The sequence below is a fragment of the Aulostomus chinensis genome, chromosome 1 (genome assembly GCF_037954235.1).
Source record: "Aulostomus chinensis isolate RoL2024-O1b breed Wild chromosome 1, RoL_Achi_v1.0, whole genome shotgun sequence".
Lineage (NCBI taxonomy): Eukaryota > Metazoa > Chordata > Actinopteri > Syngnathiformes > Aulostomidae > Aulostomus > Aulostomus chinensis.
Window position 1 is genome coordinate 7,923,267 of NC_141320.1, and position 142,965 is coordinate 8,066,231.

At 44.6% G+C, this 142,965-nt stretch overlaps 4 protein-coding genes and 3 non-coding genes across 9 annotated transcripts; 2 read left to right on the forward strand and 5 right to left on the reverse strand.

The window, feature by feature from the left end:
- The first annotated feature begins 17,188 nt into the window (after positions 1 to 17,188).
- Positions 17,189 to 17,379, forward strand: LOC147270219 (U2 spliceosomal RNA). Its single transcript, XR_015116428.1, has one exon. It is a non-coding gene; the product is annotated as a U2 spliceosomal RNA (small nuclear RNA).
- A 542-nt stretch (positions 17,380 to 17,921) lies between these two features.
- On the forward strand, positions 17,922 to 18,085 carry LOC147270220 (U1 spliceosomal RNA). The gene has a single exon (XR_015116999.1). It is a non-coding gene; the product is annotated as a U1 spliceosomal RNA (small nuclear RNA).
- Positions 18,086 to 36,072: 17,987 nt separating this feature from the next.
- Positions 36,073 to 36,154, reverse strand: trnal-uaa (transfer RNA leucine (anticodon UAA)). Its single transcript has one exon. It is a non-coding gene; the product is annotated as a tRNA-Leu (tRNA).
- A 23,527-nt stretch (positions 36,155 to 59,681) lies between these two features.
- Positions 59,682 to 60,969, reverse strand: LOC147270222 (uncharacterized). Its single transcript, XM_086205098.1, has 5 exons — positions 60,719 to 60,969; positions 60,506 to 60,609; positions 60,148 to 60,420; positions 59,935 to 60,028; positions 59,682 to 59,821 (listed from the first exon to the last, which is right to left on the reverse strand). Exons 1-5 carry the CDS (start codon positions 60,819 to 60,821, stop codon positions 59,682 to 59,684), a joined length of 714 nt encoding a protein of 237 aa, XP_086061224.1. The 5' UTR covers positions 60,822 to 60,969.
- Positions 60,970 to 65,127: 4,158 nt separating this feature from the next.
- LOC147270223 (uncharacterized) lies at positions 65,128 to 115,645 on the reverse strand. Of its 3 annotated transcripts, XM_086207235.1 has the most exons (11): positions 77,303 to 77,401; positions 76,093 to 76,564; positions 75,873 to 75,976; positions 75,513 to 75,785; positions 75,300 to 75,393; positions 75,128 to 75,195; positions 74,800 to 75,015; positions 74,556 to 74,690; positions 74,403 to 74,471; positions 74,226 to 74,291; positions 65,128 to 74,114 (listed from the first exon to the last, which is right to left on the reverse strand). In XM_086207235.1, exons 2-11 carry the CDS (start codon positions 76,193 to 76,195, stop codon positions 66,132 to 66,134), a joined length of 9,111 nt encoding a protein of 3,036 aa, XP_086063361.1. In that variant the 5' UTR covers positions 76,196 to 76,564; positions 77,303 to 77,401; the 3' UTR covers positions 65,128 to 66,131. The 3 variants fall into 3 exon arrangements, with proteins under 3 accessions (XP_086063361.1, XP_086064028.1, XP_086064797.1); XM_086207902.1 differs by lacking the exons at positions 75,873 to 75,976; positions 76,093 to 76,564; positions 77,303 to 77,401 and adding exons at positions 114,983 to 115,086; positions 115,194 to 115,645; XM_086208671.1 differs by lacking the exons at positions 75,128 to 75,195; positions 75,300 to 75,393; positions 75,513 to 75,785; ... (1 more) ...; positions 76,093 to 76,564; positions 77,303 to 77,401 and having other exon boundaries at positions 74,795 to 74,812.
- LOC147270224 (uncharacterized) lies at positions 103,888 to 114,302 on the reverse strand. The gene is made up of 6 exons (XM_086209845.1): positions 114,240 to 114,302; positions 113,912 to 114,127; positions 113,668 to 113,802; positions 113,515 to 113,583; positions 113,338 to 113,403; positions 103,888 to 113,226 (listed from the first exon to the last, which is right to left on the reverse strand). Exons 1-6 carry the CDS (start codon positions 114,288 to 114,290, stop codon positions 104,929 to 104,931), a joined length of 8,835 nt encoding a protein of 2,944 aa, XP_086065971.1. The 5' UTR covers positions 114,291 to 114,302; the 3' UTR covers positions 103,888 to 104,928.
- Positions 115,646 to 121,276: 5,631 nt separating the features above from the next.
- Positions 121,277 to 130,946, reverse strand: LOC147270225 (uncharacterized). Its single transcript, XM_086210773.1, has 6 exons — positions 130,884 to 130,946; positions 130,557 to 130,772; positions 130,318 to 130,452; positions 130,164 to 130,232; positions 129,989 to 130,054; positions 121,277 to 129,877 (listed from the first exon to the last, which is right to left on the reverse strand). The coding sequence occupies exons 1-6, from the start codon at positions 130,932 to 130,934 to the stop codon at positions 121,889 to 121,891; spliced, it is 8,526 nt and encodes a 2,841-aa protein (XP_086066899.1). The 5' UTR covers positions 130,935 to 130,946; the 3' UTR covers positions 121,277 to 121,888.
- Between the last annotated feature and the right edge of the window lie 12,019 nt (positions 130,947 to 142,965).

Genomic DNA, 142,965 nt, shown 5'->3' on the forward strand with positions numbered 1-142,965 from the left:
TGATAGTTGCTAATAAACTCAAAGTGATGCTGACAGTAATGTAGTAAGAGTTGCTACGAACCTTAAAATAATGCAACAGTAATGTAGTAAGAGTTGCTACGAACCTCAAAATATTGTGACAGTGATGTCGTAAGAATTGCTAATGAACTCAATTTAATGCTACAGTGATGTAGTGAGAATTGCTCTACAACTCAAAATGATGCTAAAAGTAATGTAGTTATAGTTGCAAATAGACTCAAAGTGATGCTGACAGTAATGTAGTAAGAGTTGCTACGAACCTCAAAATATTGCGACAGTGATGTCGGAAGAATTGCTAATGATCTCAAAATGATGCGACAGTGATGTCGTAAGAATTGCTAATGAACTCAAAATGATGCTAACAGTAATGGAGTGAAACTTTCGAATAACCTCAAAGTGATGCTGACAGTCATGTAGTAAGAGTTGCTAAGAACCTCAAAATAATGCGACAGTAATGTAGTAAACGTTGCTACGAACCTCAAAATATTGCGACAGTGATTTCGGAAGAATTGCTAATGAACTCAAGATGATTCAAACAGCAATGTAGTGGTAGTTGCTAATCATGTCAGTGAGGCTTACAGTAATGTAGTAAGTGTTTCGAATAACCTCAAAGTGATGCTGACAGTCATGTAGGAAGAGTTGCTACGAATCTCAAAATAATGCGACAGTGATGTCAGAAGAATTGCTAATGATCTCAAAATGATGCGACAGTGATGTCGTAAGAATTGCTCATGAACTCAAAATGATGCTAACAGTAATGGAGTGAACGTTTCAAATAACCTCAAAGTGATGCTGAAAGTCTTGTACTAAGAGTTGCTACGAACCTCAAAATAATGCGACAGTGATGTCGGAAGAATTGCTAAAGATCTCAAAATGATGCGACAGTGAGTTCAGAAGAATTGGTAATGATCTCAAAATGATGCTAACAGTAATGGAGTGAACGTTTCGAATAACCTCAAAGTCATGCTGACAGTCATGTACTAAGAGTTGCTACGAACCTCAAAATAATGTGAGAGTAATGTAGTTAAAGTTGCTACGAACCTAAAAATAAATACGACAGTGATGTCGGAAGAATTGCTAATGAACTCAAGATGATGTTAACAGTCATGAAGTGATAGTTGCTAAGAAACTCAGTGATGCTTACAGAAATGTAGTAAGAGTTTCGAAAAACCTCAAAGTGATGCTGACAGTCATTTAGTAAGAGTTGCTAATGAACTCAATTCAATGCTACAGTGATGTCGTGAGAATTGCTCATGAACTCAAAATGATGCTAACAGTAATGTAGTGATAGTTGCTAATAAACTCAAAGTGATGCTTCCAGTAATGTAGTAAGAGTTGCTACGAACCTTAAAATAATGCAACAATAATGTAGTAAGAGTTGCTACGAACCTCAAAATAATGTGACAGTGATGTCAGAAGAATTGCTAATGATCTCAAAATGATGCGACAGTGATGTAGTAAGAATTGCAAATGAACTCAAAATGATGCTAACAGTAATGGAGTGAAACTTTCAAATAACCTCAAAGTGATGCTTACAGTCATGTAGTAAGTGTTGCTACGAACCTCAAAATAATGCGACAGTAATGTAGTAAAAGTTGCTACGAACCTCAAAATAATGCGACAGTGATGTTGGAAACATTGCCAATGATCTCAAAATGATGCGACAGTGATGGAGTAAAAATTGCTAATATACTCAAAATGATGCTAACAGTAATGTAGTGATAGTTGCTATAAACTCAGTGATTCTTTCAGTAATGAAGTGAAAGTTTCGAACAACCTCAAAGTGATGCTGACAGTCATGTAGTAAGAGTTGCTACGAACCTCCAAAAAATGCGACAGTGATGTCAGAAGAATTGCTCATTATCTCAAAATGATGTGACAGTGATGGAGTCAGAATTGCTAATGAACTCAAAATGATGCTAACAGTAATGTAGTGATAGTTGCTAAATAAATCAGTGATGCTTTCAGTAATGAAGTGAAAGTTTCGAATAACCTCAAAGTGATGCTGACAGTCGTGTAGTAAGAGTTGCTTCGAACATCAAAATAATGCGACAGTGATGTCGGAAGAATTGCTAATGAACTCAAAATGATGCTAACAGTCATGAAGTGAAAGTTGCTAAGAAACTCAGTGATGCTTACAGTAATGTAGTAAGAGTTTCGAAAAACCTCAAAGTGATGCTGACAGTCATTTAGTAAGAGTTGCTAATGAACTCAATTCAATGCTACAGTGATGTCGTGAGAATTGCTCATCAACTCAAAATGATGCTGACAGTAATGTAGTAAGAGTTGCTACGAACCTTAAAATAATGCAACAATAATGTAGTAAGAGTTGCTACGAACCTCAAAATAATGTGACAGTGATGTCAGAAGAATTGCTAATGATCTCAAAATGATGCTAACAGTAATGGAGTGAAACTTTCAAATAACCTCAAAGTGATGCTTACAGTCATGTAGTAAGTGTTGCTACGAACCTCAAAATAATGCGACAGTAATGTAGTAAAAGTTGCTACGAACCTTAAAATAATGCAACAATAATGTAGTAAGAGTTGCTACGAACCTCAAAATAATGTGACAGTGATGTCAGAAGAATTGCTAATGATCTCAAAATGATGCTAACAGTAATGGAGTGAAACTTTCAAATAACCTCAAAGTGATGCTTACAGTCATGTAGTAAGTGTTGCTACGAACCTCAAAATAATGCGACAGTAATGTAGTAAAAGTTGCTACGAACCTCAAAATATTGCGACAGTGATGTCGGAAGAATTGCTAATGAACTCAAAATGATGCTAACAGTAATGTAGTGATAGTTGCTAATCAACTCAGTGATGCTAATAGTAATGTAGTAAGTGTTTCGAATAACCTCAAATTGATGCTGACAGTCATGTACTAAGAGTTGCTACGAACCTCAAAATAATGTGACAGTGATGTCAGAAGAATTGCTAATGATCTCAAAATGTTGCGACAGTGATGTAGTAAGAATTGCTAATGAACTCAAAATGATGCGAACAGTAATGCAGTGAAACTTTCAAATAATCTCAAAGTGATGCTGACAGTCTTGTACTAAGAGTTGCTACGAACCTCAAAATAATGCGACAGTGATGTCGGAAGAATTGCTAAAGATCTCAAAATGATGCGACAGTGAGTTCAGAAGAATTGGTAATGATCTCAAAATGATGCTAACAGTAATGGAGTGAACGTTTCGAAAAACCTCAAAGTCATGCTGACAGTCATGTACTAAGAGTTGCTACGAATCTCAAATTAATGCGACAGTCATGTAGTAAAAGTTGCTACGAACCTCAAAATATTGCGACAGTGATGTCGGAAGAATTGCTATTGAACTCAAGATGATGCTAACAGTAATGGAGTGAAACTTTCGAATAACCTCAAAGTGATGCTGACAGTCATGTAGTAAGTGTTGCTACGAACCTCAAAATAATGCGACAGTAATGTAGTAAAAGTTGCTACGAACCTAAAAATATATTGCGACAGTGATGTCGGAAGAATTGCTAATGAACTCAAGATGATGCTAACAGTAATGTAGTAAGAGTTTCGAACAACCTCAAAGTGATGCTGACAGTCATTTAGTAAGAGTTGCTAATGAACTCAATTTACTGCTACAGTGATGTCGTGAGAATTGCTCAACAACTCAAAATGATGCTAACAGTAATGTAGTGATAGTTGCGAATAAACTCAAAGTGATGCTGACAGTAATGTAGTAAGAGTTGCAACGAACCTTAAAATAATGCAACAGTAATGTAGTAAGAGTTGCCACGAACCTCAAAATAATGCGACAGTAATGTAGTAAAAGTTGCTACGAACCTCAAAATATTGCGACAGTGATGTCGGAAGAATTGCTAATGAACTCAAGATGATGCTCACAGTCATGTAGTGATAGTTGCTAAGACACTCAGTGATGCTTACAGTAATGTAGTAAGAGTTTCGAACAACCTCAAAGTGATGCTGACATTCATTTAGTAAGAGTTGCTAAAGAACTCAATTCAATGCTACAGTGATGTCGTGAGAATTGCTCATAAACTCAAAATGATGCTAACAGTAATGTAGTGATAGTTGCTAATAAACTCAAAGTGATGCTGACAGTAATGTAGTAAGAGTTGCTACGAACCTCAAAATAATGTGACAGTGATGTCAGAAGAATTGCTAATGATCTCAAAATGATGCAACAGTGATGTAGTAAGAATTGCTAATGAACTCAAAATGATGCTAACAGTAATGGAGTGAAACTTTCGAATAACCTCAAAGTGATGCTGACAGTCATGTAGTAAGAGTTGCTACGAACCTCAAAATATTGCGACAGTGATGTCGGAAGAATTGCTAATGAACTCAAGATGATTCTAACAGTAATGTAGTGATAGTTGCTAATCAAGTCAGTGAGGCTTACAGTAATGTAGTAAGTGTTTCGAATAACCTCAAAGTGATGCTGATAGTCATGTAGTAAGAGTTGCTAATGAACTCAATTCAATGCTACAGTGATGTCGTGAGAATTGCTCAACAACTCAAAATGATGCTAACAGTAATGTAGTGATAGTTGCTAATAAACTCAAAGTAATGCTGACAGTAATGTAGTTAGAGTTGCTACGAACCTCAAAATAATGTGACAGTGATGTCAGAAGAATTGCTAATGATCTCAAAATAATGCGACAGTGATGTAGTAAGAATTGCTAATGAACTCAAGATGATGCTTACAGTAATGGAGTGAACGTTTCGAATAACCTCAAAGTGATGCTGACAGTCATGTAGTAAGAGTTGCTACGAACCTCAAAACAATGCGACAGTAATGGAGTAAAAGTTGCTACGAACCTCAAAATATTGCGACAGTGATGTCGGAAGAATTGCGAATGAACTCAAAATGATGCTAACAGTAATGTAGTGATAGTTGCAAATAAATTCAAAATGTACTGACAGTCATGTAGGAAGAGTTGCTACGAACCTTAAAATAATGTAGTAAGAGTTACTACGAACTTCAAAATGATGTGACAGTGATGTAGTAAGAATTGCTTATGATCTGAAATGATGGGACAGTGATGAAGTAAGAATTGCTAATGAACTCGAAATGATGCTAACAGTAATGTAGTGAAAGTTTCGAATAACCTAAAGTTATGCTGACAGTCATGTGGTTTGAGTTGCGAGTAACCTAAAAATGATGCTGACAGTGATGTCGGAAGAATTGCTAATGATCTCAAAATGATGCTACAGTGATGTCGTAAGAATTGCTAATGACCTCAAAATGATGTTGATGGTAATCTAGTAAGAGCTGCTAATAACCTAAAAATGAGTCTGACAAGAATGTAGTAAGTCTGCTAAAAACCTCAAAATAATGCTACAATGATGTATGAAGAATTGTTAATTAAATCAAAAATGATGCTGACAGTGATGTCTGAAGAATCGGTAATGATCTCAACATGATGAGACAGTGATGTAGTAAGAATTGCTAATGAACTCAAAATGATGCGACAGTGATTGAGTAAGAATTGCTAATGAACTCAAAATGATGCTAACAGTAATGTAGTGAAAGTTTCGAAAAACCACAAGTGATGCTGACAGTCATTTAGTTAGAGTTGCTACGAACCTCAAAATAATGCGAAAGTGATGTCGGAAGAATTGCTAATGATCTCAAAATGATGCGACAGTGATGTAGTGAGAATTGCTAATGATCCAAAAAAAATGTGACAGTGATGTCGTAAGAATTGCTAATGATCTCAAAATGATGCAACAATGATGTCGTAAGAATTGCTAATGAACTCAAAATGATGGTAACAGTAATGTAGTGAAAGTTGCCAATAAACTCAAAGTGATGCTGACAGTCATGTAGGAAGAGTTGCTAAGAACCTTCAAATAATGCAACAGTAATGTAGTAAGAGTTACTACGAACTTCAAAATTATGTGACAGTGATGTAGTAAGAATTGCTTACGATCTGAAATGATGGGACAGTGATGTAATAAGAATTGCTAATGAACTCGAAATGATGCTAACAGTAATGTAGTGAAAGTTGCGAGTAACCTAAAAATGATGTTGACAGTAATGTAGAAAGAGCTGCTGAAAACCTCAAAATAATGCAACAGTGATGTTGGAAGAATTCCTAATGATCTCAAAATGATGCGACAGTGATGGAGTAAGAGTTGCTAATAAACTCAAAATGATGCTAACAGTAATGTCGTGAAAGTTTCGAATAACCTCAAAGTGATGCTGACAGTCATGTAGGAAGAGTTGAAACTAGAACAACAAACTTTCCTCTGATGGTTGGACAGGTTGGTTTGGTCCGTCCTCTCACTCATCATTAAAAGCCCTTATTACTCATCCTTCATCCAATCTGACACTCACGTCTGCAGTGGGGAATCCCCAGCAACCCGCGGCCCACATGGAGCAGTCTCGGCCAATCACGTGGGGCCTGCAGCGGCACCGACCACCAAATGACTCGCAGGTGTCACTCTCAGCTCCAACCTCATGGCAGGCACAAGGCAGGGCGCCGTTGTTGAAGAGAGCCCAAGAGACTCAGCTGAGCTGAGACAGAATGGAGACCAAGGACAGGAGGGACGACAGAGAAAAAGGAAACGTTAGCGAGACATTTTAGGAAAATTAGTTTAGTGGGGAAACGGTTCTTAGCCAAACTTGCTAAATGGAAGGACAACAAAAAACAAAGATCTTCAAAAGAAAATTAGCACAAAATGAAACCCTGCAAGAGAAAGTAAATCAAGAACTAAATATTCTTGAGGCTCAGGTCTTTAGTTCCAATGCTTGTAAATGACATCTGAATGCATTCACAACCCAAATCTGAGCAGACAGAAGCGTCCCAGTCAGGCCCAGTTCAGTTCCTCTGGAACATTCAGGGATACAGAACATGGACCAACTCAGGCTGAGAGACACCAACTTGACATGAAAGCTGTTGAGGCCACAGTTGCTGATGAAGTGGTCAGATTTCTCCAGTGGTTCTTGGTTCAGGGAGCTGGAGCTGGAGCTGCTCTCAGGCACCACCAGGACGTAATCCCGGAGAGACAGAAGGAAGAAGTCCAGGCCTGACAGAGGAGAAGGAGGCACAGAGTAGAAACAGCAGATACGTGTCGGGAAAGGGAGAGGGTATCAGTCCAGCAGAGGAGCAGGAAACCTACCACCACAGGGCTCTGCCTGCAGGAACCTGCAGGTGAGGAGGACCTGGTGGTCCGGCACATCCAGAATGATCTGGTTTTCAGACACCGGCACGTTTCGGCAGCCGTCAGCGTGGGGACAGAAGGAGGCGTTGGCGTGGCCTGAAAGACACAAACAACCACCTCCATTTGAATGTTTCTCAAACAGCCGGATCAGGAAAGCTAAGATGAATCAAAGATCCTCCACCCTGCCAGATCCGACCCTGGTAATGTAGACCTGCACAGGGTGGGTGGGGTGGAGCGGCTGGTGGTGGTGGAGGATGAAGACGTATCTGCCCAAAGCCTGGACACGGTGGAGTCCACCGCAGCGTTCTGAGTAGAAGGATGAGAGCGATGTTCAATGGTACATGTTTTCTTTCCTGAACCGCCGATGTTTCCAATCACGAATCTCAGTCATGAGATTTGAACATCATGGAGGAGTTCAAAAGTGTCAAACTGGGCCGGTCTCCATTTTATGAGTCCAGAGACCGAGGATAAAACTACAAGTCCCTGGTTCAGATTTGACTCGTCTGAATCCAAACACAGCAGCGTTCTTCCACCAGGCCAGAGGAGTTGATCATGATAACAAGATATCTTCATGCTACTACAACACACAAACTCATCACCAGAAAAGACTTCATGGTGGAACAACAAATCTCCTCCCAATGGGAAAAACATTGGGAGGAGAAACAAGAGCGCTGAGGGGACACAGGAGGAGCTACAGGGGGAGGGAAGGTGGATCAGAACCGTTCTAACAAGAGCGCTGAGGGGACACAGGAGGAGCTACAGGGGGAGGGAAGGTGGATCAGAACCTTTCTAACAAGAGCGCTGAGGGGACACAGGTGGAGCTACAGGGGGAGGGAAGGTGGATCAGAACCCTTCTAACAAGAGCGCTGTCCCACTAATGTTCCTCACCAGAATCCACCTGTCAGGGGGGAACCGTCCATGGGTGCTGATGCAGCGGACTGAAGGTTCAACGTAGTCCATGCTGAACTGGTCTTTAGGCACCAGGTGGACTTTGTGCTAAAAACAGCAGAAAAAAAAGACAAAAAGGGGAGAATTTTAACAAAAGTATGCAAATGAGCTGAAGATCAAAATACAAAAAGTAAATCAAGGTTGTTTTTTTTCAAATGATTGCCAGCTATTTAGCTCAGAGAAGGACAAATGTCAATCAAGATGTCAGAATGGAACGATCCCACTGGCTTCTGGTCAAGGGAACCATGGAGATGCTAACTTCCTGTTGGACTATCAGGGTGTCTCATCCATGACATGCTAACTTCCTGTTGGACGATAAGTGTGTCTCATCCCTGACATGCTAACTTCCTGTTGGACTATCAGGGTGTCTCATCCCTGACATGCTAACTTCCTGTTGGACTATCAGGGTGTCTCATCCCTGACATGCTAACTTCCTGTTGAACGATCAGGGTGTCTCATCCCTGACATGCTAACTTCCTGTTGGACGATAAGCGTGTCTCATCCCTGACATGCTAACTTCCTGTTGGACGATAAGCGTGTCTCATCCCTGACATGCTAACTACCTGTTGAACTATGAGGGTGTCTCATCCCTGACATGCTAACTTCCTTTTGGACTATCAGGGTGTCTCATCCCTGACATGCTAACTTCCTGTTGGACGATAAGCGTGTCTCATCCCCGACATGCTAACTTCCTGTTGGACGATAAGCGTGTCTCATCCCTGACATGCTAACTTCCTTTTGGACTATCAGGGTGTCTCATCCCTGACATGCTAACTTCCTGTTGGACTATAAAGCCTGATTTATGCTTCTGTGTTGAGTAGTATTCATACCTCCGCCGTAGCCTGAAACGCGCCTAAAAAAATCCTGCTTACGCATCGCGTCGACGCGTGGTGACGTCAACGTCGAGGACTGTGATGGGTCCGCTCAGAACGTTATTTCCGGTTCAGTCGCAGCACAACACCGCCATTTTCAAAGTTTCTGTGGTAAAAGCTCCAAGAAAAAATGGACCAAGCTGAAGAAGAAGAGGAGGTGCTCAAGTACGACCACCTCTACAACGCCTCTTCGCGGCACTACAAAGACTGACAAATGGCCAACAATTGTTGTCTGTGACCGGAAGAAAACCGAGGAATCCGACAAGAGCCCCGTAAACAATACAAAGACATAGCCACACCCCCTAGCGGCTTGGCGGTGTATTGCAGAGCAACGCGTTCCCTCGACGCAGAATAAACCAGGCTTTCCAGTCGCACCTGTTTTACGCCCCCGTGCCAGATAAGGACCCCCATCGGGCTGTGCCACTCTGGGGGGAGCGGTCTCACAGTCAGTCAGCGGAACCATGCGGATCCGGGCCGGAGCTGTGGGAAGGAGCGCCAATTCTATCGGGTTGTTGTTTTCTGGACTGCAGCAGAACAGGAGCAGCCGGGACTGGAATGTAGAAGTAGGTTATCTTGAAGTTGACTAAGTTATGGTGAACGATATTGTGGTTCAACACTTTAATGAGCTTTAAGGCAAACATATTTCATGAGGAAACAACGCCGGAATTGGACGGATTTCAGCGGCACACAACAACGTATCCGATACACCTCATTGGAAACCTGGTGGTCTAAGACTAAGAAACACCAGTCACCATGAAGAAAGGAACTTTTAGCTGAGTACTCATGTTCTTTTCTGCAGGTTGAATGTGGCATTTGTTGGACAGAAGCGTCTCATCTCAACAAAAGCACCTCTTCAGTGCTGAGGCATGATGGGGCCAGGCATGAGAATGAAGTCCCAGATCCACCAGGATGAACTCAGGTATACAGCCACTCTCCAACTGACTCACAGTTGCTTCATTGATCATTAATTCCTATTCATTTCTTCTCTCCTTCATCTTTAACCATCCAGCTTCCAGGAAGCAGATGCTGGATGAGGCTCTGCTGAATTTCATCCTGAAGGACTGCCAGCCCCTCAGCACTGTTGAGAGGGAAGGGTTCAGGGAGCTGGTTCAGGTCCTTGAGCCTCATATGTTTGCCAACCAGAAAGGTTTGTGTGGAAATGATCTAAAGCAGTAGCTGATATCTCCAGTTTATTTCATCTCTAATTTCAATGTATTGATTTACTCTGGGTGTCATTTTCAGACCATCAAACAAACGGTGGCCAAAAAGTACCAGGAGGAACGGGAAGGAGTGAAAAAGGAAGTCCAGCTGCCATGTGGACATCTGTGGACATGGAGGCTCCCTTGGCTCTGACCTGTCACTGCATTAGTGAGAATGAATGTGTTGGGAGTGCAAGACTTTCCACAAAGTCACCCTGCTGACAGTTTGGCCCCAGTCCAAAGAGGCATGATGGAGGACTGGGCCATCACCAACAAAGTCAAGTGTCTTGTGAGCGACGCAGCACCAAACATGACAGCATCCACTAGACAGCTCCAAATTCACCACTCAGTCTGCACTGCACATCGTCTGAATCTAGGAGTCAGAAAATCCTGTGATCAGATCCCCACTTCCATCATCAGACACAAAGCCAGGAACACTGTCACATCCTTCAGATCAGCACTACAGCCAAGGAGAAGCTGGCTCAGGTGCAGCAACAGATGGGAGGGCCAACCCTGAAACTCATCAGTGAGGTGCCAACACGCTGGAACAGCACACACAGCTGTCAGGGCTGCATGATGAGAGGGAACCAGTGTGGGAACCTCTGGCCTCTCTAAGACAGATTTGACTCCACTGACAGCTGAGGAGTTCACCACCATAGGAGAAGCACTTCTAGTAAACAGAGGTCATTCTAGTGGCCTGGTCCCTCTGTGGTTGAGCTATAATTTTTGGAAATATGGTCATTATTCAATGGTGACATCTCTCTGCTGAATAATGTAGAACTGAACGGATCCACTGGACCTTCTTTTTACAAACAGCAGCATGCAGCAGCTGTCCTGAGTGGAAAACTGCACATTTCTGTTGGTGAGAGTTAATCAAGTGATGGACTTTGTCTCTCAACAGAAGCTGTGTGGAAAAACCCTGCAGCTACGAGCGCTTCAGATTCTGAGAGTGATTCTTACGCCATTGGCTGGTTTAACCTGGCGTCTGACCGTGGAGGTGGCCGAGAGGAGCGTGACATGGCTGCACAGGTAAATCAACTAAAGCAGAGTTAGTCTTTGGCAGCAGGCCAGGCCGACAAATGCTAATGTCTCTGACTGACTGACTGATGAAGTTGGACCATTGGTCAGCCACAATGATGCATGACCACAAATAGTGGCCTGGGTCTTTATGAAGCTCACATCACTGTAGCATCATTTTGAGGTTATTAGCAACTCTCATGACATCACTTTAGAATCATTTTGAGGATCGTAGCAACTCTCACTACATCACTGTAGCATCATTTTGAGGATAGTCGCAACTCTCAGGACATCACTGTCAGCATCATTTTGAGGTTCGTAGCAAATCTCACCACATCACTGTAGCATTATTTCTTAGGTAAGTAGCAACTCTCACCACATCACTGTAGCATCATTTCTTAGGTTTGTAGCAACTCTCATTACATCACTCTAGCATCATTTGGACATTTGTAGCAACTCTCATTACATCACTGTCGCATCATTTTGAGATTCGTAGCAACTCTTACCACATCACTGTAGCATCATTTTGAGGATCTTAGCAACTCTCACCACATCACTGTAGCATCATTTCTTCGGAAAGTAGCAACTCTCATGACATCACTTTAGCGTGATTTTGAAATTACTATCAACTCTCACCACATCACTGTCAGCTTCATTTTGAGATTAGTATCAACTCTCACTACATCACTGCCACCTCATTTTAAGGATCGTAGCAACTCTCAATACATCACTGTCGCATCATTTTGAGGATAGTCGCAACTCTCGCGACATTACTGTAGCATCATTTTGAGATTCGTAGCAACTCTCATTACATCACTGTAGCATCATTTTGAGGATCGTAGCAACTCTCACCACATCACTGTAGCATCATTTCTTAGGTTAGTAGCAACTCTCATTACATCACTGTAGCATCATTTCTTAGGTAAATAGCAACCCTCATTATATCACTTTAGCATAATTTTGCGGTTGGTAGCAACTCTCAGTACATCACTGTCGCATAATTTTGAGGATAGTATCAACTCTCATTACATCACTGTAGCATCATTTTGAGGTTCTCAGCAACCCTCATTACATCACTGTAGCATCATTTTGAGCTTTGTAGCAGCTCTCACCACATCACTGTAGCATCATTTCTTAGGTAAATAGCAAACCTCATTATATCACTGTAGCATCATTTTGCGGTTCGTAGCAACTCTCACTACATCACTGTAGCATCATTTCTTAGGGAAGTAGCAACTCTCATTAAACTGCTTTAGCATTATTTTGAAATTACTATCAACTCTCACCACATCACTGTAGCATCACTTCTTTGGTTTGTAGCAACTCTCATTACATCATTTTAGCATCATTTCTTAGCTTAGAAGCAACTCTCACTACATCACTGTCGTATCATTTTTAGGTTACGAGCAACTCTCACTCCATCACTGTCAGCATCATTTTGAAATGAGTAGCAACTCCCACTACATTAATGTAGCATCATTTCTTAGGTGAGTAGCAACTCTCATTACATGACTTGATAATCATTTCTTATGTGAGAAGAAACTCTTATTACATGACTGTAGCATAATTTTTAGATGAGTAGCAACTCTCACTACATCACTGTAGCTTTATTTTCAGTTCAGCAGAAACTCTCACTTCATCACTGTAGCATCATTTTGACGTTGTAAGCAACTCTCATTACATCACTGTCAGCATCATTTTGAGCATCCTAGCAACTCTCACTATATCACTGTCGCATCATTTCTTAGGTTAGTTGCAACTCTCATTACATCACTGTCAGCATCATTTTGACATTAGTAGCAACTCTCACTACATCACTGTAGCATAATTTCTGAGGTTAGTAGCATCTCTCATTGCATCACTTGATTATCATTTCTTATTTGAGAAGAAACTCTTATTACATGACTGTAGCATAATTTTTAGATGAGTAGCAACTCTCACTACATTAGTGTAGCATCATTTTGAGGTTTTTCGCAACTCTCACCACATCACTGTAGCGTCATTTTGAGATTTTAAGCAACTCTCACTACATCACTGTTGAATCATTTTGAGATTTTAAGAAACTCTCACCACATCACTGTTGAATCATTTTGAGATTTTAAGCAACTCTCACTACGTCACTGTAGCATCATTTTGAGGATAGTAGCAATTCTCACTACATCACTGTAGCATCATTTTGAGGTTTTAAGCAACTCTCACTACATCACTGGAGCATCATTTCTTAGATTAGTAGCAACTCTCACTACATCACTGGAGCATCATTTTGAGGTTTTTAGCAACTCTTCCTACATCACTGTAGCATCATTTTGAGGTTTTAAGCAACTCTCACTACATTACTGTAGCATCATTTTGAGGTTTTTAGCAACTCTCACCACATCACTGAAGCATCATTTTGAGATTTTTAGCAACTCTTACTACATCACTGTAGCATGATTTTGAGCTTCGTAGCAACTGTCACTACATCACTGTAGCATCATTTTGAGGTTTTAAGCAACTCTCACTACATCACTGTAGCATCATTTCTTAGGTTTGTAGCAATTCTTTTTACATCACTGTCAGCATCATTTCTTAGATTAGTAGCAACTCTCACTACATTACTGTAGCATCATATTGAAGTTCGTAGTGTCACGTCCCCACGGTCACGGGCATGGGGGCGTTGCATTATTTTTGACTTCCTTCCCTTCTCAGGTTGGAGCTTTATGGGGCGGAGCTGCTGACTAATTGGGAGCACATGGGCCCGGCGTCTCCCAGCTATAAAGCAGGCGGCCAACCTGGCCGGCTGTCTCTCGCTCACTCCTCCTGGCCCACGTCGGAGCGATGGTTGTGTTTCTTGAGTTATGTCTTGTTTAGTTCTCTGCATCCATCACACCGCACACATACACCCCCTGTACACTCATGCACACACTCGCACTCACCACTGACACTACTGATAACCACACTCCACTGTACGTGATGGTTTGCCTTGTGTTGATTTTGCGTTACTAATAATAAATTATTAGTTGTGTGTCACGTTTAGTCTGCGTCTCCCTCCTTCGATGTCACGATTTCTGAGCCGGGTCGTGACAGAAGCAACTCTCACCACATCACTGTCGCATTATTTTGAGATTTTAAGCAACTCTCACTACATCACTGTAGCATCATTTGGAGGATAGTTGCAACTCTCACTACATGACTGTAGCATCATTTTAAGGTTTTAAGCATCTCTCACTACATCACTGGAGCATCATTTTGAGGTTCATTGAAACTCTCACTACATCACTGTAGCATCATTTGGAGGATAGTAGCAACTCTCACTACATGACTGTCAGCATCATTTTGAGGTTCGTAGCAACTCTCACTACATCACTGTCAGCATCATTTTAAGGTTTTAAGCAACTCTCACTACATCACTGGAGCATCATTTTGAGGTTCATCGAGACTCTCACTACATCACTGTACCATCATTTTGAGGATAGTAGCAACTCTCACCACATCACTTTCGCATCATTTATTAGGTTAGAAGCAACTCTCATGACATCACTTTCGCATCTTTTTGAAATTAGTAGATGCTCTCATTACATCACTGTCAGCATCATTTTGAGTTCATTATTATCATTGAGGTTATTCGAATCTTTCACTGCATTACTGTTAGCATTATTTTGATTTCATTAGCAATTCTTACGACATCTCTGTCGCATTATTTTGAGGTTATTAGCAACTCTTCCTCCATCCCTGTAGCATTGTTTTTGAGGTCGTTAGCAACTCTTCCTACATCACTGGAGCATTTTTTGAGGTTATTAGCAAATCTTACGACATCACTCTCAGCATCATTTTGAGATCATTAGTAACTTTAATTACATCACTGTAGCATCATTTTGAGGTTCGTAGCAAATATTACTACAAGACTGTCAGCATCACTTTGAGGTTATTCGAAACTTTCACTACATTACTGTCAGCATCACTTTGAGTTTGTTAGCAACTATCACTACATTACTGTTAGCATCATTTTAAGTTTAGAAGCAATCCTTAGAACATCACTGTAGCATCATTTTGAGTTCATTAGGAATTCTTACGACATTATTGGAATCATCATATTGAGGTTTTTCGCAACTCTCACAACATTACCATCAGCATCATTCTTTAATTCATTAACAATTCTTCCTACATCACTGAAGCATCATTTTGAGTTTATTAGCAATCTTTACGACCTCACTGTGGCATCATTTTGAGGTTCGTAGCAACTATTACTACAATAATGTCAGTATTATTTTGAGTTTATTAGCAATTCTTACGACATCACTTTCGCATTATTTTGAGTTTTTTAGCAACTCTTACTAGATTACCGTCAGCATCATTTTGAGTTCATTTGAAATTCTTAGAACATCACTGTCGCATTATTTTGAGGTTCGTAGCAACTCTTCCTACATCACTGTAGCATCATTTTGAGGATAGTAGCAACTCTCACTTCATGACCGTCAGCATCATTTTGAGTTCATTTGCAATTCTTCTGACATCACTGTCACATCATTTTGAGTTCATTAGCAATTCTTACGACATCACTGTCGCATCATTTTGAGTTCATTAGCAATTCTTACGACATCACTGTCGCATTATTTTGAGGTTCATAGCAACTCTTACTACATGACTGTCAGCATCACTTTGAGGTTATTCGAAACTTTCACTACATTACTGTTAGTATCATCTTGAGTTCATGAGCAATTCTGACGACATCACTTTCAGCATCATTTTGAGGTTATTACCAATTCTTCTGACATCACTGTCGCATTATTTTGAGGTTGTTAGCAACTCTTACTACATTACTGTTGCATTTTTTAAGCAACTCTTTCTAACTGACTGTCAGCATCACTTTGAGGTTGTTCGAAACACTTACTACATTACTTTAAGCATCACTTTTAGTTTATAAGCAACTATCACTACATTAATGTTAGCATCATTTTTTATTTCATTAACTATTCTTCCTACATTACTGTCTCATTATTTTGAGGTTAGTAGCAACTCTTACTACATGACTGTCAGCATCATTTTGAGTTTATTAGCAATTCTTCCGACATCACTGTCGCATTATTTTGAGATTATTAGCAATTCTTCCGACATCATTGTCGCATTATTTTGAAGTTCATAGAAACTCTTACTACATGACTGTCAGCATTAATTTGAGGTTATTCGAAACTTTCACAACATTACTTTTAGCATCATTTTGAGTTCATTAGCAATTCTAATGCGGTTCGAGGCCACGCTGGTTCCCCGAGCGAGAAGGTGAGCCTTGAAAACGGCATCGGCCGAGCTTCCCGGGCTTTGGATACCCTGGTGAATTCCCCAAATGTGGGAATCTCAACTGCATAATTTCTGACAGTGGGGGACTGCGTCCGCGCTCTCCCCTGTGATCGTGTGAAAAAACGAAAGAAAGAAAGAAAGGCCGACGACGGCGGCGGCAACAACAACGGTGACCGCCTGTCCCGGCCAGTTGGCGGTCTCCTCTTTTGCTGGCATGCCTGAGGAGACCGTGGAGGACGTAGCCTCGATGAGCTCCCAGTATCTCTCACACCTTCCAGCCCTAAATGAAGAGGGCAGGGTTTCTGCCACATTTAGTTGAGGGTCATGGTATCTGACAAGCCCTGGGCTCAGGACAATACATCCACGGCTCATCTTCGCAGTAAGTGGAATGATACCAGAGAATTCATGCGTGGGAGGAGATCAACTTGGAAAACCCCGACTCCAGGATGAGTCGCTGGCTTGTGGCTTTGAACACCGCTTTGTTTTACTTTGAGTCGCCCCACTAGCATAGCAGGGTGAAAGCACCGATTGCCTTTGCTTTGGATAGCAGTGGGGACAACCAGTGTGCCAGATGTAGTTTTTATGGCACTGCATTTTGTGTCGCCACCCAAAATGTTGCAGTTCCTGCCCACAGCCGCGGCCGGGATTGGCTGTACCGGGGGTGCTGGCTCTCACGTCGGGTGGCTGACAGGCATCGCTTCTCGGCCTTTTGGCTAAGATCAAGTGTAGTATCTGTTCTTATCAGTTTAATATCTGGCACGTTCCCTATCCGGGAACCATATATTAAATTGCTTTTTGGAACAGGGAGATGGAACTGGAGCTTGCTCCGTCCTTTCCGCGCATCAACCTGGTATTGCAGTGTTTCCATGAGTGGTGCAATGCCCAGCATTTCTTGTCAGAAATAAAACAAGTCTCCGCCAGGCACTCGCTCACCTGCTCCACCCAAAGCCGGACCAGGGTTCTCCTCCTGCACTGCAGCTTTTCCTCAGCCTGCGGCCGCAATGGCCTTCCAGGAGCAGTGCGGGCCCCTCCCCTTTTGTCAGGAGCAAATCCCGTGCTCTTCAGGCCAACTCTCGAGTGCTGCACATGAGGCCGGGGCTGGATTTCTGCCCGCGCTGCCGCTGGGCGTCAAGTTGTGGCTCCGTTTGCACTCCAGATAAGGATGGAGGTCCGCTGACGGCACTGCTCTCGGAGCCTTTCCCAAAAGGCTTTGGAATGCACTCTGAAAGACCTGAACCTTCAATGTGCCTGAGCTTCCCGGGCTTGGGATATCCGACATCCGGCATCGTTGTGAGAAACAAAGGGGGCTGCGCACGCGGCAGATTGGCACAAGGTAGGAAAGATCAGGCGCTGTGTCGGCCTCCCTGCCTGTCAGTCAGAAGGCTGTGTCCCTGGAGCTCATGTCTGTTCCTAAGCTCAGCGAGTCATACTTACCTGGCAGGGGAGATACCATGATCAGCAATGTGGTTCTCCCCGGGTGAGGCTCAGCCATTTCACTGGGGCTGTGCTGACCCTGGTGAATTCCCCAAATGTGGGAATCTCAACTGCATAATTTCTGACAGTGGGGGACTGCGTCCGTGCTTTCCCCTGTGATCGTGTGAAAAAACGAAAGAAAGAAAGAAAGAAAGGCCGACGACGGCGGCGGCAACAACAACGGTGACCGCCTGTCCCGGCCAGTTGGCGGTCTCCTCTTGTGCTGGCATGCCTGAGGAGACCGTGGAGGACGTAGCCTCGATGAGCTCCCAGTATCTCTCACACCTTCCAGCCCTAAATGAAGAGGGCAGGGTTTCTGCCACATTTAGTTGAGGGTCATGGTATCTGACAAGCCCTGGGCTCAGGACAATACATCCACGGCTCGTCTTCGCAGTAAGTGGAAGGATACCAGAGAATTCATGCGTGGGAGGAGATCAACTTGGAAAACCCCGACTCTCAATTCTGACGACATCACTGTTGCATCGTTTTGAGATCATTAGCAATTCTTCTTACATCACTGTCGCATTATTTTTAGTTTCATAGCAACTCTTACTACATTACTGTGTCATTATTTTAAGGTTTTTAGCAACTCTTCATAAATTACTGTCAGCATCACTTTGAGTTTATTAGCAACTATCACTACATTACTGTCAGCATCATTCTTGAATTCATTAACAATTCTTCCGGCATCACTGTAGCATCAATTTGAGATCATTAGCAATTCTTACTACATCACTGTCACATCATGTTGATATCATTAGCAATTCTTACGACATCACCGTAGCATTATTTTGAGGTTAGTAGCAACTCTTACTACATGACTGTCAGCTTCACTTTGAGGTTGTTCGAAACACTTACTACGTTATTGTAAGCATCACTGAGTTTATTAGCAACTATCACTACATGACTGTCAGCATCATTTTGAGTTCATTAACAATTCTTCCGACATCACTGTAGCATTATTTTGAGGTTATTAGCAACTCTTACTACATTACTCTCAGCATCATTTTTAGGTTACTCGCAACTCTAACCAGGTGACCGTCAGCATCACTTTGAGGTTATTCGAAACTTTCACTACATCACTGTCGCATCATTTTGAGATCATTAGCAATTCTTCTGACATCACTGTCGCATTATTTTGAGGTTCGTAGCAACTCTTACTACATGACTGTCAGCATCACTTTGAGGTTATTCGAAACTTTCACTACATTACAGTTAGCATCATTTTGAGTTCCTTAGCAGTTCTTCCGACATCACTGTTGCATTATTTTGAGGTTCCGAGCAACTTTTACTACATGAATGTCAGCATCACTTTGAGGTAGTTCGAAACACTTACGACATTACTGTAAGCATCACTGAGTTTATTAGCAACTATCGCTACATTACTGTTGGCATTATTTTGAGTTCATTAGCAATTCTTACTACATGACCGTCACATCATTTTGATATCATTAGCAATTCTTACAACATCACTGTAGCATCATTTTGAGATCATTAGCAGCTCTTACTAGATTTCCGTCAGCATCATTTTGAGTTTATTAGCAATTCTTCCGACATCGCTGTCGCATTATTTTGAGTTTTGTAGCAACTCTTACTATATGACTGTCAGCATCACTTTGAGGCCATTCGAAACTTTCATTCCATTACAGTTAGCATAATTTTGAGTTCATTAGCAATTCTTGCTACATCACTGTCGCATCATTTTGAGGTTCGTAGCAACTCTGACTACATGACTGTCAGCATCACTTTGAGGTAGTTCGAAACACTTACTACATTACTGTTAGCATCATTTTGAGTTTATCAGCAATTCTTATGACATCAGTGTAGCATCATTTTAACGTTAGTTTCAACTCTTCCTACATTACCGTCAGCATCATTTTTAGTTTTTTAGCATCTCTTACTACATCACTGTAGCATCATTTTGAGTTCATTAGCAACTCTTCCGACATCACTGTCGCATTATTTTGAGTTTAGTAGCAACTCTTACTACATGACTGTCAGCATCATTTTGAGGGAGTTCGAAACACTTACGACATTACTGTAAGCATCACTGAGTTTATTAGCAACTATCGCTACATTACTGTTGGCATTATTTTGAGTTCATTTGCAATTCTTACTACATGACCGTCACATCATTTTGATATCATTAGCAATTCTTACAACATCACTGTAGCATCATTTTGAGATCATTAGCAGCTCTTACTAGATTTCCGTCAGCATCATTTTGAGTTTATTAGCAATTCTTCCGACATCGCTGTCGCATTATTTTGAGTTTTGTAGCAACTCTTACTATATGACTGTCAGCATCACTTTGAGGCCATTCGAAACTTTCATTCCATTACAGTTAGCATCATTTTGAGATCATTAGCAATTCTTCCAACATCACTGTCGCATTATTTTGAGGTTCGTAGCAACTCTGACTACATGACTGTCAGCATCACTTTGAGGTAGTTCGAAACACTTACTACATTACTGTTAGCATCATTTTGAGTTTATCAGCAATTCTCATGACATCAGTGTAGCATCATTTTAACGTTAGTTTCAACTCTTCCTACATTACCGTCAGCATCATTTTTAGTTTTTTAGCATCTCTTACTACATCACTGTAGCATCATTTTGAGTTCATTAGCAACTCTTCCGACATCACTGTCGCATTATTTTGAGTTTAGTAGCAACTCTTACTACATGACTGTCAGCATCACTTTGAGGGAGTTCGAAACACTTACGACATTACTGTAAGCATCACTGAGTTTATTAGCAACTATCGCTACATTACTGTTGGCATTATTTTGAGTTCATTAGCAATTCTTACTACATGACCGTCATATCATTTTGATATCATTAGCAATTCTTACAACATCACTGTAGCATCATTTTGAGATCATTAGCAGCTCTTACTAGATTTCCGTCAGCATCATTTTGAGTTTATTAGCAATTCTTCCGACATCGCTGTCGCATTATTTTGAGTTTTGTAGCAACTCTTACTATATGACTGTCAGCATCACTTTGAGGCCATTCGAAACTTTCATTCCATTACAGTTAGCATCATTTTGAGTTCATTAGCAATTCTTGCTACATCACTGTCGCATCATTTTGAGACCATTAGCAATTCTTCCAACAACACTGTCGCATTATTTTGAGGTTCGTAGCAACTCTGACTACATGACTGTCAGCATCACTTTGAGGTAGTTCGAAACACTTACTACATTACTGTTAGCATCATTTTGAGTTTATTAGCAATTCTTATGACATCAGTGTAGCATCATTTTAACGTTAGTTTCAACTCTTCCTACATTACCGTCAGCATCATTTTTAGTTTTTTAGCATCTCTTACTACATCACTGTAGCATCATTTTGAGTTCATTAGCAACTCTTCCGACATCACTGTCGCATTATTTTGAGTTTAGTAGCAACTCTAACTACATGACTGTCAGCATCATTTTGAGGGATTTTGAAACTCTTACTACATTATTGTAAGTATCACTGAGTTTATTAGCAACTATCACTACGTTACTGTTAGCATCATTTTGAGTTCATTAGAAATTCTTTTGAAATCACTGTCGCATTATTTTGAGGTTATTAGCAACTCTTAATACATTACTGTCCGCATCATTTTTAGGTTACTCGAAACTCTAACCACATGACTGTCAGCATCACTTTGAGGTTATTCGAAACTTTCACTCCATTACTGTTAGCATCATTTTGAATTTATTAGCAGCTCTTACTAGTTTACCGTCGCATCATTTTGAGATCATGAGCAATTCTTCCGACATGACAGTCGCATTATTTTGTGGTTTTTAGCAACTCTTACTACATGACTGTAAGCATCACTGAGTTTATTAGCAACTATCACTACATTACTGTTTGCATCGTTTTGAGTTTAGTAGCAATTCTTCTGAAATCACTGTCGCATTACTTTGAGGTTCGAAGCAACTCTTACTACATTACTGTCAGCATCACTTAGTTTATTAGCAACTATCACTACAATACTGTTAGCATCATTTTGAGTTCATTAGCAATGTGGGGCTTTGATTGGGAATTGTAAGAAAAATCACTGAATGAACAACACAAACATAGACTGTCTGAAATTCCACACCTGCACCCGACTCAGAATGAAAAACCAGTGTGGACTCAATTGTATCCACTGTCAATCCTGATTCTGGAGAAATTTCTTTGTGTGTTTTGATGGACGCGAGCCAAGCAGAAATTTCCCACAATGCAATAGGGCGGTGTTTGGTCAGTGTTGAGCAGGCGTCAGTCTGACAATGATGTCGTATTATTGTGTCATCACTTGACCAGACCCAAAAGTAGGCTCAGGTATCAGTTTCTTCTCAATGCTAATGTCTGCTAGCTTAGTCTGCTACTTTGATGGCTCTGCCTGCTCAAAGGTCCAGACCCCTGGATGTGGTGGTTCCTACCTGAACGTAGATTCTGTCAGCTCATGTTGTTAAATCAACTCACCAGGAACACCAGTAGATTTCAATGGACTGACAATGAGTCTCATTGAATGGGTGCCTCGTCCAATGAGAAACAATCAGTCTCAGGTTGAAGCTCATCAATGAGGTCTTGTGGATCAGTGGCTTGCATGAATGAATGAGTTGGAAGACTTCTTGGAAATTAAAGAGGATTTAATACAATTAAGAAAACCCTTAAGACAGAGTGATAATTCCAGCAGAGTAATTAAGGCCCATATTAAGTAGCAGGTATGAATTAGCCTGGATTTATCTGAGCTTCAAGTAGACGGCTAAGAGGCAGGTGGAAAGGTGTGTAGGATGAACGATGGTGACCTCCAACCAAATGAAGAGGACTGAGTGGAGGCTGACCAGCTCTACGGAGTCAGGCGGAGTTTGGCAGCGAGACAGGAGTCCAGGCCTGAATCGGTGAAAACCAACGTAACCGGCTTACGTTCTCAGCTGGATTCTCCCATCGATGTACGACGCCTCTCCAACGAACTGGTGGGAGGACGGCCTCCAAAGCCTCCACCTCGTCGACCGTGGCTCCCGCTGAGATTCGCTCGATGAAGAAGGGAAGCGCGTTGATTGGCTACCCTCTGGTCTCAGGCTGCTGGCTGCCTGGACTAAGCTGCTCTTCTCCGACACAAAGGTGGCTTCTCTCTCTTCAAGGCTCACAGGAGGTCAAGAGTGTAGCGACCGTGAGCCGAGATCGATGATGAATTACAAAAATAGAAAATCAAAAAATAAATTAGAGGAATAGAAAAGAAAAGGGGGGGGGGGCGGACCAGCTGCTCTAGGAGCTCACACACAAAGGGCAGAAACAAGAAGCACTGAAGAGAGCGCCAGCAGTGGATGGTGCCACCACTGTTACAGTAAACTGGTCCGCCTCAGAGCAGTGACCTTTGACCTGTGAGGGGTTGTTGGCCAATCAGCACACTTTGCTGTCTTCAGTCCTTCTCAGATATCAACAAATGAAGCTGGTTGAACAGACAGCAATCATCATCACTCAGAGACATCACCTGGAGAGGAAGACTGCTCCGAGTTCTGACAATGACAGTGAAGAGGCAAGGAGAGCTGGACAACCACAGACAGTGAAACATTCGGAACATCATGTTGATACACGTGTGTGTGTGTGTGTGTGTGTGTGTGTGTGTGTGTGTGTGTGTGTGTGTGTGTGTGTGTGTATGTGTGTGTGTCAGAATCGGAATCAGAATCTTTTATTTTCGTTGTATGGGGGGGGGGTACAGTGACAATAGTTAGAGCGCTCTTCCAGAGCCACCGTGCACCACAGAATGCAGATACAAAGAAAAGATAAAAGCAAGATAAAAGACACTGTTAGAACAGAAAGATCCATCAACCCACCAACCAGAGGTGTGTCTGGTACAGATGTGGAATTATTGGCTCACACAATGTTGAGGACACTGGAAGAAGACAAACAAAAAAGGCTGGTGTGATCCAGACCTTCATCAAAAATGGTCCTGGAGAACTGTTAAATGTGTCAGGACTTCTGTCCATTGTCTTCTGCTTATCATGTTCAGGGTCATGAGGGGGTGGAGCCTATCCCAGCAGCTTTTGGGCGACAGGCCGTGTTCACCCTGGACAGGTCACCAGTCCATCACAGGGCCAACACATCCACAGACAAACATTCCAAGCCAGACTCAGGAGGATCTCTCCACCCTACAGACTGTAAAGGAACCATCAAAGATGGCAGTTGGAGTTCTGTGGATCTGTGCTGGATTCCTCGTCCTCACGGACCAGAAGTCTGTCTGAAATACTGCACTGATTGATGATCTTTTCATGAATCTGGAAAAGCTTCTAAAATGAAAGGAAAACAATCCTATCTTCTTCATGCCTCAAGCCAAATCAAACCAAGAGTTCTTTTATCATATTTTTTTAACCGGACGTCTGCTTTGACTGGTTGGTTGTTGAAAGAGAGCAGGACAGGACAGACAGCAGAAGACAAATATAGAGAAGGAAAGACAAAAGACAGAGAGAAAGGAGGGAGAGAATGACAAAAAGATGGGAACAAGATGAGGGTGAAAGACAAGCAGAGAGAAAGACAGAGGGACAGGGGGATGGAAGACCGACACACAACCAACAACAGCAGCAGCAATAATAGGAAACTAGCTGCCAATGATAACGTCTCCTGGTCGCTGAAGCAATCAACTTCATAATAGGAGGATTGAAGAGCCAGGAAATAAAATATTAGCACAATACTGATGTGAATGTTTGTGCAATACTGAGAACACTGATATGTAGACGACTAGTAGGGGCGGCACGGTGGTGCAAGAAGACAAACAAAAAAGGCTGGTGTGATCCAGACCTTCATCAAAAATGGTCCTGGAGAACTGTTCAATGTGTCAGGACTTCAGAAGCTCCAATCCTCTCTAAGGTCCAGTGAGAGTGGAAGAGATTATAAATGAGAGAAGCAGGGCCCTCACTCAGAACTGAACCAGCTCAGTTGGGAGAGCCTTAGACTGAAGATCTAAAGGTCCCTGGTCCGATCCCAGGTTTCAGCAGAGGAGCAGCATTGACTTTACTTTCCAGTGGAGGAACTGCAGACATGAAGGAAACTAACATCTTGTCCTGTGCATTCTTGTGACATTCAGGACATTTTTGGAGCCTCTTGTTGGATTTTGCCACAGAGAATCAGAGCCAATCAAAAGCCTGGTGGACTTTAACATGGAGGACTGAACAAGTCAAGAAAGCATCAGTTTGACCTTCACAGGTGTTTCTGTTCCTGTCTCAATGCTGTAGAAAGAGCCTGAGGAGCTCAGACGGTAGAGCATCAGACTTTTAATCTGAGGGTCCAGGGTTCAAGTCCCTGTTCAGGTGCTGTGGAGGTTCCAGTGTTTGACAACATGGTACTGGATGAAGTTTAGTGTTGAACAAACTGTCATCATCAAAAGTAGAAGTGTTCTTGTCTTGACACTGTGAGACTGTTGCTAGAAAAGTGACCACTAATAATTTCATGTGGCATGCAATTAACAAAAGACCTACATTGATGGTCGAGGGGGGTGGAGCCTATCCCAGCATCTACAGGCCAGAGGCAGGGTTCACCCTGGACAGGTCACCAGTCCATCACAGGGCCAACATACAGAGACGAACAACCATTCACACTCACATTCATACCTACGGTCAATTTAGAGTGTCCAATCAGCCTCGTCCCCAATTACATGTCTTTGGACAGTGGGAGGAAGCTGGAGTACCTGGAGAGAACCCACACATTCATGAGGAGAACATACAGGCTCTACAGAGAAAGATTCCCCACCCGAGCCTGGACTCAAACCCAGAACCTTCTTGCTGTGAGGCCACAGTGCTCACCACTGCACCATCATGCTGCCATGCTCTCTTCTACTTTCCTCAATTGTGTTTCTTTCATGTCCTCCTGAGATCAAAGACAGAATTCTAGCTACTGTCAAAGCCCTGATGACATCATCAGGAATTCTGACTTTGATCTGGAGACTCTTGCTTTAATCTGAATTTGATCTGACTAATGTTTAAGTTTAGGTTGCATGATACCGTCCACCTCATTTCTCCTGATGGACTGGTGACCTGTCCAGGGTGAACCCTGCCTCTTGAACAACGTCACCTGGGATCGCCCCCCCCCCCCATGACCCTTAAAGGATAAGAACAGAAAGTGGATGGAGGGATGGACTCAACACTGAAATCAGCTGATCTGATCCACATTCTAATGTTTCCTGTCCCTCTTTAGGAGTCAGTGAGAATAGTAGTGTATATAATAATGTATATCCAACCTTGTAGTATCTTTCCAAAGCTTTTAGTATTTCTTCTTGTTTCTACTTGTAGTTTTAGTGTCTGGATCTTTTCTTTTGATGTCCTGCTGTCTGCTCTTTGCTTTTGACAACCCAGTCTCATGTCAAAACGTGAAAAGGCTCCGTTTGTCCACAGGTCAAAACCTATCAGTTCTACGATAAAGGCCAAAAAATTGTGAAATGTGTAGGTTTTTTCCCCCTCTTCTTTTCTATTGGAGCGCTGGTAGGTCATGTGACTCTCTCATGCGGGCCTCTCAAAACAAAAACATGGCAGCCGCTCCTGTCATTTTCGGAGGAAAGTGCCTTCTTCCAAGATAGTTTTGATTTAATAAAGCATTCTGATGACATTTCTAGAGAGAAATATGCATTTTGTTTTCATAATCTTCGCTCAGTTCTTGTGTTTAATCTTTGGTTTGTTCGTTATTACGGTGAATCTTTCACCTCTCAGAAGAGAGTCGTTACAGTGTCACGTTTCTACTGTTGCTATGTTGGTTGCTAAGGACGCCATTACGGACGAGCGTCATTTCAAGATAGGTTTGATTTTTAAAAAGCATTTTAAGGACATTTCTGGCGAGAAATATAAATTTTATTTCCATAATATTCGCTGTTCAATAAAAAATAATATGAAATGGATTTTAGTGCCCCAGGAATTACAAACATCCGCTTCTGGGGAAGTCGCCCCCGTTCTTCTGTGAGAAAATCCGGTAGTTGTCGCTCACTCCGAGGAAAAAAAAACAAATATTTTTAATACTTCATCTTTTGATTAATAAGACAATCTACAAATTCATTTAATTTCTGGATGTTTATTCTACCTACGAAGTCCATTTGTCACCATTATAGATCGACCAATCAGCATTAAGAATATAAACAATGACTCAAACTAATGGCGGTCTGCTGACGTCACATCCGTCACAGAGGCTCACTCCTGCACTCAGAGGTGGCCTTTTAGTTCCATCACTTCACGCTGTATTTACAGATTTATGATTGAGGGGAACAAACCACTCTGATGTCTGGGTTCATCAAGGATATCATTAAAGAAATCCTAACTATCTGACCAGTTAAATTGATCCTAACTGTTCTTCAGATATTGTGCTGGTAATGTCATGTAGTTTCTTTTCCAATGTAACTTTGTCGTTCTGATGTGTGTATTTTTACTGCTCCAACAAAGCTGTTCCTCTTCTGGGGAAATCAATCATTCAGGCAATCAATAACTGAGTGTCTCTGATGCTGTACTGTAGTATTGCAGTACAACAACACTCTGATCCTTCCTTTTCAAATGTTTTTATTGTGTTTCTCTCATCAGGTGTTCAAAATGATGACAATAAAAATCAATAATTGATATTCAGCTTTGTTTCAACAATAATAACTGATCAGAAATGAGGCCTGATGGCTGCAATAGCAGCTTTGTGCTGTTCAGTGACTCCTGCTATAAAAAGGAGTCAAGGCGGTCTTAAAGATGTGAAAATGTTCCAGAGATCCTTCTTCATGTTGGTCCTGAACAAGATTGGTGACAGGCCTTTTTTCAAAGGAGCTCCAAAAGGCTCACTTAACCCTTTGAGGCCTGGCTGAGACACGAGGCCTGTTGACCTTTGACCCTGTTGCTCTTTTGCTCTCATTGGCCTCTCCAGTGGATACAGACCTGAAACTTTATGAAATCCTAATCTGGTGGAATAATTCTAGAACCCCCTCCCAAACAGGAAGTGGCTTCAGGAAGGAGGTGGGGCTTCAAAGTTTTAAATATTGGTTTCTGGCAGAGGTGTGAACTCCTCCCAGAAAGCTCATCTCATTTGGAGCAACTTTGACCAGTTATGATGCTTCATTTAAAGACTTTACTGGACTTTGCCACACCCTTTATGGACAGCAGAAAGGACTTAGGGGGGTCAAACCAGCACAGATGTGATCCTTATGGAGGACAGAACAACACACTAAAATTTCAACTTCCTAGGTTCAAAGAGAAAAAACTATCCCCTTGTGAAACTGGGCAAAATCAGGGTCTGGGACTTCTGCACTCCGAGAGCCTTTTGGAGCAGAATTGAGGATCAAATCTGGGTTCTGGTGTTTGTACTTGGGCTACATCCACCAAACTTTACACACTTAGTGTGATGCCCCAGAGTAGCATGTGCTGGGAATTTCAGCCATCTAGGTGCTAAGGGGCCCAAGCACGGTCCCGGGGCATCCACTAACCCTAAGGGGCTCCTCAAAGTCTGGCCCCTCTTCCCTGGTTTCATTTGAGCTGAAGCCACCAAAAGTCACACCAATGGTGGATGTCAGTGAGAGGACTGATTCTGACATTTTCAGCCATCCAGAAGTTACAGAGCTGAAACACAAGACCCCAAAGCCCCTTCCATGTTTGTTGCCAGAGATATCGTAGTCATGACAGTGCACCTCCTTTATGAAGAAAAACAAAACAACTACTGCTTTGGGGCTTGTGTTCAGGGTTATTATATTATATTATTATATTATATTATGTGTGTAAAGTTTGGTGGATGTAGCCGGATGGGCCGGTGTGAGCAGGCATTTCAAAATATATATTTCTGGTAAAAACGCAGAAACAGCGGTTAGTTTGTTTTTGTGTTCAAATGAGAAACAGACCCATCCAGTTGTAGTGCCACCACTCAGCGGCCGCCTTGCAGTCAGAAGCCATGAAGAATGTTGCCCAGTAAGAGGAAGGAGAAAGGAGGAGCCGAAAAAGAGAGACTCCCGAGAAGAAAAGCAGCCGAATTTCCAAAACTCGACGCGTTCTTCCAGGGCTGGACTGGGAAGAAGAGACGTCAGGTGTTGGAACGTGTAGTGGAAGAAGAAGGTCTCTGAGTAGTGAAAGAGTATCACTCTTTTAACATGGTTACTGTCTTCCATGTAGAATACTGCACTTTATTTTAATTTTTGAAACTTCAAAATGTGCGCATACATCCTCTGGTATGGCGTGTGCTTACACATATCGTGTAAATAACCATGGAGGGCTGCCAGGGATGAAAAATGCCAGGGCCATTTTTTGGTCCCAGTCCAGCCCTGCTTCTTAACCTGCTCACGGTGTCCTGTCAGCTGTCTTCCCTCAAGGAGGAGGCCAGTCTTGCTCTGGAGCAGTTTCAAAAATAGGCCTCAGCACACTGCCTATGTGCCATGCCTCTCTCATGCTCCTCTACTCTTTGGTGCACATGCCTCCAGTCTGTCAGGCCTCTAATGAAGACACTTGGATCACTGGGCTTGCTAAAAGCAGGGCAAACAAAACAAAACAAACGTTGACCACAATAAGTCAGCCATTTCCACGTCGTGCCGTCCGTTCTAACGAAGAGCCTCTGGACGACAGGGTTTATGGAATCTTGTTGAGGATGAAACTTTAAAAAATCAGTCCTCTGTGTGGAAGAAGGGCGACTAAAATAGTCTCCAACTGTCTGATCTGACTCCTCCACTTCCATTGCAACAGCATGGCTTGACTAAGAGAAAGAGAGAGAGCTGAGAGATTTCATTGGACGAGCCCAATGTCCTTCAAGAAAATCAACCAATGGGCCGCGTTTCGCGTCTCCGATACCGTTACGGTCGATTAAAAACTATACACTTTTGAAAAAAAATTATGACAGTTATGGGCCGGCCCAAAGATGTGCATTGGCCAGATGGCCAGTCCAGCCCTGGGTTCACCCTTGATGGGTCACCAGTCCATCCCAGGACCAACACACACAGACAGACAACCATTCACACTCACAGTCGTTTAGAGTGTCCAGGTAACCACTACCCTCTTGATGTCTTTGGACTGTGGGAGGAAGCTGGAGTACCAGAGAGAACCCACACAGAGACATGGAGAACCTGCAGGAGGGGTGGAGGTCGATGAGTCCTGGAGACGTTCAATAATGTCCACAACTTTGGCACCAGGAAGACAGCAGGTGATGGCACCTGGGAGTTCAACAGACCTGATGATTGAACCACCAACCACAAGGATTTCAGCCTCCATTGTAAACAGAGAGTTTAGATGAGAGAGAACCTGCTGTCAGCCTCACCAGTCAGGGCAGTGGCAGAGGCAGCAGAGTTGAATGAAGCAGGACCACCTGGCAGGTCTCAGCTGGAGGTGATGACATCACTGGCCTCAGTCCTCACCAGTGCTCTGCCTAGCAACAGGGACGATGGGGAGAAACCAGTAGAAGCGCTCTGAGAGTTGGAGACAGCAGGAGAGAGACCACGACAGTGTCACCCATGGGAAACTGTTGGATCCACTCAGGACCGGCTGGACAGACACAGATCAAAGACAGAATTGATGATGATGTCATCAGGAGGCTTTGGTAGTGTTTTTATTTGTACCTAGAATTCTGTCTTTGATCTCAGGAGGACATGAAAGAAACCCAATTGAGGAAAGTAGAGGAGAACATTCAGCTTCATTAGAAACACTTGAACTGTTGAACAGTAGAATTTGTTTGAAACAGTTTACAACACTGAGTGACAGGATTGAAGAGGGAAGAGTTTTGTATTTTCAGTTTAATTCTAACTTAAAACTGGGCATGAACATTTTTAGTCGTTCATATTCTAACATACAGAGGAAGTCATGACATTCCCTTTTTTTAACCTGTCCTGTTCAGGAAATGGAAATGGAAATTTAGCTGCTATGTTGAATCAGAAAAACCTTTTGAAGTCTACTTTTGCTTCAGTCAGAAAGTGGACTGTTGTTAACTCTCACAATGGTTGGTGATTGTGGAGGAAGACAAAATCCTTATGAACCTCTTTTTAACAGACACACATTTCTAAAAACACAGGTTCATTTTATTTTGTTCTTTTAGCAGAGGATGGTTTCGATCCATCGACCTCTGGGCCCAGCACGCTTCCTCTGCTCCACTCTGCTCTACCACTGATGGTGCCAGGAGGCCTAAAAACACAAAACACCAATTCAATCCAGGACCTTGGAGCCTAAACTGAAACTCCATCACACGGTGGCTCTGCTGGGGCTCCCACAGGTGAGTGAGGCTGAGCTCCAGTCTGCTCTGAGGAGGCAGCAGACATCTGCACCACTCAGAGGTTTGGTTGGTGTCTTTGACAAAATCCCAACAAACTAAAATCCTGTTGAAGCAGGAAGTTCTAGTTGAACTCTCATCCACGTCACATGACCAAGAAAACCTCCTCTTTCATTCAGACCAGAACAGACAAACATAGAAACATTGTTTCAGCTTCTGATCAAACAATAACATGTTCTTGTTTGTTTGCCATGTTCTATTAATCAGACTGATGATCTCTGGATGTTCTAGGAGGTGTGTCTGTTTCTGATGAAGCCTGTTTGTTCTGGGGGGGTTAAGATGGTGGGGCTGTTTCAGTTCTAGTGCTGAAGGCTTTCACCATGACAGTCAGACTCTCCTCTGTCCTTCATGGTCCCTCAAATGTGCAGTGTGGACCTCACACACTGAATTTAGCCTGAAAACTCTTCATGAAAAGCAGGTGCCTCAGAGTCTCTGTGGCGCAATCGGTCAGCGCGCTCGGCTGTTAACCGAGAGGCTGGTGGTTGGAGCCCCCCAGGGACGATGAACAGGCTCTACTGGTGCTTAGGAGTCACATTACACACCTGTGACAGATCTCTTGATGAGACGCTTCAGTGTTAAATTTAGTCGTCGTGTGTCATGCAGTGTTGAGGAGGCCTGCTGGCTGTGGGTAAAGTGGGGGCTCAGAGTTTGTGGAGTCGGCTCTGGAGTGAGGGGGTCACTGTTTGGTTCTCAGATGCTCCAGCTCAGGTTAGCGAGGTGGTGGAGAAACCAGTGAGAGCTCTGCCAGCTGGAGCCTCTTGGGTCCCGGGAGGCTTCACTCCTGGAGGTGGAAATGATGAGGAGTTTTAAAATCTGCTCCTCTTTCACGCTGACTTGTTTTCTTGGGTTCCCTCTTTCATTCATGTGTGATTTTAGTCTCAGCTCTCTAAACCTGAACGGAGCCAGAACCCATTTTAAAAGAGCTGCTCTTTTAAACTCCTGGAGATCAAGAGGATCCTGCCATGTTTGTCCAGGAGACCCACAGCACAACAGTCAGTGAATGGGGATGCAGGCAGGCTTTTAATGGGGGTCATTTGAAGTCCCAAGTCCAGTTGGAGCAGAGGGTGGAGTTTGATTCTCCAGGAGTTTTTGTTGTTGTTTTTTTCACCAGTTTCTTTTGGTTTGGAGGAAATCATTCCAGGTGTTTGAAAGAAGGTGAGAGCAACTTTGGAAAATGTTCAACTGGTGTTTTTAAATGTCTTTGCACCAACAAATGGTGGACAGGACAGCTTTTGAGACATTTTAATGCCACCGTTCAACAGTGAATCTGCTGGTTTCCTGTTTTTAGGAGCTGATGGGAGCTGCACAGAGAAGCTCTTTGAGACAGGAAGCATTCAGAGCTCCACCCTGCTTCTTCCAGCAGGATCCACAGATCCACCAACACACCAGCTGTTTGATGTGTGGAGGCTTTTGACCAGGATTCCTAGACAGCACAGCTGGACTCACTCAGCAGCTAACTTGTTAGCACCGACTAGACAGGAGCGCTTCTATGGTTTTACTCAGTGGTTCAATATTTTTAAGAGATGTCCCATTCAGCCTGTGGGTTTGAGTGATCACTCTTCAGTCTCCTGTTCTGTTTTATTAAAATATTCATTTAAAAGCTCCTGAGAGAGAGAGGGGGGGGGGGGAGAGATAGAGGGAGGGGGGGAGACAGAGAGAGAGAGAGGGAGAGGGGGGGTAGACGGAGAGAGGGGGGAGACAGAGAGAGAGGGAGAGAGGGGGGGAGACAGGGAGAGAGGGCGGGAGGGAGGGAGAGAGAGGGGGGAGGGAGAGAGAGGATCTAACTGATCTCAAACTTGACTTCAAAATTCTCAGATTATAATCATTTGTACTCCTTGATAGATTCATCACTACAGTGTCATAGAGGGTCCATTACTATTGCAGTATATTAAAGAATATAAGAACGAGGTTACCATTCATGTAAATATAATATTTCATGTATTGCAGTATATTTTCAAAGATATAACACTTTAATTTTTTTAATAAGAGACTTTAATGTGAGACTTTAATGTCTGTCTTTGATCTCTAACTCTGACTCTGATGTCATTGGTGGTGACTGAACTCTACCCCCTGACAGACTGGGAAGGCTCCTATTGGTGATGTCATCATAAATACATGAAGGTCTTTTTTCAATGGTATAACATTAAAGCTCATCTTAGTAAAACAATCAAGTTACCTGAACTAAATTCTTGAAAAAAAGACTGTCACTGACTTAAATAAATCAAATCTACTTCAAAGTTCCTTCTGTTGTCATAAGTCAGCCATTTTAAGTGTACTTGTAGTTCCAGAACATTCCAAGAGGAGATGATATGAATCATTTTGTTAGATGAACTCAGTTCCTCTGCTTTGATGTTGGTGGACCGAGGGGAGTTTGCCTGAACCTGCTTGGACCTGCTGGCTCCTGCTCAGTCCCTCACTCAGCCTCACTCAGCCTCAGCAGCACCGCTCCACTGAGGCCTGATTCAGGTTCCTAGCAACCAAATAGGAGGAGAGCTGAACCTTCTTGCTGGGAGGCCACAGTGCTGACCACTGCACCATTGTGTCCCCTGAAAATGCCACCACCTTGTTGGGATTTTCTGTAAAAGCAAGCACACATGAACACAGCAGCTTCTTCACTGGTGGCGCAATGGATAACGCGTCTGACTACGGATCAGAAGATTCTAGGTTCAACTCCTGGCCAGCTCGCTTTGAACTTTATACTGAGAAGATGAAGTGAGAACCACTGATCAAAGTCACTGAAGTCCTCCCAGGTTTCCTCCTTGTCTGCTGGAAACATGAACACATGAATGATCCTGCTACCTCTCATGTTAAGCTGCACTTGACAGTGACAGCAGGAGAACAAAAATCCCAGTGTGTCATCAACATTTCCTGTCAAATCAATGACAGAAGCTGTTGAATTTCAAAATGAGAAAAAATGAACACCAGAGCACTGGAGAGGAGTGTAGCGGTTCTTGTACTTCACTTGCGTTGTGTATTTAAGGACGAGGTAGTCTGTTTCACCGTTGGCACACTCGCCGTTTATTTCTCGTCTGGCATGGAGATTTAACACACAGTCAGTCCAGTTCGCCCGTTCACACACACACATACACGGCCCGGAGGCAGCGAGGTCCGACTGTTCATACAATCCACAAATGAACATAAAATAACAATGCGTACCTGGCATGGAGATTTAACACACAGTCAGTCCAGTTCGGCCGTTCACACACACACATACACGGCTGCAGGAAGTAAAATGAAAAAAAGTGCAGGTTAGCTAACACGTGTAACTCTAGCCATTTGTAAACAAAAATAAAAGAAAAACACAGTCAGCTTTTTATAAAAAAAAAAGGACAGGCTCGACTGTACGGGAGCTTTATGATTCAAAATATAACTTAAACCACTCCTTCATATTAAAATAAAGTAATTAATATAAAACAAAGACAGAGCTCATAAGTCATACACCTACCCCGGAGGCAGCGAGGTCCGACTGTTGCTACCCCCCGGGGTGCACGACCCTAAACCACAGGGGGTGCTGCCTTTAATTGCAGTAGGAAACCCCAGTTCCCGTGTTTTGTGAATGTGTTTTAAATGGCAAGTGGGATCACAACTCTTAACTTTGTTACAGGAGCACAACACTTGTTGCTTCCTTGTCATTCTCATGTCTGTCTGTCCATCTGGAGCTGGGGGGAGGAGCTTCACATGTTTTTCTTTTTTAAAAAAGGGAATGACATGACTTCCTCTGTATGTTAGAATATGAACCACTAAAAATGTTCATCTCCAGTTTAAAGTTACAAATTAATTTTAAAGTAGAAAACCTTCCCTCTTCAATCCTGTCACTCAGTGTTGTAAACTGTTTCTAACAAATTCTACTGTTCAACAGTTCAAGTGTTTCTAATGAAGCTGAATGTTCTCCTCTTCTTTCCTCAGTTGTGTTTCTTTCATGTCCTCCTGAGATCAAAGACAGAATTCTAGCTACTGTCAAAGCCCTGATGACATCATCAGGAATTCTGACCTGTCCAGGGTGAACCCTGCCTCTTGTCCAATGTCACCTGCGATCGCCCCCCCCCCCCCCCATGACCCTTAAAGGATAAGAACAGAAAGTGGATGGAGGGATGGACTCAACACTGAAATCAGCTGATCTGATCCACATTCTAATGTTTCCTGTCCCTCTTTAGGAGTCAATGAGAATAGTAGTGTATATAATAATGTATATCCAACCTTGTAGTATCTTTCCAAAGCTTTTAGTATTTCTTCTTGTTTCTACTTGTAGTTTTAGTGTCTGGATCTTTTCTTTTGATGTCCTGCTGTCTGCTCTTTGCTTTTGGAGCTTCCTTCAACAACTACCAGGCCTCCTGGGTACTGTAGGAAACATGGTCAAGTTCTTCTGACTTCTCCAGGAACGTCCTGCTCACATTGGTCTGTCTTCATTTTGACTCCTCCCACTGCCACAATGACCAGCCTTTATACTCTTGGTGACTGGGGCCCTGGTTGCTGCACTGCTCAACACCAGCCTGTGGTTGTGAGCAGGGCAGAACAGAACTGACAGTATCTCCCATGCAGGACCTGGGTCAGCGCCTGGTGCCAGCTGGGGCACTGCTTTAACCTGGACCCCTAGAAGATCTTCTCCAGGAACTGGCCTTTTTCAATCGAAACAGCGTGAAACTTCAAGTAAAGAATTAAAATTATTTAATTCACAATGAAGCCTCTGTCAAAAAACAAAGGAACAACTAACTACCTCACCATGATCACCAGGAGGTAACCTGGCAGTCAGAGCAGCAATGCTCAGGTCTGTGGACTCAGAGGAGGGTTCTTCTTTTGGTCACAGGTTTGAAGACCTCAGTGGAAGAGAGAGGAGAGGCTGTGAGAGACCTGCCACACCTCTCCAGTGACCTGGGACATGATGGCAGTGGTGGGATTTGAACCCACGCCTCCTCAGAGACTGGAGCTTAAATCCAGCGCCTTAGACCGCTCGGCCACACTACCTCACTGAGCTGTTCTGTGAGTTGGTCTGCTAAAGGCGTGTTGAAGAGGAAGTAACAATGATATCAAACTGATTCTGAAGGGGGACCCCTTCCCTCCACGGTCACAGGAAGTGACGACAGCGCTGCTAGAAGCAGGAAAGAAATGGTAAAAGGACTCAGTTTGTACAGAGCCTTTCTACCTCAGCAGCACTCAAGGAGCTGAACAATGTCCTCTCATTCACACACTCACACACTGATGCTGAAGGCTGCCATGCAAGGAGCCAATCTACTCATCAGAAGTATTTAGGGGTTCAGTCTCTTACTCAAGGACACTTTGACATGGTCACTGGAGAAAGTGAGGATCAAACCAGCCACCCTTTGGTTGCCAGACGGCCACGCTACTCCTGAGTCATGTGACCTGGATAAGATGGTGAACTACAGCTGATCGCCATGCTAGCAAACCCCCTTTTGTTTGGTTTGGTTGTTGTTTAGTGACTGTGGATGAATACACAGGAGAAGTTGAGCATAAATTTGTGTTCCCTGTTCACTTGAATATCTGCAGGAGTGTGAGGTGGAAATAATAGTTGGAGGAGAATGAGAGTTCAGTCTCAGCGCTATGACCTGTGCTGACACTAAAACATGTCAGATGGATAACATGTCTGATGGTCGCTGTTTGGGTTTTTGGAAAACAAGGAGGCTGTGGGTTCAAGCTGGATTCTCAGAGACGATTTCCCCAACCTCTACATTGGCATCTACACTGTCATCCAGTCATGTGACAGAAGTCATCCAGTCACGTGACTGAAGTCATCCAGTCATGTCAGTGATGTCACTTGGCAGGACTCTCATTGCCGTCTCATTCCAGAAAAGAATCCAGACTCCACCTGTGGCTCCATGATAACTGAGGGACCTCTGGTTGGAGGCTGGACGATGATGTTTGGACTGGAAGGAAAACTCCTTGTCCAAATTCCATTGTGTTCAAGTTTAAAGTCCCACAATCAGAAGTAGCTGAATCTGACAGGTGGAGGTTTGGAACTACAAGATGGTGATGTTTCCTTGACTTGATGCTCTGACTGTCAGGGTGGATGTCAGCTTCTTCTGCTGCTGCATCTGAGTGGCTAGGATTGGAGGTTTTACCCTCCAAGGTTGTTTGGTTCCAGGGGAAATTTTAGAATTCCAGTCCCCAACCTGGGCTGTTCTGAAACTCTTCTCCTGAATCACTCCTGAGCTGCAGCAAGAACAAATACCAGTGCCAACCAGATCAACTTCATGGCTGCTAACAGCCTCAGACACTTGATTTCCATCAATCTGGAGCCAAGAAGGCCCTCACCTGTGGTTCTCCTCCAGGAGGGTCCAGGTTCTGCCATTGGGGCTCCTGGTGCCACTGCCAGAGAGCCTCAGCTGCACACTGCAACATTTCAACAGGAGATTGTCATTCCTTCAAATGTCCTGACATCTTATTCCAATGGTTCTGTTCCATATTTATATTTTAAAATGAATCACACAATGAAAGCTGCCTCAGCTGGTTTAAGAGAGAGAACAAGCTAAGAGATCTGAAACCAGTAAAATATGCTTTTCTGTGTGCAAACTAGTGAGGGGCATGGAAGGATATTTTACCACCAATACAGAACCCAGACTTTAGTCATGTGATGAGATGGTGACTCTGATTATGAAGTTAATGGACAAAATGTGAATTGAAAGAAAATACATTTCTTCAGTAGACTTTGATCCAACATTGAAGTTAGAGTTTGGTGGCTGCTCCATGTTGGAGGAAACCAGGCGATGTTGGGACGTCACAGGGAAGCTCCTTTGCCTCCTCTGCTGCCAGTTCAACCACTCACTCCCATCAGTGGAGAGCAGCTTCAACTGGGTTTGGAATGTACCATTGTGGATGCATAGGAATGTGGAGAAAATGTCCTTTGTCAGAAGTGGGATTTGAACTCACGCCTCCAGGAGAGACTGCGACCTGAACGCAGCACCTTAGACCGCTCGGCCATCCTGACAGACACTGACAGTTGCAGACTTCAATATCAAATGAATTCATTCACTGACAAAGTAGAATTTTTTTCCACAGGAGCTACTGGCTCCTTAGTTGTTACATTTATTGTTAACATTAAACACACAGTCTGAGTTCATGGCAGTAAGAAATGAACCAGAACATTTGAACCACGTAACATCTCTTGATCAGTTTGTTACATGGGACACATTCCAGACAGGAAGGTCCTTCTGAGACTTGAACTCTGATCACTGGATCCAGAGTCCAGAGGGCTCACCCTTCCACCATGGAACCAAACACAAGGAGGACATTCCTCTAAATACCACTTGACATCACCTGCAATCAACCTGTTGATATTTGGAGGTTCATCTTGCTCTTGTTCCAGACTACATTGGCAAAAGGATCATGAACCACAAGGAAATCATGGAACTCCAGATTTATTCAGGACTTTCTAACTCCATCGTATGACCTGGGAGCAAAGACTGGCCAGGCCTTCCTTAATTTATCAGTTAATTACTGCTTCAACAAACATGCCACTTAATTAAGTTACCAGAATTTCTCTCATTGAAAAACCCACCAGCCTGATTTCTTGACATGACATGAAAAATTCTCCAAGAACCCACAGTTGGGTGGAAAGATACCAGGTTAACCAGGAGGAGTCCTGTTCCTGAACCATGGATGGAACAAAGTCCACTGGAAAACTCAGCAGTTCCTGAGTGCCAGATCCATCCGGGAGCTTGGGTCTCCCCTTGACTGTGGTGATCCATGAGATCAAGGAGGACAGAGGAAAGAAGGATCCTGTTGGAGATCTCCTCCCTTCTTCCTCCACTTCACTACTACTTGGATGTCAGGAATATGAGGTACTTTACTCAAATGAGGTATTAGGAGTTTCCTGTTTGACAAGAAGGAAGTCAGAGGTTCATACCTCACTTGTTGGTGGTGCCCTCAACCTGCTGAGAGCATCACTTAGTTCTCTACAGAGAAACATGGCAGCTCTGCTGAAGGCTGCAGGAAACCTGCTGGAACTGAGACTTGGACTCAGGTCACTGGATTCAAAGTCCAGGGTGCCAACAGGTCCACCAGGGCATCTGTGCTTTACTTACCATGTAAAAAGGACCACAGTGGTCGTCTGGTTTTAATTTAACAAACAAATACGGTTGAAAACTTTGAGAGAGACACAGGGCTCTTATTTGAAGGGCCATGGGATGGGAAATATCCCAGACCTCTGAGATCAGAGCGCTCACTTTGATCTCAGGGTCCTGACTTTGGGGGTTCTTCCTTTGGTCTTCAAATACTTGTGGTTTTTATTGGCAGAACTTTCAACTTGCATGCAAAAAGAGAATCACAGTCAATGTAAACCCAGCAGACAGTGTTTATTTCTAATAAATCAGACAATCGCACAAATGAGAATGAAAGGAAAAACAATGAAAGGTTTTAAAATCCTTCTCCACTCTAAAGCTTTTTAAAGTTCACTTGAAGGTTCAAAGGTGGAGGTGAGGAGGTCACCCTGATCCTCCCTGTCGTCACTGCCAGGATTCTTTCTTCTGGTGCTGTGGTTCTTCTGATGAAGGGGGCGTGATGTTTGCTGTCTCAGGCTCCACCAAATGTCCTCTTTAGGACGCCACAATGTGGCCTCTTCACTGCTCCATCTTCCCTGCATCGGAGACACCAGGGTTCCTCCTGGTGCCGACCCCATCGTCCTTCTACCCAATGGTGCGGCCATGGATCCTCAGAAGAGGCTGGGATCCTTCTTCTCATCAGAGCCACAGTTTTTCCTGGAGGGAACAACAGGAGCTTTGTTGTAATGTTTTGCTCTGTGTTTCCTGCTCAGAGCGTCAGGATCTGTGACGCCATCTTGTGGTAGGGGGTCATCATCTTGTTGTGTGGTAGTGGATTCATTGATCTGCTGTTTCAACACATTCAAGTTCATTATCCTACAAGTCAAAGTACATTTGGTGTGGAGTTTTAGTTTCTGGCCTCAATCATAACGTGTGCCTTTCTTCTTCATGAACATTTCTCAGCTTTGTAAGTTTATTCTAGTTTTTCTTCCTCACTTTTCTATTCCATTGTTGAAGATTCTACTGCAGGTTGGAGTTCCCTGTTGACTGAAGCAGAAACAGGAACAACAAGCTGGAGGCTGTCAGAGCTCCAAGTTGGGGGCTGATATTAAAGTAGGAGATGAACACATCCAGGTTAGCATCCCTCTCAGAAGCTGCTACTTTAGCTCTTCAGAGTACAGCAGCCTAGCATAGCTTCATCTGGCCAGTTAGTGGCCCACTTTGATGTCTGGGATATCAGGTTCAAGGTTCTTCACAGCTCTGAATGAAGGCTTTCTAAAGTGTTAACCAGTACTCCAGTTGTAAAAAACAATCAGGGGGGATGGTAGATTTTGATGTTTAGGAACAGATCATTTGTGCTGATGACAGCGCATCAGGTGAGAGACCAACAGTGTACCCTTACTCCTCTAAAACAACAAGCATGCTATGGATATTACCTGTCTGCTACTCCTGTCATTGATCTTGACCAAGCCCCCAGGCTGACACTGCTACCACTGCTCCTACATAGTGAGAGTCAAATGCAGAGGACATTTTCCCACCGGGTGCAAGGGCAACTTCATACTCATGCTACCTATAAATCTGGGAATTCATCTATATTTTGAAACAAAACATTCTCAAGTCAAGTCCATTTTAATTAAAGTGCAAGAGCAAAAGAATGAAACAAATGTACCGTGGCAGGATAGCGCTACACTCCCCACCATGAGGGGCAGTGTGGAAGACGATAGTGAGTGGTCACCTAGAAATAGACCTGGTCCGACCCTTCTCCGTCCTTTCCACTTCCTCTCCCTCCTTTACGGAGCCGACAGCCGTGCGTGGTGGCGTCTCGCTGGTCAGCAGATCGGTTACAAACAAAGGTACCACAAAAACCTCAAAATAATGCTACAGTGCTGTCGGAAGAATTGCTAATGAACTCAAAATGATGCTAACAGTAATGGAGGAAGAGTTGCTAATAACCTCAAAATAATGCTACAATGATGTTGTAAAAATTACAAATGATCTCAAAATGATGCTACAGTGATGTCGTAAGAATTGCTAATGAACTCAAAATGATGCGAAAAGAAATGTAGTGAAAGTTTCTAATAACCTCAAAGTGATGCTGACAGTCATGTAGTAAGAGTTGCTACAAACCACAAAATAACGCTACAGTGATGTCGGAAGAATTGCTAATGAACTCAAAATGATGCTAACAGTAATGTAGTGATAGTTGCTATAAACTCAGTGATGCTTTCAGTAATGAAGTGAAAGTTTCGAATAACCTCAAAGTGATGCTGACAGTCATGTACTAAGAGTTGCTACTAACCTCATAACAATGCAACAGTAATGTAGTAAGAGTTGCTACGAACCTCCAAATAATGCGAAAGTGATGTCGGAAGAATTGCTAATGATCTCAAAATGATGCGACAGTGATGTCGTAAGAATTGCTAATGAACTCAAAATGATGCTAACAGTAATGTAGTGATAGTTGCTAATGATCTCAAAGTGATGCTGACAGTAATGTAGGAAGAGTTGCTACTTACCACAAAATAATACTACAGTGATGTCGGAAGAATTGCGAATGAACTCAAAATGATGCGAACAGTAATGTAGTGAAAGTTTCGAATAACCTCAAAGTGATGCTGACAGTCATGTAGTAAGAGTTGCTACGAACCTCAAAATAATGCGACAGTGATGTTGGAAGCATTGCTAATGATCTAAAAATGATGCGACAGTGATGGAGTAAGAATTGCTAATGAACTCAAAATGATGCTAACAGTAATGGAGTGAAAGTTTCCAATAACCTCAAAGTGATGCTGACAGTAATGTAGTAAGAGTTTCGAACAACCTCAAAGTGATGCTGACAGTCATGTAGCAAGAGTTGCTACGAACCTCAATTTAATGCTCCAGTGATGTCGTAAGAATTGCTAATAAACTCAAAATGATGCTAGCAGTACTGTCGTGATAGTTGCTAATAAACTCAAAGTGATGCTGACAGTCATGTAGTAAAAGTTGCTACAAACATTTAAATAATGCAACAGTAATGTAGTAAGAGTTGCTCCGAACGTCAAAATAATGCGACAGTGATGTCAGAAGAATTGCTAATGATCTCAAAATGATGCGACAGTGATGTCGGAAGAATTGCTAATGAACTGAAAATGATGCTTACAGCAATGTAGTGATAGTTGCTCATAAACTCAGTGATGCTTACAGTAATGTAGTAAGAGTTTCGAACAACCTCAAAGTGATGCTGACAGTCATGTAGTAAGAGTTGCTACGAACCTCAAAATAATGCGACAGTGATGTCAGAAGAATTTCTAAAGATCTCAAAATGATGCATAAGTGATGGAGTATGACTTGCTAATGAACTCAAAAGGGTGCTAACAGTAATGGAGTGAAAGTTTCGAATAACCTCAAAATGATGCTGACAGTCATGTAGTAAGAGTTGCTACAAACATTTAAATAATGCAACAGTAATGTAGTAAGAGTTGCTCCGAACGTCAAAATAATGCGACAGTGATGTCAGAAGAATTGCTAATGATCTCAAAATGATGCGACAGTGATGTCGGAAGAATTGCTAATGATCTCAAAATTATGCGACAGTGATGTAGTCAGAATTGCGAATGAACTCAAAATGATGCTAACAGCAATGGAGTTAAACTTTCGAATAACCTCAAAGTGATGCTGACAGTCATGCAGTAAGTGTTGCTACAAACCTCAAAATAATGCGACAGTAATGTAGTAAAAGTTGCTACGAACCTCAAAATAGTGCGACAGTGATGTCGGAAGAATTGCTAATGAACTCAAAATGATGCTAACAGTAATGTAGTGATAGTTGCTAAGAAACTCAGTGATGCTTACAGTAATGTAGTACGAGTTTCGAACAACCTCAAAGTGATGCTTACAGTCATGTAGTAAGAGTTGCTACGAACCTCAAAATAATGCGACAGTGATGTCAGAAGAATTGCTAAAGATCTCAAAATGATGCGACAGTGATTTAATTAGAATTGCTAATGAACTCAAAATGATGCTAAAAGTAATGGAGTGAACGTTTCGAATAACCTCAAAGTGATGCTGACAGTCATTTAGTAAGAGTTGCTTATGAACTCAATTTAATGCTACAGTGATGTCGTGAGAATTGCTCATACACTCAAAATGATGCTAACAGTAATGTAGTGATCGTTGCTAAAAACTCAAAGTGATGCTGACAGTAATGTAGTAAGAGTTGCTACGAACCTTAAAATAATGCAACAATAATGTAGAAAGAGTTGCTACGAACCTCAAAATATTGCGACAGTGATGTCGGAAGAATTGCTAATGATCTCAAAATGATGCGACAGTGATGTAGTAAGAATTGCTAATGAACTCAAAATGATGCTAACAGTAATGGAGTGAAACTTTCGAATAACCTCATAGTGATGCTGACAGTCATGTCGTAAGTGTTGCTACGGACCTCAAAATAATGCGACAGTAATGTCGTAAAAGTTGCTACGAACCTCAAAATATTGCGACAGTGATGTCGGAAGAATTTCTAAGGAACTCAAAATGATGCTCACAGTAATGTAGTGATGGTTGCTAATCAAGTCAGTGATGCTGACAGTAATGTAGTAAGTGTTTCGAACAACCTCAAAGTGATGCTGACAGTCATGTAGTAAGACTTGCTACGAACCTCAAAATAATGCGACAGTGCTGGAAGAAGAATTGCCAAAGATCTCAAAATGATGCCACAGTGATTTAGTAAGAATTGCGAATAAATTCAAAATGATGCTAACAGTAATGGAGTGAACGTTTCCAATAACCTCAAAGTGATGCTGACAGTCATGGACGAAGAGTTGGTACGAACCTCAAAATAATGCGACAGTCATGTTGTAAAAGTTGCTACGAACCTCAAAATATTGAGACAGTGATGCTGGAAGAAATGCTAATGAACTTAAAATGATGCTAACAGTAACGTTGTGATAGTTGCTAATGAACTCAAAGTGATGCTGACAGTAATGTAGTAAGAGTTGCTACTAACCTCAAAATGATGCTAACAGTAATGTAGTGATAGTTGCTAATGAACTCAAAGTGATGCTGACAGTAATGTAGTAAGTGTTTCGAACAACCTCAAAGTGATTCTGACAGTCATGCAGTAAGAGTTTCTACGAACTTCAAAATAGTGCTACAGTGATGTCAGAAGAATTGGTAATGATCTCAAACTGATGGGACAGTGATGTCGTAAGAATTGCGAATGAACTCAAAATGATGCTCACAGTAATGTAGTGATAGTTGCTAATAAACTCAGTCATGCTTCCAGTAATGTAGAAAGAGTTTCGAAGAACCTCAAAGTGATGCTGACGGTCATTTAGTAAGAGTTGCTAATGATCTCAATTTAATGCTACAGTGATGTCGTGAGAATTGCTCATGAACTCAAAATGATGCCAACAGTAATGTAGTGATAGTTGCTAATAAATTCAAAGTGATGCTGAAAGTAATGTAGTAAGAGTTGCTACAAACCTTCAAATAATGCAACAATAATGCAGTACGAGATGCTACGAACCTCAAAATATTGCGACAGTGATGTCGGAAGAATTGCTAATGATCTCAAAATGATGCGACAGTGATGTAGTAAGAATTGCTAATGAACTCAAAATGATGCTAACAGTCATGGAGTGAAACTTTCGAATAACCTCAAAGTGATGCTGACAGTCATGCAGTAAGTGTTGCTACGAACCTCAAAATAATGCAACAATAATGTAGTAAGAGTTGCTACGAACCTCAAAATATTGCGACAGTGATGTCGGAAGAATTGCTAATGAACTCAAAATGATGCTAACAGTAATGTAGTGATAGTTGCTAATCAACTCAGTGATGCTTGCAGTAATGTAGTAAGTGTTTCGAACAACCTCAAAGTGATGCTGACAGTCATTTAGTCAGAGTTGCTAATGAACTCAATTTAATGCTACAGTGATGTCGTGAAAATTGCTCATGAACTCAAAATGATGCGAACAGTAATGTAGTGATAGTTGCTAATAAACTCAAAGTGATGCTGACAGTCATGTAGTAAGAGTTGCTACGAACCTCAAAATATTGCGACAGTGATGTCGGAAGAATTGCTAATGATCTCAAAATGATGCGACAGTGATTTAGTAAGAATTGCTAATGAACTCAAAATGATGCTAACAGTAATGGAGTTAAACTTTCGAATAAGCTCAAAGTGATGCTGACAGTCATGTAGTAAGTGTTGCTACAAACCTCAAAATAATGCGACAGTAATGTAGTTAAAGTTGCTACGAACCTCAAAATATTGCGACAGTGATGTCGTAAGAATTGCTAATGAACTCAAGATGATGTTAACAGTAATGTAGTGATAGTTCCTAAGAAACTCAGTGTTGCTTACAGTAATGTAGTAAGAGTTTCGAACAACCTCAAAGTGATGCTGACAGTCATGTACTAAGAGTTGCTACGAACCTCAAAATAATGCGACAGTGATGTCAGAAGAATTGCTAAAGATCTCAAAATGATGCGACAGTGATTTAGTAAGAATTGCTAATGAACTCAAAATGATTCTAACAGTAATGGAGTGAACGTTTCGAATAACCTCAAAGTGATGCTGACAGTCATGTACTAAGAGTTGCTACGAACCTCAAAATAATGCGACAGTGATGTCGGAAGAATTGCTAATGATCTCAAAATGATGCGACAGTGATGTAGTAAGAATTGCTAATGAACTCAAAAAGATGCTAACAGCAATGGATTTAAACTTTCGAATAAGCTCAAAGTGATGCTGACAGTCATGTAGTAAGAGTTTCGAACAACCTCAAAGTGATGCTGACAGTCATGTAGTAAGAGTTGCTACGAACCTCAATATAATGCGACAGTGATGTCGTGAGAATTGCTCATAAACTCAAAATGATGCTAACAGTAATGTAGTGATAGTTGCTAATAAACTCACAGTGATGCTGACAGTAATTTAGTAAGAGATGCTACGAACCTTAAAATAATGCAACATTAATGTAGAAAGAGTTACGTAGTGATAGTTGCTAATAAACTCAAAGTGATGCTGACAGTAATGTAGTAAGAGTTGCTACGAACCTCAAAATAATGCAACAATAATGTAGAAAGAGTTATGTAGTGATAGTTGCTAATAAACTCACAGTGATGCTGACAGTAATTTAGTAAGAGTTGCTACGAACCTCAAAATAATGCGACAGTAATGTAGTAAAAGTTGCTACGAACCTCAAAATATTGCGACAGTGATGTCGGAAGAATTGGTAATGATCTCAAAATGATGCTAACAGTAATGGAGTGAACGTTTCGAATAACCTAAAAGTGATGCTGTCAGTCATGTAGTAAAAGTTGCTTCTAACCTCAATATGATGCTAACAGTAATGTAGTGATAGTTGCATATCAACTCAGTGATGCTGACAGTGATGTAGTAAGTGTTGCTCCGAACCTCAAAATATTGCGACAGTGATGTCGGAAGAATTGCTAATGAACTCAAAATGATGCTAACACTAATGAAGTGATAGTTGCTAATTAAAGCTGCAAGCAGCGTTGTTAGGGCCTGAGCCCCCGCCTAACCGCGGCCGGATCGCCGGCCCGAATCCAACGGTGTAATCGGCAAATCCCTAGGCCTTGTAGTTTAGGAGATACGAGCCTCAGTGCGCTGCACAGTGTGAGAGCAGAGCTGAGAGCCGGCCCTTTAAGAGCCCCTCCCTTCTCTGCTCGCTCTCTGCCATCTCTGTCAGAGCTGAGAGCAGAGCTGAGAGCAGAGCTGCCAGCTGGCCCTTTAAGAACCCCTCCCCCGCTGCACTGTGTCTGATCTGTGCTGGAGTGGAGAGAGTGGAGGATTAAGAGAAATGTAGTGTGTAAAAGGTGAATAAGTCGGCATACGTTGGTCAAAAGTCACACAAAATACCATATTTTTGTAGGGATTTTTGTCAGGAATACAGTGGTGTGTTTTTAAAAGCTGTGGAATGTATGGTGTAGATGTGAGAAGCATTTGTTTGAGAGTATGTACCCTGAGAGGACACGCTCTCCCCATAGACTTCCATTGTAAGGCGAAAAGTGTCTCCCCCAATTTGACGGCTCATAAAATCCAAACCGAGCGCGTAGTATATTAGCCTTTAAAGATTTTTGAAGAGCACAGTTGGGAGAGTAATGTGTGAAAGTTTGGAAGCCCTGGCATTTACGGTTTAGGAGGAGATAGATTTTGTTCGGGGAGCAAAATTGTCCAAAATTAGACATTCGTGTCCAAATTGTGGACATCCTGTTACAGTTAGGTCAGGGGTGTGAGTGTATGATTTATCCGTCTTGATGAGACGAGTTCAATGGTGTTTGTCCCATGTCTGTAGGACATGGGACAAACACTTATAAAACAAACACAAATACTTATAGTAATGTAGTAAGTGTTTCGAACAACCTAAAAGTGATGCTGTCAGTCATGTAGTAAGAGTTGCTTCTAACCTCAAAATGATGCTAACAGTAATGTAGTGATAGTTGCTAATTAAAGCTGCAAGCAGCGTTGTTAGGGCCTGAGCCCCCGCCTAACCGCGGCCGGATCGCCGGCCCCAATCCAACGGTGTAATCGGCAAATCCCTAGGCCTTGTAGTTTAGGAGATACGAGCCTCAGTTCGCTGCACAGTGCGAGTGCAGAGCTGAGAGCCGGCCCTTTAAGAGCCCCTCCCTTCTCTGCTCGCTCTCTGCCATCTGTGTCAGAGCTGAGAGCAGAACTGAGAGCAGAGCTGCCAGCTGGCCCTTTAAGAACCCCTCCCCCGCTGCACTGTGTCTGATCTGTGCTGGAGTGGAGAGAGTGGAGGATTAAGAGAAATGTAGTGTGTAAAAGCTGAATAACTCGGCATACGTTGGTCAAAAGTCACACAAAATACCATATTTTTGTAGGGATTTTTGTCAGGAATACAGTGGTGTGTTTTTAAAAGCTGTGCGATGTATGGTATAGGCGTGAGAAGCATTTGTTCGAGAGTATGTACCCTGAGAGGACACGCTCTCCCCATAGACTTCCATTGTAAGGTGAAATGTGTCTCCACCACTTTGACAGCTTATAAAATCCAAACCGAGCGCGTAGTATATTAGCCTTTAAAGATTTTTGAAGAGCACAGTTGGGAGAGTAATGTGTGAAAGTTTGGAAGCCCTGGCATTTACGGTTTAGGAGGAGATAGATTTTGTTCGGGGCGCAAAATTGTCCAAAATTAGACATTCGTGTCCAAATTGTGGACATCCTGTTACAGTTAGGTCAGGGGTGTGAGTGTATGATTTATCCGTCTTGATGAGACGAGTTCAGTGGTGTTTGTCCCATGTCTGTAGGACATTCCTACAGTCTGTGGCGTGGTTTTTTGTGTATGTAGGTGGCGCTATTGAGTAGAGCGCCTCTTTTTTTTTTAATTATCGAATTTTTCGCCGCACCCGATGTGCTTACCAAATTTGGTGAGTTTTCATGCATGTTTAGGGGGTCAAATTCACTTTTGAAGTGGCGAGTGTGACTTCGAAACATAATAGGGTCTTCGCCAGGGACTGGCTCAGGCCCTAATTAAAGCTGCAAGCAGCGTTGTTAGGGCCTGAGCCCCCGCCTAACCGCGGCCGGATCGCCGGCCCCAATCCAACGGTGTAATCGGCAAATCCCTAGGCCTTGTAGTTTAGGAGATACGAGCCTCAGTGCGCTGCACAGCGTGAGTGCAGAGCTGAGAGCCGGCCATTTTAGAGCCCCTCCCTTCTCTGTTCGCTCTCTGCCATCTGTGTCAGAGTGGAGAGCAGAGGAGGATTTGGCAGTTTAACTGACAAACACAGTCATAACTCAGCATATGTGGGTCAAAAGTGGAATGTAAAGACATCAGTGCATAGAGGTTTTTGTCAGGAATTCAATGGTGTGTTTTTTTAAAGTGTGGGTCTTTTAATTTAGAAGCTAGAAGTGTTTGAGAATATGTACCATGAGAGTAGAGATGCTCCCCTTTTGGTTTCCATGACAACAGTAAACAAATCTCTACCATCTGTATTAGATTGAAGGGCAGAGGAGGATTCTGCCAGTTTTACTGTTAAAAACAGTCATTAACTCTCCATATGTTGGCCAATAGTAAAATGTAAGACCATCTTTTCCAGTTGTGACTCCAAGTGCTGAGCTGACAGCATTGATCCGTCTGCCTGTCATCTTCTGTCCTACCTTTGTCTAAGTTTGATGTGCTTCTCCTAGTGAAGGTGTTGAATGACATCATCAATCCCAGGGTGATGGAGAAGTGCTCCTCCATCCATGTTGGTATCAAAGTGGTGAGAGTTGAAGTTGAGGAGGTAGAAGCTCCAGTTGGACCCAAAGTGTGACTGCAGATGTGACAGCTTCATATTGACCCTTGTGTTCATCATTGTCTGTGCTACCTGTTGGCTGTCACTTTACTGTGGTTCTTCCAGTTAAGTTGCTGAATATCATCAAGCATGAATGTGGCAAAATACAGCATTGAAAACAGGACATTTGACTGTGGATTAGAAAGTTCAACATTCATTGTCCATGTACACTGTTATTGTGACAATAAAAGACAGACATCAGCTGTGGTGAACATGTGAATTTATTAACTGATCAATTTGAACAAAAGGTCAATTAGAAACAGTCACTGTATGTATTACAAAGTGTAAATTATAAATCTGAAGTCAAATAAAAATGCATTTAGAACATACAGTGAACATAATGAAAGTAATTTAGAACTTAAATGAAATTTCTCCCCGTTGGGGTTCAATGAACAAACTATTTACAAGTTTAGTGAAAGAAACCCAACATTCCCACATGAGCAAGCACTTGGCGACGGTGGTGAGGAAAAACTCCCTTTTACAGGAAGAAACCTCAGGCAGAACCAGGCTCAAAGTGGGCGGCCACCTGCCTGGACCGGTTGGGGTTGAGAGGGAGAGGGAGAGAGATGGGGCTGGGGTGGAGAGGGGAGATAGACTTGGGGGTGAGGGGCGGGGGCAGTGGGAGAAGAGGAGATACAGAGAGAGAGAGAGAGACAAAGAGGGAGGGGGCTGAGAGGAGAGACAACAGGCAAAAATACATACAGAATACATTTATAAAACATTCATAAGAGACCAACAGCAATAATGTGACAGACAGTGACTCACAACAACTATAAATAACAACAACAACTATAAATAACAAACAACAACTATAAATATCAACTACAACAACGTGCTGTGACCCATGATTGTCACGCAGCACCAGTGGAACCATGATTCGTGGAGCTAAACTACCAACTCATAGTCACTACAAAACTGCAGTAAGTGCAGTGCGTGACAGTGGAATAAGTTAATAATAAATACATGAATAAATACCTTAAAAACCGTGCATGTCAAGACATGCACAGAATAAATAGCCAAAGTTAAAAAGGTTAAAAAAGTTAAAAGGTTAAAAAGGGCACAGAGAGGTGGAGTGGGACTTTCTACACTAACAAATGCCAACAGTCATGCCAGGCTTCCTATCAACAACAGGTCCGAGTCAACTTGTCCTACCAGCACACACAGAGCCAACTGAGCTGACATGAGGCTAGTATTTGACCTGGGACAGCCATGTAGCTTTGACACTCAGTCATCCTGGTGGTCAGAATCGCCCTGGAAATCCACAAAGTCATCCAAGCTAAACAAACTGGCGAGGTCATCTAACTCCCCCTGATCATCTGAAACAGAAAACCTACACAGGATCCCTTCGTGATCGCTGAAGTAGGCTGGCCAGACTGCACATTCCACGTCGTACTGTGACGTTTTAACGTAAACGTGGTCAATTAGCGTCCCCTTTTCTGTGGTCTCTTGTGTCACGTGTTGGGTGAACCCTTTTTCTTCCATAAATTTACAAATTGATGACCCTTTCAAAATGTTCTCATTAAAGTCTCCCATGACTACAACAGTGTTACTTGTTGGAGTTAACCAGTCAAGCAACCTCCCCACATTGCCTTTGAACAGCAAATTTGGATACGCTGGTGGACGGTAAATGACGGCCAGGGAAATGCTCAATTTTTTGTGCAGGCACACCAAGCACTCCAGATTGAAATCGGGTACCTGCAGAATGTCGACGTCCGAATGGGCTAAACTATACAGGCCGACGCCACCGCGTTCTAACTGCTGGAATTTGGAGAATGTGGGGTCAGCGGCGCTGTAACACAGAGACCGAGGACGACTGTGGAAATCGTAGCCAGAGATTTGCACACAGTCCAATGAGGACTGTGCAGTGAGCCATGTTTCTGTGACAGCAATGCAGTTAAGCTGCAAATGCTGCGTGCAGGACACCAAGTCTAGCAGGTGGCGACTTAAACTTTGTACGTTCATCAAATACACCGCGAACTGTGTATTTGATGAAGGCTGCTCAATCAAAAATGGAGGCATGCTAGCCATGGCCTCCTTAATGGTGTCCTTGCAGTAAATGGCCTTTTCTTCAAAGTCCTTGATGATCAGTCCCGACAAGGCCCTAACACGACTGAGAGCTACATACGCCTGCCCAGGTGCAAATACCTTCTTTAAAGACACAACAGCCTGGTCTACAGTCAACCCCTGTACTTTGTGGACTGTACAAGCCCACGCTAGCCTGAGGGGAAACTGCACCCGCACACAACCGCGCTTCCTGGTCTTCTCCCTGTCTGGTTCAATAGCAGTAGAATGCCTGTATTCTACTGCTGCGTGTGGACGCTCTGTCCTCCTCTGTCTGCCAATGTTGTCGTCATCGAACTTGACGTAAATTCTCAGAGGAAATGTGGGGTCGGGGCCAAATTCAATGCAGCTGACAGTGCCACACGCGCCATTGACCAGACCGTCCTGGACGTCGACGTTACGACAGAGCATAACCCTGGCGTTTTTGGCCAAACACAATTTAGATTCCAAACACGTGCCCTGCCCCTTGCTAATGATTCCAGGTTCCAATTTGCCGGTTTTGCGGTTCGGCGTAAAGTCTTTAGCGTCAATCTCAACATAATCTGGGCACGTGCGGAACAACTGGTTCAAATTAAATTCTTCCACTTGCACATTTGTGGTGAAAATATGCAAGGCCGAGCTATCTTCCCCTGTCTCTCGCGATTTCAAAATTTGGACGTCGCCGTCTAACATGGGGGTTTTCTTTGAACGCACCCGAAGCCTGTTCAACATCTCAGCAAAGGAGCTGTCCTTCTGTCTGACGACAGTAGTCAGCTCCACCACGCTAAAGTGGCACCACAGGTCCACACCAACCTGACCAGCGTACAGCGGCTTCCCTTTAACGGGAGGCAACTGGTAGAAGTCACCGACGGCTATGACGCTAACATTACCGAATGGGGAAAAGTCACCGGTCTGTTTAAGCTGCCTCAACCTGCCGTGAACGTATGCCAACAGATTGTGATCAACCATGCTAATCTCATCAATGATGACAATTTGGAGGTCTCTAAATGTGGCCCTTAGAGAGTTCAGTTTGTCTTCTCCCAAGGGTGTGTAAGGCAAGCTGGAGTGTGTGCCAATACTCAGCGAGTGATGAATTGTTGCTGCATTTAAAGTGTATGCAGCTATGCCCGTGGAGGCCATTAACAGAACCGAAATGCTATCTGGTTGATGACAAAGTGTTGCCAGCAGTCTCCCGGCCTCGTACTGAATGGCCCTAATTAAGTGACTTTTCCCCGTCCCTGCACCGCCTGTCAAAAACACATGCAGAGGCTCTGGGTTCTTACCCATGGCCTTCTGCAGACACCACTGTCTAACTTTGTTGAAGACAGCCATTTGCGTCTCGTTCAGAGACCTAACTAAGGCCAAGCCGTCACTTCTGGGCAAAATGCTCCTGTTCCTCTCCAAAAACACATCTGTTTTTGGTTTGGCAGCCGCCAAATCGGGAACATTTTGTAAGGCGTCGGCCAAATGCTCATCAGCATTTTCGCCTTGCCTTTGCTCTTTCATCTCCTCTAAACACTCGAGGCGTTCCGCTTCCAGCTCAGGACAGAGCTCCCCCCAAACATCCTCATCGACCTGACCTTGCTGAGCAATCTCCTCAGCGTGATCCAACTCAGGACAATCGACCTCAAACCTGGCCCTGTTCTCATCGACGACGCTTTGAACCGACTTCATCGAACCGTCCCTAAACCTAACCTCTCCATCCTTATAGAACTGACTGAACAGATGAAACCCCTCAGGTTTCAGATCTGCGTCAATTCTGTAATGGAGATACATCTGAAGCAGACTCTGATAGTGTGCTTCCTCCTGTTTTTCTAAGTCGAAGCGCATGTAGCGCACAACAGCGAACTGAGACCGCGTTCTCCTCAAGATGAAGCCAAGTCCATTCTTCAGTTGAATCATGTTCTTGGGCTTTTCATTATTGCTGAGAAGACGATACTCAGACGCAAACGTAGCCATACACATGTCCTCGAACACCTGGTCATCTGGCCTGCTCCTATACCTATCGACTATATTCGGCATCCACATATCCTCTGACCTCATGTCACCACAAGCGGCTTTCTGCCTCAACACACTGAGGGGTAAACTCATCCTAACTACATTTGCCCCTGTTGGCACAAAAACAACCTTCCTGGAACATTCCCTGAGATGCATGTTCGTTAGCCTGTACACCGACTCCTGGGCACAAACGTCCCTGTTGTGCAAATACACACTTCCTAATTTTTTCAAAGCCTCTCTAGCAGAGAGATTTGATTGTTTGGATGCTTCTTTTTGTGCGTTGGCCAATAAAAGCCCAATTTCTCTCTCGGCTTTGGTTATATACGAAATGATATAAATGATTACTGCATAGGCATCGGTGACAAAGCTAATGTCCATGTTAGCATTCCAGCACTGCAACAACTTCTTACTATACTGGTTCACCCAGACATCCTTTACCCCTCTTTTATAGACTATCCTAGTCTTTGTGTGCAGGCGCTTAAAAGCCAGCTCAAAAATGTCCTGATTAATGCCCAGAGTCTGGAACAAGTGGTCCACGCTAGCGTAGGCCACTTCTCCTGCGTCCGCTTTTTTAACAGCCTTCTTCACGGCTTTCAAAATGGCGTGTGCCGTCTCCTTATTAATGGGATTCGTGTCTTGAAAACAATTACAGACCGGCACGCTTGTTGACTGAGGATTCTCTCTGGCCTTCGGATCACAGGTACAGGTTTTAATTTCCGTTTTACAAACAAAAGTCCGGGCCGAAACAACTTTTGGGAAATGGAAGCGACACGTTCCGTGTTTCAAACAGGATTTTGTGTGTCGCCTGGAGTGGGCTTGAACCGATGCCACGATAGCCGATAACGTGTCATCGTCAGGGTTTAAGTCGCAGGTGACATATTGGTCAATAAATGCCACCACCTCCTCATCTGTGTTCTTATCAATTTGGGGAGCCCCCTCAATCCAAAACAGACAGTGGACATGAGGGGAGCCGCGCTGCTGAAATTCTACCCTATAAAAGTAATCTGTGATTTTGCCAATTGGTTGTGAAGGAGACTTGAGAACCTCATTCAAGAAGCAATGCCACCTGTAGTCAAACATCCTCGCGGCTGTCACGGGGTTCCTCCGCAACAGCTCGCACCTGTCTGCCCACTCCAAATCCTCTACCGTCTGCGTTCTGCCCTCCTGCTTCAGGATACTGGTCAGGAGATTCTGCCAGCGCAGATCAGCAGACGAAAACGAACAGAACCATGTCGGAATCCCCAACTGACGGACGCATGCTAACAGGTCCTTCTGAACCGACTGCCAAAAGGCAGGCGTTCCTCGAATGGGCTTCAGAAATCTGAAGCCCTCGTCGACCTGCAACATCTGCTTCAAAGTGTCCTCGTTCATCAGCATCGCTGCGCTAACCTTCTGGGACTTCTGACCGGCCCTACCCTTACGCCCTGCCACGGAAACTTTCGAGGACACTTGCTCAGCCTCAGACATGTACTGACTGAAGAAAATGTACTCAACGTTGCCGGAATAGCGGCCATCCGCATGCATAATCCGGTTGTTGAAGTACCGCGTCAATGTCAACGCTTGCGAGCGCCCGTCGTGAAATGTTTTCCTACCCAGAGGAAACAAGACGGGGAAACACTTGGCCTCGTTCGTCTGGTCAGAAAGCAGCCTAACTGGACTATTCCCTTCCGCAGGCGCCACGTTGATGATGTCCTCGAAATACTGGTCTAATGCTTCCTGACCAATATCAACAGGCATAAGACAAGTGTCCTGAAACATGCAGTGCTGCTGTCTGTCATGCAACAGTTCATCTTGAATTATTTCTGTTGAATCATCTATCACGTCGTCTTGACCACCTGACGGAGCTGTCACCGCACCCTCTGAAACGACCTGCTTCTGCTCAAAAAACTCTGCCCCATCTACGACAGCTCCGTCCTCACCGTCAGACTGAACCTCCTCAGTCTCGCCATCGTCCTGGCGACAAAAGTCATTGACCCAATCCTCATTGAAGTCAATGTCCTTGTAAAAAGGATTATTCCTTTTTAAAAAGTGCAGCGCCTGTCTTACACGAGTACTATCAACAAATTGGTACCTATAATGTCCCTTGTAGGTCAACTTGCGCTTAAGTTTGACCTGCATCAGGGACCCTTCCACGCTAGTCCTAGGCAACACATTGGTTGTCTGCACGACATTAGCCGGAACGCATGTTACAGGCCCATGTACTCCGTTCTGCCCCCCTTTGGGCAATGCCAACAATTTCATGAACGGAATATGCAGTGCAATCAAGTGTTGCTCCAAGCTATTTAAACATCCCAGTTCCGGCGGAATGGGATCCGGTGTCAGGTTGTTGACCCAACACTCAGCTGGAATCTGCCCTTTGGAAATTTTGCTGTGACACGTATGGCAGATCCAAAGTTGACCCCTACAAGCTGCCAACCCACAAGGCACAACACAATCACTACCACACCTATGCAAATACGTGTCACTAATGCATCGGTTAGCAACCGCAACTCTCGCAGAATTTCCAGCATACATTTCATAGCTACAACCTAGCACCTGAGTTCTGAACAACAACCGATGACACACACAACAGATGAACTCAGGGCCGTTTCTAACCTTTTCTAAGAATCGTTCCATGACAAATTTGAAGTCTTGACACTTGACAGCTGTTTCCTTTCTACTCTGTCTCACCGTAGCAATAATTTTCTGCTTGACGGTGGAATTATCACGATACTTTTGTCCAATTTTCTTACTTATGCCTTTAACTTTCTGTCTATGTTTGATATTTTCTCTGTATTTACGGACACTCCTGTCTTTAACTTGCTGTCTATGGTGAATGTCTACTCTGTATTTTTCAACAGTCCTTGCTTTAACTTTCAGTCTATACTGGATATTGTCTTGATATTTGAGTGCACTCCTATATTTAATAGTGTCTCTATGGTGTATATTTTCCCTATATTTTGACACACTTTTTGATTTCACACTGTGTCTGTGTTGCACATTTTGTCTATATTTGAAAATACTCTTAGCTTTACTTTGGTCCTTAACTTTTTGTCTATGTTCAGGGTTTTGCTGATAGCATGTCTTACTCCTTGCTTTACTTTTTGCCTGTACATTGTGTTTATATGGTAATATTGTGTGATATTTGATGCGAGTCTGTAGTTGTTTCCTTTCTCTATAGTGAATATTTTGAGAGTACATTTGTCTGTAAGACAAGGTACGTTTCTTCCGAATCAACATATTAAGTTTTTCCTGTGTTCTTTTCTTGTACGTTAAATATTTAGATTTTTGAGAGGTTGTTTTAACTTTTACCTGGCTATCTAAGAACACAACCTTATCAGTGTCAAGACCTTTGTCTGAAACTGTAAATGGAAAGTCATCTTGCAATGACTCCATGTTTACAACATCCTGCATTGTAGTCCTCAAGGTGTAAGTGCTGACATCCACAACTTTACAAAAACCATAACAGCTCTGTTGTGCAGGCTTCCACACACAGACCACATTCTCAAAATGCCTGTCCAGGATGTTTTGTACATAAATGCACTCAGGGTAAAAAAGGTCACTGGCACTGCTATACTTAATCCAATGTCCATCCAGAAACGTACAAACACTAACTCCTAACAAATCTGCTGTGACCTGTATTTCCACCTCTGTGGCCCAAGTATTAACATATTTCATCCTGGACTGCTGGAGGTACTGTGACACAGACGAATACTGTCTTCTCAAAAGAGAGACATATTTCTGAGCATTTCTCTCCAGCTCTTTACAAACTGCTGATCTAATCTTGCGATGGTGCTTCTGTGAGCCACTCACTGCCTGAGAGATGGCTCTGAAGAAGCAGTTCCCATCAGCAACGATCCTCTCATTCTTACATGGAGGACCAATCAATCCAACTTCTGTGGAGAGTGGAGGATTGAACTTGTCAAAGTCAAAGTTTAACTTCTGACATAAAACCTGACAATTACGTACACCCAGAGGACAAAACAGTAGCGCGTCATTTGTGACAGCACTAATAAATGCTACATCTGTCTCCATGTCAGTACGAAGTGTATGGTCATCAAGCAACTTTAATTTCTTTGACACATGGGTGTCAGGAGAAATTGTGTGCTTTATGCCATGGCTACAGTGTGGTTCTTCCTGTCGCGCAGTGCTGACATCATGGGACAAAGTCTTGTCTGCAATGTTACACATTGCCAGAGTTCCACCTACAGTAACAACATCCTGAGATATGTGCAGAGAGCCGTCATTGAGTGTTTGCTCCGTAAAAGTAGGCTGTGTTGTAGTTGCGGTTGCAATCCTACTACTGTGTGCAGACACACCAGACGGAACTGGATTTACATTCTGAATCACAAGAACACCACACAGTTCAAAAAGTTTCTGGTTTGAACTGAGACTGTCAGCCAAACAGAAGATGTAGTGGTGCAGGTCATCAATACAAGCAAAATGTAGAACCACACTCGTACCATGGCAATGTGACAAGCCACTATAATTACGTGAGTGACTGTCAACCACAGCAAACTGTCCATCCTGATGGATGATGGAAGTGGTGTTGCCACACAGTGTCATAAGACATGTGCTGTACTCACTGAAGATCCTGGCCAGTCCGTCACGCAGACTGATGAAGACACCAAAGTCAACCAGGTCCCCTTCAGTCACACCAACTTCCCCCAACATTACATCCCCAAAATGGAAGCTGCATATCTGTCCATCAACTTCCAACTGATGTGGCAGATCAGGAACAGATAGCAGATTTGAGGGATGTGTAAATGAGCCACTGTCACGCAAGAAGGTGTATAACTGATCTCCTTTAATTAAGACCTGATCCAGCTCACACCTTTTCCAGGAGAAGACAGTGCTGTAAGTGTGTTTGGCTAAGCTGACCAAAGCAATAGCCATACACTGCAGTCCTCCATACTTAAACTGCTCATGTCCCTGGTGAAATGAGCCCTTGACAACCTTACCTACCTTAATCCCTCTGCTATTAGGAGCCACCATTGCCACATCATTGCCATTGGAATCTGCATTAGCTGCTTTAACATCATGCGAAGAAAACATCAAAAAGTCAGGCTTAGCTTTTGTCGGTGTGTGCGTGGTCTGCGTCGGCTCCGGGACAGTGGATTCCGTCAGCAAGGCCGGGCAAGCTGCGGCAACCTCCTTCCTCCGACCCTCTGGCACCACGGCAGCAGTCAGTGGCACCGCAGACTCCTCCACGCAAGCCTTGGCTGCCGCCTCCACCTGATAGAAGATGAAAAGACAATGTTAAATGTAAATGAAGTAGGAGAGGAAATGTTGGTGATTTGAATGAGCCACAAGAAGTAAACTGTATGTAATGAAAGCATGGCGAACCTGCTGCGCTGCTGGACGGGGCTTGGAGGCGGACACGGTCTGATGGGCAGGTGGTGTTGCCAGCACCTAAATAAAGAAAAGGAGAGTCAGCACAAAAAAAGTGGATTTATAGGTTTAAGTAAAAATGCAGGTATAAGTTATATTGCAGTTATTGGAAGAAAAGATCCAAATACCAACCTGTCGCTTTCCTCCTTTGGGCTTTGAGGCAACACGTTGGCACTGGCGCTTCCCGTGCCCATGGGAAGGCTGAACGAAGGAGAGAATTTTTTTTACAACATCTGACATACATGTTAGCTAGACACATTACATGTACTGGTTGGTATAGTTACCTGGCCAGCTGGTGGAGCAGCAGTGCAGCCGGAGCCAGAAGAAGGTGAAACCTTCTCCATGGCATCCAGCATGTCACTGCTGAACCACACCGGGTTGGACGGGATGGCAGACCGTCGGGCCGGAGGTGTACCAGTCTTTGAAACAGAAAGCAAAGAGGGGAAGAATGACAAATATTAGTTATTGTTCGTAACAAGAAGGTTAAAGAAAAGTGCATTTGGATAACGTAGCAGTGAAATACATTACCGCGCATGCCCGTCCAACGACGGTCCACTCCCGGGGGTCACGACGACGAGGCACAGGAACGTGTCCCGTCACGATCACCCTAGGAGACACCCTCACACGTGGCGATGTGCGGGGTGACACGGTGGGCTGTGGTGGAGGGGGGGCGAGCTGACGGACCGCAGCGTTCCACAGCAGGTCCACCACAACCGGCATGCCATCGGAGTCGCTGAGATGCACCTGAAAGACAGGAAAACATAGCAGACTTTAATGGCGTAGGGTCACGTAGCATGGGAGAAGAGGGCAGTTAAAGCACATGACATATGTAAACGACGACATAAAGCTGTACTTACACCGTCGTGGCACCACAGCTCCAACCGATGGACTGGGAGGTGCTCCGCCATAGACACGTATGGGATACCTAAAAGATGTGTAAGCATAAATATGTATGATAATGGTTCAATGTGCATTCAATAGTAGAACTTTTAAGTATTAATGTGATTGGAGAAGGAGATGAGGAAAAGTTGAACATACCCATGCGCGCTGTGACACGGCGGTATTCCTGACGTAGCAGGTCCTGCAAGGCCGGATCGATGGTTAAGCGTGGAGGGAAATCCATCACTAACACCTTGAAGGGCGAAATGAAACAAATGTGATGAATGACTGTAAAAAATGACATAAGTAAAAAATGTGACTGTGTAGGAGGGAAGACATAATAGTAACAGTATATAACGAACAGAAGCTCACCGTCGGCCAGAGGCTGCTGACTGTGGTCAGGAGAGCACGGAAGTCCAACGCCGCCTCACCAACAGTCCTGCTGGCTGTGAGGTTGTTGCTGGGGGCACCCACACACACCAAGTCCGGGGTCCAGGGGAGGGTAGCGTGCATGACCTCGGTCCTGAGGTCAGAGGCGGCTCCACCTGGAACGGATAAGAAGCCAAAAGTGAGAGAACCCTGCGGCATACTCACAAAGCCGTCGACGATGGCACGCAGGTGGGAGTCTCCGAGGACGAACACCATCTGTCACAGAAGCACATGTTTAGAACAGACAGCAAGTGTGAGTGCATAGATGTGTGCAATGATGTAGAATGAGAAAGATCAGTACCTTCTGGCCGGGGGACTGTGCAGGAGTGACCAACTTCACGGAGTGGTTGGTGTAGAGTGAAGTTGGCCATCTCCGCACGCGGTGGCGGCGTCCGGTACCGCGCCCTGTTAGGATGGAGATAATGTTAGAATGAGAGGCAAAGGCAGACATGGTTTTTGTAGCACATGTTAAGAGTAGCAGGAGTATGGCATTTCAAAAAGTGTTGATACATACGAGCAACAAACTCGGGGACAGGTGGCCCAGGGGTCCAAGGCTCCCGCTGCGCCATCCTCCGCTTGGCCGCCTGGGCAAGCCGGTGGGACTTGGAACGGGGCATCTACAAAAGAGAAGTGTGCATTAATTAAGCATTCACAGGCAAAGTGCACAAGTATAGAATGGTAGTTGTACTCACAAACAGGAGGGACATGATCTTCAGAAGTGGGTGAATTAAACAAGAAGTGCAACTTACCTTGGTTGTGGGAGATGAGCAACCAGTAAATGTAGAGTGTGTGTGTGTGTGTGTGTGTGTGCGTGCGTGTGTGTGCGTGCGTGTATCAAAGCAAAAGTGGTCAAGTAGATAAAAGTTATGTGTTTTAGTAAAGTATGTAACTGTATGTGTGGATTGTACAAATTCGAGATTTCCTGAAGAAGAGTTGCTGTAGATGAAGGACAAAGCAGCAGAGCAGCAAGGGACAAGTATGGATCTGTAAAGTAAAGATGAAGGTGTTGTTTGAATATAATTATAGCAATAATGTAATAGTGAATAATAAATAGTCATACATACTGTAAAGTATTAAAAGTAGAAATAAGATGTAGATATAGAAAAGATGTGCAATACACATAGGCACATATATACACATAAACACACACGCATATATACATATACACACACAGACATGTATGAAAATATACATATATATAAAAAAATTATGTAAATGGCCGACGAGGAGCTAGCGGCCCAGTCGCGGTGATGCGAAATGGCCGACGAGGAGCTAGCGGCCGAGTGGCGGTGATGCGAAATGGCCGACGAGGAGCTAGCGGCCGAGTGGCGGTGATGCGAAATGGCCGACGAGGAGCTAGCGGCCGAGTGGCGGTGATGCGAAATGGACGAGGAGGAGGAGCTAGCGGCCGAGTCGCGGTGATGCGAAATGGCCGACGAGGAGCTAGCGGCTGAGTCGCGGTGATGCTAAATGGCCGACGAGGAGCTAGCGGCCGAGTCGCGGTGATGCTAAATGGCCGACGAGGAGCTAGCGGCCGAGTCGCTGATGCGAAATGGCCGACGAGGAGCTAGCGTCTTTGTAGCCTTAAGACTGCGGAGATAGGGGTTGTAAGTGCATGATAACATTACTGTATTAACGGAGCACATGTAAGTAGCGGAAATAGTGTCGAATAACCAAATGAAAATACTGAATTAATGGCAACATAGCTGAAGCTAATAATAAGTCATGCAACAGAGACAGCAGCACTCACCTCCGGTCGGACGAGCAGGAGAAAATGGCGATCGCAGCCGTCAGGTTTTATGAGCTCGTATGAGGAGACGTCACGGAGTGCATTGCAGCACAGCAACTGATTGGCAGAGAGGTGGCATGATGACCCGTCATGAAGTGCATTGCAGCACAGCAACTGATTGGCAGAGAGCTGTCAGATCTGACCATTGAGGAGAGAGCTGAGACTTCACAGAGCCTTGTTGCTAGGGTGTGAGAGCCCCTCCCTTCTCTGCTCGCTCTCTGCCGTCTGTGTCAGAGTGGAGAGCAGAGGAGGATTTGGCAGTTTTACTGACAAACACACTCATAACTCAGCATATGTTGGTCAAAAGTGGAATGTAAAGAGATGTTTTCATAGCCATGTTTGCGTAGAGTTCGTCAGGAATTAAATGGTGTGCTTTATAAAGGTATGGGGGTTGTATTTTAGATTTTGAAAGTGTTTGTTTGAGAGTATGTACCATGAGGGAAGATATGCTCCCCTTTTGGTTTACATGACAACTGAGAACAAATCTCTGCCATCTGTGTCAGTGTGGAGAGCAGAGGAGGATTTGGACATTTTTAGTGTGTGAAAAGCAAAGAGCTGTGCACATGTTGTTTAAAAGTCCAAACTTATACCACATTTGCAGATGGATGTTTTTCTGAAGACGTGTGATGTGTATTTGTGGCTTGTGAACTTGTGAGAGCATGTAGTTTATGGAGAGGTAGCCTCTCCCGATTCTATGACAGGTGACAGCTGTCGCTGTAGCTGCACCTCCCCTGCTGCTGTTAGTTATGTGTGTGAGAGTGGAGAGGATAGGTGCAGAGTGGAGGTGCAGCTACAGCTCTCCCACTGCTCTCTGTTATTTGTGTGTGTGAGTGGAGATGTGAGATGTGTTTGTGAGCATGTAGTTTATGATGAGATAGCCTGTACATATCCTATCACAGGTGACAGCTGTCGCTGTAGGTGCCCCCTGCTGGTGTGTGTTATCTGTGTGAGAGTGGAGAGGTGCAGGGTCGAGGTTTCCATGGCAACAGTAAATAAATCCCGGTCATCTGAGTGAAGAGCAGAGGAGAAATGGACATTTTTAGTGTGGTAATATCAAATAACAGTGCATGTGTTGCTTCAAAGTGCAATGTAATACCATATTTTTGTGAGTGAGAATTGTGCAGTTTTGGACTGAGAGTGGAGAGCAGAGGAGGCTTTTGGAAGTTTAACTGTGAAACACAGTCATAACTCAGCATATGTTGGTCAAAAGTGGAATGTAAAGACATCAGTTCGTAGAGTTTTTTCTCAGGAATTCAATGGTGTGCTTTTTGAAGGTGTGAGTGTTTTAGTTTAGAAGCTACAAGTGTTTGTTTGAGAGTATGTACATGAGGGCAGAGACCCTCCAATTGTGGTTTCCATGACTACAGTAAACAAATCTCTGCCATCTGTGCAAGAGTGGAGAGCAGCTGAAAAATGAACATTTTTAGTGTGTGAAAGTCAAATTACTCTGCATATGTTGCTTGGAAGTGGAATATAATACCATATTTTTGGAGAGATTTTTCTGAGGAATCGACTGATGTGTTTTGTGAAGCTGTGAGAGTTTTAGTTTAGACGTGAGAAGCATTTGTTCGAGAGTTTGTACCATGAGAAGACACGGCCACCCCATTGACTTCCATTGTAAGCGTGAAACGTGTCTCCCCGACTTTGACGGCTTATAAAATGGGAACCGAGCGCGTAGTATATTAGCCTTTAAAGATTTTTGAAGAGCAGTGTTGGGAGAGTAGTGTGTGAAAGTCTGGAAGCGGTGCCATTTACGGTTTAGGAGGAGATAGATTTTGTTCGGGGAGTAAAAAAATCCTTTTTTTGACAGTTTTGTCCAATTTGTGGACATTGTGTTGTAGATAGGTGAGAGGTCAGAGTGTATGAATTTTTCGTCTTAATGAGACGATTCCAACGGTGTTGGTCCCATGTCTGTGGGACATTCGTGCAAGCAGTTATAGCGCTCCAAATTTTTTGCGAGTTTTTTGGCTCCCTAGGTGGCGCTATTGAGTTTTTGCGAATTTTTTTTTTTAAATATAAAATTTTTCGCCAGACCGGACGTGTGTGCCGAATTTCAGCGAATTTCATAAATGTCTAGGGGGTCAAATTAAGCGTCAAAGAGGCGTCGGATGAAACAAAGAAAAAAAATTAAAGCTGCAAGCAGCGTTGTTAGGGCCTGAGCCCCCGCCTAACCGCGGCCGGATCGCCGGCCCGAATCCAACGGTGTAATCGGCAAATCCCTAGGCCTTGTAGTTTAGGAGATACGAGCCTCAGTGCGCTGCACAGTGTGAGTGCAGAGCTGAGAGCCGGCCCTTTAAGAGCCCCTCCCTTCTCTGCTCGCTCTCTGCCATCTGTGTCAGAGTGGAGAGCAGAGGAGGATTTGGCAGTTTTACTGTGAAACACGGTCATAACTCAGCATATGTGGGTCAAAAGTTGAATGTTACCAGATGTTTTCATAGTTTTTTTTTGTCAGGAATTCAATAATATGGTTTTTGAAGGTGTGGGTGTTTTAATGTACAAGCTATAAGTGTTTGTTTGAGAATATGTACCATGAGAGCAGAGAAGCTGCCCTTTCGGTTTCCATTACAACAGTAAACAAATGTCTACCATCTGTATTAGATTGAAGGGCAGAGGAGGATTCTGCCAGTTTTACTGTTAAAAACAGTCATTAACTCTCCATATGTTGGCCAATAGTAATATTTTAGCCCATCTTTTTCAGTTGTGACTCCAAGTGCTGAGCTGACAGCATTGATCCGTCTGCCTGTCATCTTCTGTCCTACCTTTGTCTAAGTTTGATGTGCTTCTCCTAGTGAAGGTGTTGAATGACATCATCAATCCCAGGGTGATGGAGAAGTGCTCCTCCATCCATGTTGGTATCAAAGTGGTGAGAGTTGAAGTTGAGGAGGTAGAAGCTCCAGTTGGACCCAAAGTGTGACTGCAGATGTGACAGCTTCATATTGACCCTTGTGTTCATCATTGTCTGTGCTACCTGTTGGCTGTCACTTTACTGTGGTTCTTCCAGTTAAGTTGCTGAATATCATCAAGCATGAATGTGGCAAAATACAGCATTGAAAACAGGACATTTGACTGGATTAGAAAGTTCAACATTCATTGTCCATGTACAGTTATTGTGACAATAAAAGACAGACATCAGCTGTGGTGAACATGGGAATTTATTAACTGATTAATTTGAACAAAAGGTCAATTAGAGACAGTCACTGCATGTGTAACAAAATGGAAATTATAAATCTGAAGTCAAATAAAAATGCATTTAGAACATACAGTGAACATAATTAATGAAAGTAATTTAGAACTTAAATGAAATTTCTCCCCGTTGGGGTTCAATGAACAAACTATTTACAAGTTTAGTGAAAGAAACCCAACATTCCCACATGAGCAAGCACTTGGCGACGGTGGTGAGGAAAAACTCCCTTTTACAGGAAGAAACCTCAGGCAGAACCAGGCTCAAAGTGGGCGGCCACCTGCCTGGACCGGTTGGGGTTGAGAGGGAGAGGGAGAGAGATGGGGCTGGGGTGGAGAGGGGAGATAGACTTGGGGGTGAGGGGCGGGGGCAGTGGGAGAAGGAGAGATACAGAGAGAGAGAGACAAAGAGGGAGGGGGCTGAGAGGAGAGACAACAGGCAAAAATATACATGCATGATACATTGATAAAACATTCATAAGAGACCAACAGCAATAATGTGACAGACAGTGACTCACAACAACTATAAATATCAACTACAACTATAAATATCAACAACAACAACGTGCTGTGACCCATGATTGTCACGCAGCACCAGTGGAACCATGATTCGTGGAGCTAAACTACCAACTCATAGTCACTACAAAACTGCAGTAAGTGCAGTGCGTGACAGTGGAATAAGTTAATAATAAATACATGAATAAATACCTTAAAAACCGTGCATGTCAAGACATGCACAGAATAAATAGCCAAAGTTAAAAAGGTTTAAAAAGCTAAAAAGATTAAAAAGGGCACAGAGAGGTGGAGTGGGACTTTCTATTCTAACAAATGCCAACAATCATGCCAGGCTTCCTATCAACAACAGGTCCGAGTCAACTTGTCCTACCAGCACACACAGAGCCAACTGAGCTGACATGAGGCTAGTATTTGACCTGGGACAGCCATGTAGCTTTGACACTCAGTCATCCTGGTGGTCAGAATCGCCCTGGAAATCCTCCAAGTCATCCAAGCTAAACAAACTGGCGAGGTCATCTAACTCCCCCTGATCATCTGAAACAGAAAACCTACACAGGATCCCTTCGTGATCGCTGAAGTAGGCTGGCCAGACTGCACATTCCACGTCGTACTGTGACGTTTTAACGTAAACGTGGTCAATTAGCGTCCCCTTTTCTGTGGTCTCTTGTGTCACGTGTTGGGTGAACCCTTTTTCTTCCATAAATTTACAAATTGATGACCCTTTCAAAATGTTCTCATTAAAGTCTCCCATGACTACAACAGTGTTACTTGTTGGAGTTAACCAGTCAAGTAACCTCCCCACATTGCCTTTGAACAGCAAATTTGGATACGCTGGTGGACGGTAAATGACGGCCAGGGAAATGCTCAATTTTTTGTGCAGGCACACCAAGCACTCCAGATTGAAATCGGGTACCTGCAGAATGTCGACGTCCGAATGGGCTAAACTATACAGGCCGACGCCACCGCGTTCTAACTGCTGGAATTTGGAGAATGTGGGGTCAGCGGCGCTGTAACACAGAGACCGAGGACGACTGTGGAAATCGTAGCCAGAAATTTGCACACAGTCCAATGAGGACTGTGCAGTGAGCCATGTTTCTGTGACAGCAATGCAGTTAAGCTGCAAATGCTGCGTGCAGGACACCAAGTCTAGCAGGTGGCGACTTAAACTTTGTACGTTCATCAAATACACCGCGAACTGTGTATTTGATGAAGGCTGCTCAATCAAAAATGGAGGCATGCTAGCCATGGCCTCCTTAATGGTGTCCTTGCAGTAAATGGCCTTTTCTTCAAAGTCCTTGATGATCAGTCCCGACAAGGCCCTAACACGACTGAGAGCTACATACGCCTGCCCAGGTGCAAATACCTTCTTTAAACACACAACAGCCTGGTCTACAGTCAACCCCTGCACTTTGTGGACTGTACAAGCCCACGCTAGCCTGAGGGGAAACTGCACCCGCACACAACCGCGCTTCCTGGTCTTCTCCCTGTCTGGTTCAATAGCAGTAGAATGCCTGTATTCTACTGCTGCGTGTGGACGCTCTGTCCTCCTCTGTCTGCCAATGTTGTCGTCATCGAACTTGACGTAAATTCTCAGAGGAAATGTGGGGTCGGGGCCAAATTCAATGTAGCTGACAGTGCCACACGCGCCATTGACCAGACCGTCCTGGACGTCGACGTTACGACAGAGCATGACTCTGGCGTTTTTGGCCAAACACAATTTAGATTCCAAACACGTGCCCTGCCCCTTGCTAATGATTCCAGGTTCCAATTTGCCGGTTTTGCGGTTCGGCGTAAAGTCTTTAGCGTCAATTTCAACATAATCTGGGCACGTGCGGAACAACTGGTTCAAATTAAATTCTTCCACTTGCACATTTGTGGTGAAAATATGCAAGGCCGAGCTATCTTCCCCTGTCTCTCGCGATTTCAAAATTTGGACGTCGCCGTCTAACATGGGGGTTTTCTTGGAACGCACCCTAAGCCTGTTCAACATCTCAGCAAAGGAGCTGTCCTTCTGTCTGACGACAGTGGTCAGCTCCACCACGCTAAAGTGGCACCACAGGTCCACACCAACCTGACCAGCGTACAGCGGCTTCCCTTTAACGGGAGGCAACTGGTAGAAGTCACCGACGGCTATGACGCTAACATTACCAAATGGGGAAAAGTCACCGGTCTGTTTAAGCTGCCTCAACCTGCCGTGAACGTATGCCAACAGATTGTGATCAACCATGCTAATCTCATCAATGATGACAATTTGGAGGTCTCTAAATGTGGCCCTTAGAGAGTTCAGTTTGTCTTCTCCCAAGGGTGTGTAGGGCAAGCTGGAGTGTGTGCCAATACTCAGCGAGTGATGAATTGTTGCTGCATTTAAAGTGTATGCAGCTATGCCCGTGGAGGCCATTAACAGAACCGAAATGCTATCTGGTTGATGACAAAGTGTTGCCAGCAGTCTCCCGGCCTCGTACTGAATGGCCCTAATTAAGTGACTTTTCCCCGTCCCTGCACCGCCTGTCAAAAACACATGCAGAGGCTCTGGGTTCTTACCCATGGCCTTCTGCAGACACCACTGTCTAACTTTGTTGAAGACAGCCATTTGCGTCTCGTTCAGAGACCTAACTAAGGCCAAGCCGTCACTTCTGGGCAAAATGCTCCTGTTCCTCTCCAAAAACACATCTGTTTTTGGTTTGGCAGCCGCCAAATCGGGAACATTTTGTAAGGCGTCGGCCAAATGCTCATCAGCATTTTCGCCTTGCCTTTGCTCTTTCATCTCCTCTAAACACTCGATGCGTTCCGCTTCCAGCTCAGGACAGAGCTCCCCCCAAACATCCTCATCGACCTGACCTTGCTGAGCAATCTCCTCAGCGTGATCCAACTCAGGACAATCGACCTCAAACCTGGCCCTGTTCTCATCGACGACGCTTTGCACCGACTTCATCGAACCGTCCCTGAACCTAACCTCTCCATCCTTATAGAACTGACTGAACAGATGAAACCCCTCAGGTTTCAGATCTGCGTCAACTCTGTAATGGAGATACATCTGAAGCAGACTCTGATAGTGTGCTTCCTCCTGCTTTTCTAAATCAAAGCGCATGTAGCGCACAACAGCGAACTGAGACCGCGTTCTCCTCGAGATGAAGCCAAGTCCATTCTTCAGTTGAATCATGTTCTTGGACTTTTCATTCTTGCTGAGAAGACGATACTCAGACGCAAACGTAGCCATACACATGTCTTCAAACAGCTCGTCATCTGGCCTGCTCCTATATCTATCGACTATATTCGGCATCCACATATCCTCTGACCTCATGTCACCACAAGCGGCTTTATGCCTCAACACACTGAGGGGTAAACTCATCCTAACTACATTTGCCCCTGTTGGCACAAACACGACCTTCCTGGAACACTCCCTGAGATGCATGTTCGTTAGCCTGTACACCGACTCCTGGGCACAAACGTCCCTGTTGTGCAAATACACACTTCCTAATTTTTTCAAAGCCTCTCTAGCAGAGAGATTTGATTGTTTGGATGCTTCTTTTTGTGCGTTGGCCAATAAAAGCCCAATTTCTCTCTCGGCTTTGGTTATATACGAAATGATATAAATGATTACTGCATAGGCATCGGTGACAAAGCTAATGTCCATGTTAGCATTCCAGCACTTCAACAATTTCTTACTATACTGGTTCACCCAGACATCCTTTACCCCTCTTTTATAGACTATCCTAGTCTTTGTGTGAAGGCGCTTAAAAGCCAGCTCAAAAATCTCCTGATTAATGCCCAGAGTCTGGAACAAGTGGTCCACGCTAGCGTAGGCCACTTCTCCTGCGTCCGCTTTTTTAACAGCCTTCTTCACGGCTTTCAAAATGGCGTGTGCCGTCTCCTTATTAATGGGATTCGTGTCTTGAAAACAATTACAGACCGGCACGCTTGTTGACTGAGGATTCTCTCTGGCCTTCGGATCACAGGTACAGGTTTTAATTTCCGTTTTACAAACAAAAGTCCGGGCCGAAACAACTTTTGGGAAATGGAAGCGACACGTTCCGTGTTTCAAGCAGGATTTGGTGTGTCGCCTGGAGTGGGCTTGAACCGATGCCACGATAGCCGATAACGTGTCATCGTCAGGGTTTAAGTCGCAGGTGACATATTGGTCAATAAATGCCACCACCTCCTCATCTGTGTTCTTATCAATTTGGGGAGCCCCCTCAATCCAAAACAGACAGTGGACATGAGGGGAGCCGCGCTGTTGAAATTCTACCCTATAAAAGTAATCTGTGATTTTGCCAATCGGTTGTGAAGGAGACTTGAGAACCTCATTCAAAAAGCAATGCCACCTGTAGTCAAACATCCTCGCGGCTGTCACGGGGTTCCTACGCAACAGCTCGCACCTGTCTGCCCACTCCAAATCCTCTACCGTCTGCGTTCTGCCCTCCTGCTTCAGGATACTGGTCAGGAGATTCTGCCAGCGCAGATCAGCAGACGAAAACGAACAGAACCACGTCGGAATCCCCAACTGACGGACGCATGCTAACAGGTCCTTCTGAACAGACTGCCAAAAGGCAGGCGTTCCTCGAATGGGCTTCAGAAATCTGAAGCCCTCGTCGACCTGCAACATCTGTTTCAAAGTGTCCTCGTTCATCAGCATCGCTGCGCTAACCTTCTGGGACTTCTGACCGGCCCTACCCTTACGCCCTGCCACGGAAACTTTAGAGGACACTTGCTCAGCCTCAGACATGTACTGACTGAAAAAAATGTACTCAACGTTGCCGGAATAGCGGCCATCCGCATGCATAATCCGGTTGTTGAAGTACCGCGTCAATGTCAACGCTTGCGAGCGCCCGTCGTGAAATGTTTTCCTACCCAGAGGAAACAAGACGGGGAAACACTTGGCCTCGTTCGTCTGGTCAGAAAGCAGCCTAACTGGACTATTCCCTTCCGCAGGCGCCACGTTGATTATGTCCTCGAAATACTGGTCTAATGCTTCCTGACCAATATCAACAGGCATAAGGCAAGTGTCCTGAAACATGCAGTGCTGCTGTCTGTCATGCAACAGTTCATCTTGAATTATTTCTGTTGAATCATCTATCACGTCGTCTTGACCACCTGACGGAGCTGTCACCGCACCCTCTGAAACGACCTGCTTCTGCTCACAAGACTCTGCCCCATCTACGACAGCTCCGTCCTCACCGTCAGACTGAACCTCCTCAGTCTCGCCATCGTCCTGGCGACAAAAGTCATTGACCCAATCCTCATTGAAGTCAATGTTCTGGTAAAAAGGATTATTCCTTTTTAAAAAGTGCAGCGCCTGTCTTACACGAGTACTATCGACAAATTGGTACCTATAATGTCCCTTGTAGGTCAACTTGCGCTTAAGTTTGACCTGCATCATGGACCCTTCCACGCTAGTCCTAGGCAACACATTGGTTGTCTGCACGACATTAGCCGGAACGCATGTTACCGGCCCATGTACTCCATTCTGCCCCCCTTTGGGCAATGCCAACAATTTCATGAACGGAATATGCAGCGCAATCAAGTGTTGCTCCAAGCTATTTAAGCATCCCAGTTCCGGCGGAATGGGATCCGGTGTTAGGTTGTTGACCCAACACTCAGCTGGAATCTGCCCTTTGGAAATTTTACTGTGACACGTATGGCAGATCCAAAGTTCCCCTCTACAAGCTGCCAATCCACAAGGCACAACACAATCACTACCACACCTATGCAAATACGTGTCACTTATGCATCGGTTAGCAACGGCAACTCTGGCAGAATTTCCAGCATACATTTCATAGCTACAACCCAGCACCTGAGTTCTGAACAACAACCGATGACACACACAACAGATGAACTCAGGGCCGTCTCTAACTTTGTCTAAGAATTGTTCCATGACAAAGGCAAAGTCTTGACACTTTTCAGCTCTTTTTGTCTTATTTAATTTAACAGTGGCAATAACTTGTTTCTTAAATTCTGAACTGCCATGATACTTTTTTGTGAGAACTTCCTTCCGTTTGGCTGTAACTGTGTGTCTATACTTGATGTCATCTCTATATTTGACAACAGTTCTGGCTTTAACGCTCTGCCTATGCTTGATATTGTCTCTATATTTTACAATACTTCTGGATTTAACGTTCTGCCTATGTTTGATGTTATGTCTATATTTAATAACACTTCTGGATTTTACATTTTGTCTATGTTGGAGATTGTCTCTATATTTTTGTACACTTTTGGCGATTATACTGAGTCTGTGCTGGATGTTGTGTTGATATTTGACTATACTTACAGCTTTACTTCTGGTCTTCACTTTGTGTCTATGCTGGGGATTCTGTTGGTAGTTTAGTCTACTCTTTACTTTTACACTGTCTTTGAATGCTAAATGCGTGTGATATTTATTGAGCATTTGTAATTTTTTCCTCTCTCTGTAGAGAGCATTTTCCCAATACATGTTTTTCTTGGTATAGAGATGTTTCTCCCTCGTCAATTTATTCAATTTGTCCTGTTTTTTTTTTTTGAGCTTCAAATATTTAGACCTCCCAGCATCAACAGTTACTTTAGATTCAGTATGCACTTGTAGAAACCGATCAGTATCAAGACCTTTGTCAGAAACAACAAAAGGGAAATGACATGCTACATGTTCCATGTCACAGGCACCAGGAACTTGCAACGTAGTCCTCAAGGTGTAACTTGGCACATCCACAACTTTACAAAAACCATAACAGGTCTGTTGTCCAGGCTTAGACACACAGACCACATTCTCAAAATGCCTGTCCAGGATGTTTTGTACATAAATGCACTCTGGGTAAAAAAGGTCACTTGCACAGCTATATTTAACCCAACGTCCATGCAGAAAAGTGCAAACACTAACTCCTAACAAATCCGCAGTGACCTGTATTTCCACCTCAGTGGCCCACGTATTAACATATTTCATCCTGGACTGCTGGAGGTACTGTGACACAGAGGAATATGGTCTTCTCAAAAGAGAGACATATTTCTGAGCATTTCTCTCCAGCTCTTTACAAACAGCTGATCTAATCTTGCGATGGTGCTTCTGTGAGCCACTCACTGCCTGAGAGATGGCCCTGAAGAAGCAGTTCCCATCAGCAACGATCCTCTCATTCTTACATGGAGGACCGATCAATCCAACTTCTGTGGAGAGTGGAGGATTGAGCTTGTCAAAGTCAATATTTAACTTTTGACACAAAACCTGAGAATTATGTACACCGAGAGGACAAAACAGCAGCGTGTCATTTGTGACAGCGCTAATAAATTCTACATCTGTTTTAAGCATAAAATCTTCAAGTGTCTTTAATTTCTTTGACACATGGGTGTTAGGAGAAATTTCGCGCTTTGTGCCATGAGTACCGTGTGGTCCTTCCTGTGACGCAGTGCTGACATTAAAAGATGAAGCAATGTTAGACATGGCCAGATTTGTAGGTACAGTAGGAAGACCTTCAGAGATGGTGGAGTCATCATGTACGGTTTCGTCAATAAAGGTGGACTGTCTCGCTTCACTGGCCTCAACCATACAGCTCTCTCCAGATGGAACTGCATTCACATCCGCACACACAACAACACCACAGAGTTCGAAAAGTTTCTGGTTTGCACTGAGACTCTCAGCCAAACAGCAGATGTAGTGGTGCAGGTCATCAAGACCTGCAAAATGCAGAACCACACTGGTACCACGGCAATGTGACAAGCCACTATAATTACGTGAGTGACTGTCGACAACAGCAAACTGTCCATCCTGATGGATGATGGAAGTGGTGTTCCCACACAGTGTCATAAGACATGTGCTGTACTCACTGAAGATCCTGGCCAGTCCATCACGCAGACTGATAAAGACACCAAAGTCAACCAGCTCCCCTTCAGTCACACCAACTTCACCCAATAGTACATCCCCAAAATGGAAACTGCATATCTGTCCATCAACTTCCAAGTGATGTGGCAAGTCAGGAATAGATAGCAGATTTGAGGGATGTGTAAAAGAGCCACTGTCACGCAGGAAGGTGTATAACTGATCTCCTTCAATTAAGACGCGATCTACATCACACCTTTTCCAGGAGAACACACTGCTGAAAGTGTGCTTGGCTAAGCTGACCAAAGCAATAGCCATACACTGCAGTCCTCCATACTTGAACTGCTCATGTCCCTGATGAAATGAGCCCTTCACAATCTTACCTATCTTAATCCCTCTGCTATTAGGAGCCACCATTGCCACATCATTGCCATTGGAATCTGCATTAGCTGCTTTTACATCATGCACAGAGAACATAGAGAAGTCAGACTCAGCTTTGCTGGGCGTGTGCGTCGTCTCCTCAACAGGCGATTCCGTCAGCAAGGCCGGGCAAGCTGCGGCAACCTCCCTCCTCGGACCCTCTGGCACCACGGCAGCAGTCAGTGGTACAGCAGACTCCTCCTCGCACGCCTTGGCTGCCGCCTCCACCTGTTGGAAGATGAACAGAGAATGTAAAATGTAAATGAAGTAGGAGAGGAAATGTTGGCGATTTGAATGAGCCACGAGAAGTAAACTGTATGTAATTAAAGCAAGGCCAACCTGCTGCGCTGCTGGACGGGGCTTGGAGGCAGACACGGGCAGACGGGCAGGTGGTGTTGCCAGCACCTAAAGAAAGAAAAGGAGATTAAGTACAAAAGAAGTGGAATTGTAAGTTTAAGTCAAAATGCAGGTATAAGTTATATTGCAGTTATTGGAAGAAAAGATGCAAACACCAACCTGTCGCTTTCCTCCTTTGGGCTTTGAGGCAACACGTTGGCGCTGGCGCTTCCCGTGCCCAGGGGAAGGCTGAAGGAAGGAGAGAATTTTTGTTTACAACATCTGATATGCATGTAGACTTGAAACAGTACATGTAATGACTGGTATAGTTACCTGGCCAGCTGGTGGAGCAGCAGTGCAGCCAGAGCCAGAAGAAGGTGAAACCTTCTCCATGGCAACCAGCATGTCACTGCTGAACCACACTGGGTTGGACGGGATGGGAGACTGTCGGGCCGGAGGTGTACCAGTCTTTGAAACAGAAAGCAAAGAGGGGAAGGCGGACATATGTTAGATGTTGTTCATGAGAAAAAGAGTTCAGAAAAGTGCATTTGGATAATGTAGTAGTTTAATACATTACCGCGCATGCCCGTCCAACGAGGGTCCACTCCCGGGGGTCACGACGACGAGGCACAGGAACGTGTCCCGTCACGATCACCCTGGGAGACACCCTGACACGTGGCGATGTGCGGGGTGACACGGTGGGCTGTGGAGGAGGGGGGGCGAGCTGACGGACCGCGGCGTTCCACAGCAGGTCCACCACAACCGGCATGCCATCAGAGTCGCTGAGATGCACCTGAAAGACAGGGAAAAAAAGCAGACTTTAATGGCGTAGGGTCATGTAGCATGGGAGAAGAGGGCAGTTAATGAATGTGACATATGTAAAAGACGACATTGGCTGTACTTACACCGTCGTGGCACCACAGCTCCAACCGATGGACTGGGAGGTGCTCCGCCATAGACACGTATGGGATACCTGAGAGATGTGGAAAGCAGAAATACCTATTATAATGGTGTACTCTACATTAAATAGAAGTATGCAATTGATTGGACAAGAAGATGTGTCAAAGTTTAACATACCCATGCGCGCTGTGACACGGCGGTATTCCTGACGTAGCAGGTCCTGCAAGGCCGGATCGATGGTTAAGCGTGGAGGGAAATCCATCACTAACACCTTGAAGGGCGAAATGAAAGAAATGTTAAGTGTGAATATAAATAATGACATAGGTAACAAGTGTGACTGTGTAGGAGGGAAGACATAATAGTAACAGTATATGACAAACAGAAGCTCACCGTCGGCCAGAGGCTGCTGACTGTGGTCAGGAGAGCACTGAAGTCCAACGCTGCCTCACCAACAGTCCTGCTGGCTGTGAGGTTGTTGCTGGGGGCCCCCACGCACACCAAGTCCGGGGTCCAGGGGAGGGTAGCATGCATGACCTCGGTCCTGAGGTCAGAGGCGGCTCCACCTGGAACAGATAAGAAGCCAAAAGTGAGAGAACCCTGCGGCATACTCACGAATCCGTCGACGATGGCGCGCAGGTGGGAGTCTCCGAGGACGAACACCATCTGTCACAGAAGCACATGTTTAGAAGAGTCACCAAATGAGAGAGTGTGTAAATGCATGCAACGATATCATGACAGAGAGAGTATTACCTTCTGGCCGGGAGACTGTGCAGGAGTGACCAACTTCACAGAGTGGTTGGTGTAGAGTGAAGATGGCCACCTCCGCACGCGATGGCGGCGTCCGGTACCGCGCCCTGTTAGGATGGAGACGTAAAGGAATGTGAGGCCATGGTTGAATTGTTTTGTTTTTTTTTTGTGGTAAGTGTTTAAGTGGAAGGAGCAAGGTATTACAATAAGAGTTAATACATACGAGCAACAAACTCTGGGACAGGTGGCCCAGGGGTCCAAGGCTCCCGCTGCGCCATCCTCCGCTTGGCCGCCTGGGCAAGCCGGTGGGACTTGGAACGGGGCATCTACAAAAGAGAAATTTGAAACTAAGCATTCACAGACAAAGCGTACAAGTATAGAATGGTAGTTGTACTCACAAACAGGAGGGCCGTGATCGTCAGAAGTGGGTGAATTAAAGAAGTGCAACTTACCTTGGTTGTGGGAGATGAGCAATCAGTAAATGTAGAGTGAGTGTGTGTGTGTGTGTGTGTGTGTGTGTGTGTGTGTGTGAGTTTGTGAACAAATGCAAAAGTGGTGAATTAGACAAAAGAAATGTGTTATACTAAATTAAGCAACTATGTGTATGTGTGTATTTTTCAAAGTAGAGATTTCCTGAAGAACAGTTGTAGATGTAGTAGCACAAAGCAGCAGAGCAGCAAGGGACAAGTGAAGATCTGTAAAGTAAACATGAGGGTGTTTTTACAATAATAGCACCCATGCAATGAATAATACTGTGACATATAGTATTAGTTATTAAAAGTTGAAATAAGATGTAGATATACAAACATGTGTGCAATACAAGCGTGTATGCACACATACACGTAGGCACATACATGCAATCATACACATATATATGCATTTACTCAGAAAAAAAATACACAAAACCTTATAGCTGTAGATAGATTATCTAAAGTGGCCAAGGACGAGGTAGCGGCCCAGTCGCGGTGATGCGAAATGGCCGACGACGAGCTAGCGGCCCAGTCGCGGTGGTGCGAAATGGCCGACGACGAGCTAGCGGCCCAGTCGCGGTGGTGCGAAATGGCCGACGACGAGGTAGCGGCCCAGTCGCGGTGATGCGAAATGGCCGACGACGAGCTAGCGGCCCAGTCGCGGTGGTGCGAAATGGCCGACGACGAGCTAGCGGCCCAGTCGCGGTGCTGCGAAATGGCCGACGACGAGGTAGCGGCCCAGTCGCGGTGGTGCGAAATGGCCGACGACGAGCTAGCGGCCGAGTCGCATCAAGCGGGCGGAGTGCAGAGTTTAGGGTTGTAAGTGCACAATAACATTACTGCATACACGGAGCACATGTAAGTAGGGGAAATACATATCGATGAACCAAATGAAAAGACTGAATTAATGGTAGCTTGGCTGAAGCTAATAATAAGTCATGCCACAGAAAAGAAAGCACTTACCTCCAGTCGCGAGAGCAAGAGAAAATGGCGACCGCAGCCTTCAGCTTTTATGAGCTCCTATGAGGAGACGTCACGGAGTGCATTGAAGCACAGCAACTGATTGGCAGAGAGGTGGCATGATGGCACGTCATGAGTTGCATTGCAGCACAGCAATTGATTGGATGAGAGCTGTGAGATCTGACCATAGAGGAGAGAGCTGAGACTTCACAGAGCCTTGTTGCTAGGGTTTGTTCTGTTGAAGAGCCCCTCCCTTCTCTGCTCGCTCTCTGCCATCTGTGTCAGAGTGGAGAGCAGAGGAGGATTTGGCAGTTTTACTGTGAAACACAGTCATAACTCAGCACATGTTCGTCAAAAGTGGAATGTAAGACCATATATCCGAAGACTTATTTGTCATGAATTCAATGGTGTGGTTTATGAAGGTGTGGGGGTTGTATTTTAGATGTAGTAATTTTTTTGAGAGTATGTGCTGTGAGGGAAGATATGGTGCGCTTTCAGTTTCCATGACAACTAACGCCAAATGTCGGCCATGTGTTCGTGTGCATAGCAGAGAAGATTTGGACGTTTTTAGAGTGTGAAAAGCAGAAAGCTCTGCATATGTTGATTAAAAGTGCAATGTAATACCATACTTATATGGATATGTTTCTGAAGAAGTCTGAGGTGTATTTGTCAGCCTCTCTGTATCCTTTTACAGGTGACAGCTGTCGCTGTAGCTGCACCTTCACAACTGCTCTCTGCCATCTGTGTCAGAGTGGAGAGCAGAGGAGGATTTGGCAGTTTAACTGACAAACACAGTCATAACTCAGCATATGTTGGTCAAAAGTGGAATGTAAAGACATCAGTGCGTAGAGTTTTTTGTCAGGAATTCAATGGTGTGTTTTTTGAAGGTGTGATTGTTTTAGTTTAGAAGCTACAAGTGTTTGTTTGAGAGTATGTACATGAGGGCAGAGAAGGTCCAATTGTGGTTTCCATGACTACAGTAAACAAATCTCAGCCATCTGTGCATGAGTGGAGAGCAGCTGAAAAGTGTACATTTTTAGTGTGTGAAAAGCAAATGACTCTACATATGTTGCTTGGAAGTGGAATATAATACCATATTTTTGTAGAGATTTTTCTGAGGAATCCAGTGGTGTGTTTTGTGAAGCTGTGAGAGTTTTAGTTTAGACGTGAGAAGCATTTGTTCGAGAGTTTGTACCATGAGAAGACACGGCCACCCCATTGACTTCCATTGTAAGCGTGAAACGTGTCTCCCCGACTTTGACGGCTTATAAAATTGGAACCGAGCGCGTAGTATATTAGCCTTTAAAGATTTTTGAAGAGCAGTGTTGGGAGAGTAATGTGTGAAAGTCTGGAAGCGGTGCCATTTACGGTTTAGGAGGAGATAGATTTTGTTCGGGGAGGAGCAAAAGTCCTCATTTTGACAGTTTTGTCCAATTTGTGGACATTGTGTTGTAGATAGGTCAGAGGTCAGAGTGTATGAATTGTTCGTCTTAATGAGACGATTCCAACGGTGTTGGTCCCATGTCTGTGGGACATTCGTGCAAGCAGTTATAGCGCTCCCAATTTTTTTTTAGTTTTTTGGCTCCCTAGGTGGCGCTATTGAGTTTTGTTGAAATTTTTTTTTAAAATATAAAATTTTTCGCCAGACCGGACGTGCGTGCCAAAATTCAGCGAATTTCATGCATGTTCAGGGGGTGTAATTAAGGGTTTTTTTGGCGGCGGAAGAAAAAAGAATAATAATAGTAGAAAAACTTAGCAATTTCAGATATAATTTTTGCCACCATTAGTTTCAATGGGGGACCTCACCCCCCGTCCCCCCCCCGGACCCCCCTGTGATGTTTTTAGAGGCCTGTGATGTTCCTAAGTGTGTGTTTTTACTGCTTTTAGCGCTGACTTCGTGTCTCTCTGACTTCGAAACATAATAGGGTCTTCGCCCAGAAGTACCTTCTGGCTCAGGCCCTAATAAGAAGAAGAAGAAAAAAACGCAGCAATTTCAGATATAATTTTTGCCACCATAGGTTTCAATGGGGGACCTCACCCCCCGGTCCCCCCCCGGACCCTCCTGTGATGTTTTTAGAGGCCTGTGATGCTCCTAAGTGTGTGTTTTTACTGCTTTTAGCGCTGACTTCGTGTCTCTCTGACTTCGAAACATAATAGGGTCTTCGCCCAGAAGTACCTTCTGGCTCAGGCCCTAATTAAAGCTGCAAGCAGCGTTGTTAGGGCCTGAGCCCCCGCCTAACCGCGGCCGGATCGCCGGCCCGAATCCAACGGTGTAATTGGCAAATCCCTAGGCCTTGTAGTTTAGGAGATACGAGCCTCAGTGCGCTGCACAGTGTGAGAGCAGAGCTGAGAGCTGGCCCTTTAAGAGCCCCTCCCTTCTCTGCTCGCTCTCTGCCATCTCTGTCAGAGTGGAGAGCAGAGCTGAGAGCAGAGCTGCCAGCTGGCCCTTTAAGAACCCCTCCCTTCTCTGCTCGCTCTCTGCCATCTCTGTCAGAGCTGAGAGCAGAGCTGAGAGCAGAGCTGAGAGCCGGCCCTTTAAGAACCCCTCCCTTCTCTGCTCGCTCTCTGCCATCTCTGTCAGAGCTGAGAGCAGAGCTGAGAGCAGAGCTGCCAGCTGGCCCTTTAAGAACCCCTCCCCCGCTGCACTGTGTCTGATCTGTGCTGGAGTGGAGAGAGTGGAGGATAAAGAGAAATATAGTGTGTAAAAGCTGAATAAGTCGTCATACGTTGGTCAAAAGTCACACAAAATACCATATTTTTGTAGGGATTTTTGTCAGGAATACAGTGTTGTGTTTTTAAAAGCTGTGTAATGTATGGTGTAGATGTGAGAAGCATTTGTTTGAGAGTATGTACCCTGAGAGGACACGCTCTCCCCATAGACTTCCATTGTAAGGCGAAAAGTGTCTCCCCCACTTTGACGGCTCATAAAATCCAAACCGAGCGCGTAGTATATTAGCCTTTAAAGATTTTTGAAGAGCACAGTTGGGAGAGTAATGTGTGAAAGTTTGGAAGCCCTGGCATTTACGGTTCAGGAGGAGATAGATTTTGTTCGGGGCGCAAAATTGTCCAAAATTAGACATTCGTGTCCAAATTGTGGACATCCTGTTACAGTTAGGTCAAGGGTGTGAGTGTATGATTTATCCGTCTTGATGAGACGAGTTCAATGGTGTTTGTCCCATGTCTGTAGGACATTCCTACAGTCTGTGGCGTGGATTTTTGTGTATGTAGGTGGCGCTATTGAGTACAGCGCCTCTTTTTTTTTTAATTATCGAATTTTTCGCCGCACCTGATGTGCTTACCAAATTTGGTGAGTTTTCATGCATGTTTAGGGGGTCAAATTTACTTTTGAAGTGGCGAGTGTGACTTCGAAACATAATAGGGTCTTCGCCAGGGACTGGCTCAGGCCCTAATTAAAGCTGCAAGCAGCGTTGTTAGGGCCTGAGCCCCCGCCTAACCGCGGCCGGATCCCCGACTTTGACGGCTTATAAAATCCAAACAGAGCAACTTATATAAATTTTTTTCTCAACTTTTAATCAGCACAGTTGGGAGAGTAATGTGTGAAAGTTTGGAAGCGATGCCCTGTACGGTTTAGGAGGAGATAGATTTTGTTCGGGGAGGAGCAAAAGTCCTCATTTTGACAGTTTTGTCCAATTTGTGGACATTCTGTTGCAGATAGGTGAGAGGTCAGAGCGTATGAAATTTTCGCCTTAATGAGACGAGTCCAACGGTCTTGGTCCTATGTCTGTGGGACATTCGTGCAAGAAGTTATAATGATTCTATTTTTTTTTTAGTTTTTTTGCTCTGTAGGTGGCGCTATTGAGTTTTTTTGAATTTTTTTTTTTAAATATAAAATTTTTTGCCAGACCGGACGTGTGTGCAAAATTTCAGCGAATTTCATGCATGTTCAGGGGTTCAAATAAAGGATTTACTTGGCGTGGAAGAAAGAAAGAAAAATAATACCAAAAAACTTTACAATTTCAGATAAAATTTTTGCCACCATAGGTTTCAATGGGAGACCTCACCCCCCTCTCCCCCCCCCGGACCCCCCTGTGATGTTTTTAGAGGCCTGTGATGCTCCTAAGTGTGTGTTTTTACTGCTTTTAGCGCTGACTTCGTGTCTCTCTGACTTCGAAACATAATAGGGTCTTCGCCCAGAAGTACCTTCTGGCTCAGGCCCTAAAAAAACTTAGCAATTTCAGATATAATTTTGCCACCATTGGTTTCAATGGGGGACCTCACCCCCCGTCCCCCCCCGGACCCCCCTGTGATGTTTTTAGAGGCCTGTCATCCTCCTAAGTGTGTATTTTTACTGCTTTTAGCGCTGACTTCGTGTCTCTCTGACTTCGAAACATAATAGGGTCTTCGCCCAGAAGTACCTTCTGGCTCAGGCCCTAATTAAAGCTGCAAGCAGCGTTGTTAGGGCCTGAGCCCCCGCGCGGCCTACGGCCGCGTCCTTGACACCGGCCCGAATCCAACGGTGTAATCGGCAAATCCCTAGGCCTTGTAGTTTAGGAGATACGAGCCTCAGTGCACTGCACAGTGTGAGTGCAGAGCTGAGAGCCGGCCCTTTAAGAGCCCCTCCCTTCTCTGCTCGCTCTCTGCCATCTCTGTCAGAGCTGAGAGCAGAGCTGAGAGCAGAGCTGCCAGCTGGCCCATTAAGAACCCCTCCCCCGCTGCACTGTGTCTGATCTGTGCTGGAGTGGAGAGAGTGGAGGATTCAGAGAAATGTAGTGTGTAAAAGCTGAATAACTCGGCATACGTTGGTCAAAAGTCACACAAAATACCATATTTTTTTAGGGATTTTTGTCAGGAATACAGTGGTGTGTTTTTAAAAGCTGTGGAATGTATGGTGTAGATGTGAGAAGCATTTGTTTGAGAGTATGTACCCTGAGAGGACACGCTCTCCCCATAGACTTCCATTGTAAGGCGAAAAGTGTCTCCCCCACTTTGACGGCTCATAAAATCCAAACCGAGCGCGTAGTATATTAGCCTTTAAAGATTTTTGAAGAGCACAGTTGGGAGAGTAATGTGTGAAAGTTTGGAAGCCCTGGCATTTACGGTTTAGGAGGAGATAGATTTAGTTCGGGGCGCAAAATTGTCCAAAATTAGACATTTGTGTCCAAATTGTGGACATCCTGTTACAGTTAGGTCAGGGGTGTGAGTGTATGATTTATCCGTCTTGATGAGACGAGTTCAATGGTGTTTGTCCCATGTCTGTAGGACATTCCAACAGTCTGTGGCGTGGTTTTTTGTGTATGTAGGTGGCGCTATTGAGTAGAGCGCCTCTTTTTTTTTTAATTATCGAATTTTTCGCCGCACCCTATGTGCTTACCAAATTTGGTGAGTTTTCATGCATGTTTAGGGGGTCAAATTTACTTTTGAAGTGGCGAGTGTGACTTCGAAACATAATAGGGTCTTCGCCAGGGACTGGCTCAGGCCCTAATAATCGGAAGAAAAAAACGAAGCAATTTTAGATATAATTTTGCCACCATTGGTTTCAATGGGAGACCTCACCCCCCTCTCCCCCCCGGACCCCCCTGTGATGTTTTTAGAGGCCTGTGATGTTCCTAAGTGTGTGTTTTTACTGCTTTTAGCGCTGACTTCGTGTCTCTCTGACTTCGAAACATAATAGGGTCTTCGCCCAGAAGTACCTTCTGGCTCAGGCCCTAATTAAAGCTGCAAGCAGCGTTGTTAGGGCCTGAGCCCCCGCCTAACCGCGGCCGGATCGCCGGCCCCAATCCAACGGTGTAATCGGCAAATCCCTAGGCCTTGTAGTTTAGGAGATACAAGCCTCAGTTCGCTGCACAGCGTGACTGCAGAGCTGAGAGCCGGCCCTTTAAGAGCCCCTCCCTTCTCTGCTCGCTCTCTGCCATCTGTGTCAGAGCTGAGAGCAGAGGAGGATTTGGCAGTTTAACTGTGAAACACAGTCATAACTCAGCATATGTGGGTCAAAAGTGGAATGTAAAGACATCAGTGCGTAGAGTTTTTTGTCAGGAATTCAATGGTGTGCTTTTTGAAGGTGTGAGTGTTTTAGTTTAGAAGCTACAAGTGTTTGTTTGAGAGTATGTACATGAGGGCAGAGACCCTCCAATTGTGGTTTCCATGACTACAGTAAACAAATCTCTGCCATCTGTGCAGGAGTTGAGAGCAGCCGAAAAGTGTACATTTTTAGTGTGTGAAAATCAAATAACTCCGCATATGTTGCTTGGAAGTGGAATATAATACCATATTTTTGTAGAGATTTTTCTGAGGAATCCAGTGGTGTGTTTTGTGAAGCTGTGAGAGTTTTAGTTTAGACGTGAGAAGCATTTGTTTGAGAGTATGTACCATGAGAGGACACGGCCTCCCCATTGACTTCCATTGTAACGTAAAACGTGTCTCCCCGACTTTGACGGCTTATAAAATGGGAACCGATTGGATTTTGAAAAAACCTTTAAAGATTTTTGAAGAGCAGTGTTGGGAGAGTCATGTGTGAAAGTCTGGAAGCAATACCATTAACGGCCTAGGAGGAGATAGATTTTGTTCGGGGAGTAAAAAATTCCTTTTTTTGACAGTTTTGTCCAATTTGTGGACATTGTGTTGTAGATAGGTGAGAGGTCAGAGTGTATGAATTTTTCGTCTTAATGAGACGATTCCAACGGTGTTGGTCCCATGTCTGTGGGACATTCGTGCAAGCAGTTATAACGATTCTAATTTTTGTGTACTTTTGTAGCTCTGTAGGTGGCGCTATTGAGTTTTTCCGGATTTTTTTTTTTAAATATCGAATTTTTCGCCGGACCGGACGTGCGTGCAAAATTTCAGCGAATTTCATGCATGTTCAGGGGGTCAAATTAAGCGTTTAAGATGTCGCGGAAGAAAGAAAGAATAATAATAATTAAAGCTGCAAGCAGCGTTGTTAGGGCCTGAGCCCCCGCCTAACCGCGGCCGGATCGCCAGCCCGAATCCAACGGTGCAATCGGCAAATCCCTAGGCCTTGTAGTTTAGGAGATACGAGCCTCAGTGCGCTGCACAGCGTGACTGCAGAGCTGAGAGCCGGCCATTTTAGAGCCCCTCCCTTCTCTGCTCGCTCTCTGCCATCTCTGTCAGAGCTGAGAGCAGAGGAGGATTTGGCAGTTTAACTGTGAAACACAGTCATAACTCAGCATATGTGGGTCAAAAGTGGAATGTAAAGACATCAGTGCGTAGAGTTTTTTGTCAGGAATTCAATGGTGTGTTTTTTGAAGGTGTGAGTCTTTTAGTTTAGAAGCTACAAGTGTTTGTTTGAGAGTATGTACATGAGGGCAGAGACCCTCCAATTGTGGTTTCCATGACTACAGTAAACAAATCTCTGCCATCTGTGCAGGAGTGGAGAGCAGCCGAAAAGTGTACATTTTTAGTGTGTGAAAATCAAATAACTCTGCATATGTTGCTTGGAAGTGGAATATAATACCATATTTTTGTAGAGATTTTTCTGAGGAATCCAGTGGTGTGTTTTGTGAAGCTGTGAGAGTTTCAGTGTAGACGTGACAAGCGTTTGTTCGAGAGTATGTACAATGAGAGGACACGGCCACCCCATTGACTTCCATTGTAAGCGTGAAATGTGTCTCCCCGACTTTGACGGCTTATAAAATCCAAACCGAGCGCGTAGTATATTATTCTTACTGAACTTTTAATCAGCACAGTTGGGAGAGTAATGTGTGAAAGTTTGGAAGCGATGCCATTTACGGTTTAGGAGGAGATAGATTTTGTTCGGGGAGTAAAAAATTCCTTTTTTTGACAGTTTTGTCCAATTTGTGGACATTGTGTTGTAGATAGGTGAGAGGTCAGAGTGTATGAATTTTTCGTCTTAATGAGACGATTCCAACGGTGTTGGTCCCATGTCTGTGGGACATTCGTGCAAGCAGTTATAGTGCTCCCAATTTTTTTTTAGTTTTTTTGCTCCCTAGGTGGCGCTATTGAGTTTTGGTGAAATTTTTTTTTTAAATATAAAATTTTTCGCCGGACCGGACGTGTGTACAAAAATTCAGCGAATTTCATGCATGTTCAGGGGGTCAAATTCAGCGTTAAAGTCGCGGCGGAAGAAAGAAAGAATTAAAGCTGCAAGCAGCGTTGTTAGGGCCTGAGCCCCCGCCTAACCGCGGCCGGATCGCCGGCCCGAATCCAACGGTGTAATCGGCAAATCCCTAGGCCTTGTAGTTTAGGAGATACGAGCCTCAGTTCGCTGCACAGCGTGAGTGCAGAGTTGAGAGCCGGCCCTTTAAGAGCCCCTCCCTTCTCTGCTCGCTCTCTGCCATCTCTGTCAGAGCTGAGAGCAGAGGAGGATTTGGCAGTTTTACTGTGAAACACAGTCATAACTCAGCATATGTTGGTCAAAAGTTGAAAGTAAAGACATCAGTGCGTAGAGTTTTTTCTCAGGAATTCAATTGTGTGTTTTCTGAAGGTGTGAGTGTTTTAGTTTAGAAGCTACAAGTGTTTGTTTCAGAGTATGTACATGAGGGCAGAGAAGCTCCAATGGTGGTTTCCATGACTACAGTAAACAAATCTCTGCCATCTCTGTCAGAGCTGAGAGCAGAGCTGAGAGCAGAGCTGCCAGCTGGCCCATTAAGAACCCCTCCCCCGCTGCACTTTCTTTGATCTGTGCTAGAGTGGAGAGAGCGGAAGATTAAGAGAAATGTAGTGTGTAAAAGCTGAATAAGTCGGCATACGTTGGTCAAAAGTAACACAAAATACCAAATTTTGTTAGGGATTTTTGTCAGGAATACAGTGGTGTGTTTTCTGAAGCTGTGCAATGTATGGTATAGACATGAGAAGCATTTGTTTGACAGTATGTACCTGAGAGGACACGCTCTCCCCATAGACTTCCATTATAACGTGAATTTTTGTCGCAACTTTGACGGCTTATAAAATCCAAACCGAGCGCGTAGTATATTATTCTTACTGAACTTTTAATCAGCACAGTCGGGAGAGTAATGTGTGAAAGTTTGGAAGCGATACCATTTACGGTTTAGGAGGAGATAGATTTTGTTCGGAGGGTGCGATGGTGAAAAATTGGACGTTTGTGTCCAAATTGTGGACATCCTGTTGGAGTTAGGTCAGGGGTCAGAGTGTACGAATTTTTCGTCTTGATGAGACAAATCCAGCGGTGTTGGTCCCATGTCTGTGGGACTTTCCCCGGGGAAGTTATTGACGTAAACGTGTTTTTGGCTTGCTAGGTGGCGCTGTTGAGTTTTGCGTTAAATTTTTTTTTAAAATATAAAATTTTTCGCCGGACCGGACGTGCGTGCAAAAATTCAGCGAATTTCATGCATGTTCAGGGGGTGTAATTAAGGGTTTTTTTGGCGGCGGAACCGGAAAGAATAATAAGAAGAAGAAGAAAAAAACGCAGCAATTTCAGATATAATTTTTGCCACCATAGGTTTCAATGGGGGACCTCACCCCCCTGTCCCCCCCCGGACCCTCCTGTGATGTTTTTAGAGGCCTGTGATGCTCCTAAGTGTGTGTTTTTACTGCTTTTAGCGCTGACTTCGTGTCTCTCTGACTTCGAAACATAATAGGGTCTTCGCCCAGAAGTACCTTCTGGCTCAGGCCCTAATAATAGCCAAAAAAACGCAGCAATTTCAGATATAATTTTTGCCACCATTGGTTTCAATGGGGGACCTCACCCCCCTGTCCCCCCCCGGACCCTCCTGTGATGTTTTTAGAGGCCTGTGATGTTCCTAAGTGTGTTTTTTTACTGCTTTTAGCGCTGACTTCGTGTCTCTCTGACTTCGAAACATAATAGGGTCTTCGCCCAGAAGTACCTTCTGGCTCAGGCCCTAATAATTAAAGCTGCAAGCAGCGTTGTTAGGGCCTGAGCCCCCGCCTAGCCGCGGCCGGATCGCCGGCCCGAATCCAACGGTGTAATCGGCAAATCCCTAGGCCTTGTAGTTTAGGAGATACGAGCCTCAGTGCGCTGCACAGTGTGAGTGCAGAGCTGAGAGCAGAGCTGAGAGCAGAGCTGCCAGCTGGCCCTTTAAGAACCCCTCCCCCGCTGCACTGTGTCTGATCTGTGCTGGAGTGGAGAGAGTGGAGGATTCAGAGAAATGTAGTGTGTAAAAGCTGAATAAGTCGGCATACGTTGGTCAAAAGTCACACAAAATACCATATTTTTGTAGGGATTTTTGTCAGGAATACAGTGGTGTGTTTTTAAAAGCTGTGCGATGTATGGTATAGACGTGAGAAGCATTTGTTTGAGAGTATGTACCCTGAGAGGACACGCTCTCCCCATAGACTTCCATTGTAAGGCGAAAAGTGTCTCCCCCACTTTGACGGCTCATAAAATCCAAACCGAGCGCGTAGTATATTAACCTTGAACAACTTTTAATCAGCACAGTTGGGAGAGTAATGTGTGAAAGTTTGGAAGCCCTGGCATTTACGGTTTAGGAGGAGATAGATTTTGTTCGGGGCGCAAAATTGTCCAAAATTAGACATTCGTGTCCAAATTGTGGACATCCTGTTACAGTTAGGTCAGGGGTGTGAGTGTATGATTTATCCGTCTTGATGAGACGAGTTCAGTGGTGTTTGTCCCATGTCTGTAGGACATTCCTACAGTCTGTGGCGTGGTTTTTTGTGTATGTAGGTGGCGCTATTGAGTAGAGCGCCTCTTTTTTTTTTAAATATCGAATTTTTCGCCGCACCCGATGTGCTTACCAAATTTGGTGAGTTTTCATGCATGTTTAGGGGGTCAAATTCACTTTTGAAGTGGCGAGTGTGACTTCGAAACATAATAGGGTCTTCGCCAGGGACTGGCTCAGGCCCTAATTAAAGCTGCAAGCAGCGTTGTTAGGGCCTGAGCCCCCGCCTAACCGCGGCCGGATCGCCGGCCCCAATCCAACGGTGTAATCGGCAAATCCCTAGGCCTTGTAGTTTAGGAGATACGAGCCTCAGTTCGCTGCACAGCGTGACTGCAGAGCTGAGAGCCGGCCCTTTAAGAGCCCCTCCCTTCTCTGCTCGCTCTCTGCCATCTGTGTCAGAGTGGAGAGCAGAGGAGGATTTGACAGTTTTACTGTGAAACACAGTCATAACTCAGCATATGTTGGTCAAAAGTGTAATGTAAAGACATCAGTGCGTAGAGTTTTTTGTCAGGAATTCAATGGTGTGCTTTTTGAAGGTGTGAGTGTTTTAGTTTAGAAGCTACAAGTGTTTGTTTGAGAGTATGTACATGAGGGCAGAGACCCTCCAATTGTGGTTTCCATGACTACAGTAAACAAATTTCTGCCATCTGTGCTAGAGTGGAGAGCAGCTGAAAAATCCACATTTTCAGTGTGTGAAAGTCAAATAACTCTGCATATGTTGCTTCAAAGTGCAATGTAATCCCATATTTTTGTTGGGATTTTTCTGAGGAATCCAGTGGTGTGTTTTGTGAAGCTGTGAGAGTTTCAGTGTCGACGTGAGAAGCATTTGTTTGAGAGTATGTACCATGAGAGGACACAGCCTCCCCATTGACTTCCATTGTAACGTAAAACGTGTCTCCCCGACTTTGACGGCTTATAAAATGGGAACCGAGCGCGTAGTATATTAGCCTTTAAAGATTTTTTAAGAGCACAGTTGGGAGAGTAATGTGTGAAAGTTTGGAAGCGGTGCCATTTACGGTTTAGGAGGAGATAGATTTTGTTCGGGGAGGAGCAAAAGTCCTCATTTTGACAGTTTTGTCCAATTTGTGGACATTGTGTTGTAGATAGGTGAGAGGTCAGAGCGTATGAATTTTTCGTCTTAATGAGACGAGTGCAACGGTGTTGGTCCCATGTCTGTGGGACATTCGTGGAAGCAGTTATAGCGCTCCAAATTTTTTGCGAGTTTTTTGGCTCCCTAGGTGGCGCTATTGAGTTTTTGCGAAATTTTTTTTTTAAATATAAAATTTTTCGCCAGACCGGAGGTGTGTGCAAAAATTCAGCGAATTTCATGCATGTTCAGGGGGTCAAATTAAGCGTCAAAGTGGCGACGGAAGAAAGAAAGAATTAAAGCTGCAAGCAGCGTTGTTAGGGCCTGAGCCCCCGCCTAACCGCGGCCGGATCGCCGGCCCGAATCCAACGGTGTAATCGGCAAATCCCTAGGCCTTGTAGTTTAGGAGATACGAGCCTCAGTTCGCTGCACAGTGTGAGTGCAGAGTTGAGAGCCGGCCCTTTAAGAGCCCCTCCCTTCTCTGCTCGCTCTCTGCCATCTCTGTCAGAGTGGAGAGCAGAGGAGGATTTGGCAGTTTAACTGTGAAACACAGTCATAACTCAGCATATGTGGGTCAAAAGTGTAATGTAAAGACATCAGTGCGTAGAGTTTTTTGTCAGGAATTCAATGGTGTGTTTTCTGAAGGTGTGAGTGTTTTAGTTTAGAAGCTACAAGTGTTTGTTTGAGAGTATGTACATGAGGGCAGAGACCCTCCAATTGTGGTTTCCATGACTACAGTAAACAAATCTCTGCCATCTGTGCCTGAGTGGAGAGCAGCTGAAATGTGTACATTTTTAGTGTGTAAAAAGCAAATAACTCTGCATTTGTTGCTTGGAAGTGGAATATAATACCATATTTTTGTAGAGATTTTTCTCAGGAATTGACTGGTGTGTTTTGTGAAGCTGTGAGAGTTTTAGTTTAGACGTGAGAAGCATTTGTTCGACAGTTTGTACCATGAGAGGACACGGCCACCCCATTGACTTCCATTGTAAGCGTGGAACGTGTCTCCCCGACTTTGACGGCTTATAAAATCCAAACCGAGCGCGTAGTATATTAGCCTTTAAAGATTTTTGAAGAGCAGTGTTGGGAGAGTAATGTGTGAAAGTCTGGAAGCGGTGCCATTTACGGTTTAGGAGGAGATAGATTTTGTTCGGGGAGGAGCAAAAGTCCTCTTTTTGACAGTTTTGTCCAATTTGTGGACATTGTGTTGTAGATAGGTGAGAGGTCAGAGCGTATGAAATTTTTGTCTTGATGAGACGAGTGCAACGGTGTTGGTCCCGTGTCTGTGGGAGTTTTGTGTGAGGAGTTATAGCGCTCCAAATTTTTTGCGAGTTTTTTGGCTCCCTAGGTGGCGCTATTGAGTTTTTGCGAAATTTTTTTTTTAAATATAAAATTTTTCGCCAGACCGGACGTGTGTGCAAAATTTCAGCGAATTTCATGCATGTTCAGGGGGTCAAATTAAGCCTCAAAGTGGCGGGAGAAGAAAGAAACAATAATTAAAGCTGCAAGCAGCGTTGTTAGGGCCTGAGCCCCCGCCTAACCGCGGCCGGATCGCCGGCCCCAATCCAACGGTGTAATCGGCAAATCCCTAGGCCTTGTAGTTTAGGAGATACGAGCCTCAGTTCGCTGCACAGCGTGACTGCAGAGTTGAGAGCCGGCCCTTTAAGAGCCCCTCCCTTCTCTGCTCGCTCTCTGCCATCTGTGTCAGAGTGGAGAGCAGAGGAGGATTTGGCAGTTTAACTGTGAAACAGAGTCATAACTCAGCATATGTTGGTCAAAAGTGTAATGTAAAGACATCAGTGCGTAGAGTTTTTTGTCAGGAATTCAATGGTGTGTTTTCTGAAGGTGTGAGTGTTTTAGTTTAGAAGCTACAAGTGTTTGTGTGAGAGTATGTACATGAGGGCAGAGAAGCTCCAATTGTGGTTTCCATGACTACAGTAAACAAATCTCTGCCATCTGTGCAGGAGTTGAGAGCAGCCGAAAAGTGTACATTTTTAGTGTGTGAAAATCAAATAACTCCGCATATGTTGCTTGGAAGTGGAATATAATACCATATTTTTGTAGAGATTTTTCTGAGGAATCCAGTGGTGTGCTTTGTGAAGCTGTGAGAGTTTTAGTTTAGACGTGAGAAGCATTTGTTTGAGAGTATGTACCATGAGAGGACACGGCCTCCCCATTGACTTCCATTGTAAGTGTGAAAAGTGTCTCCCCCACTTTGACGGCTTATAAAATGGGAACCGATTAATTTTTGAAAAAACCTTTAAAGATTTTGGAAGAGTAGAGTTGTGTGATTATTGTGTGAAAGTCTGGAAGCGATACCATTAACGGCCTAGGAGGAGATAGATTTTGTTCGGGGAGTAAAAAATTCCTTTTTTGGACAGTTTTGTCCAATTTGTGGACATTGTGTTGTAGATAGGTCAAAGGTCAGAGCGTATGAAAGTTTCGTCTTAATGAGACGATTCCAACGGTGTTGGTCCCATGTCTGTGGGACATTCGTGCAAGCAGTTATAACGATTCTAATTTTTGTGTACTTTTGTTGCTCTGTAGGTGGCGCTATTGAATTTTTCCGGATTTTTTTTTTTAAATATCAAATTTTTCGCCGGACCGGACGTGCGTGCAAAATTTCAGCGAATTTCATGCATGTTCAGGGGGTCAAATTAAGCGTTTAAGATGTCGCGGAAGAAAGAAAGAATAATAATAATAATAATAATAATAATAATAATAAAACGCAGCAATTTCAGATATAATTTTTGCCACCATTGGTTTCAATGGGGGACCTCACCCCCCTGTCCCCCCCCGGACCCCCCTGTGATGTTTTTAGAGGCCTGTGATGCTCCTAAGTGTGTTTTTTTACTGCTTTTAGCGCTGACTTCGTGTCTCTCTGACTTCGAAACATAATAGGGTCTTCGCCCAGAAGTACCTTCTGGCTCAGGCCCTAATTAAAGCTGCAAGCAGCGTTGTTAGGGCCTGAGCCCCCGCCTAACTGCGGCCGGATCGCCGGCCCGAATCCAACGGTGTAATCGGCAAATCCCTAGGCCTTGTAGTTTAGAAGATACGAGCCTCAGTGCGCTGCACAGTGTGAGTGCAGAGCTGAGAGCCGGCCCTTTAAGAGCCCCTCCCTTCTCTGTTCGCTCTCTGCTGTCTCTGTCAGAGCTGAGAGCAGAGGAGGATTTGGCAGTTTAACTGTGAAACACAGTCATAACTCAGCATATGTGGGTCAAAAGTGGAATGTAAAGACATCAGTGCGTAGATTTTTTTCTCAGGAATTCAATGGTGTGCTTTTTGAAGGTGTGAGTGTTTTAGTTTAGAAGCTACAAGTGTTTGTTTGAGAGTATGTACATGAGGGCAGAGACCCTCCAATTGTGGTTTCCATGACTACAGTAAACAAATCTCTGCCATCTTTGCAGGAGTTGAGAGCAGCCGAAAAGTGTACATTTTTAGTGTGTGAAAATCAAATAACTCCGCATATGTTGCTTGTAAGTGGAATATAATACCATATTTTTGTAGAGATTTTTCTGAGGAATCCAGTGGTGTGTTTTGTGAAGCTGTGAGAGTTTCAGTGTTGACGTGAGAAGCATTTGTTTGAGAGTATGTACCATGAGAGGACACAGCCTCCCCATTGACTTCCATTGTAACGTAAAACGTGTCTCCCCGACTTTGACGGCTTATAAAATGGGAACCGATTGGATTTTGAAAAAACCTTTAAAGATTTTTGAAGAGCAGTGTTGGGAGAGTCATGTGTGAAAGTCTGGAAGCAATACCATTAACGGCCTAGGAGGAGATAGATTTTGTTCGGGGAGTAAAAAATTCCTTTTTTTGACAGTTTTGTCCAATTTGTGGACATTGTGTTGTAGATAGGTGAGAGGTCAGAGTGTATGAATTTTTCGTCTTAATGAGACGATTCCAACGGTGTTGGTCCCATGTCTGTGGGACATTCGTGCAAGCAGTTATAACTATTTTAATTTTTGTGTACTTTTGTAGCTCTGTAGGTGGCGCTATTGAGTTTTTCCGGATTTTTTTTTTTAAATATCGAATTTTTCGCCGGACCGGACGTGCGTGCCAAATTTCAGCGAATTTCATATATGTTCAGGGGGTCAAATTAAGGATTTAAGAGTTCGCGGAAGAAAGAAAGAATAATAATAATAAGAAAAAAACGAAGCAATTTTAGATACAATTTGTGCCACCATTGTTTTCAATGGGAGACCTCACCCCCCTGTCCCCCCCCCCCGGACACCCCTGTGATGTTTTTAGAGGCCTGTGATGCTCCTAAGTGTGTGTTTTTACTGCTTTTAGCACTGACTTCGTGTCTCTCTGACTTCGAAACATAATAGGGTCTTCGCCCAGAAGTACCTTCTGGCTCAGGCCCTAATTAAAGCTGCAAGCAGCGTTGTTAGGGCCTGAGCCCCCGCCTAACCGCGGCCGGATCGCCGGCCCGAATCCAACGGTGTAATCGGCAAATCCCTAGGCCTTGTAGTTTAGGAGATACGAGCCTCAGTTCGCTGCACAGTGTGACTGCAGAGCTGAGAGCCGGCCCTTTAAGAGCCCCTCCCTTCTCTGCTCGCTCTCTGCCATCTGTGTCAGAGTGGAGAGCAGAGGAGGATTTGGCAGTTTAACTGTGAAACACAGTCATAACTCTGTATATGTGGGTCAAAAGTGGAATGTAAAGACATCAGTGTGTAGAGTTTTTTCTCAGGAATTCAATGGTGTGCTTTTTGAAGGTGTGAGTGTTTTAGTTTAGAAGCTACAACTGTTTGTTTGAGAGTATGTACATGAGGGCAGAGACCCTCGAATTGTGGTTTCCATGACTACAGTAAACAAATCTCTGCCATCTGTGCCTGAGTGGAGAGCAGCTTAAAAGTGTACATTTTTAGTGTGTGAAAAGCAAATAACTCTGCATATGTTGCTTGGAAGTGGGATATAATACCATATTTTTGTAGAGATTTTTCTGAGGAATCGACTGGTGTGTTTTGTGAAGCTGTGAGAGTTTTAGTTTAGATGTGAGAAGCATTTGTTCGAGAGTTTGTACCATGAGAGGACACGGCCACCCCATTGACTTCCATTGTAAGCGTGAAACGTGTCTCCCCGACTTTGACGGCTTATAAAATGGGAACCGAGCGCGTAGTATATTAGCCTTTAAAGATTTTTGAAGAGCAGTGTTGGGAGAGTAGTGTGTGAAAGTCTGGAAGCGGTGCCATTTACGGTTTAGGAGGAGATAGATTTTGTTCGGGGAGTAAAAAATTCCTTTTTTTGACAGTTTTGTCTAATTTGTGGACATTGTGTTGTAGATAGGTGAGAGGTCAGAGTGTATGAATTTTTCGTCTTAATGAGACGATTCCAACGGTGTTGGTCCCATGTCTGTGGGACATTCGTGCAAGCAGTTATAGCGCTCCAAATTTTTTGCGAGTTTTTTGGCTCCCTAGGTGGCGCTATTGAGTTTTTGCGAAATTTTTTTTTAAAATATAAAATTTTTCGCCAGACCGGACGTGTGTGCCGAATTTCAGCGAATTTCATAAATGTCTAGGGGGTCAAATTAAGCGTCAAAGAGGCGTCGGATGAAACAAAGAAAAAAAATAATAATTAAAGCTGCAAGCAGCGTTGTTAGGGCCTGAGCCCCCGCCTAACCGCGGCCGGATCGCCGGCCCCAATCCAACGGTGTAATCGGCAAATCCCAAGGCCTTGTAGTTTAGGAGATACGAGCCTCAGTTCGCTGCACAGTGTGAGTGCAGAGCTGAGAGCCGGCCCTTTAAGAGCCCCTCCCTTCTCTGCTCGCTCTCTGCCATCTGTGTCAGAGTGGAGAGCAGAGGAGGATTTGGCAGTTTTACTGACAAACACAGTCATAACTCAGCATATGTTGGTCAAAAGTGGAATGTAAAGACATCAGTGCGTAGAGTTTTTTGTCAGGAATTCAATGGTGTGCTTTTTGAAGGTGTGAGTGTTTTAGTTTAGAAGCTACAAGTGTTTGTTTGAGAGTATGTACATGAGGGCAGAGACCCTCCAATTGTGGTTTCCATGACTACAGTAAACAAATCTCTGCTATCTGTGCCTGAGTGGAGAGCAGCTAAAAAGTGTACATTTTTAGTGTGTGAAAAGTAAATAACTCTGCATTTGTTGCTTGGAAGTGGAATATAATTCCATATTTTTGTAGAGATTTTTCTGAGGAATCCAGTGGTGTGTTTTGTTAAGCTGTGAGAGTTTCAGTGTAGACGTGACAAGCATTTGTTCGAGAGTATGTACAATGAGAGGACACGCTCTCCCCATTGACTTCCATTGTAAGCGTGAAACGTGTCTCCCCGACTTTGAGGGCTTATAAAATCCAAACCGAGCGCGTAGTATATTAGCCTTTAAAGATTTTTGAAGAGCAGTGTTGGGAGAGTAATGTGTGAAAGTCTGGAAGCTGTGCCATTTACGGTTTAGGAGGAGATAGATTTTGTTCGGGGAGGAGCAAAAGTCCTCTTTTTGACAGTTTTGTCCAATTTGTGGACATTGTGTTGTAGATAGGCGAGAGGTCAGAGCGTATGAAATTTTTGTCTTGATGAGACGAGTGCAACGGTGTTGGTCCCGTGTCTGTGGGACATTCGTACAAGCAGTTATAGCGCTCCAAATTTTTTGCGAGTTTTTTGGCTCCCTAGGTGGCGCTATTGAGTTTTTGCGAAATTTTTTTTTTAAATATAAAATTTTTCGCCAGACCGGACGTGTGTGCAAAATTTCAGCGAATTTCATGCATGTTCAGGGGGTCAAATTAAGCCTCAAAGTGGCGGGAGAAGAAAGAAACAATAATTAAAGCTGCAAGCAGCGTTGTTAGGGCCTGAGCCCCCGCCTAACCGCGGCCGGATCGCCGGCCCGAATCCAACGGTGCAATCGGCAAATCCCTAGGCCTTGTAGTTCAGGAAATACGAGCCTCAGTTCGCTGCACAGTGCGAGTGCAGAGTTGAGAGCCGGCCCTTTAAGAGCCCCTCCCTTCTCTGCTCGCTCTCTGCCATCTGTGTCAGAGGGGAGAGCAGAGGAGGATTTGGCAGTTTAACTGTGAAACACTGTCATAACTCAGCATATGTTGGTCAAAAGTTGAATGTAAAGACATCAGTGCGTAGAGTTTTTTGTCAGGAATTCAATGGTGTGTTTTCTGAAGGTGTGAGTGTTTTAGTTTAGAAGCTACAAGTGTTTGTTTGAGAGTATGTACATGAGGGCAGAGACCCTCCAATTGTGGTTTCCATGACTACAGTAAACAAATCTCTGCCATCTGTGCTAGAGTGGAGAGCAACCGAAAAGTGTACATTTTTAGTGTGTGAAAAGCAAATAACTCTGCATATGTTGCTTGGAAGTGGGATATAATACCATATTTTTGTAGAGATTTTTCTGAGGAATCGACTGGTATGTTTTGTGAAGCTGTGAGAGTTTTAGTTTAGACGTGAGAAGCATTTGTTCGAGAGTTTGTACCATGAGAGGACACGGCCACCCCATTGACTTCCATTGTAAGCGTGAAACGTGTCTCCCCGACTTTGACGGCTTATAAAATCCAAACCGAACGCGTAGTATATTAGCCTTTAAAGATTTTTGAAGAGCACAGTTGGGAGAGAAATGTGTGAAAGTTTGGAAGCGATGCCATTTACGGTTTAGGAGGAGATAGATTTTGTTCGGGGAGTAAAAAATTCCTTTTTTTGACAGTTTTGTCCAATTTGTGGACATTGTGTTGTAGATAGGTGAGAGGTCAGAGTGTATGAATTTTTCGTCTTAATGAGACGATTCCAACGGTGTTGGTCCCATGTCTGTGGGACATTCGTGGAAGCAGTTATAGCGCTCCCAATTTTTTTTTAGTTTTTTTGCTCCCTAGGTGGCGCTATTGAGTTTTGGTGAAATTTTTTTTTAAAATATAAAATTTTTTGCCAGACCGGACGTGCGTGCCAAAATTCAGCGAATTTCATGCATGTTCAGTGGGTGTAATTAAGGGTTTTTTTGGCGGCGGAACCGGAAAGAATAATAATTAAAGCTGCAAGCAGCGTTGTTAGGGCCTGAGCCCCCACGCGGCCTATGGCCGCGTCCTTGACACCGGCCCGAATCCAACGGTGTAATCGGCAAATCCCTAGGCCTTGTAGTTTAGAAGATACGAGCCTCAGTGCGCTGCACAGTGTGAGTGCAGAGCTGAGAGCCGGCCCTTTAAGAGCCCCTCCCTTCTCTGCTCGCTCTCTGCCATCTGTGTCAGAGTGGAGAGCAGAGGAGGATTTGGCAGTTTTACTGTGAAACACAGTCATAACTCAGCATATGTTGGTCAAAAGTTGAAAGTAAAGACATCAGTGCGTAGAGTTTTTTCTCAGGAATTCAATGGTGTGTTTTTTGAAGGTGTGAGTGTTTTAGTTTAGAAGCTACAAGTGTTTGTTTGAGAGAATGTACATGAGGGCAGAGAAGCTCCAATTGTGGTTTCCATGACTACAGTAAACAAATCTCAGCCATCTGTGCTTGAGTGGAGAGCAGCTGAAAAGTGTACATTTTTAGTGTGTGAAAGTCAAATTACTCTGCATATGTTGCTTAAAAGTGCAATGTAATACCAAATTTTTGTAGGGATTTTTGTGAGGAATCCAGTGGTGTGTTTTGTGAAGCTGTGTGACTTTCAGCGTAGACGTGAAAAGCGTTTGTTCGAGAATATGTACCCTGAGAGGACACGCTCTCCCCATAGACTTCCATTATAACGTGAATTTGTGTCCACAACTTCGACGGCTTATAAAATGGGAACCGAGCGCGTAGTATATTAGCCTTTAAAGATTTTTGAAGAGCAAAGTTGTGTGATTTATGTGTGAAAGTTTGGAAGCGATGCCATTTACGGTTCAGGAGGAGATAGATTTTGTTCGGAGGGTGCGATGGTGAAAAATTGGACGTTTGTGTCCAAATTGTGGACATCCTGTTGGAGTTAGGTCAGGGGTCAGAGTGTACGAATTTTTCGTCTTGTTGAGACGAGTGCAACAGTGTTGGTCACATGTATGTGGGACATTCCTAGGGGAAGTTATTGACGTAAACGTGTTTTTGGCTTGCTAGGTGGCGCTATTGAGTTTTGCGTGTATTTTTTTTTTAGAATATCAAATTTTTCGCCGGACCGGACGTGTCTGCAAAAATTCAGCGAATTTCATGCATGTTCAGGGGGTGAAATTAAGGTTTTATTGGGCGAGATAATTAAGAATAATAATAATAATAGCAAAGAAAGAAACAAACTTAACAATTTCAGATAAAATTTTTGCCACCATTGGTTTCAATGGGGGACCTCACCCCCCTGTCCCCCCCCGGACCCTCCTGTGATGTTTTTAGAGGCCTGTGATGCTCCTAAGTGTGTGTTTTTACTGCTTTTAGCGCTGACTTCGTGTCTCTCTGACTTCGAAACATAATAGGGTCTTCGCCCAGAAGTACCTTCTGGCTCAGGCCCTAATAAGAAGAAGAAGAAAAAAACGCAGCAATTTCAGATATAATTTTTGCCACCATAGGTTTCAATGGGGGACCTCACCCCCCGTCCCCCCCCGGACCCCCCTGTGATGTTTTTAGAGGCCTGTGATGCTCCTAAGTGTGTGTTTTTACTGCTTTTAGCGCTGACTTCGTGTCTCTCTGACTTCGAAACATAATAGGGTCTTCGCCCAGAAGTACCTTCTGGCTCAGGCCCTAATAAAACTTAACAATTTCAGATATAATTTTTGCCACCATAGGTTTCAATGGGGGACCTCACCCCCCGTCCCCCCCCGGACCCCCCTGTGATGTTTTTAGAGGCCTGTGATGTTCCTAAGTGTGTGTTTTTACTGCTTTTAGCGCTGACTTCGTGTCTCTCTGACTTCGAAACATAATAGGGTCTTCGCCCAGAAGTACCTTCTGGCTCAGGCCCTAATTAAAGCTGCAAGCAGCGTTGTTAGGGCCTGAGCCCCCGCCTAACCGCGGCCGGATCGCCGGTCCGAATCCAACGGTGTAATCGGCAAATCCCTAGGCCTTGTAGTTTAGGAGATACGAGCCTCAGTTCGCTGCACAGTGCGACTGCAGAGCTGAGAGCCGGCCATTTTAGAGCCCCTCCCTTCTCTGCTCGCTCTCTGCCATCTGTGTCAGAGTGGAGAGCAGAGGAGGATTTGGCAGTTTAACTGTGAAACACAGTCATAACTCAGCATATGTTGGTCAAAAGTTGAATGTAAAGACATCAGTGCGTAGAGTTTTTTCTCAGGAATTCAATGGTGTGCTTTTTGAAGGTGTGAGTGTTTTAGTTTAGAAGATACAAGTGTTTGTTTGAGAGTATGTACATGAGGGCAGAGAAGCTCCAATTGTGGTTTCCATGACTACAGTAAACAAATCTCTGCCATCTGTGCAGGAGTGGAGAGCAGCTGAAAAGTGTACATTTTTAGTGTGTGAAAAGCAAATAACTCCGCATTTGTTGCTTGGAAGTGGAATATAATACCATATTTTTGTAGAGATTTTTCTGAGGAATCCAGTGGTGTGTTTTGTGAAGCTGTGAGAGTTTTAGTTTAGACGTGAGAAGCATTTGTTCGAGAGTTTGTACCATGAGAAGACACGGCCACCCCATTGACTTCCATTGTAAGTGTGAAAGGTGTCTCCCCCACTTTGACGGCTTATAAAATCCAAACCGAACGCGTAGTATATTAGCCTTTAAAGATTTTTGAAGAGCACAGTTGGGAGAGAAATGTGTGAAAGTTTGGAAGCGATGCCATTTACGGTTTAGGAGGAGATAGATTTTGTTCGGGGAGTAAAAAATTCCTTTTTTTGACAGTTTTGTCCAATTTGTGGACATTGTGTTGTAGATAGGTGAGAGGTCAGAGTGTATGAATTTTTCGTCTTAATGAGACGATTCCAACGGTGTTGGTCCCATGTCTGTGGGACATTCGTGGAAGCAGTTATAGCGCTCCCAATTTTTTTTTAGTTTTTTTGCTCCCTAGGTGGCGCTATTGAGTTTTGGTGAAATTTTTTTTTAAAATATAAAATTTTTTGCCAGACCGGACGTGCGTGCCAAAATTCAGCGAATTTCATGCATGTTCAGTGGGTGTAATGAAGGGTTTTTTTGGCGGCGGAACCGGAAAGAATAATAATTAAAGCTGCAAGCAGCGTTGTTAGGGCCTGAGCCCCCGCCTAGCCGCGGCCGGATCGCCGGCCCGAATCCAACGGTGTAATCGGCAAATCCCTAGGCCTTGTAGTTTAGGAGATACGAGCCTCAGTTCGCTGCACAGCGTGACTGCAGAGTTGAGAGCCGGCCCTTTAAGAGCCCCTCCCTTCTCTGCTCGCTCTCTGCCATCTCTGTCAGAGCTGAGAGCAGAGGAGGATTTGGCAGTTTTACTGTGAAACACAGTCATAACTCAGCATATGTTGGTCAAAAGTTGACAGTGAAGACATCAGTGCGTAGAGTTTTTTCTCAGGAATTCAATGGTGTGCTTTTTGAAGGTGTGAGTGTTTTAGTTTAGAAGCTACAAGTGTTTGTTTGAGAGTATGTACATGAGGGCAGAGACCCTCCAATTGTGGTTTCCATGACTACAGTAAACAAATCTCTGCCATCTGTGCAGGAGTGGAGAGCAGCTGAAAAGTGTACATTTTTAGTGTGTGAAAAGCAAATAACTCTGCATATGTTGCTTGGAAATGGAATATAATACCATATTTTTGTAGAGATTTTTCTGAGGAATCGACTGGTGTGTTTTGTGAAGCTGTGAGAGTTTTAGTTTAGACGTGAGAAGCATTTGTTCGAGAGTATGTACCATGAGAGGACACTGCCTCCCCATTGACTTCCATTGTAAGCGTGAAACGTGTCTCCCCGACTTTGACGGCTTATAAAATCCAAACCGAGCGCGTAGTATATTAGCCTTTAAAGATTTTTGAAGAGCAGTGTTGGGAGAGTAATGTGTGAAAGTCTGGAAGCGGTGCCATTTACGGTTTAGGAGGAGATAGATTTTGTTCGGGGAGTAAAAAATTCCTTTTTTTGACAGTTTTGTCTAATTTGTGGACATTGTGTTGTAGATAGGTCAGAGGTCAGAGTGTATGAATTGTTCGTCTTAATGAGACGATTCCAACGGTGTTGGTCCCATGTCTGTGGGACATTCGTGCAAGCAGTTATAGTGCTCCCAATTTTTTTTTAGTTTTTTGGCTCCCTAGGTGGCGCTATTGAGTTTTGTTGAAATTTTTTTTTAAAATATAAAATTTTTCGCCAGACCGGACGTGCGTGCCAAAATTCAGCGAATTTCATGCATGTTCAGGGGGTGTAATTGAGGGTTTTTTTGGCGGCGGAAGAAAAAAGAATAATAATAGTAGAAAAACTTAGCAATTTCAGATATAATTTTTGCCACCATAGGTTTCAATGGGAGACCTCACCCCCCGTCCCCCCCCCGGACCCCCCTGTGATGTTTTTAGAGGCCTGTGATGCTCCTAAGTGTGTGTTTTTACTGCTTTTAGCGCTGACTTCGTGTCTCTCTGACTTCGAAACATAATAGGGTCTTCGCCCAGAAGTACCTTCTGGCTCAGGCCCTAATAAGTCAAGAAATTTTACAATTTCAGATAAAATTTTTGCCACCATAGGTTTCAATGGGGGACCTCACCCCCCGGTCCCCCCCCGGACCCTCCTGTGATGTTTTTAGAGGCCTGTGATGCTCCTAAGTGTGTGTTTTTACTGCTTTTAGCGCTGACTTCGTGTCTCTCTGACTTCGAAACATAATAGGGTCTTCGCCCAGAAGTACCTTCTGGCTCAGGCCCTAATTAAAGCTGCAAGCAGCGTTGTTAGGGCCTGAGCCCCCGCCTAACCGCGGCCGGATCGCCGGCCCGAATCCAACGGTGTAATCGGCAAATCCCTAGGCCTTGTAGTTTAGGAGATACGAGCCTCAGTTCGCTGCACAGCGTGACTGCAGAGCTGAGAGCCGGCCCTTTAAGAGCCCCTCCCTTCTCTGCTCGCTCTCTGCCATCTCTGTCAGAGTGGAGAGCAGAGGAGGATTTGACAGTTTTACTGTGAAACACAGTCATAACTCAGCATATGTTGGTCAAAAGTTGAAAGTAAAGACATCAGTGCGTAGAGTTTTTTGTCAGGAATTCAATGGTGTGCTTTTTGAAGGTGTGAGTGTTTTAGTTTAGAAGCTACAAGTGTTTGTTTGAGAGTATGTACATGAGGGCAGAGACCCTCCAATTGTGGTTTCCATGACTACAGTAAACAAATCTCTGCCATCTGTGCCTGAGTGGAGAGCAGCTTAAAAGTGTACATTTTTAGTGTGTGAAAAGCAAATAACTCTGCATATGTTACTTGGAAGTGGGATATAATACCATATTTTTGTAGAGATTTTTTTGAGGAATCCAGTGGTGTGTTTCGTGAAGCTGTGAGAGTTTCAGTGTAGACGTGAGAAGCATTTGTTTGAGAGTATGTACCATGAGAGGACACAGCCTCCCCATTGACTTCCATTGTAACGTGAAACGTGTCTCCCCGACTTTGACAGCTTATAAAATGGGAACCGATTGGATTTTGAAAAAACCTTTAAAGATTTTTTAAGAGCAGTGTTGGGAGAGTCATGTGTGAAAGTCTGGAAGCAATACCATTAACGGCCTAGGAGGAGATAGATTTTGTTCGGGGAGTAAAAAATTCCTTTTTTTGACAGTTTTGTCCAATTTGTGGACATTGTGTTGTAGATAGGTGAGAGGTCAGAGTGTATGAATTTTTCGTCTTAATGAGACGATTCCAACGGTGTTGGTCCCATGTCTGTGGGACATTCGTGCAAGCAGTTATAACTATTTTAATTTTTGTGTACTTTTGTAGCTCTGTAGGTGGCGCTATTGAGTTTTTCCGGATTTTTTTTTTTAAATATCGAATTTTTCGCCGGACCGGACGTGCGTGCAAAATTTCAGCGAATTTCATGCATGTTCAGGGGGTCAAATTAAGCGTTTAAGATGTCGCGGAAGAAAGAAAGAATAATTAAAGCTGCAAGCAGCGTTGTTAGGGCCTGAGCCCCCGCCTAACCGCGGCCGGATCGCCGGCCCGAATCCAACGGTGTAATCGGCAAATCCCTAGGCCTTGTAGTTTAGGAGATACGAGCCTCAGTGCGCTGCACAGTGTGAGTGCAGAGCTGAGAGCCGGCCCTTTAAGAGCCCCTCCCTTCTCTGCTCGCTCTCTGCCATCTGTGTCAGAGTGGAGAGCAGAGGAGGATTTGGCAGTTTAACTGTGAAACACAGTCATAACTCAGCATATGTTGGTCAAAAGTGGAAAGTAAAGAGATATTTTCGCAGTTTTTTTTAATCAGGAATTCAATAATGTGTTTTTTGAAAGTGTGAGTGTTTTAATGTACAAGCTAGAAGTGTTTGAGAATATGTACCATGAGAGCAGAGATGCTCCCTTTTTGTTTCCATGACAACAGTAAACAAATCTCTACCATCTGTATTAGATTGAAGGGCAGAGGAGGATTCTGCCAGTTTTACTGTTAAAAACAGTCATTAACTCTCCATATGTTGGCCAATAGTAATATTTCAGGCCATCTTTTTCAGTTGTGACTCCAAGTGCTGAGCTGACAGCATTGATCCGTCTGCCTGTCATCTTCTGTCCTACCTTTGTCTAAGTTTGATGTGCTTCTCCTAGTGAAGGTGTTGAATGACATCATCAATCCCAGGGTGATGGAGAAGTGCTCCTCCATCCATGTTGGTATCAAAGTGGTGAGAGTTGAAGTTGAGGAGGTAGAAGCTCCAGTTGGACCCAAAGTGTGACTGCAGATGTGACAGCTTCATATTGACCCTTGTGTTCATCATTGTCTGTGCGACCTGTTGGCTGTCACTTTACTGTGGTTCTTCCAGTTCAGTTGCTGAATATCATCAAGCATGAATGTGGCAAAATACAGCATTGAAAACAGGACATTTGACTGTGGATTAGAAAGTTCAACATTCATTGTCCATGTACACTGTTATTGTGACAATAAAAGACAGACATCAGCTGTGGTGAACATGGGAATTTATTAACTGATTAATTTGAACAAAAGGTCAATCAGAAACAGTCACTGCATGTGTAACAAAGTGTAAATTATAAATCTGAAGTCAAACAAAAATGCTTTTAGAACATACAGTGAACATAATTAATGAAAGTAATTTAGAACTTCAATGAAATTTCTCCCCGTTGGGGTTCAATGAACAAACTATTTACAAGTTTAGTGAAAGAAACCCAACATTCCCACATGAGCAAGCACTTGGCGACGGTGGTGAGGAAAAACTCCCTTTTACAGGAAGAAACCTCAGGCAGAACCAGGCTCAAAGTGGGCGGCCACCTGCCTGGACCGGTTGGGGTTGAGAGGGAGAGGGAGAGAGATGGGGCTGGGGTGGAGAGGGGAGATAGACTTGGGGGTGAGGGGCGGGGGCAGTGGGAGAAGAGGAGAGAGATACAGAGAGAGAGAGACAAAGAGGGAGGGGGCTGAGAGGAGAGACAACAGGCAAAAATATACATGCATGATACATTTATAAAACATTTATAAGAGACCAACAGCAATAATGTGACAGACAGTGACTCACAACAACTACAAATGACCAACAACAACTATAAATATCAACAACTATAAATAACAAACAACAACTATAAATATCAACAACAACAACGTGCTGTGACCCATGATTGTCACGCAGCACCAGTGGAACCATGATTCGTGGAGCTAAACTACCAACTCATAGTCACTACAAAACTGCAGTAAGTGCAGTGCGTGACAGTGGAATAAGTTAATAAATACATGAATAAATACCTTAAAAACCGTGCATGTCAAGACATGCACAGAATAAATAGCCAAAGTTAAAAAGGTTAAAAAAGTTAAAAGATTAAAAAGGGCACAGAGAGGTGGAGTGGGACTTTCTACACTAACAAATGCCAACAGTCATGCCAGGCTTCCTATCAACAACAGGTCCGAGTCAACTTGTCCTACCAGCACACACAGAGCCAACTGAGCTGACATGAGGCTAGTATTTGACCTGGGACAGCCATGTAGCTTTGACACTCAGTCATCCTGGTGGTCAGAATCGCCCTGGAAATCCTCCAAGTCATCCAAGCTAAACAAACTGGCGAGGTCATCTAACTCCCCCTGATCATCTGAAACAGAAAACCTACACAGGATCCCTTCGTGATCGCTGAAGTAGGCTGGCCAGACTGCACATTCCACGTCGTACTGTGACGTTTTAACGTAAACGTGGTCAATTAGCGTCCCCTTTTCTGTGGTCTCTTGTGTCACGTGTTGGGTGAACCCTTTTTCTTCCATAAATTTACAAATTGATGACCCTTTCAAAATGTTCTCATTGAAGTCTCCCATGACTACAACAGTGTTACTTGTTGGAGTTAACCAGTCAAGTAACCTCCCCACATTGCCTTTGAACAGCAAATTTGGATACGCTGGTGGACGGTAAATGACGGCCAGGGAAATGCTCAATTTTTTGTGCAGGCACACCAAGCACTCCAGATTGAAATCGGGTACCTGCAGAATGTCGACGTCCGAATGGGCTAAACTATACAGGCCGACGCCACCGCGTTCTAACTGCTGGAATTTGGAGAATGTGGGGTCAGCGGCGCTGTAACACAGAGACCGAGGACGACTGTGGAAATCGTAGCCAGAAATTTGCACACAGTCCAATGAGGACTGTGCAGTGAGCCATGTTTCTGTGACAGCAATGCAGTTAAGCTGCAAATGCTGCGTGCAGGACACCAAGTCTAGCAGGTGGCGACTTAAACTTTGTACGTTCATCAAATACACCGCGAACTGTGTATTTGATGAAGGCTGCTCAATCAAAAATGGAGGCATGCTAGCCATGGCCTCCTTAATGGTGTCCTTGCAGTAAATGGCCTTTTCTTCAAAGTCCTTGATGATCAGTCCCGACAAGGCCCTAACACGACTGAGAGCTACATACGCCTGCCCAGGTGCAAATACCTTCTTTAAACACACAACAGCCTGGTCTACAGTCAACCCCTGCACTTTGTGGACTGTACAAGCCCACGCTAGCCTGAGGGGAAACTGCACCCGCACACAACCGCGCTTCCTGGTCTTCTCCCTGTCTGGTTCAATAGCAGTAGAATGCCTGTATTCTACTGCTGCGTGTGGACGCTCTGTCCTCCTCTGTCTGCCAATGTTTTCGTCATCGAACTTGACGTAAATTCTCAGAGGAAATGTGGGGTCGGGGCCAAATTCAATGTAGCTGACAGTGCCACACGCGCCATTGACCAGACCGTCCTGGACGTCGACGTTACGACAGAGCATGACTCTGGCGTTTTTGGCCAAACACAATTTAGATTCCAAACACGTGCCCTGCCCCTTGCTAATGATTCCAGGTTCCAATTTGCCGGTTTTGCGGTTCGGCGTAAAGTCTTTAGCGTCAATTTCAACATAATCTGGGCACGTGCGGAACAACTGGTTCAAATTAAATTCTTCCACTTGCACATTTGTGGTGAAAATATGCAAGGCCGAGCTATCTTCCCCTGTCTCTCGCGATTTCAAAATTTGGACGTCGCCGTCTAACATGGGGGTTTTCTTTGAACGCACCCTAAGCCTGTTCAACATCTCAGCAAAGGAGCTGTCCTTCTGTCTGACGACAGTAGTCAGCTCCACCACGCTAAAGTGGCACCACAGGTCCACACCAACCTGACCAGCGTACAGCGGCTTCCCTTTAACGGGAGGCAACTGGTAGAAGTCACCGACGGCTATGACGCTAACATTACCAAATGGGGAAAAGTCACCGGTCTGTTTAAGCTGCCTCAACCTGCCGTGAACGTATGCCAACAGATTGTGATCAACCATGCTAATCTCATCAATGATGACAATTTGGAGGTCTCTAAATGTGGCCCTTAGAGAGTTCAGTTTGTCTTCTCCCAAGGGTGTGTAAGGCAAGCTGGAGTGTGTGCCAATACTCAGCGAGTGATGAATTGTTGCTGCATTTAAAGTGTATGCAGCTATGCCCGTGGAGGCCATTAACAGAACCGAAATGCTATCTGGTTGATGACAAAGTGTTGCCAGCAGTCTCCCGGCCTCGTACTGAATGGCCCTGATTAAGTGACTTTTCCCCGTCCCTGCACCGCCTGTCAAAAACACATGCAGAGGCTCTGGGTTCTTACCCATGGCCTTCTGCAGACACCACTGTCTAACTTTGTTGAAGACAGCCATTTGCGTCTCGTTCAGAGACCTAACTAAGGCCAAGCCGTCACTTCTGGGCAAAATGCTCCTGTTCCTCTCCAAAAACACATCTGTTTTTGGTTTGGCAGCCGCCAAATCGGGAACATTTTGTAAGGCGTCGGCCAAATGCTCATCAGCATTTTCGCCTTGCCTTTGCTCTTTCATCTCCTCTAAACACTCGAGGCGTTCCGCTTCCAGCTCAGGACAGAGCTCCCCCCAAACATCCTCATCCACCTGACCTTGCTGAGCAATCTCCTCAGCGTGATCCAACTCAGGACAATCGACCTCAAACCTGGCCCTGTTCTCATCGACGACGCTTTGAACCGGCTTCAACGAACCGTCCCTGAACCTAACCTCTCCATCCTTATAGAACTGACTGAACAGATGAAACCCCTCAGGTTTCAGATCTGCGTCAATTCTGTAATGGAGATACATCTGAAGCAGACTCTGATAGTGTGCTTCCTCTTGCTTTTCTAAATCAAACCGCATGTAGCGCACAACAGCGAACTGAGACCGCGTTCTCCTCGAGATGAAGCCAAGTCCATTCTTCAGTTGAATCATGTTCTTGGACTTTTCATTCTTGCTGAGAAGACGATACTCAGACGCAAACGTAGCCATACACATGTCCTCGAACACCTGGTCATCTGGCCTGCTCCTATACCTATCTACGATATTTGGCATCCACATATCCTCTGACCTCATGTCACCACAAGCGGCTTTCTGCCTCAACACACTGAGGGGTAAACTCATCCTAACAACATTTGCCCCTGTTGGCACAAAAACAACCTTCCTGGAACACTCCCTCAGATGCATGTTCGTTAGCCTGTACACCGACTCCTGGGCACAAACGTCCCTGTTGTGCAAATACACACTTCCTAATTTTTTCAAAGCCTCTCTAGCAGAGAGATTTGATTGTTTGGATGCTTCTTTTTGTGCGTTGGCCAATAAAAGCCCAATTTCTCTCTCGGCTTTGGTTATATACGAAATGATATAAATGATTACTGCATAGGCATCGGTGACAAAGCTAATGTCCATGTTAGCATTCCAGCACTTCAACAATTTCTTATTATACTGGTTCACCCAGACGTCCTTTACCCCTCTTTTATAGACTACCCTAGTCTTTGTGTGCAGGCGCTTATAAGCCAGCTCAAAAATCTCCTGATTAATGCCCAGAGTCTGGAACAAGTGGTCCACGCTAGCGTAGGCCACTTCTCCTGCGTCCGCTTTTTTAACAGCCTTCTTCACGGCTTTCAAAATGGCGTGTGCCGTCTCCTTATTAATGGGATTCGTGTCTTGAAAACAATTACAGACCGGCACGCTTGTTGACTGAGGATTCTCTCTGGCCTTCGGATCACAGGTACAGGTTTTAATTTCCGTTTTACAAACAAAAGTTCGTGCCGAAACAACTTTTGGGAAATGGAAGCGACACGTTCCGTGTTTCAAGCAGGATTTGGTGTGTCGCCTGGAGTGGGCTTGAACCGATGCCACGATAGCCGATAACGTGTCATCGTCAGGGTTTAAGTCGCAGGTGACATATTGGTCAATAAATGCCACCACTTCCTCATCTGTGTTCTTATCAATTTGGGGAGCCCCCTCAATCCAAAACAGACAGTGGACATGAGGGGAGCCGCGCTGCTGAAATTCTACCCTATAAAAGTAATCTGTGATTTTGCCAATCGGTTGTGAAGGAGACTTGAGAACCTCATTCAAAAAGCAATGCCACCTGTAATCAAACATCCTCGCGGCTGTCACGGGGTTCCTCCGCAACAGCTCGCACCTGTCTGCCCACTCCAAATCCTCTACCGTCTGCGTTCTGCCCTCCTGCTTCAGGATACTGGTCAGGAGATTCTGCCAGCGCAGATCAGCAGACGAAAACGAACAGAACCACGTCGGAATCCCCAACTGACGGACGCATGCTAACAGGTCCTTTTGAACAGACTGCCAAAAGGCAGGCGTTCCTCGAATGGGCTTCAGAAATCTGAAGCCCTCGTCGACCTGCAACATCTGCTTCAAAGTGTCCTCGTTCATCAGCATCGCTGCGCTAACCTTCTGGGACTTGTGACCTGCCCTACCCTTACGCCCTGCCACGGAAACTTTCGAGGACACTTGCTCAGTCTCAGACATGTACTGACTGAAGAAAATGTACTCAACGTTGCCGGAATAGCGGCCATCCGCATGCATAATCCGGTTGTTGAAGTACCGCGTCAATGTCAACGCTTGCGAGCGCCCGTCGTGAAATGTTTTCCTACCCAGAGGAAACAAGACGGGGAAACACTTGGCCTCGTTCGTGTGGTCAGAAAGCAGCCTAACTGGACTATTCCCTTCCGCAGGCGCCACGTTGATTATGTCCTCGAAATACTGGTCTAATGCTTCCTGACCAATATCAACAGGCATAAGACAAGTGTCCTGAAACATGCAGTGCTGCTGTCTGTCATGCAACAGTTCATCTTGAATTATTTCTGTTGAATCATCTATCACGTCGTCTTGACCACCTGACGGAGCTGTCACCGCACCCTCTGAAACGACCTGCTTCACCTCATCAGACTTGGCCTCATCTACGACAGCTCCGTCCTCACCGTCAGACTGAACCTCCTCAGTCTCGCCATCGTCCTGGCGACAAAAGTCATTGACCCAATCCTCATTGAAGTCAATGTCCTTGTAAAAAGGATTATTCCTTTTTAAAAAGTGCAGCGCCTGTCTTACTCGCGTACTGTCGACAAACTGATACCGATAATGTCCCTTGTAGGTCAACTTGCGTTTAAGTTTGACCTGCATCATGGACCCTTCCACGCTAGTCCTCGGCAACACATTGGTTGTCTGCACGACATTAGCCGGAACGCATGTTACCGGCCCATGTACTCCGTTCTGCCCCCCTTTGGGCAATGCCAACAATTTCATGAACGGAATATGCAGCGCAATCAAGTGTTGCTCCAAGCTATTTAAGCATCCCAGTTCCGGCGGAATGGGATCCGGTGTCAGGTTGTTGACCCAACACTCAGCTGGAATCTGCCCTTTGGAAATTTTACTGTGACACGTATGGCAGATCCAAAGTTGACCCCTACAAGCAGCCAACACACAAGGAACAACACAATCACTACAACACCTGTGCAAATACGTGTCACTAATGCATCGGTTAGCAACGGCAACTCTGGCAGAATTTCCAGCATACATTTCATAACTACAACCCAGCACCTGAGTTCTGAACAACAACCGATGACAGACACAACAAATGAACTCAGGGCCGTCTCTAACCTTTTCCAAAAAGCGTTCCATGACAAAGTTGAAGTCTTGACACTTTTCAGCTGCACTTTTCCTACTTAATTTTGCGGTCGCAATAACTTTCTGCTTAAAGTCATAATTGTCACGGTACTTTTGTCCAATTTTTTTACTTTCAGCTTTAACTTTTTGTTGATGCCGAATGTTTTGTCTATACTTTACGATACTTGCGGCTCTAATTTTCTGTCTATGTTTGATATTTTCTTTATATTTAAGTACACTCCTGTCTTTAACTTGTTGTCTATGCTGAATGTTGTCTCTGTATTTTTGCACACTCCTGTCTTTAAGTATTTGTCTATGCTGAATGTTCTCTCTGTATTTTTGCACACTCCTGTCTTTAAGTCTTTGTCTATGCTGAATGTTCTCTCTGTATTTTTGCACACTCTTGGCTTTAACTTTTTGTCTATGCTGGATCTTTTCTCGATATTTCATTACACTCCTGTCTTTAGCTAGTTGTCTATGCACAATATTTTGTTTGTATTTGTCCACACTCCTTACTCTAACTTCCAGTCTATATTGGATGTTATCTTTATATTTGGTTATACTTCTAAATTTCATGGATTGTCTATGGTGGACATCGTCTCTATATTTTGACACACTTCTTGATTTAACACTGTGTCTGTGTTGCATATCTAGTCTATATTTCAAACTACTTCTAGCTTTACTTTTGTCCTTGACTTTCTGTCTGTGGTTGGGGTTTTCCTGGTACTGTGTCATACTCCTTGCTTTACTTTTAGCTTGTATTTTCAGTTTATGTTCTAATTGAGTGCGATATTTAATTAGACTCAGTACTTTTTTTCTTTCCCTATAGACAACATTTTGTGAATATGTTTTTCTATACGCGTGAGTATTTTGCTTTCTAATCAACATATTCAATTTCCGCTGTGTCCTTCTCTTTTTTGTCAAATAGTTTGATGTCCGAGATGTAGTTTTAACTTTTACGTGACTATCACTTAGCACAGCCGTATCCGTGTCAAGACCTTTGTCAGAAACTACAAAGGGGAAGTTACTGTCTATGGAGTCTCTGTCTACAACAACCTGCATTGTAGTCCTCATGGTGTAAGTTGGCCTATCCACAACTTCACAATAACCATAACATGTCTGTTGTCCAGGCTTCGACACACAGACCACATTCTCAAAATGCCTGTCCAGGATGTTTTGTACATAAATGCACTGTGAGTGCAAAAGGTCACCAGCACTGCTATACTTAATCCAACGTCCATCCACAAACGTACAAACACTAAATCCTAAGAAATCTGCTGTGACCTGTATTTCCACCTCTGTGGCCCAAGTGTTCACATATTTCATCCTGGACTGCTGGAGGTACTGTGACACAGACGAATACTGTCTTCTCAAAAGATAGACATATTTCTGAGCATTTCTCTCCAGCTCTTTACAAACAGCTGATCTAATCTTCCGATGGTGCTTCTGTGAGCCACTCACTGCCTGAGAGATGGCCCTGAAGAAGCAGTTCCCATCAGCAACGATCCTCTCATTCTTACATGGAGGACCGATCAATCCAACTTCTGTGGAGAGTGGAGGATTGAACTTGTCAAAGTTAACATGTAACTTTTGACACAAAAGCTTACAGGAATCTACACCAAGAGGACAAAACAGTAGCGTGTTAGTTGTAACAGCGCTAATAAATTCTACATCTGCGTCTATGTCTGTACTGAGTGTACTGTCATCAGGCAACTTTAATTTCTTTGACACATGGGTGTCAGGAGAAATGTTGCGTTTCATGCCATGGCTACAGTGTGGTTCTTCCTGTGACACAGTGCTGCCATCATGGGATGAACTTTGGTCAGCAATGTTACACATTGCCAGATTTCCAGCTACAGTTGGAACATCGTCGGTTATGTGCACAGAGCCATCATGTACCATTTTCTCAGTAAAAGTCGGCCGTGTTGTAGTTCTGGATGCAATCCTACAACTGTCTGCAGACACACCAGACGGAACTGGATTTACACTCGGAATCACAAGAACACCACACAGTTCAAAAAGTTTCTGGTTTGAACTGAGACTCTCAGCCAAACAGCAGATGTAGCGGTGCAGGTCATCAATACAAGCAAAATGCAGAACCACACTTGTACCACGGCAATGTGACAAGCCACTATAGTTACGTGAGTGACTGTCAACCACAGCAAACTGTCCATCCCGATGAATGATGGAAGTGGTGTTTCCACACAGTGTCATAAGACATGTGCTGTACTGACTGAAGATCCTGGCCAGTCCATCACGCAGACTGATAAAGACACCAAAGTCCACCAGCTCCCCTTCAGTCACACCAACTTCACCCAACAGTACATCCCCAAAATGGAAACTGCAGACCTGTCCATCAACTTCCAAGTGCTTTGGCAGATCAGGAACAGACAGCAGATTTGAGGGATGTGTAAAAGAGCCACTGTCACGCAAGAAGGTGTATAACTCATCACCTTCAATTAAGACCTGATCCAGATCACCTCTTTTCCAGGAGAAGACAGTGCTGTAAGTGTGTTTGGCTATGCTGACCAAAGCAATAGCCATACACTGCAGTCCTCCATACTTAAACTGCTCATGTCCCTGGTGAAATGAGCCCTTCACAACCTTGCCTACCTTAATCCCTCTGCTATTAGGAGCCACCATTGCCACATCATTGCCATTGGAATCTGCATTAGCTGCTCTTACATCATGCAAAGAGGAAATCAAAAAGTCAGACTTAGCTTTGCCGGGCGTGTGCGTCGTCTGGGATGGCTCGTTGTCAGGTGATTCCGTCAGCAAGGCCGGGCGAGCTGCGGCAACCTCCTTCCTCCGACCCACTGGCACCACGGCAGCAGTCAGTGGCACCGCAGACTCCTCCACGCACGCCTTGGCTGCCGCCTCCCCCTGATAGAAGATGAAAGGAGAATGTTAAATGTAAATGAAGTAGGAGAGGAAATGTTGGTGATTTGAATGAGCAAGAAGAAGTAAGGTGTATATAATTAAAGCAAGGCCAACCTGCTGCGCTGCTGGACGGGGCTTGGAGGCGGACACGGTCAGATGGGCAGGTGGTGTTGCCAGCACCTATATAAAGAGAAGGAGAGTAAGTCCAAAAGGAATGCATTTTTAAGTGTAAGTCAAAATGCAGGTATAAGTTATATTGCAGTTATTGGAAGAAAAGATCCAAATACCAACCTGTCGCTTTCCTCCTTTGGGCTTTGAGGCAACACGTTGGCGCTGGCGCTTCCCATGCCCAGGGGAAGGCTGAAGGAAGGAGAGAATTATTGTTTACAACATCTGATATGCATGTTGGCTTGAAACAGTGCATGTAATGGGTGGTATAGTTACCTGGCCAGCTGGTGGAGCAGCAGTGCAGCCGGAGCCAGAAGAAGGTGAAACCTTCTCCATGGCATCCAGCATGTCACTGCTGAACCACACCGGGTTGGACGGGATGGCAGACCGTCGGGCCGGAGGTGTACCAGTCTTTGAAACCAAAAGCAAAGATGGGAGGGAGGATATATGTTAGATGTTGTTAATGAGAAAAAGTGTTAAGAAATGTGCATTTGGTTAACGTAGTAGTGAAATACATTACCGCGCATGCCCGTCCAACGACGGTCCACTCCCGGGGGTCACGACGACGAGGCACAGGAACGTGTCCCGTCACGATCACCCTGGGAGACACCCTCACACGTGGCGATGTGCGGGGTGACACGGTGGGCTGTGGCGGGGGGGGGGCGAGCTGACGGACCGCGGCGTTCCACAGCAGGTCCACCACAACCGGCATGCCATCGGAGTCGCTGAGATGCACCTGAAAGACAGGAAAACAAAGCAGACTTTAATGGCGTGGGGTCACATGGCATGGGAGAAGAGGGCAGTTAAAGAATGTGACATATGTAAAAGACGACATTGGCTGTACTTACACCGTCGTGGCACCACAGCTCCAACCGATGGACTGGGAGGTGCTCCGCCATAGACACGTATGGAATACCTGAGAGATGTGGAAAGCAGAAAAACCTATTATAATGGTGTACTCTACATTAAATAGAAGTATGCAATTGATTGGACAAGAAGATGTGTAAAAGTTTAACATACCCATGCGCGCTGTGACACGGCGGTATTCCTGACGCAGCAGGTCCTGCAAGGCCGGATCGATGGTTAAGCGTGGAGGGAAATCCATCACTAACACCTTGAAGGGCGAAATGAAAGAAATGTTAAGTGTGAATGAAAATAATGACATAAGTAACAAGTGTGACTGTATAGGAGGGAAGACATAATAGTAACAGTATATGACAAACAGAAGCTCACCGTCGGCCAGAGGCTGCTGACTGTGGTCAGGAGAGCACGGAAGTCCAACGCCGCCTCACCAACAGTCCTGCTGGCTGTGAGGTTGTTGCTGGGGGCACCCACGCACACCAAGTCCGGGGTCCAGGGGAGGGCGGCATGCATGACCTCGGTCCTGAGGTCAGAGGCGGCTCCACCTGGAACAGACAAGAAGCCGAAAGAGAGAGAACCCTGCGGCATACTCACAAAGCCGTCGACGATGGCACGCAGGTGGGAGTCTCCGAGGACGAACACCATCTGTCACAAAAGCAATTTTTTAGAACACACACCAAGCTTGAGAGCATAGATGCATGCAATGATGTAGAATGAGAAAGATCAGTACCTTCTGGCCGGGGGTCTGTGCAGGAGTGACCAACTTCACGGAGTGGTTGGTGTAGAATGAAGTTGGCCATCTCCGCACGCGGTGGCGGCGTCCGGTACCGCGCCCTGTTAGGATGGAGATATGTTAGAATGAGAGGCAAAGGCAGACATGGTTTTTGTAGCACATGCTAGAGTAGCAGGAGTTTGGTATTTAAAAAAGTGTTGATACATACGAGCAACAAACTCGGGGACAGGTGGCCCAGGGGTCCAAGGCTCCCGCTGCGCCATCCTCCGCTTGGCCGCCTGGGCAAGCCGGTGGGACTTGGAACGGGGCATCTACAAAAGACAAATTTTGAAACTAAGCGTTCACAGACAAAGCGTACAAGTATAGAATGGTAGTTGTACTCACAAACGGGAGGGCCGTGATCGTCAGAAGTGGGTGAATTAAAGAAGTGCAACTTACCTTGGTTGTGGGAGATGAGCAATCAGTAAATGTAGAGTGAGTGTGTGTGTGTGTGTGTGTGTGTGAGTTCGTGAGCGTGTGTGAACAAATGCAAAAGTGGTGAATTAGACAAAAGATGTGTTCAACCAAATTAAGTAACTATGTGTATGTGTGTATTTTTCAAAGTAGAGTTTTCCTGAAGACGAGTTGTAGATGTAGCACAAAGCAGCAGAGCAGCAAGGGACAAGTGAAGATCTGTAAAGTAAACATGAAGGTGTTTCTACAATATAATAGCACAAACGCAATGAATAATATTGTGACATATACTATTAAGTATTAAAAGTAGAAATAAGATGTAGATATAGAAAAGATGTGCAATACAAACATGTATACACACATACATGTAGGCACATACATGCAATCATACACATATATACATACTTACACAAATAAAAATACACAAAACTATATATATGTAGATAGATTATGTAAAATGGCGAATGAGTAGCTAGCGGCCCGTCGCGGTGATGCAAAATGGCCGACGAAAAGCTAGCGGCCCAGTCGCCGTGATGCGAAATGGCCGACGACGAGCTAGCGGCCCTTCGCGGTGATGCAAAATGGCCGACGACGAGCTAGCGGCCCAGTCGCAGTGATGCGAAATGGCCGACGACGAGCTAGCGGCCCTTCGCGGTGATGCAAAATGGCCGACGACGAGCTAGCGGCCCAGTCGCCGTGATGCGAAATGGCCGACGACGAGCTAGCGGCCCAGTCGCCGTGATGCGAAATGGCCGAAGAGGATTTAGCGGCCGAGTCCCGGTGATGCTAAATGGCGACGAGGAGCTAGCGGCTGAGTCGCGGTGATGTGAAATGGCCCACGACCACCGAGCGTCTTTGTATTGTTAAGACAGCGGAGATAGGGGTTGTAAGTGCATGATAACATTACTGTATTAACGGAGCACGTGTAAGTAGCGGAAATAGTGTCGAATAACCAAATAAAAATACTGAATTAATAGCAACCTGACTAAAGCTAAAATTAAGTCATGCAACAAAGAAGACTTCACTTACCTCCAGCCGAGAGAGCAAGAGAAAATGGTGACCGCAGCCCTCAGGTTTTATGAGCTCGTATGAGGAGACGTCACCGAGTGCTCTGAGGCACAGAAACTGATTGGCAGAGAGGTGGCATGATGACACGTCATGAAGTGCATTGCAGCACAGCAACTGATTGGCAGAGAGCTGTCAGATCTGACCATTGAGGAGAGAGCTGAGACTTCACAGAGCCTTGTTGCTACGGTTTGAGAGCCCCTCCCTTCTCTGCTCTCTCTCTGCGGTCTGTGTGAGAGAGGAGAGCAGAGGAGGATTTGGCAGTTTTACTGTGAAAAAAAGTCACAAGTGACTGTATGTTGGTGAAAAGTGGAATGTAAGACCATATTTGCATAGAGTTTTTCGTCAGGAATTCAATGGTGTGCTTTACAAATGTGTGGGGGTTATATTTTAGATTTTGAAAGTGTTTGTTTGAGAGTATGTACCATGAGGCCAGATGTGCTCCTCTTTAGGTTTACATGACAACTGACAAATAATCTGCCAACTGCCATGTGTGTCAGTGTGGAGAGCAGAGCAGGATGTAGACATTTTTAATGTGTGAAAAGCATACAGCTGTGCACATGTTGCGTAAAAGTGCAAACTAATACCACATTTGTAGATGGCGGGTTTTCCGAAGCCGTGTGATGTGTATTTGTGGCTTGTGAAGTTTGTTTTTGAGAGCAGGTAGTGTATGGAGAGGTAGCCTGTCCCTATCCTATCACAGGTGACAGCTGTTGCTGTAGCTGGACCTCCCCAACTGTTCTCTGTTATCTACGTGAGAGTGGAGAGGTGCAGAGTGGAGATGTGAGATGTGTTTGTGAGCATGTAGTTTACGATGAGATAGCCTGTATGTATCCTAGCACAGGTGACAGCTGTCGCTGTAGCTGCACCTCCCAGCAGAGCTGAGAGCCGGCCATTTAAGAGCCCCTCCCTTCTCTGCTCGCTCTCTGCCATCTCTGTCAGAGCTGAGAGCAGAGGAGGATTTGGCAGTTTAACTGTGAAACACAGTCATAACTCAGCATATGTGGGTCAAAAGTGGAATGTAAAGACATCAGTGCGTAGAGTTTTTTCTCAGGAATTCAACGGTGTGCTTTTTGAAGGTGTGAGTGTTTTAGTTTAGAAGCTACAAGTGTTTGTTTGAGAGTATGTACATGAGGGCAGAGACCCTCCAATTGTGGTTTCCATGACTACAGTAAACAAATCTCTGCCATCTGTGCAGGAGTTGAGAGCAGCCGAAAAGTGTACATTTTTAGTGTGTGAAAATCAAATAACTCCGCATATGTTGCTTGTAAGTGGAATATAATACCATATTTTTGTAGAGATTTTTCTGAGGAATCCAGTGGTGTGTTTTGTGAAGCTGTGAGAGTTTCAGTGTAGACGTGAGAAGCATTTGTTTGAGAGTATGTACCATGAGAGGACACAGCCTCCCCATTGACTTCCATTGTAACGTAAAACGTGTCTCCCCGACTTTGACGGCTTATAAAATGGGAACCGATTGGATTTTGAAAAAACCTTTAAAGATTTTTGAAGAGCAGTGTTGGGAGAGTCATGTGTGAAAGTGTGGAAGCAATACCATTAACGGCCTAGGAGGAGATAGATTTTGTTCGGGGAGTAAAAAATTTCTTTTTTTGACAGTTTTGTCCAATTTGTGGACATTGTGTTGTAGATAGGTGAGAGGTCAGAGTGTATGAATTTTTCGTCTTAATGAGACGATTCCAACGGTGTTGGTCCCATGTCTGTGGGACATTCGTGAAAGCAGTTATAACGATTCTAATTTTTGTGTACTTTTGTAGCTCTGTAGGTGGCGCTATTGAGTTTTTCCGGATTTTTTTTTTTAAATATCGAATTTTTCGCCGGACCGGACGTGCGTGCAAAATTTCAGCGAATTTCATGCATGTTCAGGGGGTCAAATTAAGCGTTTAAGATGTCGCGGAAGAAAGAAAGAATAATAATAATAATAATAATAATAATAATAAAACGCAGCAATTTCAGATATAATTTTTGCCACCATTGGTTTCAATGGGGGACCTCACCCCCCTGTCCCCCCCCGGACCCTCCTGTGATGTTTTTAGAGGCCTGTGATGCTCCTAAGTGTGTGTTTTTACTGCTTTTAGCGCTGACTTCGTGTCTCTCTGACTTCGAAACATAATAGGGTCTTCGCCCAGAAGTACCTTCTGGCTCAGGCCCTAATTAAAGCTGCAAGCAGCGTTGTTAGGGCCTGAGCCCCCGCCTAACCGCGGCCGGATCGCCGGCCCCAATCCAACGGTGTAATCGGCAAATCCCTAGGCCTTGTAGTTTAGGAGATACGAGCCTCAGTGCGCTGCACAGCGCGAGTGCAGAGTTGAGAGCCGGCCCTTTAAGAGCCCCTCCCTTCTCTGCTCGCTCTCTGCCATCTCTGTCAGAGTGGAGAGCAGAGGAGGATTTGGCAGTTTTACTGTGAAAACCAGTCATAACTCAGCACATGTGGGTCAAAAGTGGAATGTAAAGACATCAGTGCGTAGAGTTTTTTCTCAGGAATTCAATGGTGTGTTTTCTGAAGGTGTGAGTGTTTTAGTTTAGAAGCTACAAGTGTTTGTTTGAGAGTATGTACATGAGGGCAGAGACCCTCCAATTGTGGTTTCCATGACTACAGTAAACAAATCTCTGCCATCTGTGCAGGAGTGGAGAGCAGCTAAAAAATGCACATTTTTAGTGTGTGAAAAGTAAATAACTCTGCATTTGTTGCTTGGAAGTGGAATATAATTCCATATTTTTGTAGAGATTTTTCTGAGGAATCCAGTGGTGTGTTTTGTGAAGCTGTGAGAGTTTCAGTGTAGACGTGACAAGCGTTTGTTCGAGAGTATGTACCATGAGAGGACACGGCCACCCCATTGACTTCCATTGTAAGCGTGAAACGTGTCTCCCCGACTTTGACGGCTTATAAAATCCAAACCGAGCGCGTAGTATATTATTCTTACTGAACTTTTAATCAGCACAGTTGGGAGAGTAATGTGTGAAAGTTTGGAAGCGATGCCATTTACGGTTTAGGAGGAGATAGATTTTGTTCGGGAGTAAAAAAAGTCTAAATTTTGACAGTTTTGTCCAATTTGTGGACATTGTGTTGTAGATAGGTGAGAGGTCAGAGTGTATGAATTGTTCGTCTTGCTGAGACGATTCCAACGGTGTTGGTCCCATGTCTGTGGGACATTCGTGTTAGCAGTTATAGGGCTCCCAATTTTTTGCGAGTTTTTTGGCTCCCTAGGTGGCGCTATTGAGTTTTTGCGAAATTTTTTTTTTAAATATAAAATTTTTTGCCAGACCGGACGTGTTTGCAAAATTTCAGCGAATTTCATGCATGTTCAGGGGGTCAAATTAAGCGTTAAAGTGGCGGCGGAAAAAGAAAGAATAATAATAATAATAATTAAAGCTGCAAGCAGCGTTGTTAGGGCCTGAGCCCCCGCCTAACCGCGGCCGGATCGCCGGCCCGAATCCAACGGTGTCATCGGCAAATCCCTAGGCCTTGTAGTTTAGGAGATACGAGCCTCAGTGCGCTGCACAGTGTGAGTGCAGAGCTGAGAGCCGGCCCTTTAAGAGCCCCTCCCTTCTCTGCTCGCTCTCTGCCATCTGTGTCAGAGCTGAGAGCAGAGGAGGATTTGGCAGTTTAACTGTGAAACACAGTCATAACTCAGCATATGTGGGTCAAAAGTTGAAAGTAAAGACATCAGTGCGTAGAGTTTTTTGTCAGGAATTCAATGGTGTGTTTTCTGAAGGTGTGAGTGTTTTAGTTTAGAAGCTACAAGTGTTTGTTTGAGAGTATGTACATGAGGGCAGAGAAGCTGCCTTTTGGTTTCCATGACAACAGATAACAAATCTCTACCATCTTTTTTAGACTGAAGGGCAGAGGAGGATTCTGCCAGTTTTACTGTTAAAAACAGTCATTAACTCTCCATATGTTGGCCAATAGTAATATTTTAGACCATCTTTTTCAGTTGTGACTCCAAGTGCTGAGCTGACAGCATTGATCCGTCTGCCTGTCATCTTCTGTCCTACCTTTGTCTAAGTTTGATGTGCTTCTCCTAGTGAAGGTGTTGAATGACATCATCAATCCCAGGGTGATGGAGAAGTGCTCCTCCATCCATGTTGGTATCAAAGTGGTGAGAGTTGAAGTTGAGGAGGTAGAAGCTCCAGTTGGACCCAAAGTGTGACTGCAGATGTGACAGCTTCATATTGACCCTTGTGTTCATCATTGTCTGTGCTACCTGTTGGCTGTCACTTTACTGTGGTTCTTCCAGTTAAGTTGCTGAATATCATCAAGCATGAATGTGGCAAAATACAGCATTGAAAACAGGACATTTGACTGGATTAGAAAGTTCAACATTCATTGTCCATGTACAGTTATTGTGACAATAAAAGACAGACATCAGCTGTGGTGAACATGGGAATTTATTTACTGATTAGTTTGAACAAAAGGTCAATTAGAGACAGTCACTGCATGTGTAACAAAATGGAAATTATAAATCTGAAGTCAAATAAAAATGCATTTAGAACATACAGTGAACATAATGAAAGTAATTTAGAACTGAAATGAAATTTCTCCCCGTTGGGGTTCAATGAACAAACTATTTACAAGTTTAGTGAAAGAAACCCAACATTCCCACATGAGCAAGCACTTGGCGACGGTGGTGAGGAAAAACTCCCTTTTACAGGAAGAAACCTCAGGCAGAACCAGGCTCAAAGTGGGCGGCCACCTGCCTGGACCGGTTGGGGTTGAAAGGGAGAGGGAGAGAGATGGGGCTGGGGTGGAGAGGGGAGATAGACTTGGGGGTGAGGGGCGGGGGCAGTGGGAGAAGAGGAGAGATACAGAGAGAGAGAGAGAGACAAAGAGGGAGGGGGCTGAGAGGAGAGACAACAGGCAAAAATACATACAGAATACATTTATAAAACATTCATAAGAGACCAACAGCAATAATGTGACAGACAGTGACTCACAACAACTATAAATGACCAACAACAACTATAAATAACAACTACAACAACGTGCTGTGACCCATGATTGTCACGCAGCACGAGTGGAACCATGATTCGTGGAGCTAAACTACCAACTCATAGTCACTACAAAACTGCAGTAAGTGCAGTGCGTGACAGTGGAATAAGTTAATAAATACATGAATAAATACCTTAAAAACCGTGCATGTCAAGACATGCACAGAATAAATAGCCAAAGTTAAAAAGGTTAAAAAAGTTAAAAAGATTAAAAAGGGCACAGAGAGGTGGAGTGGGACTTTCTATACTAACAAATGCCAACAGTCATGCCAGGCTTCCTATCAACAACAGGTCCGAGTCAACTTGTCCTACCAGCACACACAGAGCCAACTGAGCTGACATGAGGCTAGTATTTGACCTGGGACAGCCATGTAGCTTTGACACTCAGTCATCCTGGTGGTCAGAATCGCCCTGGAAATCCTCAAAGTCACCCAAGCTAAACAAACTGGCGAGGTCATCTAACTCCCCCTGATCATCTGAAACAGAAAACCTACACAGGATCCCTTCGTGATCGCTGAAGTAGGCTGGCCAGACTGCACATTCCACGTCGTACTGTGACGTTTTAACGTAAACGTGGTCAATTAGCGTCCCCTTTTCTGTGGTCTCTTGTGTCACGTGTTGGGTGAACCCCTTTTCTTCCATAAATTTACAAATTGATGACCCTTTCAAAATGTTCTCGTTAAAGTCTCCCATGACTACAACAGTGTTACTTGTCGGAGTTAACCAGTCAAGCAACCTCCCCACATTGCCTTTGAACAGCAAATTTGGATACGCTGGTGGACGGTAAATGACGGCCAGGGAAATGCTCAATTTTTTGTGCAGGCACACCAAGCACTCCAGATTGAAATCGGGTACCTGCAGAATGTCGACGTCCGAATGGGCTAAACTATACAGGCCGACGCCACCGCGTTCTAACTGCTGGAATTTGGAGAATGTGGGGTCAGCGGCGCTGTAACACAGAGACCGAGGACGACTGTGGAAATCGTAGCCAGAGATTTGCACACAGTCCAATGAGGACTGTGCAGTGAGCCATGTTTCTGTGACAGCAATGCAGTTAAGCTGCAAATGCTGCGTGCAGGACACCAAGTCTAGCAGGTGGCGACTTAAACTTTGTACGTTCATCAAATACACCGCGAACTGTGTATTTGATGAAGGCTGCTCAATCAAAAATGGAGGCATGCTAGCCATGGCCTCCTTAATGGTGTCCTTGCAGTAAATGGCCTTTTCTTCAAAGTCCTTGATGATCAGTCCCGACAAGGCCCTAACACGACTGAGAGCTACATACGCCTGCCCAGGTGCAAATACCTTCTTTAAACTGACAACAGCCTGGTCTACAGTCAACCCCTGTACTTTGTGGACTGTACAAGCCCACGCTAGCCTGAGGGGAAACTGCACCCGCACACAACCGCGCTTCCTGGTCTTCTCCCTGTCTGGTTCAATAGCAGTAGAATGCCTGTATTCTACTGCTGCGTGTGGACGCTCTGTCCTCCTCTGTCTGCCAATGTTGTCGTCATCGAACTTGACGTAAATTCTCAGAGGAAATGTGGGGTCGGGGCCAAATTCAATGTAGCTGACAGTGCCACACGCGCCATTGACCAGACCGTCCTGGACGTCGACGTTACGACAGAGCATAACCCTGGCGTTTTTGGCCAAACACAATTTAGATTCCAAACACGTGCCCTGCCCCTTGCTAATGATTCCAGGTTCCAATTTGCCGGTTTTGCGGTTCGGCGTAAAGTCTTTAGAGTCAATTTCAACATAATCTGGGCACGTGCGGAACAACTGGTTCAAATTAAATTCTTCCACTTGCACATTTGTGGTGAAAATATGCAAGGCCGAGCTATCTTCCCCTGTCTCTCGCGATTTCAAAATTTGGACGTCGCCGTCTAACATGGGGGTTTTCTTGGAACGCACCCGAAGCCTGTTCAACATCTCAGCAAAGGAGCTGTCCTTCTGTCTGACGACAGTAGTCAGCTCCACCACGCTAAAGTGGCACCACAGGTCCACACCAACCTGACCAGCGTACAGCGGCTTCCCTTTAACGGGAGGCAACTGGTAGAAGTCACCGACGGCTATGACGCTAACATTACCAAATGGGGAAAAGTCACCGGTCTGTTTTAGCTGCCTCAACCTGCCGTGAACGTATGCCAACAGATTGTGATCAACCATGCTAATCTCATCAATGATGACAATTTGGAGGTCTCTAAATGTGGCCCTTAGAGAGTTCAGTTTGTCTTCTCCCAAGGGTGTGTAAGGCAAGCTGGAGTGTGTGCCAATACTCAGCGAGTGATGAATTGTTGCTGCATTTAAAGTGTATGCAGCTATGCCCGTGGAGGCCATTAACAGAACCGAAATGCTATCTGGTTGATGACAAAGTGTTGCCAGCAGTCTCCCGGCCTCGTACTGAATGGCCCTAATTAAGTGACTTTTCCCCGTCCCTGCACCGCCTGTCAAAAACACATGCAGAGGCTCTGGGTTCTTACCCATGGCCTTCTGCAGACACCACTGTCTAACTTTGTTGAAGACAGCCATTTGCGTCTCGTTCAGAGACCTAACTAAGGCCAAGCCGTCACTTCTGGGCAAAATGCTCCTGTTCCTCTCCAAAAACACATCTGTTTTTGGTTTGGCAGCCGCCAAATCGGGAACATTTTGTAAGGCGTCGGCCAAATGCTCATCAGCATTTTCGCCTTGCCTTTGCTCTTTCATCTCCTCTAAACACTCGAGGCGTTCCGCTTCCAGCTCAGGACAGAGCTCCCCCCAAACATCCTCATCGACCTGACCTTGCTGAGCAATCTCCTCAGCGTGATCCAACTCAGGACAATCGACCTCAAACCTGGCCCTGTTCTCATCGACGACGCTTTGAACCGACTTCATCGAACCGTCCCTGAACCTAACCTCTCCATCCTTATAGAACTGACTGAACAGATGAAACCCCTCAGGTTTCAGATCTGCGTCAATTCTGTAATGGAGATACATCTGAAGCAGACTCTGATAGTGTGCTTCCTCTTGCTTTTCTAAATCAAACCGCATGTAGCGCACAACAGCGAACTGAGACCGCGTTCTCCTCGAGATGAAGCCAAGTCCATTCTTCAGTTGAATCATGTTCTTGGACTTTTCATTCTTGCTGAGAAGACGATACTCAGACGCAAACGTAGCCATACACATGTCGTCAAAAACCTGGTCATCTGGCCTGCTCCTATACCTATCGACTATATTCGGCATCCACATATCCTCTGACCTCATGTCACCACAAGCAGCTTTCTGCCTCAACACACTGAGGGGTAAACTCATTCTAACTACATTTGCCCCCGTCGGCACAAAAACGACCTTCCTGGAACACTCCCTCAGATGCATGTTCGTTAGCCTGTACACCGACTCCTGGGCACAAACGTCCCTGTTGTGCAAATACACACTTCCTAATTTTTTCAAAGCCTCTCTAGCAGAGAGATTTGATTGTTTGGATGCTTCTTTTTGTGCGTTGGCCAATAAAAGCCCAATTTCTCTCTCGGCTTTGGTTATATACGAAATGATATAAATGATTACTGCATAGGCATCGGTGACAAAGCTAATGTCCATGTTAGCATTCCAGCACTTCAACAATTTCTTATTGTACTGGTTCACCCAGACGTCCTTTACCCCTCTTTTATAGACTACCCTAGTCTTTGTGTGCAGGCGCTTATAAGCCAGCTCAAAAATGTCCTGATTAATGCCCAGAGTCTGGAACAAGTGGTCCACGCTAGCGTAGGCCACTTCTCCTGCGTCCGCTTTTTTAACAGCCTTCTTCACGGCTTTCAAAATGGCGTGTGCCGTCTCCTTATTAATGGGATTCGTGTCTTGAAAACAATTACAGACCGGCACGCTTGTTGACTGAGGATTCTCTCTTGCCTTCGGATCACAGGTACAGGTTTTAATTTCCGTTTTACAAACAAAAGTTCGTGCCGAAACAACTTTTGGGAAATGGAAGCGACACGTTCCGTGTTTCAGACAGGATTTGGTGTGTCGCCTGGAGTGGGCTTGAACCGATGCCACGATAGCCGATAACGTGTCATCGTCAGGGTTTAAGTCGCAGGTGACATATTGGTCAATAAATGCCACCACTTCCTCATCTGTGTTCTTATCAATTTGGGGAGCCCCCTCAATCCAAAACAGACAGTGGACATGAGGGGAGCCGCGCTGCTGAAATTCTACTCGATAAAAGTAATCTGTGATTTTGCCAATCGGTTGTGAAGGAGACTTGAGAACCTCATTCAAAAAGCAATGCCACCTGTAATCAAACATCCTCGCGGCTGTCACGGGGTTCCTCCGCAACAGCTCGCACCTGTCTGCCCACTCCAAATCCTCCACCGTCTGCGTTCTGCCCTCCTGCTTCAGGATACTGGTCAGGAGATTCTGCCAGCGCAGATCAGCAGACGAAAACGAACAGAACCACGTCGGAATCCCCAACTGACGGACGCATGCTAACAGGTCCTTCTGAACCGACTGCCAAAAGGCAGGCGTTCCTCGAATGGGCTTCAGAAATCTGAAGCCCTCGTCGACCTGCAACATCTGCTTCAAAGTGTCCTCGTTCATCAGCATCGCTGCGCTAACCTTCTGGGACTTGTGACCTGCCCTACCCTTACGCCCTGCCACGGAAACTTTCGAGGACACTTGCTCAGTCTCAGACATGTACTGACTGAAGAAAATGTACTCAACGTTGCCGGAATAGCGGCCATCCGCATGCATAATCCGGTTGTTGAAGTACCGCGTCAATGTCAACGCTTGCGAGCGCCCGTCGTGAAATGTTTTCCTACCCAGAGGAAACAAGACGGGGAAACACTTGGCCTCGTTCGTGTGGTCAGAAAGCAGCCTAACTGGACTATTCCCTTCCGCAGGCGCCACGTTGATTATGTCCTCGAAATACTGGTCTAATGCTTCCTGACCAATATCAACAGGCATAAGACAAGTGTCCTGAAACATGCAGTGCTGCTGTCTGTCATGCAACAGTTCATCTTGAATTATTTCTGTTGAATCATCTATCACGTCGTCTTGACCACCTGACGGAGCTGTCACCGCACCCTCTGAAACAACCTGCTTCTGCTCACAAGACTCTGCCCCATCTACGACAGCTCCGTCCTCACCGTCAGACTGAACCTCCTCAGTCTCGCCATCGTCCTGGCGACAAAAGTCATTGACCCAATCCTCATTGAAGTCAATGTTCTGGTAAAAAGGATTATTCCTTTTTAAAAAGTGCAGCGCCTGTCTTACTCGTGTACTGTCGACAAACTGATATCGATAATGTCCCTTGTAGGTCAACTTGCGTTTAAGTTTGACCTGCATCATGGACCCTTCCACGCTAGTCCTAGGCAACACATTGGTTGTCTGCACGACATTAGCCGGAACGCATGTTACCGGCCCATGTACTCCGTTCTGCCCCCCTTTAGGCAATGCCAACAATTTCATGAACGGAATATGCAGCGCAATCAAGTGTTGCTCCAAGCTATTTAAGCATCCCAGTTCCGGCGGAATGGGATCTGGTGTCAGGTTATTGACCCAACACTCAGCTGGAATCTGCCCTTTGGAAATTTTACTGTGACACGTATGGCAGATCCAAAGTTCCCCTCTACAAGCTGCCAACCCACAAGGCACAACACAATCACTACCACACCTATGCAAATACGTGTCACTTATGCATCGGTTAGCAACGGCAACTCTAGCAGAATTTCCAGCGTACATTTCATAGCTACAACCCAGCACCTGAGTTCTGAACAACAACCGATGACACACACAACAGATGAACTCAGGGCCGTCTCTAACCTTTTCCAAGAATTGTTCCATGACAAAGTCAAAGTCTCGATACTTTTCAGCTCTTTTTGTCCTATGTAATTTAACAGTGGCAATAACTTTTCTCTTAAATTCGGAACTGCCATGATACTTTTTTGTTATAAATGTCTTCTGTTTGGATATAATTTTTTGTTGATGCTTGATGTCGTCTCTATATTTGACAACACTTCTGGCTTTAACGCTCTGCCTATGCTTGATGTCATCTCTATATTTGACAACACTTCTGGCTTTAACATTCTGTCTATGTTTGGTGTTATGTCTATATTTAACAGCGCTTCTGGATTTTAAATTTTGTCTATGTTGGAGATTGTCTCTATATTTTTCTATACTCTTGGCTATCACACTGAGTCTGTACTGGATGTTTTGTTGATATTTGACTATACTTAGAGCTTTACTTCTAGTTTTAACCTTTTCTCTATGCTGGGGATTCTGTTGGTAATTGAGTCTACTCTTTACTTTAACACTCTGTTTATATGCTAAATGCGTGTGATATTTATTGAGCTTTTGTAGTTTTTTCCTCTCTCTGTAGAGAGCATTTTGCCAATACATGTTTTTGTAAGTCAAAAGATGTTTCTCCCTCGTCAATTTATTCAATTTGTCCTGTTTTTTTTTTTTGAGTTTCAAATATTTAGACCTCCCAGCGTCGACAGTAACTTTGGACTCAGTATTCACTTGCAGAAACTGATCAGTATCAAGACCTTTGTCAGAAACAACGAAAGGGAAATGACATCCTACATGTTCCGTGTCACAGTCAGTAGGAACTTGCAACTTTGTCCTCAAGGTGTAAGTTGGCACATCCACAAGTTTACAACAACCATAACATGTCTGTTGTCCAGGCTTAGACACACAGACCACATTCTCAAAATGCCTGTCCAGGATGTTCTCCACATAAATGCATTGTGGAGAGAAAAGGTCACCAGCACTTCTATACTTAATCCAACGTCCATCCACAAACGTACAAACACTAACTCCTAACAAATCTGCTGTGACCTGTATTTCCACCTCTGTGGCCCAAGTGTTCACATATTTCATCCTGGACTGCTGGAGGTACTGTGACACAGACAAATACTGTCTTCTCAGAAAAGAGACATATTTCTGAGCATTTCTCTCCAGCTCTTTACAAACAGCTGATCTAATCTTGCGATGGTGCTTCTGTGAGCCACTCACTGCCTGAGAGATGGCTCTGAAGAAGCAGTTCCCATCAGCAACGATCCTCTCATTCTTACATGGAGGACCGATCAATCCAACTTCTGTGGAGAGTGGAGGATTGAACTTGTCAAAGTCAATGTTTAACTTCTGACATAAAACCTGACACTTGCGCACACCAAGAGGACAAAACAGCAGCGTGTCATTAGTGACAGCGCTAATTTCTACATCTGTGCTAAGCATACAGTCTTCAAGAGTCTTTAATTTCTTTGACACATGGGTGCCAGGAGAAATTGAACGCTTTGTGCCATGAGTACCATGTGGTTCTTTGTGTAACGCAGCACTGACATTACAAGATGGAGTCTGTTCAGCAATGTTAGACATGGCCACACTTGTAGGTAGAGTAACAACACCGTCGGATATGTTGCAGTCATCATGTACTTTCTTAATAATAGTAGACTGTGTAGCTTTACTGGACTCAATCATACAGCTCTCTCCAGATGGAACTGCATTTACAGCCGGACACACAACAACACCACAGAGTTCGAAAAGTTTCTGGTTTGAACTGAGACTCTCAGCCAAACAGCAGATGTAGTGGTGCAGGTCATCAATACAAGCAAAATGCAGAACCACACTGGTACCACGGCAATGTGACAAGCCACTATAATTACGGGAGTGACTGTCGACAACAGCAAACTGTCCATCCTGATGGATGATCGAAGTGGTGTTGCCACACAGTGTCATAAGACATGTGCTGTACTCACTGAAGATCCTGGCCAGTCCATCACGCAGACTGATGAAGACACCAAAGTCCACCAGTTCACCTCCAGTCACACCAACTTCACCTAACAGCACATCCCCAAAATGGAAACTGCATATCTGTCCATCAACTTCCAAGTGCTGTGGAAGGTCAGGAATAGATAGCAGATTTGAGGGATGTGTAAAAGAGCCACTGTCACGCAGGAAGGTGTATAACTCATCACCTTCAATTAAGACACGATCTACATCACACCTTTTCCAGGAGAACACACTGCTGAAAGTGTGTTTGGCTAAGCTGACCAAAGCAATAGCCATACACTGCAGTCCTCCATACTTAAACTGCTCATGTCCCTGGTGAAATGAGCCCCTCAGAACTTTAACTACCTTAATCCCTCTACTATTAGGAGCCACCACTGTCACATCATTGCTGTTGGAATCTACCAGAGCTGCTTTAACATCAGGAAAAGTGAAAAGATCAGACTTAGCTTTGCTGGGCGTGTGTGTCATCTGGGTCAGCTCCTGGACAGTCGGTTCCGTCAGCAAGGCCGGGCAAGCTGCGGCAACCTCCCTCCTCTGACCCTCTGGCACCACGGCAGCAGTCAGTGGCACCGCAGACTCCTCCACGCACGCCTTGGCTGCCGCCTCCACCTGATAGAAGATGAAAAGACGATGTTAAATGTGAATGAAGTAGGAGAGGAAATGTTGGTGATTTGAATGAGCCACAAGAAGTAAACTGTTTGTAATTAAAGCAAGGCGAACCTGCTGCGCTGCTGGACGGGGCTTGGAGGCGGACACGGTCAGATGGGCAGGTGGTGTTGCCAGCACCTAAATAAAGCAAAGGAGAGTCAGTACAAAATAAGTGGATTTAGTTTAGAGTCAAAATGCAGGTATAAGTTATATTGCAGTTATTGGAAGAAAAGATCCAAATACCAACCTGTCGCTTTCCTCCTTTGGGCTTTGAGGCAACACGATGGCGCTGGCGCTTCCCGTGCCCAGGGGAAGGCTGAAGGAAGGAGAGAATTATTGTTTACAACATCTGATATGACTGTAGGCTTGAAAGAAGTACATGTAATGAGTGGTATAGTTACCTGGCCAGCTGGTGGAACAGCAGTGCAGCCGGAGCCAGAAGAAGGTGAAACCTTCTCCATGGCATCCAGCATGTCACTGCTGAACCACACCGGGTTGGACGGGATGGCAGACCGTCGGGCCGGAGGTGTACCAGTCTTTCAAACAGAAAGCAAAGAGGGGAAGGATATGTTAGATGTTGTTCATGAGAAAAATTGTTAAGAAATGTGCATTTGGATAATATAATAGTGAAATACATTACCGCGCATGCCCGTCCAACGACGGTCCACTCCCGGGGGTCACGACGACGAGGCACAGGAACGTGTCCCGTCACGATCACCCTGGGAGACACCCTCACACGTGGCGATGTGCGGGGTGACACGGTGGGCTGTGGTGGAGGGGGGGCGAGCTGATGGACCGCGGCGTTCCACAGCAGGTCCACCACAACCGGCATGCCATCGGAGTCGCTGAGGTGAACCTGAAAGACATGAAAATAAAGTAGACTTTAATGGGGTAGGGTCACATGGCATGGAGAGAGGGAAGGTAAAGCGTGCCACATATCTAAACAACAAAATAATGCTGTACTTACACCGTCGTGGCACCACAGCTCCAACCGATGGACTGGGAGGTGCTCCGCCATAGACACGTATGGGATACCTGGAAGATGTGGACGGCATAAATATCTATGGTACTGTGTAATGTGCATAAAATAATAGAACGTCAAAGTATGAATGTGACGTAACAAGGAGACGTGAAGAGTGACATACCCATGCGCGCTGTGACACGGCGGTATTCCTGACGTAGCAGATCCTGCAAGGCCGGATCGATGGTTAAGCGTGGAGGGAAATCCATCACTAACACCTTGAAGGGTGAAATGAAACAAATGTGTTATATGATTGTAAATAATGACATAAGTAACAAGTGTGACTGTGTAGGAGGGAAGACATAATAGTAACAGTATATAACAAACAGAAGCTCACCGTCGGCCAGAGGCTGCTGACTGTGGTCAGGAGAGCACGGAAGTCCAACGCCGCCTCACCAACAGTCCTGCTGGCTGTGAGGTTGTTGCTGGGGGCCCCCACGCACACCAAGTCCGGGGTCCAGGGGAGGGTAGCATGCATGACCTCGGTCCTGAGGTCAGAGGCGGCTCCACCTGGAACGGATAAGAAGCCAAAAGTGAGAGAACCTTGCGGCATACTCACGAACCCGTCGACGATGGCACGCAGGTGGGAGTCTCCAAGGACGAACACCATCTGTCACAGAAGCACATGTTTAGAACAGACAGCAAGGATGAGTGCGTAGATGCATGCAATAATGTAGAATGAAAAAGATCAGTACCTTCTGGCCCGGGGACTGAGCAGGAGTGACAAGCTTCACGGAGTGGTTGGTGTAGAGTGAAGTTTGCCATCTCCGCACGCGGTGGCGGCGTCCGGTACCGCGCCCTGTTTGGATGAGATGTAAAGAATGTGAGGCCATGGCTGACATGTTTTTTTGTGGCAAGTGTTTAAGTGGGAGCGGCAAGGTATGTAAAGAATAGGTAATACATACGAGCAACAAACTCGGGGATAGGTGGCCCAGGGATCCAAGGCTGCCTCTCCGCCATCCTCCGCTTGGTCGCCTGGGCACGCCGGTGGGCCTTCGCACGGGGCATCTACAAAAGAGAATGTATATTGACTGATCGTTCACAATGAAAGCATGAGACTATATTATGCTATTTGTACTCACAAATGGGAGAGGTGCTCCCTTCTTAAGTGAGGTAATAAAAAAGAAGTGCAACTTACCTTGGCAGTAGGAGATGGGCAATGTGTAAAAGTAGTGTGTGTGTGTGTGTGTGTGTGTGTGAGAGAGAACCAAATAAAGAGTTGTAAAAGTATGCAAAAGTTATGCGTTTGAATAAATGAAGTGAGTATGCAAGTATGTGTTGAGTTTGCAGATGAGAGTAGTCTGGAAGAGCAGTTGTTGATATACGAGATGTAGCAGACCAGCAAGTCACAAGCAGGTAATCTGTAAGGTAGACATGACGGTGTTACAAAGTATTGTTGTATATACACACATATAGACATACAAGATATACAGATAAACACACACCTATAAACATACATACACACCTATAAACATAATCTAAATAAAGCTATTATTCATGTGAAATGATGGCATTAATGAACGTGTGTAATAATTATTTGTAGTGATTGACAGTGTGAAACGATATAACTATGTATAATATGCTTCACTGTTATACAGTATTAAGAGAAAATCATTAAACAACTCAAAAACATCTAAAGTATGATTTAATAAAATAATAAAAAATGGTTAAATGGATACAGAAACATACGAAGCTGTTAGTCATGTGAAATTATTAAGTAAAAAGGGACTAGGTAGCAGTTCCTGGCGGTGAGGCGAAATGGCGTTTATTTCATGCAGCGACACGAAATGGCGGAGGCGAGGGGCCTCTTCTCGGTGACGCGAAATGGCGGACTTGAAGAGGTGGCGGACTTGAAGAGGTAGCGGCTTTGTGGTGGTGAGTTTAAACAGCAGACGTTCGAAGCTAGCGACTTCGTGGTGGTAAGGTAAGTCGGCAGAGGTCTGAAGCTAGCGGTGGAGAAGAGGCAAAATAGACCTGAGGCGCTAGCAAGTTTGTCAAGGTGGGGCAGGATGGCTGAGGTGCGGCTGTAGCGGCGTTTACGGAGTAAATGGTAGAAGGGGAAATACGTGTCGCTAACAGAATGAAGCAAAAGTGAGTATTTGAAACATGGCCGTAAGTAACAAGAAGTCATGCAACAGAGACAGCAGCACTCACCTCCGGTTGGACGAGCAGGAGAAAATGGCGACCGCAGCAGTCGGCTTTTATGAGCTGGTATGAGGAGACGTCACCGAGTGCTCTGAGGCACAGAAACTGATTGGCAGAGAGGTGGCATGATGACACGTCATGAAGTGCATTGCAGCACAGCAACTGATTGGTAGAGAGCTGTCAGATCTGACCATTGAGGAGAGAGCTGAGACTTCACAGAGCCTTGTTGCTAGGGTTTGAGAGCCCCTCCCTTCTCTGCTCTCTCTCTGCCATCTGTGTCAGAGTGGAGAGCAGAGGAGGATTTGGCAGTTTAACTGTGAAACACAGTCATAACTCTGCGTATGTTGGTGAAAAGTGGAATGTAAAGACATCAGTGCGTAGAGTTTTTTCTCAGGAATTCAATGGTGTGTTTTCTGAAGGTGTGAGTATTTTAGTTTAGAAGCTACAAGTGTTTGTTTGAGAGTATGTACATGAGGGCAGAGAAGCTGCAATTGTGGTTTCCATGACAACAGTAAACAAATCTCTGCCGTCTGTGTCAGAGTGGAGAGCAGAGGAGGATTTAGGATTTAGCTGTCTATATAGAATGTAGGAGGGATGTGTGCAGAGGACAAATAAAGTATTATTACATGGGCAGAAAATGAAACGTGCAAAGGTGTAACGTCCTTGATTGTTGTTATTAGAGAGATATTTAGCATTATCATGATTTTTGGATTAGAATGAGATTTTGTACCCTTTATCCCACCCCCACACACACATAATCCATAGCAAGTGTTGATCAGTGAAAGTGATTGTAACATGAAGTGTTATGAGCTCAACTGAATTTTTTTTTCTTTTTGGAGAAGATGTATATGGCAAACTGTGGCTTCAGAGTGAGAGATGTTCAAAGTGCCTCCCGTCTGGCACTGTGGTTCATCAGTGGCTGAGTGGAGAGGAGAGGATGATGTGTAGTTAGTTAGAGAAATGGTCAGAAGTCATCAAGACATGTCTTGATAGAAATCGATGTGTAATACCCTCATGTCGCAGGAGAATTTGTGAGTGATAGATGGATGTATTTCCAAAGCAGTGTGATGTGTATTTGTGACTTGTGTACTTTGTGTTTGAGAGCATGTAGTTTATGAATAGGTAGCCTCTCCCTATCCTATCACAGGTGACAGCTGTTGCTGTAGATGCACCTGTCCCACTACTCTCTGTTACCTGTGTGAGAGTGGAGAGGTGCAGAGTGGAGGTTTCCATGAGAACAGTAGGGTTAACCCCTGGGCTAAGTGTGCTGCACAGTGTGAGTGCAGAGCTGAGAGCTGGCCCATTAAGAACCCCTCCCTTCTCTGCTCGCTCTCTGCCATCTGTGTCAGAGCTGAGAGCAGAGCTGAGAGCAGAGCTGCCAGCTGGCCCATTAAGAACCCCTCCCCCGCTGCACTTTCTTTGATCTGTGCTAGAGTGGAGAGAGTGGAGGATGAAGAGAAATGTAGTGTGTAAAAGCTGAATAACTCGGCCTACGTTGGTCAAAAGTAACACAAAATACCAAATTTTGTTAGGGATTTTTGTCAGGAATACAGTGGTGTGTTTTCTGAAGCTGTGCAATGTATGGTATAGACGTGAGAAGCATTTGTTTGACAGTATGTACCTGGGAGGACACGCTCTCCCCATAGACTTCCATTATAACGTGAATTTTTGTCGCAACTTTGACGGCTTATAAAACGGAAACCGAGCGATTCATATAAAATTCTTACTGAACTTTTAATCAGCAACGTCGGGAGAGTACTGTGTGAAAGTTTGGAAGCGATACCATTTACGGTTTAGGAGGAGATAGATTTTGTTCGGAGGGTGCGATGGTGAAAAATTGGACGTTTGTGTCCAAATTGTGGACATCCTGTTGGAGTTAGGTCAGGGGTCAGAGTGTACGAATTTTTCGTCTTGATGAGACGAATCCAGCGGTGTTGGTCCCATGTCGGTGGGACATTCCTCGGGGAAGTTATTGACGTAAACGTGTTTTTGGCTTGCTAGGTGGCGCTGTTGAGTTTTGCGTTAAATTTTTTTTTTAAATATAAAATTTTTCGCCGGACCGGACGTGCGTGCCAAAATTCAGCGAATTTCATGCATGTTCAGGGGGTGTAATTAAGGGTTTTTTTGGCGGCGGAACCGGAAAGAATAATAAAGAAGAAAAAAACGAAGCAATTTCAGATATAATTTTGCCACCATTGGTTTCAATGGGGGACCTCACCCCCCTCTCCCCCCCGGACCCCCCTGTGATGTTTTTAGAGGCCTGTGATGCTCCTAAGTGTGTGTTTTTACTGCTTTTAGCGCTGACTTCGTGTCTCTCTGACTTCGAAACATAATAGGGTCTTCGCCCAGAAGTACCTTCTGGCTCAGGCCCTAATAATAAAAAAACTTTGCAATTTCAGATAAAATTTTTGCCACCATTGGTTTCAATGGGGGACCTCACCCCCCTGTCCCCCCCCGGACCCCCCTGTGATGTTTTTAGAGGCCTGTGATGCTCCTAAGTGTGTGTTTTTACTGCTTTTAGCGCTGACTTCGTGTCTCTCTGACTTCGAAACATAATAGGGTCTTCGCCCAGAAGTACCTTCTGGCTCAGGCCCTAATTAAAGCTGCAAGCAGCGTTGTTAGGGCCTGAGCCCCCGCGCGGCCTACGGCCGCGTCCTTGACACCGGCCCGAATCCAACGGTGTAATCGGCAAATCCCTAGGCCTTGTAGTTTAGGAGATACGAGCCTCAGTTCGCTGCACAGTGTGAGAGCAGAGCTGAGACCCGGCCCTTTAAGAGCCCCTCCCTTCTCTGCTCGCTCTCTGCCATCTCTGTCAGAGCTGAGAGCAGAGCTGAGAGCAGAGCTGCCAGCTGGCCCTTTGAGAACCCCTCCCCCGCTGCACTGTGTCTGATCTGTGCTAGAGTGGAGAGAGTGGAGGATTAAGAGAAATGTAGTGTGGAAAAGCTGAATAAGTCGGCATACGTTGGTCAAAAGTCACACAAAATACCATATTTTTGTAGGGATTTTTGTCAGGAATACAGTGGTGTGTTTTTAAAAGCTGTGGAATGTATGGTGTAGATGTGAGAAGCATTTGTTTGAGAGTATGTACCCTGAGAGGACACGCTCTCCCCATAGACTTCCATTGTAAGGCGAAAAGTGTCTCCCCCACTTTGACGGCTCATAAAATCCAAACCGAGCGCGTAGTATATTAACCTTGAACAACTTTTAATCAGCACAGTTGGGAGAGTAATGTGTGAAAGTTTGGAAGCCCTGGCATTTACGGTTCAGGAGGAGATAGATTTTGTTCGGGGCGCAAAATTGTCCAAAATTAGACATTCGTGTCCAAATTGTGGACATCCTGTTACAGTTAGGTCAGGGGTGTGAGTGTATGATTTATCCGTCTTGATGAGACGAGTTCAATGGTGTTCGTCCCATGTCTGTAGGACATTCCTACAGTCTGTGGCGTGGATTTTTGTGTATGTAGGTGGCGCTATTGAGTAGAGCGCCTCTTTTTTTTTTAATTATCGAATTTTTCGCCGCACCTGATGTGCTTACCAAATTTGGTGAGTTTTCATGCATGTTTAGGGGGTCAAATTTACTTTTGAAGTGGCGAGTGTGACTTCGAAACATAATAGGGTCTTCGCCAGGGACTGGCTCAGGCCCTAATAATAATAATTAAAGCTGCAAGCAGCGTTGTTAGGGCCTGAGCCCCCGCCTAACCGCGGCCGGATCGCCGGCCCCAATCCAACGGTGTAATCGGCAAATCCCTAGGCCTTGTAGTTTAGGAGATACGAGCCTCAGTTCGCTGCACAGCGCGAGTGCAGAGTTGAGAGCCGGCCCTTTAAGAGCCCCTCCCTTCTCTGCTCGCTCTCTGCCATCTGTGTCAGAGTGGAGAGCAGAGGAGGATTTGACAGTTTTACTGTGAAAACCAGTCATAACTCAGCATATGTTGGTCAAAAGTTGAAAGTAAAGACATCAGTGCGTAGAGTTTTTTGTCAGGAATTCAATGGTGTGTTTTCTGAAGGTGTGAGTGTTTTAGTTTAGAAGCTACAAGTGTTTGTTTGAGAGTATGTACATGAGGGCAGAGAAGCTGCAATTGTGGTTTCCATGACTACAGTAAACAAATCTCTGCTATCTGTGCCTGAGTCGAGAGCAGCTGAAAAGTGTACATTTTTAGTGTGTGAAAAGCAAATAACTCTGCATATGTTGCTTGGAAGTGGAATATAATTCCATATTTTTGTAGAGATTTTTCTGAGGAATCCAGTGGTGTGTTTTGTGAAGCTGTGAGAGTTTCAGTGTAGACGTGACAAGTGTTTGTTCGAGAGTATGTACAATGAGAGGACACGGCCACCCCATTGACTTCCATTGTAAGCGTGAAATGTGTCTCCCCGACTTTGACGGCTTATAAAATCCAAACCGAGCGCGTAGTATATTATTCTTACTGAACTTTTAATCAGCACAGTTGGGAGAGTAATGTGTGAAAGTTTGGAAGCGATGCCATTTACGGTTTAGGAGGAGATAGATTTTGTTCGGGGAGTAAAAAATTCCTTTTTTTGACAGTTTTGTCCAATTTGTGGACATTGTGTTGTAGATAGGTGAGAGGTCAGAGTGTATGAATTGTTCGTCTTGATGAGACGAGTGCAACGGTGTTGGTCCCGTGTCTGTGGGACATTTGTGCAACCAGTTATAATGATTCTATTTTTTTTTTAGTTTTTTTGCTCTGTAGGTGGCGCTATAGAGTTTTGCCAAAAATTTTTTTCAGAATATCGAAATTTTCGCCAGACCGGATGTGCGTGCCAAATTTCAGCGAATTTCATGCATGTCTAGGGGGTGTAATTATGCGATTTATTGGCGGCGGAAAAATAAAGAATAATAATAATAAAAAAACTTTGCAATTTCAGATAAAATTTTTGCCACCATTGGTTTCAATGGGGGACCTCACCCCCCGTCCCCCCCCCGGACCCCCCTGTGATGTTTTTAGAGGCCTGTGATCCTCCTAAGTGTGTGTTTTTACTGCTTTTAGCGCTGACTTCGTGTCTCTCTGACTTCGAAACATAATAGGGTCTTCGCCCAGAAGTACCTTCTGGCTCAGGCCCTAATAATTAAAGCTGCAAGCAGCGTTGTTAGGGCCTGAGCCCCCGCCTAACCGCGGCCGGATCGCCGGCCCCAATCCAACGGTGTAATCGGCAAATCCCTAGGCCTTGTAGTTTAGGAGATACGAGCCTCAGCGCGCTGCACAGTGTGACTGCAGAGCTGAGAGCCGGCCCTTTAAGAGCCCCTCCCTTCTCTGCTCGCTCTCTGCCATCTGTGTCAGAGTGGAGAGCAGAGGAGGATTTGGCGGTTTAACTGTGAAACACAGTCATAACTCTGCATATGTGGGTCAAAAGTTGAAAGTAAAGACATCAGTGCGTAGAGTTTTTTCTCAGGAATTCAATGGTGTGTTTTCTGAAGGTGTGAGTGTTTTAGTTTAGAAGCTACAAGTGGTTGTTTGAGAGTATGTACATGAGGGCAGAGAAGCTCCAATTGTGGTTTCCATGACTACAGTAAACAAATCTCTGCCATCTGTGCCTGAGTCTAGAGCAGCTGAAAAGTGTACATTTTTAGTGTGTGAAAAGCAAATAACTCTGCATATGTTGCTTGGAAGTGGAATATAATACCATATTTTTGTAGAGATTTTTCTGAGGAATCGACTGATATGTTTTGTGAAGCTGTGAGAGTTTTAGTTTAGACGTGAGAAGCATTTGTTCGAGAGTTTGTACCATGAGAAGACACGGCCACCCCATTGACTTCCATTGTAAGCGTGAAACGTGTCTCCCCGACTTTGACGGCTTATAAAACGGAATCGGAGCGATTCATATAAAAACCTTTGAAGATTTGTGAAGAGCACAGTTGTGTGATTGAGGTGTGAAAGTTTGGAAGCGATACAATTAATGCCCGAGGACAAGATCGATTTTGTTTGGGGAGAAAAAAAGTCCTTTTTTTGACAGTTTTGTCCAATTTGTGGACATTCTGTTGTAGATAGGTGAGAGGTCAGAGCATATGAAATTTTCGTCTTGATGAGACGAGTCCAATGGTGTTGGTCCCATGTCTGTGGGACATTCGTGCAAGAAGTTATAGCACTCCAATTGTTGTGATGTGGTTTTTTGGCTCCCTAGGTGGCGCTATACAGTTTTTGTAATTTTTTTTTTTAAAAGATCGAATTTTTTGCCGGACCGGACGTGCGTGCCAAATTTCATCGAATTTCATGTATGTTCAGGGGGTCAAATTAAGCGTCAAAGTGGCGGGAGAAGAAAGAAAGAATAATAATTAAAGCTGCAAGCAGCGTTGTTAGGGCCTGAGCCCCCGCCTAACCGCGGCCGGATCGCCGGCCCGAATCCAACGGTGTAATCGGCAAATCCCTAGGCCTTGTAGTTTAGGAGATACGAGCCTCAGTTCGCTGCACAGTGTGACTGCAGAGCTGAGAGCCGGCCCTTTAAGAGCCCCTCCCTTCTCTGCTCGCTCTCTGCCATCTGTGTCAGAGTGGAGAGCAGAGGAGGATTTGGCAGTTTAACTGTGAAACACAGTCATAACTCTGTATATGTGGGTCAAAAGTGGAATGTAAAGACATCAGTGTGTAGAGTTTTTTCTCAGGAATTCAATGGTGTGCTTTTTGAAGGTGTGAGTGTTTTAGTTTAGAAGCTACAACTGTTTGTTTGAGAGTATGTACATGAGGGCAGAGACCCTCGAATTGTGGTTTCCATGACTACAGTAAACAAATCTCTGCCATCTGTGCCTGAGTGGAGAGCAGCTTAAAAGTGTACATTTTTAGTGTGTGAAAAGCAAATAACTCTGCATATGTTGCTTGGAAGTGGGATATAATACCATATTTTTGTAGAGATTTTTCTGAGGAATCGACTGGTGTGTTTTGTGAAGCTGTGAGAGTTTTAGTTTAGATGTGAGAAGCATTTGTTCGAGAGTTTGTACCATGAGAGGACACGGCCACCCCATTGACTTCCATTGTAAGCGTGAAACGTGTCTCCCCGACTTTGACGGCTTATAAAATGGGAACCGAGCGCGTAGTATATTAGCCTTTAAAGATTTTTGAAGAGCAGTGTTGGGAGAGTAGTGTGTGAAAGTCTGGAAGCGGTGCCATTTACGGTTTAGGAGGAGATAGATTTTGTTCGGGGAGTAAAAAATTCCTTTTTTTGACAGTTTTGTCCAATTTGTGGACATTGTGTTGTAGATAGGTGAGAGGTCAGAGTGTATGAATTTTTCGTCTTAATGAGACGATTCCAACGGTGTTGGTCCCATGTCTGTGGGACATTCGTGCAAGCAGTTATAGCGCTCCAAATTTTTTGCGAGTTTTTTGGCTCCCTAGGTGGCGCTATTGAGTTTTTGCGAAATTTTTTTTTAAAATATAAAATTTTTCGCCAGACCGGACGTGTGTGCCGAATTTCAGCGAATTTCATAAATGTCTAGGGGGTCAAATTAAGCGTCAAAGAGGCGTCGGATGAAACAAAGAAAAAAAATAATAATAAAACTTAACAATTTCAGATATAATTTTTGCCACCATAGGTTTCAATGGGGGACCTCACCCCCCGTCCCCCCCCGGACCCCCCTGTGATGTTTTTAGAGGCCTGTGATGTTCCTAAGTGTGTGTTTTTACTGCTTTTAGCGCTGACTTCGTGTCTCTCTGACTTCGAAACATAATAGGGTCTTCGCCCAGAAGTACCTTCTGGCTCAGGCCCTAATAATAATATTAAAACGCAGCAATTTCAGATATAATTCTGCCACCATTGTTTTCAATGGGAGACCTCACCCCCCTGTCCCCCCCCGGACCCCCCTGTGATGTTTTTAGAGGCCTGCGATGCTCCTAAGTGTGTGTTTTTACTGCTTTTAGCGCTGACTTCGTGTCTCTCTGACTTCGAAACATAATAGGGTCTTCGCCCAGAAGTACCTTCTGGCTCAGGCCCTAATTAAAGCTGCAAGCAGCGTTGTTAGGGCCTGAGCCCCCGCCTAACCACGGCCGGATCGCCGGCCCGAATCCAACGGTGTAATCGGCAAATCCCTAGGCCTTGTAGTTTAGGAGATACGAGCCTCAGTTCGCTGCACAGCGCGAGTGCAGAGTTGAGAGCCGGCCATTTAAGAGCCCCTCCCTTCTCTGCTCGCTCTCTGCCATTTGTGTCAGAGTGGAGAGCAGAGGAGGATTTGGCAGTTTTACTGTGAAACACAGTCATAACTCAGCATATGTGGGTCAAAAGTGGAATGTAAAGACATCAGTGCGTAGATTTTTTTCTCAGGAATTCAATGGTGTGCTTTTTGAAGGTGTGAGTGTTTTAGTTTAGAAGCTACAAGTGTTTGTTTGAGAGTATGTACATGAGGGCAGAGACCCTCCAATTGTGGTTTCCATGACTACAGTAAACAAATCTCTGCCATCTGTGCAGGAGTTGAGAGCAGCCGAAAAGTGTACATTTATAGTGTGTGAAAAGCAAATAACTCCGCATATGTTGCTTGTAAGTGGAATATAATACCATATTTTTGTAGAGATTTTTCTGAGGAATCCAGTGGTGTGTTTTGTGAAGCTGTGAGAGTTTCAGTGTTGACGTGAGAAGCATTTGTTTGAGAGTATGTACCATGAGAGGACACAGCCTCCCCATTGACTTCCATTGTAACGTAAAACGTGTCTCCCCGACTTTGACGGCTTATAAAATGGGAACCGATTGGATTTTGAAAAAACCTTTAAAGATTTTTGAAGAGCAGTGTTGGGAGAGTCATGTGTGAAAGTCTGGAAGCAATACCATTAACGGCCTAGGAGGAGATAGATTTTGTTCGGGGAGTAAAAAATTCCTTTTTTTGACAGTTTTGTCCAATTTGTGGACATTGTGTTGTAGATAGGTGAGAGGTCAGAGTGTATGAATTTTTCGTCTTAATGAGACGATTCCAACGGTGTTGGTCCCATGTCTGTGGGACATTCGTGCAAGCAGTTATAACTATTTTAATTTTTGTGTACTTTTGTAGCTCTGTAGGTGGCGCTATTGAGTTTTTCCGGATTTTTTTTTTTAAATATCGAATTTTTCGCCGGACCGGACGTGCGTGCAAAATTTCAGCGAATTTCATGCATGTTCAGGGGGTCAAATTAAGCGTTTAAGATGTCGCGGAAGAAAGAAAGAATAATTAAAGCTGCAAGCAGCGTTGTTAGGGCCTGAGCCCCCGCCTAACCGCGGCCGGATCGCCGGCCCCAATCCAACGGTGTAATCGGCAAATCCCTAGGCCTTGTAGTTTAGGAGATACGAGCCTCAGCGCGCTGCACAGCGTGACTGCAGAGCTGAGAGCTGGCCCTTTAAGAGCCCCTCCCTTCTCTGCTCGCTCTCTGCCATCTCTGTCAGAGCTGAGAGCAGAGGAGGATTTGGCAGTTTTACTGTGAAAACCAGTCATAACTCAGCATATGTTGGTCAAAAGTGGAACGTAAAGACATCAGTGCGTAGAGTTTTTCGTCAGGAATTCAATGGTGTGTTTTCTGAAGGTGTGAGTCTTTTAGTGTAGAAGCTACAAGTGTTTTTTTTTGAGAGTATGTACATGAGGGTAGAGACCCTCCAATTGTGGTTTCCATGACTACAGTAAACAAATCTCAGCCATCTGTGCTTGAGTGGAGAGCAGCTGAAAAGTGTACATTTTTAGTGTGTGAAAAGCAAATAACTCTGCATATGTTGCTTGGAAGTGGAATATAATTCCATATTTTTGTAGAGATTTTTCTGAGGAATCCAGTGGTGTGTTTTGTGAAGCTGTGAGAGTTTTAGTTTAGACGTGAGAAGCATTTGTTTGAGAGTTTGTACCATGAGAGGACACGGCCACCCCATTGACTTCCATTGTAAGCGTGAAACGTGTCTCCCCGACTTTGACGGCTTATAAAATCCAAACCGAGCGC

Coding starts and splice junctions, on each gene's coding strand:
- LOC147270222 (XM_086205098.1), bottom strand. CDS start 60,821: ATGCCCCGTTCCAAGTCCCACCGGCTTGCCCAGGCGGCCAAGCGGAGG. Junction 60,421..60,505: donor CACAGTCCCCCGGCCAGAAG/GTACTGATCTTT, acceptor CTTCTGTGACAG/ATGGTGTTCGTCCTCGGAGA. Junction 60,029..60,147: donor TCAGCAGCCTCTGGCCGACG/GTGAGCTTCTGT, acceptor TCGCCCTTCAAG/GTGTTAGTGATGGATTTCCC.
- LOC147270224 (XM_086209845.1), bottom strand. CDS start 114,290: ATGGCGGAGCACCTCCCAGTCCATCGGTTGGAGCTGTGGTGCCACGAC. Junction 114,128..114,239: donor AGCTGTGGTGCCACGACGGT/GTAAGTACAGCC, acceptor CCTGTCTTTCAG/GTGCATCTCAGCGACTCCGA. Junction 113,404..113,514: donor CCAAAGGAGGAAAGCGACAG/GTTGGTATTTGG, acceptor CTCTTTATATAG/GTGCTGGCAACACCACCTGC.
- LOC147270223 (XM_086207902.1), bottom strand. CDS start 115,296: ATGCCCCGTTCCAAGTCCCACCGGCTTGCCCAGGCGGCCAAGCGGAGG. Junction 115,087..115,193: donor TGTCCCCGAGTTTGTTGCTC/GTATGTATCAAC, acceptor CCATCCTAACAG/GGCGCGGTACCGGACGCCGC. Junction 74,472..74,555: donor CTGCTCCACCAGCTGGCCAG/GTAACTATACCA, acceptor TCCTTCCTTCAG/CCTTCCCCTGGGCACGGGAA.
- LOC147270225 (XM_086210773.1), bottom strand. CDS start 130,934: ATGGCGGAGCACCTCCCAGTCCATCGGTTGGAGCTGTGGTGCCACGAC. Junction 130,233..130,317: donor CTGTTCCACCAGCTGGCCAG/GTAACTATACCA, acceptor TCCTTCCTTCAG/CCTTCCCCTGGGCACGGGAA. Junction 130,055..130,163: donor CCAAAGGAGGAAAGCGACAG/GTTGGTATTTGG, acceptor TGCTTTATTTAG/GTGCTGGCAACACCACCTGC.